The sequence below is a fragment of the Fringilla coelebs genome (genome assembly GCF_963513975.1).
Source record: "Fringilla coelebs genome assembly, chromosome: 17".
NCBI lineage: Eukaryota > Metazoa > Chordata > Aves > Passeriformes > Fringillidae > Fringilla > Fringilla coelebs.
Genome location: NC_140043.1, coordinates 6,068,019 through 6,208,759, shown reverse-complemented (window position 1 = coordinate 6,208,759; position 140,741 = coordinate 6,068,019). Strand labels below are relative to the sequence as shown.

Below are 140,741 nucleotides of genomic sequence, written 5' to 3'. Positions count from 1 at the left end.
ATTTTAAACAGAGGGGGGAAGGGAGCTGTGTGCTGTTCCCGGTGGGTCAGAGGAGGGGCTGGGGAGGTGGGGATGCTGCTGTGTGCTGCGATGCAGGAGGACTCGGGGCAGGCTCTCAGAGCCCGGTTTGCATACCGCGCAGGTGAAGGCGCGGCGGTTCCAGGGAACTGTATGGAAATGTGCCGCTAGATGGCCCCAGGAAGAAGGAGGATGGGGCTGCGGGGCAGCGAGGGCAGCGAGCCGCCTCCAGCCGGCACCTGGTGCCCGCCGCAGGGCCCGGGGCAGGGCTGGGGTGCCGCGGTGCGACCGCCGAGACACCGCTGGTGGGAAAGGACAGGGGCAGCGCCCGGGGCTCCCGCACTCCTTATCTCTCCCAGCTGCTGCCTCTTGTGCCATGGGAGCGTGCTCCGGGCTGCAGCCCTCTGTGCTGCCTCCCGGGAGGGCTGCTGGGGCTCCCTGTCCTGTGTGATGGCCCGTGGGACTGCTGGGGGCTCCCTGTCCCTGTGCTGTGTCCCCAGGACCGTTGTGGGCTCCCTGTCCCTGTGCTGTGTCCCCAGGACCACTGTGGGCTCCCTGTCCCTGTGCTGTGTTCCCAGGACCGTTGTGGGCTCCCTGTCCCTGTGCTGTGTCCCCGGAAATGGTGAGGGCTCCCTGTCCCAGTGTTGTGCCCTGTCTTGGCACTTCTCCATGAAATGAGGCACAGCCCAGCACAGCTGGCACATCAGGGTGGCTCTAAGCTCTGTGTGTCTGAGTGTCCTGCTCAGGTTGGAGAATTAACCAGATTTCTTGGAGCCCTGGTAACTCACAAACATCACCTTCCATCTACAGCCAGCCTGGCAGCCACAGCCAAAACCCCACGCTGGGGTAAATGACAACATCAGCCCTGTGGTGAGCAAACCCGGGGTCTGGATGCTGGGGCTTGGGCTGCTCCTCAGGGGATTGTATTTGGGATCAAGGTGCCTTTCCTTTCCCCTACTGTGGAGGAAGCCTTAACTGGGCTTGGGGCAGCCTGGTGTCCCTGCCCATGGCAAGGGGGGTGGAGCTCGGTGGTCATGAGGTCCCTTCCAACCCAAACCATCCTGGGGCTCTGAGTGTCTCATTCTGGTCACTGCTGCTTCAGCTGGATGCAGGGTCCCAGATATTTAGGTCTCCATCCACAAAGCCCCAGGTGCTCTGGAAGTTGCTGGCTGTGCTCAGGAGAGCCCATGGGTTAGGAGGGGATGGAGGGGCTGTGGCTCCTGCCCCACACCTGAGCCTGTGGGAAGCAGAGAGGAGGAGAGGCTGTGCATCCTTCCAGCGCTTCTCTCTGGTGTGCTGATGAGCTCCTGGGGAGGATTTAATGAATGGAGCTTCTCTGATGGAGGAGATAGGAAAAATTGCTAACCTGGGGAGGTGGAAAATAGTGCAGGGCCGTGTCACAGAGTGAGCCTGGCCTGGTGGCCTTCCAGGAGGGGATGGCTGCTGTGTGAGCCAGCTTAGGAGGGGAAGCACAGCCAGGGAAGGAGCCGCCACCGAGCCGCGGCATTCTGGGATGCGCTGGCACAAATCTGCTCTGGAATGAGCTCTGGGAGGCTCTGCGGCGCTGCAGGCAGGTGTGAGCGCTGCCAGGGAGCGCTGCAGGGCAGGCTCCCCTCGGGCCAGCCGGGGAAGTACCTGCTCTCCTGCAGACAGGGAAGCTGCGTCCTCTCCCCTGTGATATGGAGTTCTTGCGGGGCCCCGGGCGAGTGGCACTGCTCTTCCAAGCCAAGCTTTGCTCCTCAGGCAAACTGGGATGAGTCCAAGGGCTTGTCTGGTTTCCTTTTTAGGTTTCCTCCCTGTTTAGTGGGATTAATAACACCTAAGGGTGTCAGAGTTAATTACTCCTCAGGCTTTGGGTGCTCTGAGAAAACCCTGTGCCATCCATTGTTTGAATTTATGAGGCACTGCTGCCTCCTGACTTCCAGAGGAGTGACTGGAGTGCTGTGACTTTGCTCTTTGGAGGACACACAAAAGCCCCTCTGTTGTGACTACTGATGAGGCACAGGAGGGAATCCAAGGGTTCTTAGGAGCAGTTTGATTTGGGAATGGGTCGAAGAGAGTGGGCGTGGCTCCTCCACAAGACCCCTTGATTTAAGGAGCAAACCAACCTTCAAAAAAACAAGAAAAAAACCAAGACAACATCTTTAATCCCTTATCCAGAGCTCAGTAAAACCCATGGAAAACCTCTGAGTCTGGGGGATACTGGATCACTTCCAAAGGGTGGAAAACAGGGCACAAAGGTTGAGCCTGGGCTGGGACAGGCCAAAGGCTGTCAGGACAGAGCTCAGGTCTTTCAAGGGAGAAGTGCAGATTTCTATCCCTGTGTTTGAGCTGACACAACTGAATTTACTCAGTTTGGGACATTTTATGCAAATTTGAGGCACAGGACAAATATCCTTTTTTTTTTTTGGTCTTGATGTAACCAGTATGAGCTGAAATAACACCTGCTAGGGAGTGTCCTTGCATGGCCATGGATAAATCCAGTTCAGCGTGGCTCAGATTGACAAGGCTGGGACACCTGGCCTCTGTAGCCAGAAGCTTTTTCACTAAAAATCTTCATCTTACCCTTCCCCATCCCCAAATATCAATTCAGAGCCCCTTTTTTCCCCTCCCAGCCCCGTTTCTAGAAATCATCCTGTAGAAATAGCTGTTCACTGAGTAAGTTCCTTCTGACAGGTAAACTGAAACCTGCAATTGAGCCCTTTGGGGCTGGGGATTGAGCAGAGCTGGGATGTGCTGGATTTAGGTGCTTGTCTTGTCTCTCAGGGAGGCTCAGCTCCAGGCAGGCACCTGCTGAGTCAGTGTGTCTGTGCTGCCCTGTGTGATGGGAAGTGCAGTGCCCTGCCTGACACCTGCTGATGAGCTCAGCCAGGATTGTTTTACCTGTGGGAGGAGGAATTTCTGGAAGGGGAAATGCAGAAGGGAGCACTTGGAGTCAAGTTGAACCTGTCCTGTGGGGTGCTGGCCCTGCTGAGGCACTGGGGTGATTGCTCTGCTCCCTCTGTGGGAGCAGGGAGCTGAACCCACCAACACATCCCTGAGGATTTCATTCCCAGACTTGCTGGGTTGATTAAGTGGCAGCAGTGGTGGGTTTGGATCCCTTGTGATGCAGGAGCTGTGGAGGATGTGTGCTAGGAGCTCATCCAGCTGACTGACTGCAGGTGCATCTTGAGGCTTTTGGTGTCTTGAATTTCAGGCCTTTTAGCCATGTGGGGAGTTTGGGAGCATTCTGTGGTGTGTGTGATGGATGCAGGAGGGGAAGTGGATATTCAGCAGGCCCTTTGGGATGGGTGTGCCTGGAGGAACCTGGGGTCCTGTTGCCTAAATTCTCCCCCATACATGATGGCAACTGTGTCCAGTGTCCGAGTCAGTGCTGCCAAATTCACACAGCCGTAGAATTGTCTGGATTGGAAGGAATCTTAAAGCCCATCATCTCACCCATCACCTGCCATGGACAGGGGCACATTGACTGCCCCAGGCTGCTCCCAGCCCCATCCAGCCTGGCCTTGGACACTGCCACAGCTGCTCTGGGCATCCCTGTGCCAGGGCCTGCCCACCCTGCCAGGGAGCAATTCCTTCCCAATCTCCCATCTAACCCTGCCCTCTGGCACTCAGAAGCCATTCCCTGTGTCCTGGCATTCCAGGCCTTGTGAAAAGTCGTGGAAGCCCTTGGAAATCTCACAGCAAGATGGGGAGGAAACTCTTGGGATGATAGAAGGAAATGAGAAGCCCTCTGAGTGCTGCCAGGCCCCTGTTCCATGGCTGTTTGTGCTGGGCTTTCTGCTGTGGCTCCCTGGGGCGGGGAGGAATGGGCTGTGCTGGAGGAAGGAATGCCTTTGTGGCGGGCAGAGGAAGGTGGGCTGGTTCCAGGTTGGTTTTGATGGCAAAGTTAGGAAAAAAAATGAGTGGTTTTTATTTCTCATTTACCTCCTCCACCATCACTGCTCCTCTGCTTTCACCAGCTGTATAAAAGGACATAGAACAGTAGCTTTCTTTTTTTTTTGCAGATGTTTATTTTGTGGGCTTTTCTTACACAAATTTTGGAAATTGGAAGCACAGGAATGTGCTGCCAGGGCCATGCTTTCCTCAGCAGAGCTGTTCTCAGCCTTGGCTTCCCTGCTTTGGAGGAAAGCTGGTGCTCCCAGCCCTGCTGCACTGGGGCAGTCTCACCTGGGGGATCAGGGCTGGTAGGTCCCACCCATCCCTGTGTGGGTTGCTCAGGGGTATGAACCCCCCATGTACCCCCAAAGTGCAGCCTGGGGAGGGGGAAAAGGAGCCTTGGCTGCCCCTTCTCCCCTGCAGTGGGTGCAGAGGGCTGGCCCACGAGCTGGCTGTAAATCAGAGTGCAGGAGGAAGGCAATTTTCTGTGAGTGAAACCTGCCCTCACCGAGCCCTGGGGGAGGAGGAGAGCTCAGAGTGTCAAGGTGGGACGGAAGAGCACCAGAACGAGATTTAATTTCCTTCCCAATAATTTTCTCAAGCTGTATAAACTTTCCTTATTTAAAACAAATACTCCCTGAAAACACATTCTGTGTCAGTGGCCCTGTGAAAACACCCCCAGTCACAACCTGTGCCTGTCCCTTGCTTGCAGCCTCAGCCAAAAGCCAGCAGTTTTACATTTTGCTCTATTAATTCGAGCTGTAAATTTCCTTGTGCAAAGTCTCCCAGGCTGGGGAATGAATTTAAGTAAACAGGGTGTACAATAATAGACTTGTGTTAGGGCAGGTTTTTCAAGTGGCCTGTAACTTTTGGAGTAAGTTGGTCCAAGTCTTGCCCTGTTACAGAGGAGAGCGTTTGTCCAGGAGGTGGAGGAGGTCAGAGAAAAGGCCTGACTGGTAAAAATCTCTGTGTCCAGACAAGAGCAAAGAATTCAGATGAATTCCTTACCTGGCCCATGGCAGAAAGGTTGAACTAAGGGATTTTTAAGGCCCCTTCCAACCCAAACTATTTTATGATCCTATTATTCCATTATAGTTTTTAGGTTCAAGTCTTCCATAATTAATTTCTTTTCTCAGTGATAGCATCTAGGAGAGGATTATAAGGACACTTTTTTCTTCCCTTGACCTACAAAATCCTGAATGCCCACTCTAAATCAGTTTGATTTGCTTTGGTGACTAGAGGATTAGTTCCTTCTCAGTTATCTTCTGTGGGGAGAGGACAGGAGGAGTTTCTCCTGTAAGTGTGATGGAAACCAATATTCTGTTTCAGGTTTGTGGGCATCCTTGCTCTGAGACCCCTGAAACTCTGCCTGCTTGCTGTACAGCTGTGCTGGATCCATTTCTGGCTCCTGCTGCCAAGGAATCTAAAGGCATTCTGGGGATGTTATGAGGTGTTCATGTTTCCTGCAGCTCCAGGAAATCTCTACTGTAAATGCAACCTACTTATCTCAGATTGTTGTTCAATCTTCTGCTAAAACCAGGCTCAAGGTGAACATGATCTAGAAGGCTGCAGCTGAGGAAAGACTGAGCCCACGTTGCAAAATAAGCAGTTTTCCTGCCTGATGCTTCTGTAGTAGATGATTTTATTTGTCCCCATGAACTTGCAGTTAAAATGCACATCTGGTCAGTGTCTTTAAGTGATCTTGTAAAGGGAACTTGATCATTAGATAAAGAGGAAAGGAACTTCTGGCTTACAGACAGCCCTTTACTGAAAAAAAAAAAAAAAAAAGGAAAGTTGTATGGAATAACCTGGCACAAAAGCCCATGGGCAGGGATTTCTCTGGACTCCCCTGGGTCTGGGGATGTCTGGTTATCCACCCTTTCTCCAGCTGGCTCTTGTAAAACCCCAGCAAAGTGGTTCTGACTTCTGCTGGGGGAAAAAAACCAAGAAAACATCTTTAAGTCCTTATCCAGAACTCAGTAAAACCTCTGAGTCCAGGGGATTTTGGATCACTTCCAAAGGGTGGAAAACAGTGCAGAAAGGTTGAGCCCAGCTCATGTTAGATCTAGAAGCCAAGGGAAATTCTCTGCTCCTGGGAATGGAGAATAAAAAAAGGTCTTGGTAAAATCTGGGTCTTAGTGCTGGAGGAAGTGATTGACCCAAAATGGAAGAGGTTTGGATTTATGGGATAGGAGGAGGATAAAACCTTGTTTACTGGGGCACTTGAGCATCTTCTGAGCCAGAAATTTCTTCTTGGTCCCTTCCTCAGCTAAAAGGTGGGTGCCAGTGTTCCTGCTGCTGCCACAGCCCCTGCTGTGATCCATCCATTTCCTCTCTTGGAAACAAGTGTGCACCCCACATCCCTTCCTTCTCCCAGCCAGGGGGCTGATCCTGCAGCAAGGCTCAGCCCAGGGCTTTCTGTAGCCCCAAAAGACACGGAGCCTCACTTCTGTGGGCCTGAGGTGCAACTGGCAGCAAAAGGGCAAATTTACCCAGCTGAATGCAAAGACTTTTTTAGATAAAACCGAGTGTTTGCCTTGGCTTCCAGAAGCTTGGAGATGCCTTGGATGGAGAGCTGCCAGCTGGCTGCTCCCCAGCCCCTGACTCAGAATGTAAAAGTGTAGTGTGAGTCCCTGTATTTTCCCCCCCCCCTACTTCTTGACAAACTTTATAACTGGCTTTTTTTTTTTTTTTTTTTTAAGGAGGAGGAGGGAATTCTCATGGTTTTAAGCAAATCACAACTGACTCAGCCTAAGCCCAAGGGTAGAATGGCAAAGGCTTGATGGATTAAGTGTCCTGGAACAACTGGCTGCACAGCTCTTTCTTGTTTTCTGGCTGTGAGGATCATCCTTTTGATCAGATCCATTTCCCTGCCGCTTTCCGGGTTGTAAATCCAGATTAGTCATGGCAGGGTGGCAAACAATGATCATGGAACAGGAGGTTAAGCCCAGGGAGTGTGAGGTGGTCTCTGGGTGCTGCTCACACCCTGCTGGCCAAGCAGGGACACCTTGAGGCCACCTGCTTGTAAATTGGGAAGTGTTGGGAGCCTGGGATTCCAACAACAACCTGGATTTCTGTCAGCTGTGCAGAGATGTGTCTCTGACTCACCTGTTCAAGTGTCTGACTTCCAAGTCTTGCTGTCAGACTCAGATTTGTGCCCTAAATCCTGGGGAAGAAGCTGTGTTTTGGCCATTTGCCACCTCTCCTGCATATCTGACTGTCACAGCCCCTGTCTGTGCTGCTGAGGTTGTCCTTCCCCTCAGGACTCCCTGGGGAACTGGTCTTGGAGAGCATCAGCAGCTCCTGCTCATCCCTTGGGTGCTGCTGATCCCTGCTGGAAGCAAGCTTCCTTGCTTCTCTGGCTGAAGAGGAAATTGGGGTGATTTTATAGACATCTGCATTTAAGTGCCTCTGCCACTGAGGCACTTAAATGCAGAGTCACCAGGGTTGGAAGGCACCTTCTAGATCATCAAGCCCAGCCATCAACCCAGCACTGTCACCCCTTTTTAAGGACTTTGGGGACCATGAGGAGGGCAAAAGCTTAAAGTGCAAGGCACAAAGTGTCCTGGTACCCAGTCAGTGTGCTGAGGGATGGGCACAGGGCCACCACAGCCCTTGGCTTGTCTCTGACTGAAATCCCTCCCCAGCTGCCCCAGTCAGACCAACAGGCTGGTTTTGAAGGTCAGAGTGTGTTCTGCTTCCCCAAACAGCTCCTGCTGTGGCTTCAAAATGATGCCTGTCCAAAGGTGAAGGCTTTGTAAGAGATGAGGTGACTGTGCCCAAATGACTGCCGTGCCCAAGCCTGAAAATGTCACTTTGAGGCAATTCTTTAAGGCAGTAAACTTGCAGCACAATCAGTTTGTAGTGGGCTCCCAAAGGTGGAGCTAGCAAGGGCTGCTGTGTGAATTTGCAGAATTTATTTGCAATAAACTGATTTGCCTGATTAGGGTGGCTTATGAACACAGCTGCTGCTTGGTGCAGGGCTTCTGACATCAGCACTGTTACACCAGGGGTGAAATTGGCCTCCCCTACATTGTTACCAGTTGCAGGAATTTATCATCCACCTGTGCTCTGATTGAGGTGTGTGTAAATCCCAGGTAACTGCATTAACATCAATAAAGCTGCTTGAATAGATCTCTATCTGGGTTGCTGCTGAAGCCTTCTCCTGTTGCTGTTGGCTATGCAGGTGCAGGGATGTGGTTGGCTTCAGCTGGGAAACAAGATGCCATCCAAGTGTGTGTCTAGCATGCAAACAAGAAAATGCTGAGTTGAAACCACAATGCTCATTTGAAAGCAGGGGGGAGATGCTGTCAGGCTTTCAAGAGATGATTTCTCTTTGCCATTTTGAGATATTTGAGCAGACAGAAATTTTCTGGTGAATGTTTGCCTGGAAATGTTTCCCTTGGAGGAGGAGAAAATGTTCTCCTCCTTTATGGTGGTCAGAGGAAGGTGGGCTGGTTCCAGATTGGTTTTGATGGCAAAGTTGGGAATAAAAATGAGTGCTTTTTATTTCTCATTTACCTCCTCCACCATCACTGCTCCTCTGCTTTCACCAGCTGTATAAAAGGACACAGAACAACAGTAGCTTTCTTTTTTTTTTTTTTTTTTTTGCAGATGTTTATTTTGTGGGCTTTCCTTACACAGATGTTGGAAATTGGAAATATAGGAAACAACCTTGAGGACGTGGGGTGGAGCAGAGCCACCTTACACTGCGGTATGGATTTTGGGTCAGTTGTTTTGTGGCAGCAGCAGAAATGAAAATTTACCTGGAAAAAAAGTTGTCCCAGGCAGTTGAGGGAGTTCAGCCCTCAAAGAATTTCTCCACTGAGCTGGTGGCTGCAAACCCAAAGCATTTGGGACTGGCAGCTCTTCTGAACCACTTGTGATGTTATAAAGGCTGCCAGATAAATTATCCATACAATTTCTGAATCTCACTGACCCTTTAGGGACAGCTCCCCTAAGGAGATCCTGGGATTTTTGGGGGGGCCGTATGGCAACTTCCTGGGTAAAGGTGCAAACCAGGATCAGTTTGGATTGGTTTTTCACGTGTGAAATGCAGATTTTAGACTGGAATTTCTCTTGATTAGCTGAAATAGAAGGATTGGAAATACTGTTCAAGGCAGTTCATTTCTGGGAGCATGTGCTCACATCTGGGGACTGCAGCACTGAGCTAACAATGGATAGGTGTGAGGGAGGAACAAAGAAGATCATTGGCAGGTTTATTATGATTTTTTTTTAATTAATATGTTGTCTCCGTGGAGTGAGAGGTGACATCTTATAGAAGGAAAAGACTTGTGGCATCCTGAGGTTTTCCCTTGCTGGCAGGGAGGGATGTTGGCTGCAAGCCCTCAGCTGGGGACAGTCCAGGCTGGAGGAAGGAGGTGCCACTGCCACCATCTCCGCTGGCTCTGTGCAGAGCCTCTGTGTCCTCCAGTTCAAATCCTCATTCCATTCAGACAGCTGGAAATGGTCAATATTGGGGTGTGTGACCTGCCTCTGTGTTTTACCACTGCTCTGTCTTGTGCCCCTGAGCTGGAAGCAAACACAAGACACAAGAGCCAAGCACCATAACCCCCAGACTGAACCATGACCTTCCTCATACTCTCAATCCCACAGAAAACTGGAATACTGCCTTTGGAATGAGAGAGAATGTACTTTTGGGCTGTAACCTTTGCAGCTGCTGGGTCTTTAATATGAAGAAGGGTCTGAAAAGATCAGTTTGGATCTGATCCTCGTTCACCTTGCAGGGCCCCTGAAGCAGCTGGGGCAGGAGTTGCACTTCAGGTGTCTCATGTGCCTATTTTCCATGAACAGGTTTCCCACCTGGGCTGTGTCTCCCATGGCAGATTGTAGCTGGAGGTCCCTCTTGGGAATTCTGGCTGTTTTTCCCACAGGCTAATGCAAAGTACCACAGGGGATGGGAAGTGGGCAGGAATCTGTCCTAGAGAGGAAAGCAGAGGCCCTGGCTGCATCTTACATTGCAATGGCTTTTTGGTAATAATGCCTTTTGTCAATAATGGCTTGGTTTTGATTCATCTGGGGGCAGTGTGTCCCAAACAGCTTTCCTTGGGGACAGGGGTTGGAGTGGCTCTTGTGGAAATGCCACCTGTACAGCTGTGTGAAGAAAGGGGGCTGTTAAAATGAAGAATTCCTTTCCAGCCTCCTGTAGGTGTACCCAGGTTTGCTAAAAATAGGCTCCTGAGCTGCCTGAAAATGGGCTGCCCCAGGCGTTTGACTCCTGCAGCTCCCCTCCTCCTTTCCCTGCTTTTGAAGTTGAATGCTTATGGATGTTTCTTAGCTTATCACAAACCCATCACGACTGGCAGTGCTCCACAGTTCCAGGGCTGAGGGTTTTCTTTCTCAGCCTCCACCCATGCGTGCACCTCTCGGGAACAGAGCACGTGAAATCCTCTGCTGCTGCAAGAGCTGCTTGTCACTTCTCCTGTGCCTTACAGATGGTGCTTAGCATTTCTGTCAGGAGGATTTCCCACCTTCTGAAGGGCCTCAGACACTGGCTGTGCCCTTGATCTCAGCAGCTCCTGTGACAGACTCGTTCTTGTGGCCTTTAGTCTCTGCTTTGAGCCCTCAGGCTTGTCCCGAGGGGCTGGATGAGCTTGTGAAGGGGATGGTATTTCCAGGAGTCCTCCTGTTTTAAGTGTTTCCCTCCCAGAGATCACAGGGAGAAGAAAATTCGCTGTTGATACCTGCTGAGACAGAACCACGGAATTGTTTGGGTTGGAAGGGACCTGGAATATAATTTAGTTCCAATTCCCCTGCCCTTGGCAAGGACACCTTTTAGACTCCCACCAGATTTAAGGGGCGCCTTCCACTGGGTTTAGAGAGTTTTTGCGCCATCAGCAGCAGCTGGAGGGGTCTTGCACTAATCTTGGTTTTTGTGTGGAGCACATTAGGGGCCAGGTCTGGCTGAGAGAGACCAACCTGGCAGAAATAAAGGCCGTGTGGAGCGTGCGGCCATGTCCGCAGCAGGGCCCTGCGGGCGCGAGGCAGCGCCACGGCCGGCATTGACAGCAGGAGAGGGGAGCCAGAGCAGCTGTGGGACTCTGAGGGATCCGTGCAGGGATGTGTGGGCTGGCTGTGCGTGTGGGCACGGCAGGAGTAACCACGGAGTGCTGGAGGCTGGGAAAAGCCGCTGGGAAAGACGGGAGGGCCCTGCTGGGCCTGCCAGCCCGGCCCATGGATGGTGCCAGGCTGCTCTTCTCACCCTGGGCCTGCCATAGAGCCAGGCTTAGGGGGGCTGCGCTCTAAACTGTGCTTTAAAGCTCAAGGGAGCTGGTTTGGGCTCACCTGTGGGCTCCCAAGGGGTTCTTGCTGAGGCCTGAAGGGGTGTGCAGCTGGCGCTGGCCATGGCTCCGTGGCTGAAGTGTGGCGCTCGATGGAGGAGGGTGCAGGACACGTTTTGTGGTGCAACTGAAAGGATTGATCCTGGTTTATTTCACATGTCCCCTTTTATGGGGTTTTTTAAGAACATCCCCTATCACTAACAAGTTGGCCAGTAACGAGTTGGGCACTCAAAGCCCTGGTGTGTACATACAGGAAAAGTTTGTGAGGGAAAAATGAAAGCTATCTAGCAGTGTAAAACAGTTTATACAGGTGGCTGGTGTTTATCACAGCCCTGGAGCTCTTCCTCAGGGAAAACGAGCTGTTTTTCACTGCTGCAGAGCCCTGTTGTCACCAAGGGCTGTCAGCTTTCTCGTGGTTTCTGCCAGGGGTTGGTTTGGGGGCCTTTGGCCGCTGCTCCAGCGCCACAGAAATGGGGCAGGAGCTGAGACACGAGGGCTGAGCGTGGCTGGAAGGAGCCCAGGGAATGGCTGTGTCTGCCCTGTGCTCACCCCCCAGCGCTGGTCACGGGTCTGAACTGGAGGTGAGCAGGCAGAAGGGCACCCCAGGCAGGCAGGGCATGGTGGTGCTGCCTGTGCAAGGGAATCTGGCTGAACAGGCCGTGTGCGTGAGGAGCTGCTCCTTCCCCTTCCAGCACAGGTTAACCCTGTCACAAGCGCTGGAAAAAAGGTTCCTTCCCTGGAGAAGGGAATAGGGATTCCCCCTCTACCCCTAATGCACGTGTGGCTGCACACAGAGGATCCCCTAGGAAGCCTTTCCAGCAGGTTTCTGCCAAGAAAACTTTTCAATTCAGGGAGAATTCTGTAGGGCTTCTTCAAAAATCTTCCAGAGGCAGGGATAGAGTAGAACACGTAGGGAAAGAGTCAAGGAGAGTTCACGTGCAGGACCTTTTCAGAGGGCTTCATTCCATGGGGCAAGGGGCATCCCTGTGGTGTCGCAACAAATCCTACAGATCTAGGTGAGAAAAACCTCAGAGGCTCTATGCAGGTGCAGAGGGACCCAAATGTTGCTGAATTCCCATTCTTTGTGACATCCCTGCAGCAGTGGACACCCCATTGCTGAGCCCAGGCCCCACTGCTGTGCCTGCCCTGTGGGGCTGAAGCCCCTGTCCTGTTCAGGAGGTGGTGCTGACTGACTTTTCAGGGATATCATTGCTGTTAGTTCTTGAGGAGACAGGAAAATTCACAAATGTGCTTGGAAACAGTTTGTCTTGCTAAGAGCTTTGCTCCCTGGGTCAGGCTCTCTGATAATATCAGTGTCTGAGCTCAGGGAGGGATGTTTTGGTGGCTGCTGCACTGCAAACAAGACAGATAAATAATAGCAATCCGTGTAGACAGAGGTAATTAAAGTGACAGCCCCACTGACAAATAGCTGAGTAAATGGATGGGGTGATTTGCTAATGAAATGAGGATAAATGGATATATGGACATGCAGGATGGGGAAAATGACAGAAATATGAATTTGGTGTATTCCCAATAGGCACTCTTGGGGCTGCTGTGCAATGATTTAGTCAAACAAGGCTTTGTGTCCTAAATCATTAAGTTGTTGCAGATTGCAAAGACTCTTTCTTTCTTCCCCTTTGGCTAAGTCTGGGATTGATCCAGAACTGGAGGAAGAGTGCAAATTTCTGAAAGAGGCAAAGCTGGACAATAATCCCAGTGCTGGGGCAGTGGCTGTGGGTTAAAATACAAGGTACCTTCAAGACAAGATGTGCAAGCAATTGGATGGAAAGTCGAGGGAATTTTCTGTTCTTTAGTCCTCCATTTAGTCATGGTGCAAGGTGCAGGAATGTTTGGAAGTGTTAGCATTGGGATGAGTCAAAATGGGAGAAAACAGAACTAGGAAGGCTTGATAGCCAAGCTATGCTCTCTGCAAGCCCCCAGATGATGATGGAGTGGACAGAAAGTCCTAAAGGTGGTGTGAGCACCTATTTAGGCTGAGGATCTGATATATATCAGCTTCTCTAGACCCTGATTAAGCCCAGCTTAAGCTGCTTCACATCTGGGACCAGTGCAAGAATGGTTTAAGCTCACTCTTAGTGAGTGAGGAGTTTCAGATCTGTGGTTATGCACAGCTTGGCTGATAAACAGCTTCTCTTGGTTTTTTCCTTCCCTGTGCTGTATGCTGGGAAATCCATGATTTTTTTGACAATTTCAGTTAACTTTGGAGGAGAATCTGAACAGCCAGCTTGTGATCCTACTGCTCATCAACAAAATACTTGGCAGAGATAAATATTAGTCTATTAGTTGCTGTATTTTTAGCTTATTCTGGCCGTCTGATGTTATTTAAAGTGTTCTCCCTGCCCTTGCAGCCTCCTAACACCCTACAGCAGTCTTGCACATGCAGCTGTTTCTGGGGAAATACCATGGAAAAATCAGAGTTGTTCCACTTTTTAAGTGAAGCTTGGAGTGGTTTCTCTGGCTTTAATGAAACAGGCCCCGAGTGCTGAGCAGCATTTCAACTTCATGTGCTCAGGGTGGGGAAAAATGCTCCTTTAATATGAAAATGACAGGATGCTTCTTTTCCAGAAATAGCATATGGTGTGTTTGGAGGGTACCCATTAATCTTCATTAAATTAGTGTCCTGGAAATTGGGGTGAACAGAGGTGCAGAGGGGAGGGAGAGGGAGGAGATGGGGCAGCTCTGGAGCACGTGTAACCCTGCTGCTTTGTGCAGCTCAGAACATTCAAAGTGCTGCTTGTCGGGACTTGAAGCTGACTTTTATGGAGGGATAAGATGGAGGAGGCAGGAGAAGGAGGCAGCATAACTCCCCTGGAGGCAGCATTTCTGCTCAGAGCCTGCTTTGTTTTGGTGTGCTCTTCCTTCCTTGAGATGAATTAATTGGCAGTGGTGGGGAAGCTTTTGAAGGTGCCACAAGCCACATGTCCCTCTGTGTCCTGCAGGAAAAACACAGCAAACAAATCTGTCAGATTGCTCTCAAGATGGAGAGCTGCCTCCCAGCCTGGGTGGTCGTTTTGTTTCCAGAGAGGCAAATAGCAGGTGTAAAGCACCTTTTTGATGCAGAGCTTTCAAAGCATTGCCCCTGTGTGGAGCTGGGCTGTGTTTGCAGCCCACAGTGCCAGGATTCCCTTCCCTGAGTCTGAGTCACTCCCTGGCCGTAGTTTTGCTTTGGTTGCTCTGTGCTCTGGTCTGGTGTGTGAGCAGCAGGGAGTAAATATTGCCTTTTGCAAGGGACTGTCTTGCATTGTGGGAAACCAGGGCTCTGGGAATATTTCTGTCTGCTCTGGGATGCTCTGACCCCCAGAGGAGCACTGACTTTGACCCTCATTCATGGAGAAAGTTTCCTAAACTCCAGAATGGACTAGAATCCACTAGGGTGTGAAGGAGATTGTACAGAGTAGTGTAGGTGTATCTCTTGGTGGGAAATTGAGGTTTTAGGATTTGAAATATGTTGTGGATGGAAGCAAGATGGAGGGCACAGGGTCTTGTCCTGGACTATTTCTTCATGCTTCTTCTTCCTCCTTCTCCATGGGTTTGGGTGGCATTTTGTAATTGGGTGGAAAAGTCCACATTGTGGGCTCTGTGGGGTCAGTTACTGGGTTAAAAAGAGAAATAATCTAGGTGTCTGTTCTTAATTGGATAGTTAGCTTTAAAATACCTTCTAGTGAAAGATTGTTAGCCATTTTTGTGGTGCTTTTCCAGTGCGCTGAGCCTGGTGTGGACAGCGTGCAAAACTCTCAATAAGATAACAATAAACAAGAACCTGAAGAAGACTGAAGAGATCCAGTGTGTCTCTCCGTCCTGGCACAAGACTGCTCCAGGAGGGTCTCCCCTGACAGGGGAGCCCCCTGGGAGGGCCCAGCCTGAGTCTCAAAAGTTGGGGAATCGGCAACAGGTACCCCAACATTGCATCTTCCTCTGAGAAGTTTGTTTGCTCTGTCCCTGGGCTGAGCAGAAATCAGGGATGGTGATTTCCCCAGGCCAGGAGCTCCTTTGCTTCCCCTCAGCCTGTGCAGGATGCAGGGCCTGCTCTTGAGGGATGCCATCTGAGCAGGGCCACACCTTGAGGCTTTGTGTTGGTTGGCAAAAGCTTAGAAACACTTTTTGTCTCTAATTGAAACTTCTCTCCATCAGTTTTGCTCTGCTGGTTCCTGTCTGGATCCAAATCTAAGTGTTCAGCATTCCAGACAGGCTGGATTCAAGGGGCAGAGCTGGGTCATGGTTCATGATTTTTAAAGGATTTTTCAATATATCTTTCAGAAAAGAGAGTTTACAAAACCTTCTTCTGTGTGACTTAAAAATATTCCTCCCGCATACTCTGTTTATTGTGATTTTTTTTCTCAAGGTACTTTCAAGCTTTTCTGCTTCATGATTCAAACAGAAAGACGTGGATGCTATTTCTTGTCAATCTCCATGTGTTTTATGATTTGTCTTGAAGTGGCAGGTAGAAACCGAAGCTGAGTTGGGATTTTTCAGCCCACAACTTGTATTGCTGACACTGAAAGATTGGATGTGTGTGGATGGAAGAGTTTAAAACTCACTTTTCCCACAGTAGCTGGACCTCCTCAGGTTTGCTTTCTTTTTGGTGCCTTTTCCAAATTCCTCTTCATGCTGAGTAAAGGGAGGTTGTTGCCACAAGTTAGGCAAGGCTTGCTAACAAAGCCTGAGCTTGGAATTTAGGAGTCTAATCCTTGTGTAAGGTGCAATGCCACAAACCACTCCAATTACAGAGCAAACTGGTGTGCACATGCTCCATCCTGAGCCCAGCTGGAGCCTGCCTGCTGAGCTGGCACAGCCTTTTATTCCACACTGCTGGGGGTAGCAGCAGAAAATCTGTGGGGTTTATTCAGTTTGACCATAAAATGAGTATTAAGAAATTCAGGATGCAAATTTTGTCTTCAGTGGTTCAGGGGGCCCCTGAGATGGATCTGATGCAAGCAGTCTGTCCTGGCTTCTTGTTCTTGTTAAATATCTTTCTAATGCTTTCGTAGAGTGGAGGGGTTTTTTTTGTGCCAGGCATAATAAAAATATAACCTCTGCCCCAAATCCTGCTGCTTTCATGTCAGAGCACAGTAAATGTTTGCAGATTTTGATGCCCAAATGCCAGTATTAAACCTCCTGTCAGCTGTGCTTTGTACTCAGGGTGAAGTTGTTTATCCCTTTTTCCTCTTACTCAAACTTGTTTAGGTGTAACCTGTTCCTGTAAAAAAGGAATTTCTCCCACACTGTAAACTATTTATTTTTTTGAGATCAAATTCTGTGGTATATGGAATTTCCCCTCTGTATTACAGATATAACAAGACCATTTTTAAGTCACTCTCAGCTGAATTAGGTGTGTTTTACCTCCACATTTTGGGGCAGGCGTCTCTGGAGAGCTGACAGCCCTGGTTAGTGGTGCAGAGCTTGCCTGTCGTGGCAGACTCTTGTCCCTAAGAGGCATTGCAGGGCCATAAATGATAAACCTTCCTCTTCCCTCCTGGGGTTTCCCATCATTTGGGAAGAGGAGGAAGGGCTGGGATGCTGGGAAATGTGGCTGGAGGGGGTGGAGAGGCCATGGATTGCTGCCCATGGCTGAGTGCAATGGGCAGAAATGGGAGGAAATGGGAATGCTGGGATAATTCTTGCCCAATTCCTTGCCCTGCCCCAGGCACTGCTGAAGGCTGCTGGCTTCGTGGCACAGCCTGCTGCTGCAGGTGCTGGGAAGCTTTAGGCTGCTTCCAAATCACCAGGATCAGAGGGAAAATGGGATCAGGAGTGCAAATGAGTGAGAGTCAGCAGCAGATTTAATGTCTTGTGGCATGTTCCTTAGAGCTAAAGCAATTAGCTCAAATATAGAGCCTTAGGTGAGCTTTAATTCCCTTTAAGGTGGATTTTGAACGTTTCTTGCAAACCCAGGGCTCAGGTGGCATCCCAGCCTTCCTCCAGATTCATGTAGTCTTCCATGCTTGGGTTGTGCTGGAGTTGGAAAGGAGCTCCCTCTGGGAGCTCAAACATCCCAGCCGTGCTGGCACTGGAGCTGTGGCTGTGTTCCTGTCAGTGGCAGCTTGGTACTGGTTTATTGTCTGAAACCGGGGTGGGAGCCGCTGGGGAATTGTCAAGGCTTAGCAAAAATCAATAGTTTTATTTTCCTTTTAGCACAGCTGCCTCTGAACCCCTCTTTAAGGTTGGTTTCATGTCCAAATGCAGGTCCCCAGTGCTCCTCAGCACGCTCCACTGGCTCTGAAATGCCTTCTGTGGTGGGCAGCGTGTCTGATGTGAGCTGATGTGGTTTTGCACTGCTCCCTGCTGCTTCCCTGGGCTCCAGGGGCAGGAAAAGAGCTGAACTGCTCATGTTCCACTTATCTCCAGCTGTTGAAACATCCTTTTAAAGGTGATGAAGAAACATATTGTTAAGACTTGAGGCCTTGCTCTTTGCCAAGGATATCGTGTCCATTTATCTTCCCTTAAAATGTTTTTTGTGTTTCATCTCTCAGTTCATCTTCACAACACCCATCACTGTGACTATCAACACCCAGCTCTAGACTCAGCACTAGGGGATGGAAAACAGAGGAGTGTTCTGCACCAAAGTGATTTCTTGAAGCCGGGGTTTATTGCAAATTAATCATGAATCATAAAATAAAACTCTGCACAGAACCAGTACTCCCATGGAAATTCTGGGAGTGCTCTCCTGAGCTCCAATCTCATTTGCGGTGCTCTTGACTCTTTTGATATTTGCTGGCACTCCAAGAGGCCTGGCAAGCTCACAGGAATCGACAGAAGAGCCTTTAGGGAAATATGGACCCAGGTGATGTCTTCAGCCTGGTGGAGTTATAGACTGGGGCAAAATGCAAAGGAGAAATCTCTGTGCTGGGACAGAACTGGTTGTACTGTCACTGCTTTGAAGATATCTGCCAGATCTGGGGGAGGATCCATGGCCCAGGAACTCAATCCTCAGTTGGAGGAGCTGGGTGGGAACAGTCTATGACACGATGCTGGAAGGGAAGCTTCCTCTGAGTCCAGGAGAAATTAAACTGTCAGTGAGACGCTCCTAATGCTGGACTCAGGCTTCAGCCTCTGGAAACCTTAAATCATATTTGAGGTGGCAACAGTGCTAAATCCCAGTAAATGTCATCTCCTGCCAGGTGGTGGCCTCCTTTGTGAGAGGAGACAAAGCTCCCCCAGGCTGCTCAGCGTGCTGGTGGGAAGCAGATCCTCACTGTGCCTTGGTTTCCTCCTGCATGGAGCACTCTGCTCGTTTAGAGGAATGGGGAGATATAATTAGTGTTTATGAAACACTTGGGGATTGTATAAAACAAATCATAAAAAGGGGGAGCTCTGCCAGAGTGCTGACAATATTTACACAACATCTGAAGCCTGCCTGTGTTGGACTTTATCATAAGGAAATCCGTGCAGGTGCCAGAACTTGAGCAACTGTTAAATGCATCCTTCTGGCTCGGCCTTGCCATCCCTGAATCCTGTGGGAAGGCTCACTCCTTGAAGCTCAGACATGATGTTCCTGCTGGTTATCATCCAAAGCTCTCTGAAGAGGGAGACCACCTCACTGCTGCTCGTCTGGAAGAGGGATGAGGGATCCTCAGGGAGGCCCGAGTATTGGAGGGTTGTGAAAGCGCTTTAAATTCACAAAGCTCTCCTTGCCTTGTTCTCAGTTTGCTGCTCTTGGCTTTCCCTCCTCCTGCTCTGAGGAGGGATGGGGTGGGGAGGGTTTAAACCTTCCCCTGAAACTAATTCCAGCGGCTTCCTTTCACGGTGTCCTTCTCATTTTAGGTGGCACTTCCTGCTCTCCAGGAGGAGGCTGCATCATCCAAGAGTTCAAAGTCTAAACGCTGGAGGTTATTTCTGCCTTCCTTTAAAAATCTGGGGTTGAAAGTCTGCTCAGGGATGCCACCAGCATCTCAGAGCTAATTCCTGCCCATCAGGATGAGCCCTTGGAGTCACATCTGCATGCCTGATGCCCCACCCTGGAGTTGTGCCCAGTGGGATGAGGCACATACGGGCTCCTGCAGAAGGAGGATTTATGGGCTCATCCCTCCCTGAGCTCCCTGGCTTGGAATCCTATTTCACCCTGGCATTCCATGAGAGCCAGCTGCTGCCTTTCCCAGCTGATAGGCCTTATCTCCTTGGAGGGCTTTCCCCTGGGATGGGGCCATTCTGCAGGATCACCTTTGGCACCAGAAGATGCTTTTTCAGGAAGGGTTGGGGATGGGAGTTTAGGATCCTTGGGGAAAATGCAGCCAGGATCAACACGCTGCTTGTTTCTTGTTCCTGAACTGCCCAGAATTCCATCTTTGTCCCTACTCCTGTGCCCACAGCTGCTTGTCTGGATCTGATACTCAACTCTCTGCTTCAGATATCAGCTGGCTGGCTGTTTATCAGTGACTTCCTCCACCCAGCTGCACGTTCAGGGTGGCTTTCAGATGAGTGCCAGGCAAGCATGGAATATCCCTGCCTTTTAATAGCATTTTTGGGATCAAGTCAGAGCCTTTTCAGCCCTAGCATGCTCTTGTGCAAATACCAGCAGCAAAATGTCCTTCAAAAAACATCTCCCAGATGGAAGACAAGAAGTTCCTCTGCTCCTGAATGGTGGAGTTTTGAGACTTGTCAAACACCATGGGGGATGTTGGGAAGGAGGAAAAGGGCTGGTGCTTGCAAATTCCTCTGGTCTTTGAGCTCACTCCTAGGGTTTAAATGTAGGAATATGGTTTGGTTTAGCTGGAGATTTATTGCTTTTGGAGGAGATGGGTGAAGCAGATAGATCTGAAAGCCCTTCTGAATTTCAAACAAACAAATGCTGAGCATGTTTTATTATCTTTTAATTGAATGGTGTCTTGTGTCTCCCATGGACTTCAGGGAAGTGCCTGGAATATTGAGGCACTGTTGGGTCATATTGATCACAGGGAAAAATCATGAGGGATGTGGAATGAAAGAAATTCATGCCTTCTGTACATTTTGCTGTATTGCTTAGGAATGAGGAAGCTCTGCCTTCCTGCAATTTCAGATGCCTTTGGATGTTTGATCAGATCCCATGTGAGACCAAGTGGTGTGTTTTGGCTCTGCATTCAGGGGGTTTTTGCATTTCTTGAAGTTACTAGAGAATCACAAAGTCCTGGCAAGAAGTGGATTTCTTTACATCCTGCCTAATGCTGAAACTCCTGTCTGGGTTTCCAGATTTTAGTGGGAACCAGACTAATGTCCATTTTTACAAAAATAGAAGTTGGACTAAGGCACTTTCTGCTCTTCTGTGTTTGGGGAGGGAGGGAATTGAGAGGGAAAGCCAGTGAGGCTCAGCAGCATTTCTAATCAAACCCATGGTCTGATGATTGTCTTAATTCCAATTAGTGCAAACATCCTCCAAGAGGCTGAGGCCAGCTGCAGATGCTCCAGGGAATCCAGAGCCTCCTTCTCTCTGAAAACTGGAATGAATCTGCTGGAAGCACCAGTCTGATGGATTGTGCTGGGCATGTAATGGCAATGCAGGCCTGCAGTGGGAATTGCTGATAGATGGTGCTTAAATGGACTTGAGCAATCTTTCACCCAGAGCTGGATGGCTCTGTTAAAAACACCAGAGCCTTCAGAGGCAGCTCAAGTCTATTTTTGATGTGCAGGGAAAGCAGGAAGGTTTAAACAGAGCAGACTGAGCAATGTTTGTTGTTTTATTAGTCAGGATTTGCTGTTAAAATGGTGTTGGGTTAAAATTTGCTGCCTTTAATTCCCCTGGAAGGTCATTGGCTTCAGTGGGAATGAGGGACAGAGATGGGAAAATCCCAAGCTGAGAAGCTCAGGGAGGCTGCAGCTCCATTGAACCATTTCCCTCAGAAAGGCTCTTCCACACACTGGGTGGATGTTTCAGTCACCAGCTAGGGCACAACAATGATTCCACAGGTTCAGTGTGTGGAAGGCCTGGCTCCCCAGGAAAAATTGGGATTTCAGGCCAGGACCTCAGAACACATCTGTGTTGCTCTGCATGGTCTGGGCTGCTCAGACAGAAGCTGTTCTGCTTCTGAAAACACTCCTGGAAATGTTTTCAGCTGCATCAGGAGCTCCTGTGTCAGCCCAGGAGTTCTTTTGGATCACAGCTTTAGGTTCGACTGTCCAGCTTCTACCCCAGGATCTCTTCCCACAAAACACTGGCACAGTGTTGCTTGTCTTGGTTAAAAAAATTAGTGAAAACTTTGATTGTGTGGTCTTAGGCTCTGGTTTAGTCTCTTCAACTGAACTCCCCTGACTCCTTGTCAGTGGCTGCTTCAGGGACTCCTGCTGGGCAGAATTTGTGCCAGTTCAGCAATTCTTGTGTTGTTAATTTGTCACACAGAAGGGTTTTCTCCACTGCTGGTCTTCTACTGCTTTCCCCATCTTTCCTCAGCTTGAAGAGGGGGGGAAATCCCAAACCAAAATAATATAATCCAGATTTTTATAGCAGAAATTACCCCTGAGGCACTGAATGTGACTTGGGGGACCCCTTGGGTGTCAGTTCTTACAACACACCCAATTCAGTGGCATTTCTTAACAGGAATGGGGATGGAAATGTTTGTGAATGAACTCACTGCAGTTGTGTTAGCTTAGAAATGGGTTTCATTCAGCGTGAAATCCTGTGAAATCTTAAGACAGAGTTTCTGAGCTCATCTTCCCTGGAGGAAAAGGTGGGAGAGCTTCACACTTCTACAAGAATTGGGGTTTGAGTTTCTTCTCTGGCATTTATTGCCTTTATGTTCTCTGGCTCTGCCTCCTCCCTGACACTTACTCTGGAGAGGCTGTAGCAGTTTTCATGCCTTGTCTTGATAATCTGCTGCTGGTTTATTAAATAACTTTTTGGCTTTAATTGAATTAAATCTTCACAGATGAAGAATTGGATGAAACCTTCACTAAGCCTCTTCCTAGGGCAGGGAGTTGGAGCTGAAGGGTCTTTAAGGTCCCTTCCAAGCCAAACCATTCCATGGTTATTCTCTATCCTAAAAGCTCGGCATCCTCAACTGCTCAAGCAGGTGCTGCCCTCTGCTCTGCCTGGGAAATTGCATTTCAGCAAAGCCTGCAACACCTTGAAATCCCTTAATGCACTTCACAGCTTTGCTGTGCTCAACACACCTGAGTCCCTCTGTGTCTGTAATAGCTCCTCACCTCTGTCATGCTCATCATTATTTATGAGGCTCATGGCAGGGCTGTATTGGTATTTTCTAGGTGTTACCCAAGCCCTCAGCCCTGCAGGCCATGCTCTGATCTCCTCACTTAGAGCAAGGAGTCTCTGTCCCACAGAAAGAATTAATTGTGAAATGAGTTTTCTGATCAGTGATTTACTGCTCTGTTTGGAAACTACCTGGGCTGAAAGCATTTTAAAAATGAAGCTGGCTTCAGGAGTTGGCACAGATGATTTGAATCCACGAGCTAATCACTGGTTCATTTTCAGCTGCACATCCACACTGCTGTTAAGAGGGAGTGCAGGTAGCAGCACTCCTGGTGTTCTTAGGACTTGCTGCTGTGGTTTTGTGACGAGGTTAATCAGGCACCATATGAATTTCTAGGCTGTTTGAAAAAAATCAGAGCTAGTTATTTTTAGAGATGCTTCCAAACTGTCCCTCCAGAGGGGAAAGAGCTGGGGTGTGGTCCAGCTTTGTCTTGGAGATCTCAGAGTTCACAGAGGCAGAGGGGTCTTTGCTAATTGAGAGTAATTGAACTGTGGACATTTTGAGTTGTAAGGGAGTGGAGAAATGAAGCTGTGAAGCTTCTGTGATGTCAGCACTTTAGACAACAAAAACACACTCAGCCAGGATATCGTGGATGGGGAAAGTGTCTCTGCCCAGAGAGAAGCTTCTTTCCTGTGGCTGTGCTCTGTTGCTTCTATTTGCTGTCTTATTCACAGACAGGTTTTGTCCCTGTCAGTGGATTTATCTTTCCCTGCTGGCTTAGCAAATGCTTTTGTGGGGCTGCAGCTTCCCCCTGCAGCTTTCTGGGCCCTGCAGATGAAGGCAGAGGTTGCAGCAGAGCTGTGGCGGGCGGTGGGCTGGAGGCTCGGCCTGGCAGCACTAAAAGCTGGGTGTGAGCTCTGACAGGTGACTGCTCACCAGGAGGCTGCCCTGCTCTCAGGCTGTTAATTGATTCCCCTCCCTGCCCAAAATGAAGCTGGCTGCATTAAGGGAGCAGTTGGCTCTGCCACTTGACCCAGAGGAGCATTTCCATTAAGTTGCAGGATCTGTGTCCCTGCGGGAGCAGCTGGTTCCTGCCAGGGCCTGATGCAGAGAACAAAGAGCTGCTTTCCTGACACAAATGCAACGGGCTGAGCCAGGTGTGTGCTGCTCTCCATGGGCTTTGCCTCTGTGGAAGAAGCAGAGAAACTCTCAAGGGGCTCTGAGGAAGAGCTGTACCCACACAAGATGTTTTATTTGTTACCTGACTTCATTGGGAGCTCTTTTCTTGCATTTTTGTCTCAAGGCTCAGTGCTGCTGGGGAAAGACCAGATGCTCCCTGTTTATACATGCTTTACTGAAGTGTTTCCTTTTGTTTGGAGGATCCTCTTTGAAGCTAGAAATGAAAATAGATTTGATTGCTGCCTCTTAGATTATTTGGAAGCAGTGTGGTTAGGGGAAGATGTCCAAAGTTTAATCAGTGGGTCCCATATCTCTGTCTGGAGAGCTGCAGGAGATGGGAACTTGCTGCAAGAGCAGCTGTGGGTGAGAGGAGGGGGGGAATTGTGCTTTTTTTCAGTGTCCTCTGCTAAAGCACCATTTGGGGAGCATCCTACCAAAGTGGGTTGTTCAACCAACTCTGAGTCTGAATAAGAAACTCCTGGACTTTTTAACATTTGAATTTTCTCACGTGACTGAACAGTAGAGCCTTGAGGTGAATTGTGATGCTGCTTGTACCCAAACCACCTCTTTAAATGAAACCTCTCCCTGTTTGTGCCTGTGCTGTGCAGCCAGGGGGATCTGGCCTTCTTTTTGTGTGGAGTCTGGTCCTGGTGGTGTTTCCTGGGAATCCCTGCTCTGCTCAGCAGTCCCAGAATGGGGTGGGGAGGACAGAGAAGTATTGAAATCACGTTGATAAAGGCAGAGATGTTCAGAGAAGCTGGGTATAAAAACCCAGCTGCAGTGTCCTGGTATTTGTGCTCCTTGTGCTGCCTCCATGGCCTCTGTGATTCCCTGGGAGTGTCTTTTGTGCCCACCAGGGTTCAGTCTGCAGGGATGGCACAGATGGAAGCAGGGCAGCTGCAATGGGGAGAGGCCAAGGGGGGGCTGGGGTCCCTGGCAGCAGCTCTGCTCCCAAGGCTCTTGCTTCAAGCCCCTCTCTCTGCACAGAAATCCCCTTTTGGGAGCTCTGCTTTCACAGGGCTCCAACTCCAAGCTGGTTTAAGGGGTTTGCTTTTCATCTCTCACCTGGGGATTCTGTGCTGGCAGGGGAGGTGGAAGGGCTGTGGGTGAGCTGCAGCTTGGCATGCCTGCCTGGGGCCCTGTGAGGAAATGTCTGCTCCCTCCCACCTTTGGGAGGAGGGAGAGGAAAACACCTTGGCCTGTCTGTGCCAGCTGCAGGCCTGGCAAAGTGCTGGGAGCTGCTGGGGCTGGGCTCTGTGCAGCACCCGTGTGCCAGGGCTCATCTGCCCCTTGGTTCCCTTCTCTCCAGCCTCACCAGGCACATAAAAGATGTTCCTCCTCCTTCCCCAAGCTGGCTGGCAGCAGGGATTTGCAACCAGCACAGAAGCGATCCCAGACCCTCATCAGAAGTGATCCCAGCTTGTTTGGGCTGGGCGCTGGCAGGTTGGAAATGTGGGTGGAATTCAGGGTGAGACAGCCCCTGTCCTGAAGGGTTTGGTCTTTTCTCACCCTCTGGAGGGTCTGGTGACACCACAGGGACTCAGCTGAGCTCACGTAGCTGCTCCTGTGGCAGGGGAGGGGAGCAGGAGCTGGGAGACAGGGCTGCAAATAAAGCACCTTCTTCCTCCTGCCCCCAGCACTTCCCTGGCAGGTCAGTGGCTCCAGGCAGTGCCTCCTCTCCTCCCTGGCTGCTTTGCATGGCTGGAAAAGGCTCAGGGAATGTGGCAGTGACAAGCAGGGCTGTTTGAAGCCAGGTTTCCCTGGGCACATCCTCCCACTCCACCTCCAGCCTCCAGTGAGGCAGAACTTGGGAACAAAGCACATTTTCTGCCATTTGCAGGGCTCTGCCTTGCACAAGAACAAGCTTGCAGCAGCCCATGTTCCTGGCAAGGGCTGGCAAGTGGGTGGGATAGCACAAACAGGCTGGGGATGGAGAAATCCAGCCTCAGAAAGGAACTTTCACTCTGTCCTGCCGTGCCTCAGGCAGGGATTTGGATCTGAGGAATAGATCCTGCATCAAAGTTCAGAAGAAATGCATAAAACTGGGAGATCTGGGAGCAGTGAGAGTGTAGCCTGAGGCTCAGCTCTGTGCACAGTGCTGTGCAACTGGCATTACAGGTCTGGCTCTGCAGAGCTCTTGCTCTCCCTCCTGCTCCTCCTGGCTGCAATTTCTGCTGCCTGCAAACAGCCTCATGCCAGGGAGGGTTTTCCTCTTGTCCCTCAAGCCAACCTGGCCTTGGATCTTGGGCTCTCCAGAGCTGGCTGAGAGGTGAAGAACCTCTTCCACCCGCTCTGAGTGCTGTCCTGCATTCAGGCCAGATGAGCAAGGTCCTTGTCCAGCCCTGTCTAACAGGGAATTGTGCATTTCAGGGGAAATGGGGAGGATTTGGGGATGCCAAAGTGTTGCCAGCTGGCAGAAGAAAGACAAGGATGTGATGCTTTCCCTGTTTCTTGCTTAGAGTCAGGGGAACAAGAGAGGGAAGCTAAAAATAATCCTTAAAATAAGGATTATCCCTAATTCCAGGGATTCACTCCTTCCTTCAGCCTTGCAGGACCAGAGCATGAGATGAGAGGCACAAACTCAAACCCCAATCCTTTGTCCCTGCTTTCCCCCATGCAGGATTTTGCCATTCAGCAGGACCCAAAGCAAAGCTGGCCTGTTCCACACTGAGGGAAGGATGTCACAAAAGTGCTGCAATAAAATCAAATTCACCCTGATCCTTTCTGGAGGTGCCAAGAATAAGGACAACCGAAAGGAAGTGAAGTTTTTTGCTTCTCCTGAGTTTCCTTGGGGGCTTTGGATAGGAAAGCAGCTTTGCCTGGGGTGGCTCTCACTCTCTTCCCCCATTTTTAGTCCCTTGGTGTTAATGTGGATTATTTAAAAGAGTAAATTGCAGTTGTCATGGATGCAAATGATATTAGGGAATAAAGCACCTGAACTGCAGAGAGAAATTTTGGTCTGTATGTGTGTGGAAAGGCCGTGTGCAGGAGAGATGGCCTGGGATGGTTTCCAGCATGGGAACTCCTGCTAGGTGAGCACAGGGGGCTGTTCCTTCTGGGGGTAAATCTCCAGACAAACACTTCCAACAGAATGGGATTAAGCTTGGATTTAATCTGTTCTCTTAACATTTAGTCTGGAATTTCTCTGCCATGAACCTGGAGGAACAAAGGAATCATTTAGAGTACACTGGGGATCCCATAATGCTGATATCACTAGAATTAAATGGAAATTCAGGGGCAGGTTGTCTTTTCAGGCCTGCCTGCTGTGGAAATAAAGCAAATCACCAAAAGAGGCCGAAAGAACAGGCAAAATCATGCATGGGAAAGGCTCTGAATGCTGCTCCAACCCCTGGGAAAAGGGCTGGGTTGTACTTTAGATCAGCATTCAAGGTGTTTAAAACCAATCAACCCATACCCAGATTGTTACTTGAATGTGGCACATTGGTGAAGGAGTCTCTGGGTCTTAGAAAATGTCCTTGTGCAGAGAAGGAGATCCTGAGAGTCCTTCTTGTCATCCTTCTGCCCAGAGCAAACCCTTTTCAAGCAGTGTTATTTCATCTCCCTGCATGTGCAAGCTGTGCCTGTGCCTGAGCTATCAGATCTGGCAAGCCTGGGGGAGACTCTCACCCCTGGATTCCTTCCCAGCCTCTCCCTTCAGCCAAGGCAGCACCTGGCTGTGCTTGCAGGACCTCCTGTGCTCCTGGTCCCCAGCCTCTGCCCTCCCTGGAGAGCCTGCAGAGGGAGGGGTGGGAGCCCTGGGAAGGCATTCCCAGCTCCCAGCATCATCCCAGCTCCCCTCCCTCAGGGAGATCTGATGCTCCTCCAGGTGTGGAGCCTGTGTGAGGCTGAGGGGACACAGCCTGAGACAAGGGGTTTTGGAGGGGACACAGCCTGGGGTGATGGTTTTGAAGGTATTGGTTCATTTTTCTTGCCTTGAGGATCCTGGTTCGTGCCTGGTGCACGGTGAAGTCGCTGCTGCTCAGGAAGGGATTAGCAGCACGAGGTTTGGTTCCTTGCCGGCTCTGTCAGAGAGCAGGTGGGAAAGAGGCTTTAATGTGAGATTTAACGAGGTGCCAAAAGTCACTGCTGCGGGAGGTGAGGCCCCAAGCTGGGCTGAAAAGGGATGAGCCTGCTCAGGGAGGAGGAATCGTGCAGATAAAGGTGCAGGGCAGAATCCAGGCCCTTCTGTCACCGTCCTGAAGGGAGAAGCGACTCCTGCAGCATCCCCGGGACCATTCCCTGTGTTCCCTCTGGAATGTGCATCCCTGGGACCATTCCCTGTTCCCTCTGGAATGCACATCCCCCTGGAACATTCCCTGTGTGCCCTCTGGAATGCACATCCCTGGCACCATTCCCTATGTCCCCTCTGGAATGTGCATCCCCGGGACAATTCCCTGTCCCCCTTGGAACACACATCCCTGGAACCATTCCCTGTCCCCTCTGGAATCAACATCCCCGGGACCATTTCCTCCGTCCCCTCTGGAATTCCCATCCCCGGGACCATTCCCTGTCCTCTCTGGAATTCCCATCCCCCCGGGGCCATTCCCTCTGTCCCCTCTGGAATTCCCATCCCCAGGACCATTCCCTCTGTCCCCTCTGGAATTCCCATCCCCGGGACCATTCCCTCTGTCCCCTCTGGAATCAACATCCCCGGGACCATTCCCTGTCCCCTCTGGAATTCCCATCCCCCTGAGACCATTCCCTGTCCCCTCTGGAATTCCCATCCCCAGGACCATTCCCTGTCCCCTTGGAGCGCGCATCCGCGGGGCTGCAGCGGGAGCCGCAGCCACGAGAGGGCACTGGAAGGATGCGGATTTGGGGGCGATGCCTCGGCTGGTCCCGAAGCATCCCTGGAGTCACCAGGGAAAGGAGCTTTTTCTCCTCTCCCCCTCCGTTTGAGTCCTAAATCAGCGCGTTGGAGTTGGAAGCAAGGCTGGAATGGCGCACACCCAGCATCGCTGCTTCGTGCTGGGTTTCTTTCCTGCCAGGAGAATTTTTTCCTGCAGCTTTCACAGGTCTGCTGAGTTTTGCTCATCTTGCTTCAGACCTGTTAAGAATCCCAGGTCTTGCAGGAAATCTGGTTTTTGCATCCTGAATTCTGGAGATAAGGCCCTGGACTGAGACAGAAGGGACACACTGAGGAGACAATTTCAAACTTGTATTTTGTGTATTTTGTCCTGGTTGAGAGGTTACAATTTCTGTCTCGTTTCCCTGAATTTATTTTCAGCAGGTGATACTTGGTTTCCTGCTCCCAAAGGGTGACAGGGAGAGGTTTTCCTAAGAATTACCCTCTTGCCCGTGATGGAAGGTGCTGCAGGAACAAATCCTCCTCCTTCAACTGAGTGTCAGAGGAAATTTGGAAGCAGTTTGAAATTAAAATGTTTATTTTGCCCTTTCACTTTGGCCTTCTACTTATCCTGACTCAGTTGGGTTCTGATTTTTGGGCTGCACATTAAAGTAAATAATTCCATCTTGGAATATCTCAGAATTCTCATTCTGCAAAATATCTCAAGGTCCTTTATTTTTTTCCTCTCAACCTGAAATCGGGAGGAAATGGAATCAACAGCTTGGGATGTCTTTTGGAGAGAGAATCCTGTTTTGTGAGCCCTTCCTGACACTGCCTTTCTGGTGTTGCTGCTGTGTTGAGCTGGGATGATGGCTTGGCTGGGCTGGAATGTGTTCCTAGGAAGTCTCTCACTTCATCCTCTGCCTGACATTTGTGCTGAGGCCAAGGCAAACCTCGGTGCAGTTTGAACGCTGATCCACGCTTTGAGATCAGCAGATGGGAAAGCTCAAGAAATATTTTATCTGGCAGAAGATTTTTGTCATGGAATTAGAGCCCATGAGCTGGGGGTGGAGCAGGGATGTGGATGAGAATCTGCAGGTAGAGTGATGCCTTAGGGAGCTGGAACGGGGGCTAGATGGAGTTAAGAGGAATAAAGTGAATATTTATTGATGGGCATTCAAAGGCCACACCCTGCAGGGCCAGAGCCTCATCCTGCCTCTGCCCCGATGGCTCCAAGGTGGAAGCAAAGGAGAGCTTGGTCAGGAGATCTCACATTTTTATAAGTTTTAGTCCATTTGCATATAGGAGTTAATTGTCTAATTAATAGCTTCAAATGGTGGAGTTTCATCCTCCTTGCTTGCCTGCCCTGTTTGTGCTTTGGCCTGAAGTTTGAAGAGTTTGTCCTCGAGTCTCCAGCTAGAACCGGTCTTGTCTTCACCACCCTGTGGATAGATCCCAGTAACACTCAATATAAAGCTAAAAGCTGCACACCAAAGCAGAACAGAAAAACTTAAAGCCTAAGGTATCACAGAGAGACAATATTTTTGACCTTCAGGTACAAAGAATATTGAGAGCTGCACTGAACTGTGCAGCCCTTCAAGGAGAAGAGCAGCTTTGTGCTATCACTGTGTTCACCACCCCTTTGATTATCTTTAAATGCACTGAGTTTATTCCAGCAAAAATCCAGCACTCAGGTTGGAGAAGTTTCCTCAAGCTGCTCAATTTGTTAAAAACTGAAAGCACAAATAACCTCTGGAGAGATTTTTTTTTTCCCAAAACGTGGATCTTCAGTTCCAAGTCTGAAATGTCTCCCTCTTCATGTAGTCATTTATCAAATAATGTAACATTAAAGCAACACCCATTTTTGGTAACAAACCAAGAAATGGGAGTTTTGCTTGCAAAATAAGTTGAAGCTTTGATAATTTAATAATAACAATAAAAAAGAAGGTTGTTGGTTTTTTTTCCAGTTGGCAAAACCCAGCACTTCCTGCAAAGTGGCAAATAAGCAACTGAAGAAAAGACAGAGCCTGCTCTGTGAGGTTTAAATCAAAACATGCACACTTTAAAATAATATTTCAGGGTTTTAAAGGCCCTGGAAAGGAGGAAGAGCAATTCATCTGCCTGGGGTTTAGAGTGGTAGCTTGGGTTGTTCAAAGAGACTGCACGTGTGTGGGAATGCACCCCTGGAAAATGAAGATATTCCTTCATCAAAGCAGGAACCTGCAAACGTGTGTTGCATAAAAGGGGGAAATTCCAGACATTCCTGGGGAAATTGCAACTTCTCCACTGCAGGACTGAGCCATGAAATGCTTGTAGACCATCCTGGGAGTCTGTGTCCAGGGCTGGAGGGAGATGCAGGAGGGAGGCAGGGGTCAGGATGCTCCTGTGTGAGAGGGAAGGAGGAACTCGCTGTTCCTCGTGGGTTGGGCGTTTCTCCTCAGCCCAGCATTGCACTCCTGCTGATAACCACAGCTCCACCTGGCCATCAATTATTCATGGAGACCCCAGCAGCACCGGGAGGCTGCAGGGATGAGAAGCAGCAGTGTTTGAGCTGTTAATTGGCTGGGTAAGTTCCCCTCTCCTGAGGGCTGAGATGAACTTCCCATTGACCCCACAGACGGTTTCTGGAGGCTGGAACAGAGCCCAGGGTGCTCAGGGCAGGTGCCTTTGGCCAGCTCTGGTTGCACTTTCCAGAGCTGCTGGGCTGGGGCTGCTGCCAGGCACACCAGGGGAATTTGGTGAGAAAAGGAAGGATGGGATCCCAGGAGCTCAATTCCCATGGGGTCACCCAGCCTGGTGCTTCCCACAATAATCTTTGGATTCTCCACTTGGGGAAAGAGGAGGTTTTTGTCAAAGCAGAATTGGGCAGCTCTTGTCTCTGCTTCAGGACATTGTCCACTCCTTGACTCGTCCCTCCAGCCGCCTCCATCGTACTGACCCTGCTGGCAGAGCTGCAATGAAACTCACAATTCCCCTGTTTTCCCCTCAAATCACCCAGTGGAGTCCAGCTTGGTGGAAGGGGACAAGGAGCCCTGGAAGGAGGGGCTGTGTACATGGAGCTGTGGGGATGGGTAGGAAAGGGCACAGTCAGGCTCCAGTGTTTGGAGCAGATGCCCAGTGACGCTGGAGATGGCTTTGTAGGGTTGGGAGTGGGTCAGAGCTATATTTCATCTATTATCAGCTATTTTTTATCTCCCTTTGGGAAGGGAGGGCAACCTCGCAGGTGGATTGTCTTTGTCTTGGGACGTTCTTGGCCGTGTGGTACTGAAAGGGCTTGTTCCTCTGTGCAGTGGGAGCCTTATTCCCACTCATGCTGAGTATCCCCAAAATCTGTCAGACCAATGGGATTCAACCAGTGCCAGCTGCCAGGCAGGCCTTCCTGTAGAGCTGATCCATGTCCTCCACCTCCCCTGTGGCCTCCCTGCTGTTTTCAAGGCTCCTTTTCTTACTCCTTGGTGTTTGAAAGTCCCCAAACCTCAATGTCTGGAACAGGAGAGCAGCTCACACGCCTCGACAGATGAGCCATGTCCCTCTTTGTCTGTTCACTGCAAAAATATTCCCCTGCCTTCCTCGCCTTCATCTGTCCAGTAGCTTTAAGTGGCTTTCCAAATGTGTTTATCTGGAATTCTTTACATTTTTACCCTCCATCCCGTGCCTGGGAAGCGACTGGGCCCTGGATGCTGGAATCAGCGCTTAATGTACGTCTGGCGGGCAGAGTTATCTAGAGGAGATGATCCTGTTGAAGGAAGAAGAGCACAGAAATCAGTGCCCCGGTGAAAATGCAGGTGATAAATGTACTCTGTGAGCACATTCCTGCTCCCTGTGTACCAGCATTGCTCACAAATCCCTCCTAGGAAGAAGGAGAGGGAAGCAGGGAGCTGTAAATTACAGCTTGGCTTAATTGGCTGGCTCAGGTACAGGAGGCTGGGCTGGGAATACACAAAATATCTTTATGTAAAAGAAGTGGTTCTTAGCAGGGGATGCAGTGAAATGGGGGTTTCAAGCAGTTGGTGTCTTGTGGTTGGATCCTCTGGTGTCTGAGAAGGTGCAAACTCCAACTGAATCTTTTCCTGCCGTTGGGGCTTTCTTAATATTCCTCCCTCCCCTGTGGATTCTCTGGTGTCTAATAATATTCCTAATAAGCTGCAACGTGATCTCAACAATTTCTTTCAGTGTGGGGCATTAATAGGTCTCAGGGCACGGGAGAGGGCCCTATTTTCATAAAACTTGTAGGAACTGTAAGACCTCTGCCCCTTCCACAGAGCTGGGCTGGAACTGGCCAACAAATTTGGAAGTTATTGGAGACGTGGGAGATGAGTATGTTTGTTTTATTTATATTTTATATATGTATCCCACGTGCAGACTGACTGCAGAAACCTCATTTCTTAAGAGACCAAGCCTAAACCTTATGTTTTGCCTCTCTATTGTAATAAACCGTGTCTCCTTTTATTTACCCACCTGTAGGATTTGACGATTTCCCCTTTCCCCCCCCAGTCCTCAATTTCCCCATATCCTGTTCCCAAAAGGGCTGGGGCCCTTCCCAAGGGATGGTTTTGTGCTGTTCCCCAGGAGGGCTGCCCTGAAGGATGCAGATTTGTAGGTGCACATATGCTACATTGCATTATTTGCTGAGCAGCAAGAGGGAAAGGAGATAGGGAAAAGAGAAGAGGAAAAAGGATACCAGGGGAAAAGGAGAAGAGGGAAAAGGATACAGGGGGAAAAAAGAGAAGAGGGGAAAAAAGAGAGTCTACTCTGGCCTTCCCCAAAACCACTTCAGATTTGTGGGGTTGCTTTTGAAGCTGTCAAAGGCACCTATATCCCCACAGGGGAAAAAACCTTTAACAATGCAAAAATAGGAGCAGCAGGAGAATTTCCCGTATGTTTAGCCCAGGAGGCCGCTTTTGCTGAATTGGAAAGGATCTTTCTTCTGGGACCTGATGCTTTTGATGACACCTGAAAAGCCAGAAGCTGACCCCCCTGAGGCACCGTGCTTTTCCTGCTGGCCCAGCCCGTGTGTGCACACAGATGATCCCCTCACACACACGACGCCGTGTCCATGCTTCCCTCTCCAGCATTCCAGCCCGCTCGGGTTGACCTTGTCTCTCTCAGTGATTTAGGTTTTAGAGAAGGAATGGCTGAGGATTTGCTTTGACATTTAAAGGCAATCCAGGTAATTGATAGCACTGGCAGCGTCCATCTCTCCCCCCATATATCTGCACAACAGTATCTATTTTTGACGTAGCTGACACGCCATTTCCTCTGGCAGCCCAGGGGCGGCTCATCTTTAAATTAAACTCGTCTCCAAGCCTCAGCTCTGCGAGCTGTGCAGAGGCAGACACGGGTGGGGTATTTCATCTGGAGACTGTGCAGGCATATTTGAGCAGGGTGATGTATTATCAAAAGGGCTCTGCATTACTGCTAGCTGGAACCAAAACAAGCTCTAAAGTATTAACTAATGACATGGGAAGTCCCTTAGGTATCTAATCACCTTTAATGTTCAGATTTAGAAGACAACTTTAAAGGAAGAAAAAGAGATTAGCGGGTCAGGTCAGAGCACCCCTTCCCCCCTCCCTCCGCCCCCAAAATACAATTGGCTTTTTAAAGTCAAAACCAGATTCATATTTCACCTCATCAGTAAATACACCATTAAAACCCCAGCCTTGGTGCTTGCATCTCGGAGCAAAGCTTTGCTCACATTTGGAGGGGTTTGAACCTTTGGTTTGTATCAAAAGCAGCAATGGGGCTTGGGGGTCTGGAAAACAAACAAAAAACCCACCCTTTGTGAGGTTTGAGGTGATGTTTGGTGCTGTCTGGCTGTAGGGATAGAGAAGCCCTGCAGTGTTTCAGCTGTAGATTCCCAGGTTTTCATGCCTGTGAAGTGCTTGGTCTCAAAACTGTGTGGCTCTAATCCCTGTTTTCCTGGTGCCAGAGATCCTTACCTGGACAGAGGTGCTGTAGGACATCCCTGTCTCCTGTAGGAAGTCTGTTTGGGGGGAAGGAAATACTGCTTTGGCCTCCCAAGACTCAGGCCAGCATGTGGCTTGCAGAACTGGCTCTGTGGACTGGAGAAAAAAAAGAAAAAAAAAGAAAAAAAAAAGAAAAAAACCAACCCAGAACCTGATAACACACGGAAAGCTGTTGTCAGTAAATTCACTTTCCCGCATGGATGTGGACTCAGCTGTGTTCCTTGTTCCTCTGACTTGGGGCAAAGGATCTGGGCTGTGCCCTGGGCCAATTCCTGCCTCCCACACCAGCCTCCCTCTCCAGCTTTGGGGGAGAGCAGTGACATTTGTGACATTTGTTTGCTCCTGGGCATGTTGCTGTTTACAGCAGGAGCATCTCTGCCTTCCAGAGCTGCTTCTCCAACTTCAGATTGGGGTTTCCAAGGGGGGTGAACAAGTTTTGGCATCTCAAGCCTTGCTGAACTTTGCTGCAATGTGGATTTTTGGCTGTTCTGAGACTTTCTGGCAGTAGCACACGAGCTCAGCATTAGCCACATGCCTCAGTGACTTTGGATGCAAATATAAAGTTTGCAGGGATTAAAGTGATTTCCAACCCTGGGTTTCACTGATTTTTTTTTCTTCTAGTTGTGCTTTGGCATCAATGCTAGAAATCTGGGCTTTCTGGAAGTTTTTCCTCCATTCCTTACTTTTTAAAGGGTGGCTTGCAATCCTGAATCTTCCAGTATTTCCCCCAGATTAATGGAACCCAAAGATGCTCAGCATCCCTTCAAGTCAGATTGAAACTAAAGTCCTGAATTAACATAAAATCTGTTTTGTTTTTTTTTTTCCTCATTCTTTGACACTCTTCAGAAACTGTTTAGGTACAAAGCAAATAATTTGCTCATATCCTTTTATGGCTTTCATGTAGAAAAATTACTTAATTAGCTTCAATTGTTATTCCTTTCTTTTGAGAGTATAATCTTAGGGTAAGAGTTGATACTTCTGAAATACAGAGAACAGAGTGAATAAAATTGGGAGCTGACCAATTCCAGGGCAAGTGTGATGGAGAGAAATCAGATCTAGCACCTTTAATTCTTTATTTAAGATTTTTAAAAAGCCGCACAATCACCCTCAACAAAAGCTGTGGAATTGTATCCACGGTTCTGCATCCACCCAGGGACTGTGATGACGACAGAAGTCACAGGAGCTCTGCTCTCATCTCATTTGTTAGGATGTCACCTCTCCAGACATATTTATAATTTTGCAGCTTGTGGTTCCCAGTCATTTCTTGCTGTTAGATAAATACACGGCCGTGGGCTTCGGTGACATCACGGTGAACCCAGGGAGTGAGGGCTGAGGACTTTGGCATTGTGGGGCTCTGTCTGGCAGCTTTCCCCACGCTTGTGTGGTCACCCCTGCTGGGTGATCCCAGTGGGAGATGGCTCTGGGGTAAAGTGGGAAGGGTTTGTGTTTCCTTCTCCCTTCTTCTGTTAGGCTGGCATTGGTGGTGTGGTACCAGCTGATGGTCACTGCACCCAAAGGGACTCCAGAAAGAGCTGGAGATGTTTCTTGGGACAGGAATTGGGGATTTTGGCAGCCAGCACCCAAACTTGGAAGAAGAGCTGGGATAATAGTGCTGTTTCAGGGTTTGGGGTTGTTGTTTTTTAATTTAATGCATATCTGGCACAGAGATGGAAAGGACACTTAATCTGCTTCATCTACAAAATGGGCACCTTCAATCAAATATTTAAATAGACAACAATAGGTGAGAGTCTCTTTGCAGGTACATATCTCCAGAGGCCAAATTCTTACAGCTCTGGGAAGAGGCTGGGGGATTTTATGTGAGCCCTGCAAGTGGGAACCCACCCCTGAGCCCATCCAGCAGTGCTCCCTGTCCTTCCCTTGGGAGGTGCAGCTGGAGCACAGAGGCACTGAAAGCTGCCTGGCACAGTGCTGCTGCCTGCCTGCCCTGCTGGAGCTCAGCCTGTTTCAGTCTTCACTTTGCATTATTCAAGCCCAAATGTGATGGGGGATGATTGGAGTGGCAGGGAGGTGGGAAAGGCTCCTCTCAAAGAGCTGGGTGGGCTCTGGTCCCCTGCCAAAGTGGGATCCCATGAGGAGAGGGGGAACAGGGGGATGCCAAGGCAGGAGAGGCTCCGAGGAAAGTGTCCAGGCAGCTTTCCAGCTGCATTTCCCGGGACACACAGTTGATGCTTTTCCTTGAGCTTCATGCTGCTGGGAGGTCTTGGAGGCCCAGCTCTGCCCTTGCCTTGCTAAACTGACCCTAAGGAACACAGACTGGTGCCTTCACACTGCAGCAATCTTCCTTGGGGTCTTCTGTTTTCCTGGGTGTGTCTAGCAAGGATTTTTCTCCGGCAGAAATCAGAAAAACTGAGAAAAAGCCTCCAGCATCCTGTGCTAGCATCCCTGGTGGAGCTCTCAGAGATCTGATGTTTGCATCTGTCCTGCAAACCACCAGGGATGCTGGTGTTCATCTCCTGAGAGCGCTGTGAAAACCACGCTGCTCATGGTACAAATATTCTTAGCATTCAAAGAAGGACAAATATTTTCTGCCTCTCCATGCCAAAAACAACAGGGGTGGTTGAGGGCTGTTTTCTGCTGCCATCTCCTCACTCTGGGGTAAGGCTCTGCTCTAAATAGGGCCTGACTGTTTGTTCTGCCTCTGGACACCGAAGGGAGGCGTGGAAACCTGTGGGGAAAATTGCTCTGGTTGCTCCATCTGTGCCCAGATGGGAAAGGCCAGCCCTTTGCACTCCTATTTCCCAAAAAAACCAATGCCCAGGTGCTGATTTCCTGCCAGCACTTGGGTAGGATGGATTCAGAAGAGGCTGCATGTGGGTCCAGAGAAACCAGCACCAAACTAGAGACAAACCAGGGCCAAACTAGAGACAAACCAGCGCCAAACCAGCGCCAAACTAGAGACAAAGCAGCACCAAACCAGGGCCAAACCAGCACCAAACTAGAGCTGAACCAGTGCCAAACCAGCACCAAACTAGAGACAAACCAGGGCCAAACTAGAGCCAAACCAGTGTCGAACCAGGGCCAAGCTAGAGCCAAACCAGCACCAAACTAGAGACAAACCAGGGCTGAACCAGCACCAAACTAGAAACAAACCAGTGCCAAAACAGGGCCAAACTAGAAACAAACCAGCACCAAACTAGAAACAAACCAGTGCCAAAACAGGGCCAAACTAGAGTCAAACCAGAGCCAATCCAGGGCCAAACCAGCACCAAACCAGAGCCGAACCAGGGCCAAACCAGCACCAAAACAGGGCCAAACTAGAGCCAAACCAGGGCCAAGCTAGAGCTAAAGCAGCGCCAAACCAGGGCCAAACTAGAGCCAAACCAGCACCAAACTAGAGACAAACCAGGGCCAAACCAGCACCAAACCAGTGCCAAACCAGGGCCAAACCAGCACCAAACTAGAAACAAACCAGCGCCAAAACAGGGCCAAACTAGAGCCAAACCAGGGCCAAACCAGTGCTGAACCAGAGCAAAACCAGTGCCAAACCAGCATTGAAGCCGTGCAAACCCAGTGCCCAACCAGCACCAAACTAGAGCCAAAGAAGCATCAAACCAGAGCCAAACCAGCGCCAAGCCAGCTCCAATCCTGCACCAAGCCAGTGCCAAAAAAGCTCCAAAGCAGCACCAAAACAGCTCCAAACCAGTGCCAAAGCAGCTCCAAAAGCCAGCTCCAAACCAGCTCCAAACCAGCCCCAAGGCAGCTCCAAAGCAGCTCCAAAGCAGCTCCAATCCAGCACCAAAGCAGAGCCAGAGCAGCACGTGCAGTGGGGATTGCTCTGTGGGCTGAGCAGGGGCAGCAGTGGAGATGGATGGGGCTCTGGGACAGTGCTGTGAGGTTCAGATAAAATCTGCAGTTCCCAGGGCAGGGTCTCAGCGCTGGTGTCGAGGCTAAATGGAGTTTACCCACTTGGGACGGGGGTGACGTGTTGTTTATCCATTCCTCATCTACACCAGGCAATGGAAATCATTTCTTTTAATATCCTGGCTTGACACTGGGAGGGAGGGAGGGGGGATCAACCCACTGGGGGCTCAGGAGCAGGTGCATGGGGGGCTTGGGAATGCTGCCATTCCCTGTGCTGTTAGAGGGGGCTCTGGGCTTGCTGGGAAGTCTGGGGGGGGTTTAACCCCAAATTGCTCCAAGGGTGTGCTGCTAAGGGGATGTCTGAACCCCCCTGAGTTATGTTGTGCACTGTGCAGAGAGCACCCTCACTTGTGTTCTCTCTCTCCTGGCATCTTCTCTCATAATCATTCATTCTCTCTATAAACAGATTTCCCAGTAATGGTTTTCATTTTCTTTGAAGTGTCCCATTCATTCTGCTGCTCTGCCCATTCATGTGCTCAGGGTTCCTTGAAAGGAAGACAGACACAAACATCCAAAGTGCTTGAAATATGCTGGTGGGGGAGGGGGCAGGAACAGGCATTTCTTTTAAAATATATCTATTTTAGGAGATTTTTCTCTACTTTTTATTTTTTCATCCTTTTTCCCCCCACCTAAATAATTATATTTTTGATTATTATGTTGCTCTCCCCCCGTACTGATCCTGGTGCAGCCTGGTTTTTAAATTCCACCCCCTGCAATGTGTTCCTGCTGCTTTAAACTATTAATAAATTGAAAGCATGTTCAGGAGGCTGTTTTAATCCAGCCCCAAAGTTAAGCAGGTGCTGAAGTGCTTTGCTGATGGGGTGCATTGCTGAATTGGGGCCTTCAGGCTAAGACACGACTGTCAGCAGGGCTCGGTGGCTGGGCTTGCAGGAATACAAAGGAATATTTAGCCCTGAAAACCAGGAATTTTATTTCTCTGTGAGGGCAGGGGACTGGAAGGGCTGTAAAGAAGGGCTGCTGTTCTTTAGGGCCAGCATAAACCCCAAGTGCTGGCTATTTCTCACAGCCTGTAACACTTCACCTGACCAGGATCCCTTCCCACTGCAGGACCAGCCCAGTTTTGGGGGTGAATCAGTGCAAACTCTGCTCTGCTTTGCCCAAATGTCCTCTGTCATCCTTCTGTGGTGTCTGAACTTCTTGGGGCTTCCTCAGGGACAGGGATCCTCCTCCCTTGGGTGGAAAGTGACTTTGCTCCAAGTCAAAACCTGGTGTCATCAAACCCATTTCCTTCCAATGGCAGGCATGGCTTGCAACTGGCCCTCATTCCATCCTCAAAGCCTTGTCCCAGCACAAGAGGAGGAGACCTCAGGATTCTGATCCTTTCCTAGGGAGGCTGAGTTTAGGTTCAGAGCAAAGAACCCTCACCCTCTATGAAACATCACTCTTGAGTCAAAAGCCTGGGAGCCTGCACAGAGCCCAGTGTCCCCAGCGGGTTCTCATCTCTGCTTTCCTCTCTTGACACTTCTGCCCACACATCCAGGGCTGCACTTGGCATTTTGGGCTCTGTTTGTGGCCAGCTTGGGGTTTTTCTTAATTATTATGTCCTGATGGACTGGGGGTTTGGTGTTGGGTTGGTTTTTATTCGGACATGTTTGGCTTTGGTTTCAGATTTTTAGGTAGTTCTGTTCTGTGAGGCTCCAATAGGTTTTTTGAATCCCAAGCCTGATAGAAACGGGGAATTATGGTTCCAACATCATGCCTAGTAGCAATAATAATAATAATAAAGAACTGGAGGCTCATATTTGTGTGAGAGGCAAGCCCAAATTGTCTTTCAAGAGCCTGTGCTGGTTCTGGAGCAGGCAGGACCCCATTCCAGGTGGAAGGTTTTGCCCACTTGACTCAGAGGGGTGGGGTGTGCAGCGGATTTGGGTGAGGAGCAGAACTGGGGGAAGGAGGCAGGAGCAAACCAGCCCCTAGCATACCACAAATGTGTTTTATATTGTAATATCAAACATTGGCTTCTTCTGTGTTTTCTGTTAAAACAAGTCATAAAAGGACTACTTAAAGGGGACTCCATTCCTATATTTTATATATACCCACAGAGAACATGTGGAGTGCAGATAATGGTGACCAAGCTTCCCCCCCAGCCCTCCTTCATCTCCTCGATCTAATAAGAAAAAGAACAGAGCTGGTGTTAACACAGGAGGGGTTGTTAATCTCTTCGGAAACGGATTTGCAGGGCCAGCCATACTATTTTTAATTCTTTTGGCGGGCCTGAGAGGGGAAAAGATGGGATGGGATGGGATGGGATGGGATGGGATGGGATGGGATGGGATGGGATGGGATGGGATGGGATGGGATGGGATGGGATGGGATGGGATGGGATGGGATGGGATGGGATGTTCTCCTCGCTGCTCGGAGGAGAGCAGCAGCGATGGCCATGGCCGGGCAGAGCTGCGGGGCAGCCAGGGCTCAGCCCCTCGGGGAGCCGCTGGAGGGGTGGGATGTAATTGATAGCAGGGAAGAGCTGTCACAATAGCAGGATAGGAAAGCGGCTATCCGGGACAGAGCCAGCTTTTAAAAGCCCCTAATCTGCCAGTCTATGTATTAAAGGGCTGATTTGAGGGGAGGACACGGCGGAGGGGGGTTAAAGAGGAGGCCTGACTCCTGTTAGCTCCTTCTAATGAGGCAGTTGAATAGCATTTAAAAGGGCTCCTGGCCTGGCATGAAATCTCACAAAGGAACCTCCTTATTTTAATGCACGCAACTGACTTTGCTTTACAAACACTTTTATAGTGTCCAGACACTTACAAATCGACCTTCAGTGATTCTCGAGTTAATATGAAGTCTTGGGAAACATTAATGCGCTATTAAAAAAAAAAAGAAAAAAGAAAAAAACAAGGAAAAAAAGAAAGTCTCTCAATAGATCTTTCTAGTCTTACAAACACTCTCAGAGTTCTTGAGGACTCGGCTCGGGGTATAAAATGTAAAGTCGTTTAAGGCTATTAATGGGGGGAGGGAGCCGATCCTGCATTCCGTGCCCGAGTCTCTCATTTGAGCTATTAACTTCCCGCTTGTAGTTGTTTGGTTTGTTGATTTTTTTTTTTTCCGAGTAAAAAGCAACGGATTTTGGCTTCGAGCAAGCATATTTAAAACCCCGAAGAAGGGCTTGTGTGTCGGCAAGTTTATCTTCCCCTTCCCAGCCCCCCCTTGATATGTCAGTTGGTTTAATAAAAAATCCCCCATTACCGTCCCCTCCAGACCTCGGCTCTCTAATTATCCAACAATGAGAGGGAAGAATTTTAGGGATCCAATCCTGCCAAGCGAAAAACTGGAGGGGATGGGAAGGGCGAGATCGGGAGCTGTCTGAAAGCGGCTTGGAAAATACCTTATTCCTTAAAAAAAAAAAAAAAAATAGAAAAAAAAATTAAAAGAATCCGTGCGGCAGAAGGGAAACGGTTTAAATTGGCAAGCGAGATGAATGAGGGATGGAGAAAGCGCGGAGTAAATGGTGGTGGGAGAGCTGGACGCGGCAGGAAATGTGTGTGTGTGTGTGTGTAGGGTGGGGATGCACCGAGCGTGCACAGCCCGTGCTGATCCTGGGAGAGATTCTGCACTTTGGGAGCCGCCATTCCCTGAGGATTTGTCCCACGGACACGGAAAGGAAGGAGGAAAAAGCCAGACTGAGAAAGGAGTGTCGTGATGAGGAATGGGCCGAGATTTTGGGATGGGTTTTGGAGGAGGGAGTCGCTTTCCACGAGCCGCTGCTCCCCGGCAAACCGCACCGTTTCGAGCAGTAAAACTCGTTTCTCATGAGTGAAATTTTGGCTTTTTCCCCTTTTTACCGCCCTGCTGAGCTGGGGACAGCAGTGCCGGGAGCCTGCCTGTGGGGCGGGGGGGTAAAACCCAACCCAGCCCCAAACACCCCACTCTCCCGGCCCGAATTATCTCCTCTGAGCGCTGCTCTCGATAAGGCCAGACACAGGCGGCCGGCCCGGGGGGGCTCCTCTTTTGTCTGCTTTTCCCCCGGCTCTCCGTTGCTTTTTCTTTCTTTTTTTTCCCCCTTCAGGGAACAAAGAACCGATTTAAAGGCTGCTCCGGGCAAAGCGCTGCTTGTGCGCAGAGGCGCGGGCTGAGCGCGGAGGCTCCGCTCCAGCGCAGCCGGGAAAATAAACAACGCTCTGTTTTATCTCTTCGCTTTCCCCCTCTTCGGTGAAATTCGCGGGAGGGGGAGCGGATCTGAGCATGCGAACAGCTGCTTAAAATCTAATATAGACAAATAGACATCTTGTATAACATTAAGTTTTAGTAGGCAACTCATTTATTTTGAAGTGCGCTTGCGAATAGTTTGGCAAAGAGCTTTTCTCCCTTTTTCCTGTTCCTGGAGAGGAGCTGGAGAGTTTGCTGGGCTGAACAGGGATTTGGGAAGGAACGGGGCACGGTCCCTGAAGGTTTCCCAATCCTCGGCTCGGTCACCTCAGCCCTCCGGGCTAGGGCTGGATCCCTTTCACCCAGGAGAAAATCGAACAGGAAAAACCCCCAAACAGAATTAAACGAAGAAAGAAGACCGTGAGGATCAATGAAATATTTACTATTTGCCTAATTAGGGCTCCTGAAAAGAACTTTAGAGAATCTTAACGCTGACAGCGTTCGAAGTGCAAAGTTTTGGGGCATCCCCTTCCTTAGGCTTGTGCGATATTAACTAAAAATGCCTGACCCGGGGTATCTCGAGTTTGGAAATTCCTTAGGAAAAGTGGATTCTGCCGTGGGAAGCTGCAGGGCATGGAGCAGGGCGCTCTTGCCTCGGCAGGATGGTCACACGGTCTGTCAAGCAAAGGATAATATTAATAAAAATAATAATAATTATTATTATTTTATAGGAATGTAAGTATTTTATAGGTGCCAAGAGCACAGAGCCAAAAAGCAAACCTGTGGCCAGGCAGCCATGGGGAGAGCGGCTCCAAACGAGAGGGCTGGAGTTCAGGGGGAATAAAAATAAAAAAGGCAAATAATAACTAGAAAATGAAGAATTATTCGGGGAGGTGTGTGCTGGCTGCTGTTACCCACCGAGCCTGCCTCCGTCTCTCCTCTCCAGGCGACGGAGCCGCCGTCCTCCCCCAAATCCCTCCCTGAGCAGAGACTTTAGTGCAGGATAAGGGAAAAAAGGGGAAAACTGCAATTGTTTGTGGGCTCGGAGGGGTAACAGGCCCCCTGTGCCGCACCACTGCCTTCTCCTGCCCTCGACGTTTATTTGCACGGTCAAAAATTCCACGGGTTACCGAAATTTTTTGTTTAATTCGTTATGTATATTTACTTTTTTTTTTTCCTCGTTTGTACTAAGACAGCCTGGTGAATTACTCGATGGAAACCAGTCTGGGTGCCAGGATAAAGTTTTCTGCCGGATCAGGGGTTTGTTTGTTGGGTTTTTTTCTCACAGAAACCAATTTCTTGAGCTGCCCGTGCGGCGGCAGTGAGTGAATTCCCCACTGGACTTCACCGCTTGGGAAAGATGCGATCCGAGCCTAAAATCCGGCTGGGTTCAAGCTGGGGTCCTTCGGGGGATTTTTAAAAATAATAATTAAAAGGAAGTTCTTTATGATAATAATTAAAAACCCTAAAGTACACTCACACACAAAAAAACCCGCCATACCTGACCCATTTAGGAGGGGGAAACGTCGAAAGAAACCTGCAGCGTGATTAGAAAACGCGGGTTTGGAGCAAGAAGGGAAGGGAGAGCGGGCAGAGCTTTGGGGGAAGCCTCAGCCCGCGGTGCCTGGAGCTGCTCGGGGCTGCCGCGATCCCCTGGCCGTGCCCTGGGAACGGAGCAGCAGCGGTTCCGCGGGCCGAGAGCAGCCGGGCCGGGAGCCGGAGGTGATTTATTGTGTGTTTGTTTGAAAGCGTTCCCCCCAAACAGAAACAAACCATTGATCTCCCTGAAAGGCGCAGGGCTGGGCTCGGAGGTTTCGTGCCGCCGCTCGGAGCCAGGGAATAACAATTTTTCCGCCCGAACCCTCGGCTTGGCGGGGGAGGAACGCTCCCCTCGCTTTAAACCCGGCTTGATTTCGCCGCTTAAGAAGGCGAGGGAGCCCGCCCGAGCACGGAAGGTGCTGCCGGGTCTGTTATCCCTCAATTATAACTTCATTAATATCTCCTGCTCCCGGGGCAGCAGCGCCTCCGCGCAGCGCAGCCGGCCCCGTCTGCGCGCCGGGCGGCGGAGGCGAAGCGCGCAGCTCAGCGCCAGGTATCTCCCTTCTTCCTCTCCTTCTCCTTCTGATTGTGATTTTTATTCCACCCGCCGTGTGGGCGCATCCCGGATCCCTCGCTGGCGTTGGGAAGAGCCCCAAGCCCGAGGTGTTAACGAGGGGGGACCAAAGGGCTGCGGAGCGGGCGCGGGGCGGCCCCGGCAGAGCGCGGAGGAAACGCCTCGGGTTCCTTTACGGGCTCATTTTCTCCGAGGAGGATTTTACTGCACGCGTAAAGAATTTTGAAAAGCAGCGGTAAATATTTTCTCTTCTGGCAAGTTATTTATTGGCATGAAGAGAGGGTTGGTGGTGGTTTTTCCTTTTTTTTTTTTTTTTTTCTCTCCCCCTCTTTATAAAGCTACATGTGGTGACCATATAGGATCAGAAATAACGTGGCCTTTCTGGGTTTGAAGAACTGCTAATGTCATTAAAGGTCTTCCTAACACGCCAGCTAGGAGTTCAAAAAGCCTCGCCTTTTATCCCAAGCATATATTTGGTTGTTTATAAAGTGCAGACTTCCTTGTGCTTCAAGTGCATCGGGAGGATTCCTTAAAACTCCGTAGCCGGATCTGTTTTCAACTATATTCTTCTTTGGAAATTGGAAATCGGGCTGTTTAACTGGTGTCTTTCACACTTCTTTGCTGGCTGCTATTTTTATACATTTGACCGCAGATGAGCTTTTCCCTCACACAGAAGCAAACAAAGAATTATCCCCTTTGCCTCGTATTGCAGAAAATATCTGCGCCGACCACTAATTGTCCATTAGCGCTAATAAGTGGCTAAAACAATAGCAGGAGATAACCCGAGCAACCTGTCTTCTTTATTTTAATTTGACTTACTGAAGTCGGGAAGGTTTTGACGAAGACCCGACTAGACGTGTCCAGGGAATCTGTGTACTAAACTTTTGGACTGTTGATTTTGAGGGTCACTTATCTAAGCTAAGTTCAAAGTGTCACCTGCTTTAATCCCCTTTCTGTCATGCTCGGAGAGACTCCACACAGCACAGTTCGTTTCTCAGAACGCCTGGAAAAATCTCTCTGTCTCGGTTATTTTTTTTTTTTCTCCCCATTTTCCACTCATAAATACGTTTAAGAATTTCTCCCCTCGATTCTAGACTTTTAGGGAAAACTCATTTGAATTCAATTATTAATATTTTCCGGGCATGCTCTTTCAGTGTGCCATTTGTAATATATTAGGATGAATTATATGTTGGGTTGAAAAAAAAAAATAAAGGAAGGGGGGGAAAATGGCAAAAAAAAAAAAAAAGAGAGAAAAATCCGGAGAAAAAAAGGCCTATTCTGTTAAATAGAAACAAGATGTTCAAATATAGAATACATGAATTTGAAATCTGGTGTTTTCCATTCTCGGATGTTGATGGCGTTAAAAAAAAAATCTACTTTGCTGCTTCTGCAATTTAAATCTTTAGGTAGAAGCATAAATTATCCACCGGGATATTATTTTTAATTAAAATTCTCTTTCCTGAAGGAGTTGTTTTTACCTTCTCCTCGGTTTTCCTGAAGATTTTTCTTTTTCCCTCGGATTTCACATTTTCATTAATCGAGGGATTCTTAAGACGTGTCTTGCAGCGGGTTTGGTGTTTCTGAGACTTTGACAGAAAACAGCCCGCTCGGTTTGGTTTGGTTTGGGTGGATGGTTTTGGGGAAAATGCATAGTTTTAAAACAACTCAGAGGGAGTGGAAAGCTTGGAGCTCCTCAGACGCGTCAATGAGCAGCGTTCACACACACACACACACACACACACACAAAAATCCCGTGTTTTTTCAACGAGCTCTTGAATGTCAAGCTCCTCGCTAAGGCTTTGGAGGGGCAAACCTAAATTTATGCCACTCCAGGCAGTTAGAAGCACCTAAATAGAAAGGGAGAAGTGGTGAGCCCTCACAAACCCGGGTGAGGACAAGGAGGACAGCCCCAAAGCCGAGCCCTTTCCCTCTCACTGCCTGCATGGGACTGGAGCTGCCTTTATCATTTCCTCCCAGAGAAGAGCTGGAGCATCATGGAAAAGTCCCTCAGTATCCCAAAAATCGGGGACTTGAAGCACTTGGTGGAGTTCGAAAGGTTTGTGAGGGGCAGGGCACCGCACCTGCTTTGTGTTAGATGGGGAGAAGGGCTGAGAGGAACCACCTCTGCCCAGCATTCCTGGGAAATCCAGCCCCAGAAATGTTCCTGGGGCATCCACAGCACAAAACACCTCCTGCTACCTGGGAACAAATGCTCAGGTGCTGGCAGAGGAGGGAGTGGGGGAGGAGCCCAGGATCAGGGGACTTTAAAGGTTCCAACCCCCCCAGGTTTTGCTGCCTTTTGGTGTTTTGTCTGTCAGAGGTGTCCCCTCCTGCCACTTCGGGCTTAAGAGGCAACAACACTTGAAAAGCAGTAAAAATAAAGAAAAACGAAGGGAAATCAGCTGGTTTTTGTCTCCTGGGAAATAGGAAGGGAAAGAGGGATTGTTTTGGTGGCTCGAAGCTGGCAATGGAGGCAATGCCCTGTTTCCCCACGGGGGCTCTCCAGGAGCACTGGGGTCCTGCAGCTCTGCTGACCCGGCTGTGCTGCTCTGCCCAGAGCCCAGCAGATAAGGCAGGCAGACAGGGACTGAGGGCACAGACAGAATTCTAGGGGCAGGTACATCTGCTGATCCCTCTTAGTGGTTTCATGGACTTTTTTTTGCTCTTTCCTGTAATTTTGGAATCAGTCATTCTGCTATCAGCTTGCTCTAGAGATGGATGAGTAACACCAGTGAGATAAAAGAGTCAAGCCTCCCTTTCCTGTGATTTGGCTGCTTTTTGTTAACAGTGCTGAGTGCCATTATTTCCCACAAGAGACATCTGGAAAATCATCAATGTGTGGTGGAGAAAGTGGCTCTTCTCTGCTCTGTGCTCCCCTTTGATCCAACATGGAGCACAACTCACTGCCTCTTGAGATCAATAGCTGCCATCCCAGGATATTTTTCACTCTCCTGTGCTGTGGCTGATTTGAACCACTTTATGAAAATATGAATGTTAGCTGCTTTTTGTCTTGGATGGTGTTTATTTATGAATTTGTGGCAGCGAGGCTGATGCCAGGAGGAGAATGGCATGAACCAGCTGGATATCATGAGCACAAACATTTGAGCTGGGTTGGCTTCACCTTGTAACAGCACACGCCTGGGGATTTGCAAAGTCTGGGTGGCCGTGGCTGGGCTCTGCAGCCTCCCAGCAATCAAAGCACAGATCTCCAGAGCCAGCAGCATCAGCTGCTAGGGTTTGAGCTGAAGCTGCCTACCTGGAGCAGGGATGGGTTCAGAGCTCCTTGGACTGGGGGTCCAGGAGGGGGGAGCAGAGCAGGAAGGGCTCTGTGTGTGTGGAGGGGGTTCAGCAGGAGCATTAAGTGGTGCTCTGCTCTTCCCAGCCCAGAGGGGCCAGCCTGTGATCTGTGGGCTGTGGCAGCACTCTGGGGCTGTGGGTTTGTGGGGGTCAGGCAGTGGTGGCTGAGGCTGCCCCTGGGTCGGGGTGGGCACCAGTCAGGGGCTGGCACTAGACCCAGCCTGCATCCCTGGGAGCTCCATCCCTGTGGCACTCCCTGCCAGAGCCTTCCCCACTCCTGATTGTCGATTCCTGGGTGGGTGAGAGTGGCTGTGGGAAGCTTTTCCTTGAGAAAGCAGCTCTGGGACATGCGAGAAGTGCTGACCTGTGCGTTCACTGCACGGACCCAGAGGGGTTTGCCTGCTGGGTACCTCTGCTCTCCAGCACTAAATCCTGTAGTACTCGACCTGAAAGGTCCTGCTAATATGGGCAGGATCAAGCACAGGCCCACAAAGAGCAAGGGAGGTCATTATTTTCACAGGAACTGCAAGCTGGACCCTAAATCTTCAGAAGAGAGCAGTGCCTACAAACCAGCTGTCTCATATATCTGCTGTGCTGAACTGGTAGCAGGGAGGGGAGAATAAAAATGTGTTTTGCAGTATAATATTGCTTTGTGCCTCTAAAAAAGGCTTCTAATTTTATGTTTTAAAGGCAAACATTGCAGCTAATTGAAGAGCAGAGAGGGAAAAATGGATCTCCTTTTCTAAGTGCCAATAAGACTGGGTTCTGGGCCAGTGGTTCTGTGAGAGGTCTCCATTTACTACCTGTCCTAAACCTCAGGTATTTTAGAAGGAAAAGGCCTGCCATATATTAAAGAGAAAAGTCATTAAATGGATGTCAAAAAAAAAAAAAAAAGTAGGACAGAGAAAACCCATATGACTGAATTTATGGCTTGCTTAGGAAGCACAAGGTAGCACTGAGAAAACATGAATGGGAACAAGGGGGCATCCATGCAGGGGAAAAGGCTTTTAGCACTTGCTGACCTCGGAAGAGGTCCAGCAGCATGGCAGTGTCACTGTCCCAGCCCTCCTCCTGCCTTTTCCCTCAGCCCCCTCACTTGCAGAGCACAACCTTCCTCCTCCTCGTGTTCCCTGGGAGTTGGATTAGGCCCCGTGCCCAGAAAGTCGCTGGGATTTTATTGCTCAGTTGAATGCACCCATTTGCCTCTGGAGGAAACTGCTCAAGCAGCCCTGAGGCAGCAGGAAAGTCAGGGCTTTGTGGGCATCCAGGCAGGAGCCAAACAAAACCAGCAGGAGGCAAAGGGAAATGCTCTCGGGGACAGTGGATGGGCTTGGCTTTGGGCAGGAGGGTGCAGGAAGAGAGAAATGTGGAATTTCAGCCCTCAGCTGGGTGGGAGCAGCGCCCAGAGCAGCAGCCAGGTGGGGACACTCTGATATGTCCACGGGAAGAGCTGGCTTCTTCCCCAGGTTCCTGTGCTTCCAGAGGTCTGGGCAGAGCTTGCAGCCCGAGGGTTCCCTCTAAATCAGGGAGTGGGACTGAGGTGGGCAGGACACAGCAGGGACACTGAGCTGTCACTGAGCTGTCCCTGCTGCCAGCTCCTCTCGAACTTCAGGCTTTCCTTTTGGACACCCAGCTGGAATGCAGGATCTGAAAATCCCATCCTGGAGGGCCTGTCCTGCCTAACCCATTTCCTCCTTGTCTCAAGCCCACCCCCTCCATCCCACTCTGCCATCCCCAGCAGCTCCAGGTGTTTTGGAGGAAGGAAATCGGTGAGCACCAGGTGGAGCAGTGACTCCCATCCCACGTGGGAGTGGCAGCAGTGGAATGGAACTTGGTTTGTTGTTTTTCTCCTTGGATTTGAGCCTGGTTTGATGGCCCAGCTCAGCTCTAGTGGGCAGGTCCCTGCCTCTCCTCCCTCCATCCCCTCAGCTGCTGGCTGCTCACACCGACCAGGCTCTGGCTGTGGGCTGGGCAGGCTCAGCTGAGCTGCTGGTGGACTAATCCCACAAAATATGGCAAAGAAACTGGATTTTCTGTCAGATCAGGCACTGAGCTGGCTACTTCATGGCTGATCCCACAGGGCTCTGATCCTTTCTCTGAGTTGGAGTGGCTTTGGTGTGACCAAGACAAGGGAGGTGGCTCCCAGCCCTTTCTGTGTTGCCAGAGGGGGAAATGCTGCTCTGAGCTTGGTGGGCCAGACAAAGAGTTTGGGAGGGAGCAGATTTGTTCTCTCCTCTGCTGCTGATGTGCCCTGTGGTCTCAGGCACTTCACCTCACCTTCCTGTGCCTGCCCTGTCCCATCCTCCTGCCCAGGAGCTCCGAGAGCCAGGGCCAGCCCCTGCCTGTGTGTCTGTGTGTCTGTGGGATGCTTCACACGGTGGTGTCTGTCACGGGGTGGCCTCTGGACTCTATCACAGCCCCACTACTATTAATAATCCAGAGGATTAGGAAGATAAGCCAGTTACAGCAAGGCTCGGGCTTGTCAGTGCTGTCCACTGCCTCGTGGTATCTCCTAGGTGGGGGAACTGCTCTGCTCTGTTTATTTACAGTCCATAACTTTGCAAATGGGCTAAGAGAGGCTCAGCTTTTACTTCTTTGCAAACCCCTGAGCGTAGGAGACATCTGTGCTGACAGAATTATCTTTTTTTTTCTTCTTCTTTTTTCCCCCCTTTTGCCTACAATGGTGCCTTTAAGGAGAGCTGGGCTTTAATTGGAGGCTCAGATGGATCCCTCCCCCTTGGCTTGGGGGAGGATGCCTGACAAGTAGCCTGGAAGTAAAATACAGGCAGATTGAATCCGTGTATCTCAGCCAGGAAGCCCAGGATGCCAAATATTTAATACCTGTTTCATCCCCAAGGCTCAAAATTACTTTATTTATCTCTGTGTGAAGCGCAATAAAATCCTGCCTTCTTCCACGGGCTGGATTGCAGCAAAAAATACAAATTCCAGCACAGAAGCAGCTCGGGGTTGAGGTGCCCGGCGGGGGTCGCACAGCCAGAGGTCCCTGCTGGTTTGGCAGGGCCGGGGCTCCCTCCCGGCTGTCCCTGCCCAGGGGCTCCCGCAGCTCCGGGGGATGCTGGCAGCGCTGCCCAGGCGGGCTGGAGCATCCCCGGGGTCACGGCAAGGTGAAAGTTGTTTATTCCCTGCTGCAGGGTCTAATCCGAGCTGGAGCGCAGGGACAGCCCCTCGCTGACTGATCTCCCTCTAGGGGCACTTTTCCTTTTTTTTTTGATGTGATACTAAGTGGATTTTGGCTCCTGGCTGATACAAGAGGGTTTGGGTTTTTTTGGAAAGGCGAGCTCAGAGCAGGGGTTTTCAGAGCCAGCCTGGCCCTGAGGCTGAGCCATCCGTGTGGTTCCACCTGAGTGTGGAACCAGCCCAGGAACGATGCTCACACCTGCACAGATACACTCCTGCTCCTTCCCCTGCCGAGGCAGGGCTTCCCAGCCGTGGGGTTTGAGTCTCTCAAACATCTGAACGTGACAAAGTGATTGTTTGTGATGCAGAGGTTCGCCATCCCCAAAACCCCAAGGGTTTGTGAGACCCTGCAGCTCCTCCCAGCCCGACCCAGCAGCCAGAGTGGGACTCTCACACATCCCTCTCTTCCCTTCCCTGCGCTGGGATGGGACAAGGGGAGTTCAGGAGATGCTCTGTGCGTGGAAAGAAGGGATGAGGTGCATGCAAGGGTGGCAGATCTCACCTGGGATCAGCACAGCCATGCTGAGCATTCCCATCCCCAGCCCTGCCAGGGAGGCTGGGCTGCTTGTGCCAGGGGAAAGGGAGGAGAAGGAGCTGCCCAGGAGCCTCCCTGGCATGGAGGGACAGCTCCTGCTGTGTGCTGCCTGCTGGGCTGTGGGCCAGCCCTCTGCAGTGGCTGCACCTCCTTCCTCCTCTTTGCCACCAGCCCAAGGACATTCCCTGCCCCACTGGTGAGATCTCAGCTCCTGGTGCCCCCTGGCTCTGTGTAATTGGGATTTTTCCATGTCCCTGGAGAACAGCTTTGCCCTGTGGTCCCTCCTGGCTGCTCTCAGCACGGGCAGGGGTGGAGCAGCCCTTCCACAGAGTGAGCCCCCCCTCCTTAGCCGACCTCATCTGCCACAGCCCGCCTCAAAGGGAGCTTTGGGAAGGACAAATGAGTGAAAATGAAGAAATTTGGCTGTCAAACTCGTTCTTGGGAGGGATTTTCTGGTGTCTGTGCAGAGGTTTGTTGCAGCTTTTCCAGTGATGCTCCCCTGGGGATTCTCTGAACCCACTGATTCATTCCCAGTCCACGTGGCACAGGAACTTTATTTCTAGGAGTGACAGCATGGAAATGGGACCAGACACCCCAAAACTGAGAATGGAGAGAATTAGAGAGATGAATCAGCTGCTGGAGGCAGGCCCAGGCATGCAGGACTTATCCCCTTCCCTCAGGCTGAGCACTTGTTCTGCACCAAGCTGGCATCTTTGGGAATGACCCCAAATTTAGGACCTGCACCCTGTCCCACTGAGCACATCCCTAAACCAGAGTGATTTTCACCCACCAGACAGATTCAAGGAGGGTTTATTTAGCTCCTAATTCCCCAAGTTTGCTCCAGGGTGGAGCCCTTCATCGCAGCTTTGGATGTGCACAGTGCCCAGACCATGCTCCAGGCTGTTCCTGCTGCTTTGAGGCGCTGCTGGGGTCTCTGCAGGGTAGCAGTGGGGCTCTGGGCAATTTCTGGAGCCAGATTTTAGGGATCTTGTGGAGACTCTTCACTGGCATCTCCCCAGACTGGACTCTCTCAGCCCGGGGTCTCCAGGCTCTTGCTGCTCTCCCCCTTACTGGGGGAGGTTAATGAAGAATTCCAGGGCTTCCCTGGGGTGGCACAGGCCTGCTGTCACCCAGGTGACCCCCCAGAACACAGGAAGCATGTCTGGGAGAGCTTGTCCCCACCCTGGGAGCCAGGTGCAGACTCTGGTGACAAGGGCACTGTTCACAGGAGAGGGGAGGCCTCGGGGTTTTCACACTGGGATTTGGGAATGTTCCCCCCACCCTGCTCCTCCTGAGTAGTTGGTCAGAAGTGTTTATCAAGGGCTAGAAAGGAAACCTGTGTGTATAATACCCCAGAGCAGAAAGCCAGAAAAATCTCCCTGAAACCACAGGGTCAGCCTGGCAGGTTTGCAGCATTAATTTACTGCTGGCTTCTGCAAATAGAGGCAGGTTTGCACTCCTGCCCCCTCCTCTGCCATCCCACACTCCAGGGAGCAGCCAGGACAGCAGCCAGCTCTGCTATCAGGTTCTCTGATGCTCCTTGCTGCTCACCTGTGCCCCTGCCAGAGCCAGAGGTGAGGCTCACACGGGAATTCCCAGGAGCCACAGCATCCCCACACAGGATCTGGGATCAGAATTCCTCATTTTGGAATGGAATTTTCAACAACCTATCCCTCAGCATGGATCCCTGAGCTGCTGCTCCGGCTCTGGTGATGCCTCAGGTTTGGCTTTTCTATTTTTCACATTCTGTGCAGCTTTAGTGTGTGAGTCTGAGCTTCGTATGAGGGGATGGTGAGCTCTCTGCACAGAGCAGGGAGACAAAACAATTCCTTCTCCAGCTGGGGACCAAGGACAAATAATCCAAATCTCAAGCCCAAGAGCACAAACAATGACAGAATGAAGAGAGAAAAACAAGCAGGATGGGACTTCATGGGTTAAGCTGTAATTGGCAATTAACCCCAATATGCAAATGGCGCAGAACTTATAAAAGTGGGGGATCCCAAGAGCCATCCTCAGTGTGGAGCAATGGTTCCTGCTGGAATCCCCCTCCCTCTGAGTGCCAGGGGGGCTCAGGACTCTCCCCATGGAGGCTCTGGTGCAGGGAAATGCTGCTGAACTCTGTTCATTGCCCTGAGCCTGTCCCTGCTGCTCTCCCTGACGGATTGAGGGAGGGGGGCAGGAGGCTGGGCAAGGGCACCCCTGATCCCCTGTCCTGCTCCTTGCTGAGCCTGCAGGAAATCAGCTCCAGGGGTGCCTTGGCAAGGCTGACCTAGAACAGAGGCTGGATGGAGAGGATAAAGCAAATATTCTTTAAAGAATAAAGTAGGGATTTATTTAAAGCCTCAATGAATCCACCTTGGGCAGCACAAGAGCCCAGCCAGGGCTACACCCAGGAGGAACCAAAATGGTCACAAAATGCACGACAGCTCACGGGGTCTGTCACTTTTATAAGTTCTGCTCCATTTGCTTATTGGAGTTAATTGTCCAATTACAGCTTTAGCCCATGAAGTCCCATCCCTCTTGTTTTCCTCTCTTCGTTCTGCCATCGTTTCTGCTCCTGGGCCTGAGGTTTGGATCATTTGTCCTTGGTCCCCAGCTAGAGAAGGAATTGTTTTGTCTCCCTGCTCTGTGCACAGAGCTCACCACTCCTTAATAGGAAGCTCAGACTCACACACTAAAGCTGCACAGAATCTGAAAAATAGAAAAGCCAAACCTGAGGCATCACCAGGGCTGGAGCAGCAGCTCAGGGATCCATGCTGAGGGATAGGTTGTTAAAAATTCCATTCCAAAATGAGGAATTCTGATCCCAGATCCTGTGTGGGGATGCTGTGGCTCCTGGGAATTCCCATGTGAGCCTCACCTCTGGCTCTGGCAGGGGCAGAGACATCCTGCTGCTGTTGGAGAGTCAGGAGCAGCTTAATATTTAACTCAAATTTATACCAATGCTCCTAAAAACATCCTCACTGAGGGTCATCCTGCCTCTTCAGGATCATGAAACGTGGTCCTTCGTGTCTCCTTGGACCTCCCTTTTACATCTCCTCTGTGATTGTGGGGTCTGAAGATGAGTGTGAGATATTTAAATGTGTGCTGGGAGGGGAGGAATGGCTGGGACCAGGGGCCAGCTCTGAGCTGGGACAGGAAGGGTCTGTGGTGGTCAGAACTTCTGATCCATGTCTGGAGTCTGGATGCTGTGGCTTTGTCAAGTCTGTCACTCAAACGAGGAGGTTTTCCTTTGGAAAAGCAGCTCCATGGGAGTGGAGGGATCCCACACACCATGGGATGCTCTGGGAATGTTCCTGCAGGAGTTGGAGCAGGGAACAGCATTTCTGCTGCTTCCAAAGGCAAGAGTTGGCAGCTTGGGATATCTTGGGAAGCTCCTCTGCATATATACACAGATTTTATAATATGCACCTTTTAAAAGTTACAAATACATTTTTTAAAATCCAAACAGATTCGAAATTTCTCATCACCATATCAGAATTGCTCATTAAAAAAAAAATAATTAATCTTAACAAGGGGTCCATGGGTCAGCACTGGCCTCTGTGGGAAGGTGACTTTGCTGTGTGGGTGCCAACTCCAGGTTATTTGTCTTTGCAGGGATTACAGATTGTGTTAGCAGCCCACTGTAATCTCCTTGAAACCCCCCCAAAAATGGGGTTTAGGCCCCAGGAGAAAAATCTGGGTTTTGGGGCAGAGAAGAGGAGCATCTTTGTTCTCCTTTTGTCTTTAATTTCTTTTCTCATCTCTTTGAGTACAGCCCTTCCCTCCCTGGAAGGTGCTGCCACCGCGCTCCCTTTTCCAATTCCAAATCCCAGCGCTGGGATAAACTCAGCTGAGTTTTGCAAAGGGCTGGAGGTGGTGTCAGGGCCATCTGCTCTCCAGGCCATTAGAAGAATTTGCAGGGTAAAGCTTTGCCATGTGTTCCCTGAAGATTACACACACCTTTGGCTGTGCTCTTGTTGTTAGCTGCTCATTACTGGGGGGTTTGAAAAGCTTTCCTTATAAATGCCCTGGGTCCCAACCACACGTGTTGTATCAGTGGTTTTATAATGACCCATTTGGAATTATTTAGCCAGGGAACCTTGGAGTTTTTTTCCTTTCAATGTGTCCTTGTAAGATGCCCAACTTCTACAGTTAGTCTATGAATGTACCCACACTATTAGATCCACTTGTTTATAATAGCAACCAAATGTCTTCAAATATTCAAGCCTCCTTTTATTTTTTACAGCACTGGCAATAAGCCTTTACATGTTAACTCTTGGCCTCTCTGGGTAACCTCTTATTTAAAAGCAACTTAATTGACTTTACCAGGCCTGGGCTATTTTTCATTTCTTCCTAGAGGACTCATTACTGGAGATGGATGTTTATAAACTGGATCTGGATCCTTCTCCCTCTCTCTCTCTCTTTCTCTCCCCCTCTCTCACACACACACACACAAAACCAACCTATTTTACCCCTTCCTGCCTGTTTACATTAGCAGGCCATAATCATATTCATGGCTTCACATAGTTTGGCCAAGATTTTTGTAGTGGTGACCCAGTGAAAAGTGAAAAAATCAAATAGGTGAGCAGCAAGTGCTGAAAGACAAGAGGAAATGCTGAAATACTCAGGATTTTAGGGACCTGTGTCTAAATGAAACAGGCAGGAGTAGAATAGGGGTTTGATTCTTTGGAGCAGGTAGGATTCTCAGTGATGTCAAACAGGTGTAAAGCAGTGGTAAACTGAACCCAGCATTGGAGTTTGAATTCCTTCTTTCCCTTTGGAAGTAGTGGTATCACCATTATTTAGGAAAAAGGTGACAATTTGGGTCAAGCTACAATCCTTGGCATAACAGATCCTCCAAAACTCTGCCCAATAACCTGCAAAAGTTTAATTTTATCTGTGTGAGAAGTGCTGAGGAGGACACACTCAAGCCCACAGCCTTGCAGTGTTCAGTGCATCAAACCCTCAGCCCAGGCTGTGCTGTGAGAGTTTTGCTGGTGCCATTGGATCCACTCTATTTCCACCAGTGGAGCATCTGGTGCTTTGTGGTCATGTCCCTGGCTCAGTTTAAATCCACAGACCTGCTCTGGCAGAGGGGCTCCCAAACCCTTGGTGTTTGTTCAGAGAGCTGCTCTGTGTAGCCACTGGGAAGGCCACACTGCCCTTCTGTACCTCCTGGGATTCCTGTGGGACGTGAGGGAGGTAGAAACTCCCATTCTCCATCCTCTTTTTGCCCTATTTCCACTTCACACCTGATCAATTTGGAGATTTTTTTTCATCATTTTAAATCTCTGAGCAGCAGAGAATTGCAACTCCTTCCACTCTTCTCAGGCCAGCAGAATTCCTGGGGAGGATTTTCCTGCTTTTTGTTCCATTTGCCCACGTTTTGTTGTGTCTTGTCCTCTTTCCTGGGCCAGGTTCTTGTTCCCCCAGCAGGTCCCCAGCAGCTGCCACTGCCCTGGAGAATGGCCCAAGGGGTTCAGCTGAGGGATCCCAGATTTCTCATGAGGGGCTTTTCCCCCTGCTGCAGCCCCTCACAGACCCCTCATGGCTGATGTTCTTTTTTCAGAGCTCTACAAGATGCCCCTGGAAGAGCTGAGAGAGAAAAGTGGGCAGCCAAGCTCTGAGATTGTCAGATTTATCTCATTTACCAAGATCTGGCGTCTCCTGCACCACTCTCCCAAACTCAGACTGATCCAGACTGGTTTGATGACACCTGCCAGAAGCACAGGGAGCCCCAAAACATTTGGGGGCTTCCCTGCCTTGCTGTTGGACCCTACCCTGGAAATCCAGGTCTCTCCTGCCCCTTTTCAGCAGAGCAGCTGTGTGTGTTGTGTGCCAGAGCCCCTCAGGGGTGTTTTTGGCAGTGCCCAGCAGGAGGGTCAGTCCCTGTCCCACCCTGTGTGTGAGCTGTGCTCCTGCTGTGGTCCCTGCCCTGCAAACCCCAGCCTCACCTCCTGCCCCATCTCTCTCTGGGACTAATAATTCATTTTTACTGGGTTGTGGATAAAACCACAATTAAAGAATCTGAGTTTTGGATGATCCTCCAGCCACCTTTCCCTGAATTTCATCATCACCACAAATAATTTTGGGCTCTTTCTCTGTCCTTTCTTCCTGCTTTTCTCTGTCATTTTCCCTTCCCTTTTCATCTTCTCTTGCCTTTCATCAGCTCCCTCAACTGGGTAGCATCTGCCAATTTTATTAATGGGCTGTGTAATCCATTTACTGGGTCATTAATGAAAATATTAAATAAGGCCAGACCTAACAAAAGATCCTTGGAGTACTTTGCAAGATACCTCCCACAAGTGTAACACTTGGCTTGGTGCCTTTCTGGCAGGTCTGAATCCACAAAGCAACGTTCTTATTATTGTTATTATTATTGTTATTATTGCTGGCACGAGGTGACAACCAGGAATCCCAGCCAAAGGCCGGGTTGCTGTGGCCATAGGCATGGTGCACACATGCTCTGGGTGTTTATTAGGGAACAGCACAGTCCCTCTCTGGTGGGGGGCTGGCTTGGTGCAGTCCCAGGGTGGTTTCAGCATGAAAAAAGTGACCTAAATGAAGGATGGGAAGGGTGACAAGGGGATCAAGGGCACTGCCAAAGGTTTGCCCTCTGGCAGTGCCCCTCAGGCAGAAATCACTCCTCTCCATCTGCTTGATTTTACCTTCTCAAAGCGTGTCAGATCTGGGTGCTTCATTACCAGTGCCAAAATCTCCCTTTTTGTAAAGCACTAAAGCCCAGAATTCTTTAGGGGTGTGGAAAAAGAGAAAATATAGAAACTATTCTGTGTCTGCTGCTTGCTGCACAAGCTGGTGCCTGCTAGGAGACAGCAGCAGAGGGGACCAGGCTGATTTTTGGGAATGCCAAGTAGACCCCAATGAAGGGGACAGTGAGGGGAGCTCAGAGCTCAGCAGGTGGTGGCACAAAGCCACAGCAATGTGGACAGAGAGCAGAGGGGGAATAGAGCAAAATGCCCAGTGAAAGAGATTCTGGTGGATTTTCTGCTGGAAAATGGGAATTTCCAGAGCTGCTTTTACCCATCTCCCAGTCCAAATCCCCCTGTTCAGGCTTTTAAGATCTCGAGTTAATTAAGATCAATGCCTGGGTATGTAAATTGTGTGTACCAGATGTTTAAAGAAGTATTTGTGTGCACACAGCCTGATGTTTACTGGCAGCTCTTTTCATATCAGCACATTTATCAAACCTCCTGGATGCTGCAGGTTTAAGGCCTTAAAGCTGCATTTTGGGAAACCTATCCCAGTGGATGTGGATGAAATATTTTTATATATTCTCCTTTCCAGGTGCATTTCCCACAAGGTCTGTGTGCACACCAGGACCCCTCCGTGGCTCTGTGGGGCAAACAAAGTCTTTTTTGTAACTTTGCAGCTCAATTTGAGCAGCTTGCAGGACCTGAAGTCCAGGCAAAATACAAACAAAACAAAACAAAATAAAAAAACCAAACAGGAAGAGTTAGGGGTTGGGGTGGGGGGGAGAAGGTGAGGTTTCTGCGGAGAAGAAGAAATGTCTGACCACGTTCCTTTTATTGGCCTGGAGGAACCCTCGAGATTAACAACCACCAACCCCCCCTTCCCTGCCAGCCGCCCCCCTGCAACCCCGAGACCTTAAACAATCCGGTAGAAGGTGTGACTTCAAACTTGGTGGTAGGGATAAAGAGAAAGGAAGCCGGAATGTAAGCACTTGTGTGATGTGATTATTCCCAGAAATGCCTCGACATCTCCCCGCCGGCCCTGCCCGGGGCCGCGGAGCTCGCAGCGAGGCGCTGCCCGCCGCTCGGCGATACCTTATCGGGCCGGGAGCGTCCCCGCGTAGTTAGGAGCGGAAATAGGGCCGGGAGCCAGCCGGGCCCTCTGCCAGGGCTGCTCGGCACCCATGAGAGCTCTGCCGAGCCCCCCGCCAAGGTAACGGGGTCCGCTGCACCCCCGGCCCGGCCCGCCCCGCCTGGGCTGGGCTGGTACCCGGGATGGCACCGGGATGGCACCGGGATGGGGAATGGGAATGGGAATGGGGAATGGGGGTCCCCGAGGCCGTGGGCACAGCCTGAGGTGCGTGGGGCGGATCCCGCAGCAGAGCCCAGCGAGGTTTTTTTTGGGGCTCCACCCGTGGGTGCAGGGAAATTGGGGCGCACGGGCTGGGGGTGTTTGGTCACCGCTACTGGGCATCCCCAGCAGAAAATGAGGAGAGGGGGGAGATTTTGGGGAGGTTTGGGTGTGAAGTTTTGGGTGTGAGTGTGGCTAAAGATGCTCTGGCAGAACTCACCATGGCGTTTCTTCAGTGCTTGATTATGAATTTATTCACCTGAAGGGATACCCGGTGTGCCAGCTCTGATCCCATATGGCAGCAGAGAAAAACAATACGCCTATTCTCTCTCGTGTATATATATATATATTTCATTATTTAAATAATTTCGTTTACAGGAGAGGTGGAAGCGAGAGAGGACTAATGTAGAACAGGTGTTTTGATTTCACGTTCCTCTTTGAAAAGCAAATCTTGCCATTTGGAGCCCCTATTCACCTTTGGTTGGTGAAGAAATTAATAATAGGGGTTGTTTAGGAATTCATCAAAGAAAACCCCATCCCCTTTCTCCACCTCCCCTTCCCTGAGCCGTCAGTGGGATCCAGCACCCCCTGATTGGAGACAGCACAAAACTTCGGCGTTTCATTTTATTTTTTTTTTCAATTATTATTTATTCATTCTTTTTTGGGTTGGTTTTATTTTCCAGTGCGCTGTTTGGCGCTGTGGCTGAGGAGCTTGGCACGGAATAAGAGGGGCTGGCTCTTCCTCGCCGTGGGGATGGGGCGAGCAGGGAGAGCCGGCCCGGATGCGGAGGGGCGGCGGCTTTCCCGCAGCATCCCCGCAGCATTCCCTTTCCATCCCCGCAACATCCCCGCTCCATTCTCCGCTATTCCCTCACCATTCCTGGACCATTCCAGTTCCATTCCCGCTCCATTCCTCACCATTCCCCCACCATTCCCGCTCCATTCCCTCTGGGAGCCGGGATGGGAACACACGTGGGTTTGGAGAGCTGCCCCCGAACCCCCCCCGACCCTTCCAGGGATCTGCCCCGCTCTCCACCACTGCTCGTGGCCAAGAAGTAGCTCAGTATAAAATATATTTATATATAATATGAATATATAACTATATAAATAAATATATAACTATATACTTAAAAAAATAATTATACTTATATATATAAATAAATACAACTACATATATATATACATATACAGAAATAGCAAATAAATATATACATATTTTAATTTATATATATAAATTTAAATATATGTATATATTTATTTATATTTATATATTTCTTTGCTATTTCTGCTTCTCTCCTACCCCGTGAATAATAAAATCCACAGAACCGCGGCCCGAGGGCTCCGTGTGTCCATCGGGTGACACAAAATGTGTCTGAATCTTGTGAAGGTGCCTGGGCCAGGGGGTCCATTCATCCCCAGCTCCCAGAAACAACTCGGGGACACGGGGATGAACGAAATATTTGAGTTGGTTTTGGATTGTTGTTTTATTTCTTTTCCATTTTAATTATTATCATCCATCAGAATAAAATGGGGTTTGATGATTTTCCCGTTGCCCGAGAGCTTCAAGGTTCCTCCCCGCTCATCTCCCGAGGTTCACAGAAATGAAAAGCAGTGGTGGGAATGAGGTAAATCGTTACAGCGGGGAAAAAAAGAGAAATGTTTGCACTGGGGTGATTTGGAGTAAAACGGGGACTGGAAAATTAACATCGAGTTTGTGAAGCGGGGGTAACAAGTGCCACGCCGATCTGGGGGGGCTGGTTTTAGCACAGGGTTTTAAATAAGCCTAAAATCTGAGTAACTCCTGGTTTATATTCGCCAGTGTGAGGATAAAATGAACTCAGGATCCTAAATGAGTTTGCGCCTAAATTCAACCAAATTAACCAAATATTTGGCAGTTCAAGAGCCCCGTTTTGCTCTCGATTTCAGGGCTTGGGCTGCTGCTGTGGGAAAGCCGTGGGTAAATGCATCTCCGAAATTTGATTTCTGCAGCCTGATCCCTCTATAGGTGTTTGTGCCCAAGCAAATTCCCGCCCGCCGCTGCTGCCTGCTCAGAAAAAAACAGATTTTCCTGGAGCCCAGGGCAATTTTCTCCATCCTTCTCTTGGCGAGGCTGCTCCGTGCTGCAGAAACCCCGGCTAATTTCCCCAGATAACCTTAATATTGGCCAGGAAGAAAAGGAATGAGCTGGCCCGTTCCTCCTTTGGCTTTAGAGGTTGTTTCAAAGCTTTGATTTGAGCTCGGGGTGGTTGGAGGGCGCTGCCCGCACCCCCTTCTGAAAAGGCAAAGGGGAAATCAGCAATGAAACATCTCCGAGATGGAGAAGGACCTGTGGAAACTCTCCAGACACTCAATCCCGCCCGGGAGCTCTCCCTGGCCAAAAACACCGCCGGGTTTGTCCCAGCAAGTGCATGGCGAGAGAGGTTCGGGATTTAAATGAGGCAGAGAGGAAAAGAGAAATGTTTTCTGTGTGGAAAACGGGGAATTCGCCTCCTTGTCAAAGGGGAGGTAAAAAGAAAAAGTTGTGAGTTTGGGGTTTATTTTTTGTTGTGGTTTTTTTTTTTTTTTTTTTTTTTGTAATTTCTCTCACGAGCGGCTCTAATTTGGCCGCGATCGCTGGTTTTTAATCCCGAGCCTAACGGGAGCCGGGCTTTGCCCGAGGCCAGGCAGCTCCTTCCCCTCGCAACACTCGTCTTCCAAGATCAGCGATGCCTCGCTCAAATTCCCTACAAACCGCTTTAATCCCCCTCAAAAAAAAACCCCGAAACTTTCAGTGATTCTCTCCAATGCCCCCCCAAAATATCACATTAAAACCAACCCAGCCCCGCCGTTAAACCCGGATTTACGGGAGTCACTTCGGACGCAGTTTGGGGGAATTTGTTCTTTGGGGTTTTTTTTTTCCCGTCTTTTCAGAGGAAATCTTTTTCTCTCCCGTTAGAACGCTCCTGAATTTCTCCCCCCTCCCGCTTTTGGCTGGGGGGAACGGTGTAATTTAAATCCGCCTTCAGCCCGAACAATAGGGGCCGTAAACCCAGACTAAGAAAGTTGTCGGCAGGGACGGAGGAACCGCAAACACATTTTTTCCCCCCAACCGTACAATGTGGAAACTCTTAAAGGGCGCTATCTGTAGACATCTTGCAATCACTGGTCTTCCTTGTCATCTGAAGGAGAAAGGGGAAAATATATTAAGTGAAGACACACTTTAAAATTACTTATACATTTTAAACATGCTGGCAAAGGGAACTGCCTGATAAACTCTTGCCCAGATTTCCTTTTTCTCGGGTAAATTATTTCAAGTTGTTGTACAAATATCTCCCGCCCCTCTCCTTGCCCGGATTTCATTCGAACGAAAACAAATTCCTGCAGCCCCCAAAAGCAGCTCGGACGTGGGGGAGCGGCAGTCCCGCGTGGGTGCGAACACCCACATCAGCGGGGCTTAGAAAAGGAGCAAAAAGCAATAATAATAATTTAAATAGTTTAAAATGCTTCATAACAAGCCGGTGCTGCAGCCAGGTGGGAGCTGAGCTGGGCTTGCTTCTCCCTGAGCCAAAATTCCCCCGAAAGCAGTCGGGACAGGGAATTATCCCTGCGCTGCCGGCTTTGCGAGGCCGGCTGGCCGTGCCTGCCGCCCCGGGCTGCGGCCAAGCTGCCTCTGTACAGCCGCCAGCTCCAAAGCTTTGGCTCTGCAATAAACCGAATAAACTGCGACTTTCCCACCGTGCGGCCGCGCTCCTCGCCTTTGCAAACGGGACTGATCCGCACGGGAGAGCGCTCGGAAAAGGAAGCGTGGCTCTGGCAATTTATTTTTTTTCTTATTTTGTTTATTTTAATTCTTTTTTTTCCTCGTTTCTCTGGGGTAACATTGAAATTTTTTTTCTTTTCTTGCTTTTTAATAAAAATAGGGAAAGCGCTGGGATTCGGTAGGGGATGCGCTGCCGGCTCAGGGATATCCCGTGGTGGGGAGGGGGAACTGGGGGGATGGTGGAAGTGGGGGTGAGGGTGACCCAAAGGAAGCTCTGGGCAACGGAGGGGCTGCGTGGATGAAGACTCGGGTCTGCTGAACCCATGAGGCAGGATCGGGTCCTTCTTCTCCAGCGGGATCTCCAAGCTCCCTCTCTCCCCCTCCCGCACTTCCAGCATCTTCAAACAGCGTCCGTCGCACAACCTGAGGGTACCGGGGCAGGGGGAGGGGGCTTTCTTCTTCTTCTTCTTCTTCTTCTTTTTTTTTTTTTTCCCGTTAAGTCTCTTTCAAGCTGGATTTATGTTTGTGTGATGAAATGCCCCTCTGTGTTTAACATTCCCAATGATCATTTGTTTCCTTAGCTCCATTACTCCTTTATGAGAGCGCCTTTCGCCCGGGCATGTTTAATCATAGCCGCTTACGCAATATTTTCTTTGGGATAGATTCACTCAGCCTTATTACATATCAATTATTTCCTTACAACTTCGTTCCACACCAGCTGCTTTGTTATCTGGGCCTGCCACCCCTTCACCCCCCCCTCCCCGGCGTGTGGTGGGAAGGGAGGGAGACGTTTGTTTTTCCTAGGATAAAATACTGCTAATAATAATGCAGATTGAGTGGAGGGAGAAGGGGGAAGCGGGGGGAGCAGCCGGGCCGGGGATGCTCCGCGGGGCTGCGTGTCCCTGTCCCGGGCAGGACCGCTGCGGATCGGGGTCCCCTTCCCCCCCACCTCGGTGGGACTCCCCGTTTCTCCACGATTTTGCTCCTCCTTTTGGAGCTGCTCCGCTGTGTTTGCGCCTCCCAGGCTTCGTGCTGGCTCGGAGCAGAGATTTCTGCTTCACAATCCCCGGGGGAGCTTTCCCCACCCAGCCTCCCGCCGGCTCCTCCGGCAGCCACCCATCTGGAAAGGACATTTCCAATCGATTCGAGCCCTTCCCGCCCGGACTTGAGTTCGAAATCATTTCGGTGCGAGTTTTATCGGAATTTTACATCGTAAACACGCTGCCAGATTTGGCTCCTCTTTCCGAGCCGGTTTTGCTGGGCTGCCCGGGATGGGCTCCGCTGGCCGGGGCGCTGCGCGGGGACTGCCGGGGTGGGCTGGGCGAGCTTTCCTCCTCGTCCAGCTGGCAAAGACAGGAGGGAACAACCCCGACAGCAGGGAACCATCCCTCACAGGCAGGGAGAGCCCGCGGTGCTCCCTTCTCACCTCCTGCTTTCCACCCGTCCAGCCCCGAGACTCGAGTGACAGAGTTTCGTTTCCCGTTTGGGGAGCGCGGCACAGCGAAGATTCCTTTTCTTTCTTTCTTTTTTTTTTTCTTTTTACCTTTTTCCTTCTTTTTTATTTCTTTTTAATTATTCTCCCTGATGCCGAAGAACCCGAGATCCTTTGGTTAAGTCGCGTCTTTATAGGGGAAATATATATATCCATTTATGTGGGCCATAAAGCCGCGCTGGGGAAGGGAGAGTGACCTGCTGCACTCCGGGGTCCTGCGCCACCGTGACTCGCTGGGACAGGGACTCTGAACCGGGACACCCACACCTGGAGGGTGTCAGGAGCCCCGGCAAGATACACTTGGAAATTGGGGGGGTTAGTGCTGAATTTCCTGGCTCTGGCGAGCCGCTCTCTCCATCATCTTTACGCGCACACACGGATATGTGAACAGATGACTTGGCACCGGCGAAAAACACTTAAAATAATGCCTCTGCCTCTGGCCAGGCCTGTGTAAATATCTCACTCTCCCACATGCCCGCCTGGCTTTTCCTGATGCTGCGTTACTTGATCACAAATACATAATTTGCACGAGTGTGTGTATACACGGAGCCGCTTTGATCTCGGCGCAGAAATGCCCCCCCTCGACTTCGGAGGGGCTGCAGCCCCGAGAACAAAAGCGGAGAATAAAAATGCTCAAATAACACATTTTCAAATGGGAAGCGTGTGTCGGCTTCCTTGAGTGGTTCTGGCACTTGGAAAGGGGTGGGGGGGGGGGGGGGGGTGGAAAGAGGCTTTATTGAACATATAAATTTAAACTTAGTTACCGCTAACAGTTGCCTTATAAAAGGGGTCCATATAACCCACATCCATTTTTTTCCTGGAGTCCTCAGGCGCGTTTCCCAGCGCAGCCGATCTCTTGGCAGCGCCAGGCTGCGAGCAGCGGGGCTGGCCGCGGGCTTGCGCAGGGGGAGATGTTTATTTTTCAGTCATTGTTGGCTCCCTCCCCTGGATTATTTTACTGCTGCAGATTTAAGCCCTTCTACTTATTTCTCGACTCTCTGGCAGTGCTCTCTGCAAGCTGCTCCCAGCTCTGCGCTTTCTCCCTTCGCTGCGTCTCGGGGTGGTGAAATTACAGGGTACGAGGGAAATGTGTAAATTATAGGGTTTATTAAAATGTAGGCGAGCGTGGCTCTCTAGGCGAAACAGATGCAGGATGGCTTGAAGTCAGGCAGCCTGACAAACTGCAGAGCAGCGGGGCAGGGGAATCATTAGAGGGACATTTCCCGCAGGGAGAGAGGAAGCGGCCCCGGGGTGCCGGGGATGGGGGGGCTCTCCCTCCAGGAGCCCCCTAAAACCAGCGCTGATCCCCCCTGCGGAACAGCGAGGAGGTTGAGCCCATAAAGTCGATGAGGCCTCTGGGTGTACAGCCCCTAAATGCCGCATCCCTTCTCTGCCAGTCCCGGGAAGTCCGAGGGGCTTCCAGCCCTCCCTCCCCACCCAGCCACAGAGCCGGCCTGGGAGGTGATGATTTATTTAGGCTAAAGCCTAATTCTCAGTTTATAGTTTGGCTTCTCCGATATTAACCTCAACTGCTTTTATGTGAATCTCAGGGATGATGAAGGGACTTTCTGCGGCAGGAGAGAGCTCTCAGAAGGACCTTGAGGTTTGGGCACTGAAACTCCCCTTTTCCCTCTTTCCCTCGCTCCAGGGAAGAGCAAACTGGCAAGGAGCAGGGCTGGGATGTCGATACAGAGCGGGGAGTGGAGAAAAAAAGCCCTGGATGAGGAGGGCTCGGTGCTGCAGGGGCTCATCCTGGGAGATGGAGGTGGATGGAGCAGGCTGAGATCACGGCAGGAGGGTGAGCCCGTGCGGCTTTCCCTGAGCTCAGGTGGATGGAGGATGGACGTGCTCTCCTCGGCAGGGCAGAGATCCATCCTGCAGCTCTCGGGAGCTGTTGTCACCCTGCCAGAGGAAGGACAAATATCCAGCGATCCCTCCTCCTGTCACTGCGGGACCTGCTGGGAGGGGATCCCGTAAAGGGAATCCTGCGGGTGTTCTCTCAGCGCTCAAGTTTCGACACCTCGCGGAGCTAATGAAGCCTTCATTTATTCGTGCGGTTTCTGTTTGTTTTGGAGGGTGTCGGAGCAGCGAAAAGTAGACAGAGGTTAACAAAGGAAAGCGTTATTTACTAATCCCCTCGCAGCCTCCATTCGAGGTAACCGAAACACCATCATCAAAGGGCTAATTAGCAGGGGACTGAAGTATTCATTCAATTCTTGCCTTCAAGAGGTTGGTTTGGAGATCTCAACCAGCCTGGTTGTTTTACCGCAATGTCGCCGTCATCCCCTCCTGCTCCTCGGGCTGTGAAATGGGGAGGAAGGCTGCCCACACCTCCCTCCCCTGTAAAACCAAGTTTTACAGGGCTGGTTATCAGTCCTGCCTCCCATTCATGTCCTGCGAACTCATCTGTAAGCTCAGCTGTCATTTTTCCTCCCTCCCTTTATTTGATTTTTTGTTTGTTTGCTTCTAGCCACCGCATTCATTTAAGAAGAACACATGTACTCGGAAATGGTCCTCAGGCAGCTTTGCAAGCAGCCCTCAGTGAGGGGAAGTTGAGACAGGTCTGGGTAGGAGAGACTGGAAGAGCAGCTGGAATTTACATAAGGATGTGGGAGAGCTCGGGCTGAGTAGTGGGAACGGGGAGAGAGGCCGTGTCAGCAGGGAACAGGAGGAGAGAGCTCCTCCACGGGCTCCGTTCCTCCTCTAGGGAAGTCCTTGCTCTGGACAGATGCAGGAATTGCTGAGGGGTTCCTTCTCTCAGTCAGTGAAGTTTCCTAGCTGAAACGCCTTTGAAAGACAAGCAGAGTTGCAAATAAAGGAAAAATCAGCTCTTCAGTTCAGCTTTCCCTCCTCCCGAGGCAGGGATGGGAGTCAAAGGAGGCTGGTTGTTGAATGGAGAAGTGCCTGGTGTGATGTGGGGAGAGCTTATGCACTCAACAGTTGTGTTCTCAGTGCAGAGAGGGGGCTTTTGTGCTGCTGGATATTTCAGCAAAAGCTGAAGAGGAAATGAAGCAAACCCGTCTGTGTTTCCAGAGGGAATTCTGCAGCGTGCAGGCTGGAAATATCTCCCTCTTTTCCCTTGGACTCCGTGGCTATTTTTATGTTACTTTAGATCATGATCCTGGGTCCTTGGACTGCTTCTTCTGGGGTGCTAGTCTTTCTAAAAACAGAAAGAAAATTCTATTCCTAGTAGTGGGGGGTTTTTCTGTTTTTGACTGTTGGCTTCTTTTGGGTGTTGGGTCTTTTTTTGGTTTTTTGGGGTTTTTTGAGCCAATGAGGTCACCTTTTCTCCTTTGCTGAGGGGAAGGAGACCTTCGCACAAATGCCTGTGCTTTGCCCCCGTGCTTATCTCAGCCATACATAACTCTGGCAGCGCTCTGCTGACTTGTGAGCCGCTCACCGCGGGGTGGGGAGGACCCGGTCCGGGTGCTCGGAAACACCGGCACAGCCGGGCAGGCAGGAGCTCTCGAGTGTGAGGGTGATTAACTGGATGGAGGCTCCAGGCTGGAGCAGCACGGGTGCGGGGCCGTGAGGATGGAGGAAGACAAGTGTCAAGTGCCGCCTCTCAGCTGTGCAGCAGCTCGGTTATTCCTGAGCTCAGGAATAATGCCCGCTCAGCCCCTCGGGCTCGGCTTCCATGTCCCCCAGCCAAGGAGCTAAACAAAGCCAAGGTGCCAGCTGGAGCCTCCAGTGAAGATTGTGCTGTTAGAGCCCCAACTGCACTGGTGTAGGGAACCCTCCTGGCTGCTGGGAAGAGTGCAAAAGGCAGGTTGTGCGAGGGAGGCAGCGATAAAACGGGATTTATCCAGAGGGAGGGAGATCCTGCCTCGCTACCGAGCAGCTCTGAGCTGCTGCTGCCGAGCTCCAGAGCCTCGGACTGCTGGCTGTGCTCTCTGCTCCCCTGGGCTGCTCCTCCTGCTGCAGATGGATCCATCAGGCTCTGACTATTTCCACTCCTGGCCCGTCCATGTCGTGCTCCAGAAGAAGGACAAGGTCCTGTAGCTCAGGGATGGTTTCTCTCTTCTGCCATCTGCCTTTGGAGCTGCTGCAGTGGGGCACAGATTTCACTTTGCTGTGATGCTTGGTGGGTTCAGGGTGTCTCAGCCCCAGATCTGTTGCCACTACAGGTTTTTTTTTTTGCTTCCATGGTTCCTGCCTAGTTGAGGAGGGCCTGGAGGGATGTGAGATTTGCCATCCAGAGCAAAACCAGTGTGGGCACTGACCCAAACTGGACAAGTGTGTGTGCACCAGTACAGGTACTCAGCACATATTTTACCCCTGAAAATGCCTCGGGCTGTTGTAATGATCCTGATCCCTGTGGAAATGAGCAATGCATCTCTCTGCTGTCTGCTGCTGTGCCTCCAGTTCCCCTGGCAGCCACTCGGGACCCGACATCCATTTCAGATCCAAAGACAGAAAAGACTGAAGGGTTTTATTGTGTGATACACGAAGGACGGATTGAGAATTCCCAGCCAAGGATCAGCAGAGGTGAAAATGAAGCAAAACTGAAGCAGAGGAGGGATTGATACTGGTGGGATATCAGTGACAGTGGAGCTGGCTTTTCCATCTGAAAGGAAGAGCAAGGATGTGGGAAGGGAAGAGGTCTCTGAGCCACTGTGGGAGAGCAGAGGCTGAAAGGAGGCCCCAGCATGAATTCTTCCCTTCCCACTAACTTGGAGCATTTTCTCTATTCTGTACAGAACGTGATACTCTCTCAGGAGTGACCCTGCTGACCTCCCGCCTCCTGATAGGATGGCGAGTAAGTGAGTGCAAAATAAATGGCACCAAATAGACCTTTTCAAAGAGAACAGGGGAAATAAATCAGGTTATTCTGGTGCAGCATTGACAGCATGTCAAAACAACTCCCCAAAGCGTGAAACTTGGCTGGGGAATGGTAATTCCACTGCCATGATCCTCACATGCCAGATGTATGGCTTATCATCATGTCTGTCTGTCTGTCTGTCTGTCTGTCTACCTGGCTGCCTACCTGCTGTTCCTGCAGGATCCACTCTTGGAGCATACAGGGTTTTTTTATCAGCTTGTCTCCCATTCTGGAGCAGAAAGTGGGTTAGAAATGGGTGAGGATTGCTCAGGGAGGGAATTCTGTTAGAACAGCTGGGGATTCAACGTGGCCAAATGATCTGCTGGGCAATGCCATGGCAGATGGGTGCTTACATTTCACTCACATTTTATTCACATTTTATTTACAGAATCCCTGTTGTCTCGCTGAGACCCATCAGGCAGGTGGGTGATGGCAATCCCTGACGGATGCTGCACTCTCAGCCTGGTGAATTACTGTGTTCTCCAGGCTTGTATTACCCAGAGCACCTTCCCACAGAGCAGTGACAAACAGATCTAGAGCTCATCCTGCCAAAAAACACCCTCACCACTGCATTGTGTTCTGTCAAGCCCCAGCCTCTGGGATGCACACAGAAAATCACTGCTTGCTAATTCCACCAGGGAACTGGGACATGAAACCCAAAAGTGGGGAACCCCCTGGCAGGCTCAGAGCACTGATCTGTGCTGGTCAGGAAGAGCTGATGAAGGAGGTGTAAAGAGCAGGAGGAGAGCTCCACAGCCTCTCCTCTGTGCTTCACAGCACACACACACCAGGATTTGCTGCCTACAGGAGCCTTTGAGAGGGAAGGCAGTTGTGGATTTCATGCCTGTGAGCTCCACGGTTACCCCAGCAGGAGCAGAATAAAGAAGGCTTAGAAATGCTGCTGAAGTTAGTTAGTATATTGGAACATTCCTGGAGATCTCTGTAAGTCCAGAAAAACTGTAGAAAATTATCCTCCCCAGGAATTTCCAGGGCTAAAGGCTGAGCTCACTTCCAGTAGTGCAGCTGCTGTAAATTTCTGCTAATTAGCAGAAGGCTGAGTAATTTGGGGAGTAGTTAATGTTTTGGCATTTGTGTGCTTGTTTGTTTTTCTCTTTGGAGGATAAGGGGGAAATGGATCTGTGCTGCACATTGGATCTGGTAGCAGGGGGTGTTTCTGGTGCCAGGTTGGAGCAGATTTCCTGGCTGTGCAGAGCAGTGGAGCTCAGGACATGGCCAAGGTCTTGAGCATGCAGCCTTTGATCCCAGGCAGACCCACCAGCAATCCTGCCCTAAATCCACTGGGAATTTTGTGTTTCTGGAGGTGATTTGGAGCTGCAGCTTCTCTAGCTGGGGGATTGTAGGGATCTGAAAGAGCTTTAAACAAAATTGCTGCTGCTGGTGAGGTGTAAATGGAAGATGAGCACCAGAAGGACTCTGATCAGGCAGAGCTTTAGAACGATGCCTCATCCCCAACCTCTCCCTCATCCACAGGTGTTGGTTTTGCCTGGGCTGAAATTTGGTGATTTAGGACTGAGCTATGCAGGATTCTGTGTTCCAAAAGTAGATAAAAGCCCTTTCTTCTGACTTCAGGTGGGCCTGGAGTGAGCAGTGTGGTCTGGAGGAGGAGAAGTGTCCTGCAAGACAGGAGCAGAGGCCAGGTTCTGTAATTTCCCAGTCCCAGGAGCTCCACCTTGTTTATGGCACCGATCCCCCCTCTCACCTTGGTTTATACGAGTCACAGCTCGAATGAGAGCGAGGGGAGATGTCCCACCTGACCCTGCTGGGGTGGGAATCCTGGCAGTCAGAGGGCAGAGCCCTGCTGCTGCATCACCAGGGAGGGCTGGCAGAGCCTGGCAAGGACCCACCTGCCTCTGGAGCACAGGCTCTCCCAATTCCAGGTGACCATGGAAGAGCTGCTTAATCCAGAGGGGTCCCCAGCACATCCACCACAGGCTGCAGGCCATAAAACACTTCCCGACACCCTATAACAAATTTAAGACCCTTAGTACAAAAGACCAAAAGCCACAAAACCTTGAACATGCAGGAGAGATCAAGGGCATTGCCAGTGTCCTGGGTCCCAGCAGTAGCAGGGAAATTGTGAGGTGAAAATGTCCAGACCATCTTAGGAAGTGGACCATGGCCCACCCTACAGAGGAAAAGCAAGAAAACCCCATCAGTCCCTGCCAAATCTGACCCGAGGGGAAATTCTTTCCTGAATACGGGCCAAAACACAAAGTAATTGCATATGTACTCTTTAAAAATGGATTTTATTTAGGAGAAACACATTGTCATCATCATCCTGTAAACTGCTCCAAATGTGGGCCGAGGACTTTCCGTGGAAGGGTGGAAGGAGGACTGGGGAGGCTGCAGAGCTTTGCAGAGATGCTGGGAGGAGTGAGGGACCCCCACCCCCCTCAGCCTGGCTGCTGCTGGAGGGAGAACCCCGGTAACACCCCAGGGTTTTTGGGAAATGAGGTTTGACTTCCCTGGAGCTGCTTTTTTCCCCTTGCAGGAGTCCCCTGCCAGCTGTGGTGCCTTGGATTGATGGCTCAGACCCTTCTGACAGGGAAGCCAGGCTTTGTGGAGGGTTTCCTCCAGGAGCCTGGCTCAGGGCTGGAGATCCATCGTGCCTGGTGGGGCACAAAATAGCCCCTCTGTGCCTCTGCTGGAACCCTCTGCTGCCCTGGGCTCGTAAAAGCCCCCAGCACCACTTCAGCCTGACTGACCAGCCCAAGGGCTTGCTCTTAAGGCAAATTTGCTCCTGTTCCCTGCCCTCCCAAGCCTGTTCCTCTCTTTTGCACCCTTTGATTGCACCCTCTGCTCTCAGTTCAGGCTGCAGGGGCAGGCAGAGCTCTCTCAGGCTGCAGTTCCACCGTGTCTGTGGAAGCAGATGGATTTTAGAGCGTTTGCCAGGAAGATTTATCCAAATTAGAGCTTCCAGCCTTGCTGAAGCAGCCAGCTCTGTGCTCTGGATGGAATTAAGAGGGGCTGGGAGGGAATGGATCGAGGTTGTTTTGCTCTCTTCCTGTCCTTTTGCAGAGCTGTGTGATGCTGAAATTGCTGATTTTCATAGAGGATGAGCTCACCACGAAATCTCAAAGCACTTTTCCCACCCAAATGGCATCATTAAAGGCATCGAACTACTCTGCCATTTTACAGATGGGTTCACAACTGCTCAAAAAAGGGCTCAAAATCACACAGAGGGGCTGGAATTTTCTGTCAGAGACCCTGAAATTTTGCCTTTCCTAGGAAGGGAATCAGGGCTCACGTGACCGGGTGCTGATTTGGGGAACTCTGGAAGTGCTGCTGGCCCTGAGGACAGATGTGTAATGAGGACATCATGCACTAGGGACTGCACAGACACCACTGATCCATCTGGGAATCTGCTGGCCGGGATGAGCAGCAGCCCTCGCACCCAGGGCTTCCCAGGCTGTCTGAAATCTGGGAATTTGCATCCCACACCAAATCTTGGTGTTGTCTCACAGCTGTGCCGTGGCACTGGTGACACATGCACAGAACTGATGCGTTCAGGTCTGTATTTTCAGGTCTATTTTCTGTCCATTCCATGGACAAAAATTTGGGGCAGGATGATCGTGGCTGGATCCATCCTTAGGGGGAGGTCTTGGCCCTGCAGCCGTGGGGAGATCTGTCCATCCTGTCCGTCCCTGTGACCTCGGGCTCTGTTCTGGCTGAGCTGGGGAGCCTCTCTGGCCACAGGAGGTGTCTGACAGGCAGCTGAGCTCTGGAACCCAACCTGCCCTGGATCCTGGTGGCAGGAAAGCTTTGGCAGAGGGGAGGCAGTGGCCAGCAGGGTGTTTGCAGCATCCCTGCCTGCCCAGCAGGGATTTCCAAGGCTGCTCAAGCAGCTGCAGCGTCACAGTCCTGCCTGGCCCCAAATCTGCCCTGCGTGGGCATCCCCACTCTGAATTCCCCCTCAGGCTGATTTTTGAGCGTGCTGAGCTTGGCTTTCATGGGACCCCTGCTGCAGGTTCCCTTCTCATGCCAGGAGGAGCATCAGCAGATCCAGCAGATCCAGCTCTCACTGGGCATTCCCAAATCAGCCTCTCTCACCCAGGAGCTGCAGAAAATACAGCAACAGGATTTAATGCCAGCTCACCTGGTAAAGCTGGAGACCCAAGTGTTGTGGAGAGAGTGTTGGCATTTTTTTTTTTTTTTTTTTTAATAGGAGGATTTCATTTCTATGTATTTGGAAAGAACAGGTTAAAAGCACAAGTCAGTGTTAAGTCAAAGCATGCACACAAGAAATAAAAATAGCCCGTGCTGGGCTTGGTGGAGAGAAGGGGAGCTTGCAGCACTTCCATTAAAAATGGCATTTAAATGGAAGGTGAGCTTGAAACTTTGACAGGACCATGTCCATCCCCTTTGGAGCTGCTCCTGCAGAGCCAGGGTAGAACAGCTTTCCCTGCTGATGACTCGCTGATTTTTGTGTCCCTTTTGTGTGTGGGGAAGGTCCACTGAAAAGAAAAATAACCAGATTTTTTTTCCCCTGAAATACCCCTATGAAAATACAGACAAACCACTCTCCTGCTGGAGACCTCATTTAGGAATAATTGATGTGCTCCTCTTTCCTCCTTTCTGTGATGGAAAAGGGTACTAAAGGGTGTGCTCAGGTGCCATCCTGTGTCTCAAGATGATATGGGATATTTGGCCTTTAATAAAGCTCAGTTCCTGCATTTCCCAGCACCTGCTGAGCCTGGAGGCTGGGTCTGGAGACACTGTGTGGGATGTGAGTCCCAGGTCCCCAGGGTGGCACTGAGCTTTGCCCTTTTCCCACGGGGCTGGGCCTTGCCCACTCGAGGGAAATCAGACCAAAAAAGTCCTGGGGAGGAAAAAGGCATGAAAAGAAAAAAACAAAGAAACAAAAAACTCCAAAATAACTGAAAAAAACCCCTGTAAGCCCCCACCTCCCTTCCTCTTCTCCACGGTTTGGGGTGGATGCTTTGGGAGATCTGTTTTCTCTCAAGAGCGGGGCCACCCTGCCATGGTGGGGCAGAGCTGGCTCCATCCCCACGGGCCCTGCGCCCCTCTGGGCTGAGGTGGCTGCAACCCTAACCCCAGGGGCTGGGCTGGGCTGGGCTGGGCAGAGCCCTGGGCAGGCACCAGTAACCCTGGGCAAGGTTCAGCCTGCCCTGGCCAGAGCCGGCCCCGCCGAGCTCCCAGCCCCAGCAGTTGTAGGGGTCAAGCTAATGCTGACACTGGGGCCTTTGATTGTGTTTGATTCATGTCCCAACACCACTGGTAGGTCAGATGGGCTGTTAATCCAGATTCCCTTCCCCCTTCCACAGAGGAAAAAAAAAAAAAGGAAAATGAGAAATAAGTTCAGTGCGTGACTTCCCAGCTCGCTTCAAGGCTTGTGGTGCCAACTGGCTGCAAGCTCTGAGTGTGCAGAAATGCATTTCCTCCTCCTCAGCTTGGTTTTTTGGGGGGTTCTGTCATGTTTTTGTTGTTGTTGGGGTTTTTGTTTTTGTTTTTGATTTGGTTTGGTTTTTTTAGTAGCCTGCTGACTAAAATGCATCGGAAGGAAAAAAAAGTCTCAGCTGATGTGTGGAGCAGAGTGTGGTGGTGAGGTGGCTGTAACCTGTTTCAGGGGGACCTGGGCTGCCTGGCAAGCTGTGGTAGAGGTGGGGTCTCTCTGCTTTGCTATTTAATCCCAGTGATTCCATTTCCATCTCATCCTGGCAGCTGGAGGCTGGAGGAGGAAGCTTTGGTGCAGAGCTCAGCATCACCACCCGTTCTCTGGCTGTACAGAGCTTTTGTCTGCTTGAACGTGCCTTTACATGGGAGAGGGGGTTTTTTTCCCCCCAGCTGATAAAATGTATTTGTGTGATAAAATGTATTTGGTGTGGCTAAAAGGCGGGATGATCAGATTGTGGCTGGACACGGAGGGTGGTCAGACGGACAGACAGACACCCTGGGCGGGCAGTCCGGGGTGATGCCGTGTGGGAGATGCGCTCTGTGCTCCTTGAATGCGGGACTCCCCGGCTGCCCCAGCCCGTGCGGGTGGGTGGGAGCGAGCAGGAGCTCTCGGTTGGATTTGGGAAGGAAGAGGCCGGGGAGCAGCAGCCCGGGGGGTACCTGGGGCTCCACAGCCCCCTCGGAGGCTGAAAATAGCGTCAGGCGGGCCCTGGGCTGGGGAAGGCTGCTGAGGGCAAATGACCAATTAGGGAATCTTTGTCAGATTCGGGAAAGCCGAGATAAGTCCCTTTTATCAGCCTATAAAAATACCACTTTCACTTATCTGGAGCTACCTACGCCGCCCAGCTGCGGGAGCCGGGAGGGGGAGCGGAGCGGCTCCGCAGACAGAGGAGGAGTTTCGGGTGGGCTTGGCAGCCAGGGGGGTTTGGGAAATCTTTTCTGCCGGAGAACGAGCCCTCTCCCCTCACCTCTCTCCCCCCCGGGGCCCACCAGCCCTCCTAGCCGCGGTCTGCCTGGGTGGGGAATCCTAAATTTTCCTTTTCCTCTTATTTCCACCCGTTTTTCCCGGTGTGATGCCGCGGGGGGGGCTCGGCCAGGTGGCAGAGGAGCCGAGGAGTTTCTGGGGCAAAGCCGAGCGGGGAAGGGGCACCCCAGGGCACGGAGGAAGCCGCGGGCTGTGGGGTGGGTGGGTGGGAGCAGGCTCCGCTCCCCCTTGTGCGCTGAAATTCCCGTATTTACATGGAAATGCTCAGATCCACGGGGATCCATCCTCCCCCCGAGGCCGTGCTGGGGCTGGGTGTTTGCGGGACGCCCCAAAAATCTCTTCCCGCATCTGTGCCTGTGCATCTGAAGGCATCTCCGCCCGGATCCCCACACGCAAACGGAGGATCAAGACGTGGAGAGAGTGCTAACATGAATTCCTACTGTGGGAAAACATGCTGCACTTTGATTATTTTTTCTGTGGTTTCCAGGCTGTTTGGGCTGTAGGAAAACGAGCAGATAGAGCGTGGAGGGGTAAAAAAAACCCATCAACTCGCAGCGCTGCTTTCTAGGTTTTTGAGAGGCTGTTGGGGAAGAGAAAAATGCGGGGAAAATATGGTTTTCGTTAAAAAAAAAACGCCAAGCGGTTTTGCTGGGTTGGAAAGAGGGCAGAGAGGCAGCTGTTCCCTCCTCGCCCTTCATCCCCCCAGATCCAGGCCCGCAGCACTCCCTCCTTCTATTATTGTTTTTTAGGGCAGAACAAGCAAATCTGGCTGGCACCAAGCGAGAGCCTTGGCTGGCGTGGGGTGAAGTCGCCTCTCTTGGGGCTTGGGCAGGCGGAACTTTGAGCTGGGGTTTTTGTGGAGTCGTTTCTCTTTCGAGGAACGAACACGGGGATGGAGAGGAGCAGGACGCTGCCCGCTCAGCAGCGGTGCCACGGGGAGTGGGGAGACCCTCGGAGGGGCTCGGGGAAGGGGCCCGGTACCTTTCGCACACATTTGCTGGAAGAGCTTCCAAATTCTTTTCCAAATATAGCCCCGGGGCGGCCGCCCGGCTCGCCGCTCCTCCGGTGCCCTTCAGCAGCTCGGGGGGACGAGCGCGACCCCGGCAGCGGGGAGGGAAGGGGGACAGGGTGACCCCCACGGAAACACGCGGGGAAGCTGCAGGGCCGATCCCCACCGCTCTCCGTTTGCCCTGCGCTCCCAGCAAGTTTGTTTTTTTGGGGAGCGAATGGGTTTTTTGGTCCCTTCTGCCCTGCTGCCACCTCCGGTCCCTCCCCGAGGGTGGCACCGGCCCCGCTGCCGGTCCCGGGCCAGCAAGGAGGGCCGAGGGTTTCTGTTTTTATTCTAACCCAAATCCCGGAATTCTCACCCCAAAACCCCCTGGCAGGAAGGGCTGCGTGGGGAGAACATCGGGGTGTCCACAAGCGCCTTCAGCTTTGGGGGGACACCAAACCAGACCCCCCCTTTTCCCTCAGAATTTCCTGGAGGGAAGCGCGGGCTGGGGGAAGGAGGCCGAGGCTGGGGGGCATCTAGGGTGAGGGGACCCCTCCCCGCCAGGCCTGGGAGCCTTCAAAGATCATTTCCCCCCCATCAATGGGATTTGCACCCGCACCCCCGTCCCACAGCCCCCGGTGCCAATATAAAAGGCTCCGCTCGGGATATTTCTCCCCCATCACGTTTTTATAGCGAGATCAAGGACAAACTTGTTGCGGGTCTTTGGGATTTTTTTTTTTCTGTAGGTTTTTTATTTTCAATTTTTTTTAATTCAAATTCTTTTCGGGCTAAAGCTCGGAGAAATTTGCGGTTCTCCCGCCGCAATTAAGAGGCAGAGGGAGCGCGATCTTGATTGCTCCTGCTCGTTCTGCTCGCTTCGGAGGTGGGGAAGGGGAGGGGGAGACGGGACGACGGGAGGGAATTGATTTTAGATTTCTCTTTTATGTCGGGTCTGGTTTCTGGTGATTAAATTTCTCTCTTCTGTGGACTGAACCTCGGGATAACTGATTAATAACATGCCACTTGGCGCCAACACGGGGTCTCGAGGCCTTTAATCGGCAAGATGCACAAGAGAACAGAGAGAAACACAGAGCAGGACAAAACTCCACCGACTATTTCAGCCTGCTGCTCTCTGCCTCGGCGGATTTTCTTTTCCCTCCCCCTCATCTTTTCAGTATTTCCTGCTAAACTCGTAAACTTTATTTGATTTACAGCTATTTCATGAACCTGCTTAAACTAACATGTGTTCCGTCTTGTCCGACTGAATCATAAAAACAATCTTGGATCCAAACGGGATTTTTTTTTTTTTTAAAGGAAGAAACGAGTTATTAATGACAGAAAATAGACATTGTCTTGAACGGCGGCTGCTCGGGCCCCCGGAGTGGGGACGTTGGTGGCTCCTGTGCCCGCAGCCTGCGGGGGGACCCGGGCTCGGCTCCGCGGGTCCCACCCGGGCTCCGAGGGAACTTTTTTTGTGCAGAGATTCGAGCGCTCCTTTCCTCTCTAAAGAATTTTTCGTTGGAAATGAACGATTTTCAAGGCAAAATGAGCTGGTAAAAGCATTAACCCACGGCCCCTGTGGTGGCAGCCTGGCAGACACACACGGGGCAGGTAAACACGCCTGGCTGCCCCCCAAAAATCCCAGGCAGGAACGAAACGAGCTCCTGAAATTTTCTCCAGTGAGGCGAAAGCAGATTTTTTTTGTGCCCAAAACCACAGGACAGTGAAACACGAATCAACAGGAACTGTTGATATCCATGGAACAGGTATCAATCTATAGGATTGTACGGATGGAAGCACACGCGGGTTTATAAAAAAATCAGATTTACCGACACCACCCAAATATTCAGCCCCGATTCCCACCGTTTGTGTGGAAAGGCTCTCCAGGGAGGATACCTGCTACCCTCAGAATTAACTCCCCGGCACTTCGGCAAGCAGGATAGGGCATCCCACCGCTCCCAGATATCGCTGATAACCCCCTCCAAAACCGATTTCTCTACTGCGCTCGGGCAGCTCAGGGCCCTGAAGCTGCAGTTTGGATCTCACCCAGCCCTGGAACAAGAGGGGAAATGCTCGGGTTTTTTTTTTTCTATTCCTCCTGTGATCCTTTTTGGGTATTTAACGTTTTCTGAACAGGCACACCAAAGGAATCTCGAGAACTCTTTGGGTTATTGATGTAATCCGTATTTTTCCCGCAGAGATAAAAATGGATTTTAGGATGCCCGTGATACCCGTCCAAGGCCGAGCCCCCCGCCTCCCTGGGAGCGTCTCCCGCTCCCAAAATTCGTGGATAGCCGGGAATACAAAGGATAATCTGGGCATCCCAGAGCGGCCGCGCTGCGCTGTCGCCCGGCGTTATTTAGGGCAGGGCAAGAAAAGCGACCGGGGGGCGAGAAAAGGGGGGAGAAACGGAAAAAGGGGAAGAAAAGAGGAGAGAGGGCTTGAAAAAGAGGAAAGAGGGAAAGAAAAATGAGTTGGAGAGAACGGGAGGAAGAAATTCGGCCGGGATGAGGGAACTGGGGATGCCCGGGGGTGGCAAAAGGAGCCCGATCCCGCGGGGTTTGAAGCAGGCACCGATGAAAGGCCTCACAGCATCACCTGCGGATGTTTTCCCCTTCCCTCGCCCTCCTCGGGCTCCTTTTGCCACCCTGCCCGCCCTCCAGGATCGCTCTCAGGGAGAGACACGGGGCGCTGAGGATTTCCCCTTTTTTGCCTCCATTTCGTTTCTTCCCAGGGAGCGAAGAGAGCCAAGGCCTTATCAGCTTTTATTTTCTCCTCGGGGCTGAGATAAGGCCCTGACTGACGCCCTGGTTGGAGCGGGGATCCCACGGGCACCCCGTGCCAAAAAATCCCCCACGATAATGGGCGCAAAGAGGAATTCAGCCCAATTCCCTCTTTTCCTGGGCATCACTGGGGGAAAACTGGGGAGGGGGTGGTGGACCCCTGTCTCCCCTGAAAGATTTTTCTCCCTTTTGGAGGGAACGGGGAAAAGAGAATGGATCCCTTCTGCTCCATTAGGGATGAATTTGGGGATCCTCACGCTCAGCTTGGCATCGAGGAGGAAAAGGGATTTTCACCCCCACGCGTGGGAGGGCGGAAGGGCAGCGCCGTGCCCGCGCCTCGCCAAGCCCTGCCTCTGCCCCGCTCCTTCTTTTTCATTTTCGTCATTGTTTTAAAGGCTGCAGCTCGCCTGGGAAATTAATGGGCTCAGGGAGGGGAAAAGGGTTTTAATTGCAAACTTTTTTTTTTTTTTTTTTTGTTAAGGTAGCCAGAAGGGCGGGAAAAAGAAACCCCAACAAACTAACAAAACCCAAATCCAAAACAGCCGAAACCACAAACTTTAAAAGAAAAACGCTATTCACCTGTAATTTAAATTAAAAAAAAAAAAAAAAAAAGAAAAGAAAAAAGATAAAAGCTCGAGCCAGGTATCTACCCCCGAAGGCTCGTCTAGAGCCAGCACTAAATGCAGGATTTTGTAATGGAAATAATGACACGACAGAACTGTATTGGCGGGACTTTTATACAAATATTTTGTTGATACCAACTCTCAGATCAATGCAGTCAGTCCCTGCCCCCATGACTGAGGGGAAAGAAAATAGGAAACAATTGGGAGGAAAAAACCCAGCGCATATTAAAAAAAACCAAAACGTGAATGGACAAAAATGCTTCCAGAGAGGAGGATTATTTTAAACACTTGTTTGCTCCCAGGTGCGTATTTCGCCAAAGCGAAAAGCGGCCAACAAAAGGGAAATAAAAGCAAAGAGAGAAAACTGGTCCGAGAGGGGAAGTAAATTATCTAAAAATGGAAAGGAAAAAGAATAACCCCTGCTAGGAGGGAGCTGATTTTCTCTGAAAATATGGCAAGGAGGAAAAAAAGAGCGTTGGGAAGCCACAAGTGCTGATGTCTCTGCATTTTACCAGCCGGGCGTCTCTGGGCAGGGCGGCCGCCGAGGAGCCGCGAGAGAAACGCAAAAGCCGCTTCGATTTGGTTAAGCCGACCCAAAAAGTGATTTTAAAGGGGTGTGGAGGGCGGGCGGGGGGAGAGCGAGTTCACGCTCGGCACTATTTCTTACTGCTGACACCTCGACCCCACTGCGAGCCTGCACCCCGGCCATCCCCCTGCCTGCAGCTGATCCCGCACGGAGAGAGCTGCGGGGACAGCCAGGGACACCCGGCACGGCCATGCGGGGCTCGACAGCCGGGGCTGGCCGGGGCCGGGCGGGGCGGCCGGGGAGCTGAAGAAGCGGGCAGGAGCCTGGCAGGGCTGCAGGGAAACTCGGGGGAGACAGGCACGCAGGGGCCGCCCCCAGCCAGGTAAGCGCTGAGCCGTGTTTGGGGCCGCGGCCGCTGGAGAATGCGGGTGGGGTTTCTATTTCTGGTTAATATATAAATATATATATATATGTATATATATGTGGAGAGTGCGGTGCATAGGCGGTGCATCCCCGCTGATCCGCTCGCCCGCCTTCTGCTGGTGCGCAGATTTGCGCCCACTCCCACCGAGCCGTGAGGAGGGTGGGGGGCAGATTGCGGCTTGCGTGCGCCCAAAAATCCCTCTTTAAACGTAAATATCCATATAAAACCAACAGCGGATGGGGCAGGGGTGGCTCGAGCTGGCGGAAACGCTGTTGGGCAAGTGTTTGTGAAGATCTCATCACCTGCACATCCACACGCGCGATTTTTGTGCGGTGCCTGTGGGTATTTATTTCTGTGGGTGTTTCCGTGTACAAACAGCCACGTTTATTCACGAGGAACTCCTGGATCTCAGCACACGGCACGTTTAGTCTAAAGATACCAAATAAATAATATATGGAATAATGGGATATAAAATCGCTTCAAGGCTTGAGCGAAGAGGCATCGTGTGCGGGGACGTGTTTGCATTGCGGTGTCCGCACTCATATAGGCACATCTGGACTTAAATACCTGCATTTCCCTTAAATACCTGTATTTCCCCTAAATGCCTGTATTTCCCCTAAATGCCTGTATTTTCGCGTGGTTTTATCTGCATTCCTGCGTGTGCCGGTTCCTTGGCCCCTCATCCTCCCGCTCCCGGCTGTGTCTCTCGTTCCCCGGGCTGCTCCAGCCTCGGAGGCCGAGAGCGGGCAGGGGAAGCGATTTCCATCCCCCAGGACTGCGGGGGGACCTCAGGGGACACCAGGAGGTGATGCCGGCTGCGGGGGAGGATATTTGAATTCTCATTTTGCCTGAGGTCCTACCCTGCTCCGCTGCCAGCGCTTTGGGCACTCGGTGCCCGCTGGAGAACCATCCTCGCTGGGTTTTTTCCCTTCTCTCAGGGGTTTTTTCCCTCCATCCCGGACATTTGGGAGGACTCCGAGCTGACAAGCCCGGCCAGATCCAGCAAACGGGGCGTATCAGAATTAAGGGGGCCTTTTCCTCCTCATAACCCCCTTAATTTTAATTTTTTTTTTTCCTCCGTCCTTGCTGGTGCTTTTCCTGCGGGCCTGGTTCGGGGCAGGGCAGGGGGTTCTGCCCCAGCCCCTCGGGCCGGGCAGGGCTGGGATGCCCGCTGGGAACTCACCTTGGCTCCCGCACGTCTCCTCGCTCTCCTTGGCTGCTGCTCTTTAATTCCTCGCTCCCTGTTTCTCCTCCTCTCTTTTTCTGTCGGAGGAAAAAACGCTTTAACATATTTTTTCTCTGTATGTGTGTGTGTAATTTTTTTCCTTTTATTTTTTTCCTTTTTTTTTTTTTTTGGTTTTTTTGGTTTTTTGTTTTTTTGTTTTTTTTTAAATTTGAGTGAAATCTTTCTGCTACCACCGCGTGTGCATCCCGAAATTCCTCCAGATTAAGGGAGAGCTGGGACACAGGGCAGCGCCAGCGGCATCTCTGCAGCCACTGGCTGCACTTGGAGGGATCCGGAGGGTTTTGATTTTTTTTTTCCCCTTGTCAATCTAATTTGGCAAATAATCGCCTGGATTTACTACTTTCCCCCCTCTTTTTTCCCCTATATTTTTTAAATTTAATCAGAGCAAATAATTGGTTCTCGAAGCACACTTGAATCCGTGCAAATAACCAGGTTATCATTTACTATATATAGCCCAGCGTGCTTGCTTCCAGAGGCGCCTGAGCGTTCGTTGGACAAGTTTCCTGCTCACTCTCCCAGAATTATTTGTTTAGAAAAAGAAATTCGGCTGAATAATGCCAATCCCGTTGGATTATTCAAGTTGTGGTGAAGAGGGAGGTTTGCTTCTGCTTTCCCCCTTTTCTGCTGGAGGAGAAGGGGGTTTCCCTGACGTTTCCAGCAGCTCCGTGCTTGCTCGGATATGATATAAAACCCCTCACACCCGCGTGTCTAAGTCTGCCTTGTGAATATCTATATTTATATATATAAACATACATCATATAGAGGTCGCACACACCCAGCCACGGTTATTTTGCATTTCACCGAATGGATTTCTTTTTTGGAAAAAAAAAAAAAAAAAGCGCAGGAATCTCCCTGATAGAGCTTTAAAAAGAGGAGAATAATACAAATTAACCTTCCATTACTGCTGCAGTCAACCATGACAGAATAGGCCAGTTGCGTGGTTGGTGACGTCTCCGTGTCCTATAGGAGCAAAGCTCGTGAGATAGCAGCTATCGCCTTGAACTCTCTTTATTTTATCGGAGTATGGCTGGTAATAAACAGTAATATTTAATTTGTCTGAGACCACAAACCGGCTTCGAGCTGGAAGGCTCCTCGCCTTGCCCTTCCAGTCCTGGGGGAGCCTGAATTTGCCGTTCTTTTTTTCCCCAGCCGCTTTTTTTTTTTCCTCCTTTTTTTTTCCTTTTTTTTTTTTTTTTTTCTTTCCCTCCTTGTCCACTCCTCCCCCCCCAACCTGCAGACGGAAATAAATTCGATTTATTTGCATCGTTTTCAACTTGTCTTCAAGGTGTTTGAGAGCTAGTTTGGCACTGGAGAGGTGAGTGCTTTTCTAGGCAGCGGCCGTGCTCGGGTTCGCTCTTCCGAACTTCAGGGTTTTCACTTCTCCCTTCCTTTCCGCCGAGGGGAGGGAAGCTCTTGCTCTCTGCGAGAAACCTTTCTCCTCGTTGCTTTTGCTTGTATTTTTGAAGGGGAACCCCGCTGTCCTTTGGGGGATGCTGGCAGCCCACGTGCGGCGCGGGGCCGGCCGCGCTCCCCGCCTGCTTCCGCGGCTTCCCCGCACCGCCCGCCCGCCTTTCCCCGCCGCCTTTCCCCGCTTTCCCCCCGGGTTTGCACCTCTCGGAGCGGAGCCCAGGCCAGGGAAAGGCTCCGCGGAGCCCTCGCTCGCCCCAGGCCGGGGCCGGGGCCGCTCCTGCCGCCGCCGCCTTCCCCGCGGGGCAAGGAGCGCCCGCTTTGCTGCCTGGTTTATTTGTGTTTGGAAGGGCTCCACGGCTCCTTTCCCCTCGAAAAATAATGAAATATGGGACAAGCTTCTCTCTGTTTGTTTAAGTAGCATTCTCTGGCTTATTCTCTGCGGCTACAAGTGCAGTTATTTTATTATTCTTATTTGCGAGCGTTTACTGTTGGCTGTTTCTTCTCAAGTAGCTGCTGGGACTGGCGCGCACATGGGAAGGGTTTGGGAGATGCCAAACTACACCCGCAGCCGCACCCCCCTCCCCGAGAGCCGCTCGCCCCCAGACTTTCCCCTTCCTCACCTCAAACTTTCAGAGGGCTCCGGTGTTATCGCGCCCTGCGAGAGCTGGGAGCGAGGGTGGATTTGCTGAAAACTTCCTCGAAAAGCCAAAAAAAAAAAAAACCCAAAAAGAAAAAAGAAATTGTCTGAGAGGCAGAAAAGAGTGAGGGATTTTGTTGGTTTTTTTTTTTGTTTTTGGATGGGACAGAGCGGCGAGCAGAGGGTGGGGGCAGCAGCAGGAGGAGGAGGAGGGTGGGCAGAGCAGATCTGAACCATGCCATTTATTCCGAGTCTTATCAAAAATCCGCCTCGCCAATCTGGTTCTCTTCAGCCTGCAGAATGCGACAGGGAGGCTGTTTACCCTGCGCTGACCTATTCAACTTTACCCTCCCAATAATACATTAAAAAAAAAAAAGAGAGAGAGAGCGAAGGAAGATGCAGATAAACCCCCAGCCCCTCTGCACGCTGACGGCTTGATTATTTGAGCTCCGGGGGGCTGCGGCCCTCGGCCGTGGCAGCGCGGCCAGGGGTGAGGAAGAGGATGGCAAAGGGCAGGGGAAGGATGCGGCCACGAGCGGGGACAAGGGACACAGCCCCGCGCACACAGCCCGGGGCCTTCGCTCCCGCCGGGCCGTGTTTTTTGGGGGGTCGCACTCATTGGGAAAATCTATTTTAGGGGAACACCGCGCACCCCCCAATAAAAGGCCTCTGTGAGCACCAGCGAATTTAGAGCCGGGTTTAAATCCGCACCTCCGGGCTGCCTTTGAGGGCGGGAGGGGGAACTGGGGGTGGTGCGAGGTTAGCGCAGCCAGCGATTTATTCAGGGCTGGGGGGGGCAGGATATTCCCAGACGCTGAATTTTCTCTTTGGTTGGGAGAGATGGATGGAGGAGGGAGGGAGGGAAGGAGGGAGGGAGCGGGGAAGGAGGTAAAGGAGAGGGGGAGGGTTGCTGCGGAGTTTGATGATTGTCTTTGTGCCTTGTTCTTGTTTGCCGGCCAGAAAAATAGGCTGGAAAAGGAGGTTTGGGGGGGAGGGGGCGGGAGGGAGGGCTGTGGGAGAGGGAGTCTCTCCGGAGCAGGATCCCAGCTGGTTGGGCAGTGGGTCCCGGCACTTGGCGAGCGGAGCTGGACGAGCCCACGTCACCTCCGCGCTCCGCTCGGCTCCTCCGCGCTCCGCGCCCGGCTCCGCGCACAGCGGCAGCGCCGCGAACCTGCCCGGAGGAGCGGGGCTCACCAGCCGGCAGAAACTTTTTTCTTCTTCTTCTTCTTTTTTTTTTTTTTTCCGAGAGGGTGCTGTTTTCTTTTTCCGCTCTTTCGCCCTCTCGCGCTCTCTCTCTCTTTATTTTTTTTAAATTACTATTTTTAATTTTTAAATTATTTTTAGCCGGGCAGCAGCAAGAGTGGGCTGGGGAAGAGCTGCATCAGATCAGGCTGAGAAAACGGTGGGGGTGGGGGCTTTATCTTGGTCTCAGGATCCTTTCTAGTGCGTCTGACAACCTGGAAGTGTTTGGAGAGAGCAGGAGAGAGAGAGAGAGAGAGAGAAGCAGGCTTGCATTGGATAGATTTTTTTCTTCCAGGCTGGGTTTTCACATGCTGATCCGCAAATATAAATAAATAAAAGGAAATATGCACACGAGAAGCCTGATCCCATTGTAATTTCCATTGCAAACGGGGGAAATAGAGCCACACATTATATATGTGGAGATGCATTGATTGCATGGAACTCAACGAGCAAGGTAACGGCTCTTCCATTGCCATGTCTGTCCGTCGGGGTCGGTCTGTCCTCCGTGTGTGCGGGTGCGTGAGCGAGGCACAGCGAGAGCGGCTGCCCGGGGGCACGGCGAGGCCTCGGGAGCCGCGGGGAGCGGGGGCTGCTCTGCCCGGCGCTCCCCGGGGCTGGGGGGGCCCGGGGCGAAGAAGGAACAAAAGCAGAGGGTGGTGATTTGATTTTATTTTATAAAATTCTCCCCCCTTGTGTTTTTTTCCTCCCGCAAACCCACTCGGCGCTACTTTAGCAAAGCGAGATGCATTTTTCATCCAGCCACCGCGGCCTGGTTCTGTCAAGCTCCATTTCTTCTCAGAAGCTCTTTTAAGGGGAAAAAAAAAAAAAAGAAAGAAATTAGAAGCCACGGATCGCCAAATGCTCTTAGTTGGGGGGTTATTTTTTGTCGTCACACCCTCTGTTTTTAAAATTATGATTATTTTTACATCTGCTTAATTATGTCTGGGCGCGGAGAGCATCGAGGAGGCTTCGCTGGGCTGGGCTGCGCTGTCATGGCTGGGTCCCTCTTTGTTTTAATAAACATGCTTTAGGGTTTTTTATTATTATTTTCCCTCGTTCTACCCCCAACCTTGCCAGCTCTAGGGGAATCATAGCTCCAAGCCGAAGGGAAATCGATTACAAAAATGCATAAGCGGCACTTCCCAAAGGAAAAAAAAAAAAAACCCAAACAAACAAGACACCACAACAGTCCAGGAGGGAGAAAAAAAAAAAAAAAAAGGAGGAGGAGGAGGAGGGGAAGAGAAAAGCCTTAAATGGTCCCTGGAGCTGCGGCTCTGCCCCCACGGGCTGGGCCCGGGCCCGGCGCGGCCGCTCCCGCAGCGCCCCGCGCACTTTCCGCGCTTTGGCTTCGCCCTCGGCGCTGCGGCGGCTGCGGCGGGGGAAAACCTTTGGGCAGAGAGGGAAGGAGGGAGGGAGCGGCACGGACAGGGGTGCGGACCTGGAGTCCCCTCGCTTTTTGTCCTTTTAAATTCTATATCCGTCCGGGATCATTTTCTTCCCCCTCCCTTCCACTCCCAATTTTCCTTCGCTTTTAAAGGAGAATTGTCTTTTTCTCGCTCTCTCTGCTTGATTTTGAACAGCTTTCAAATATCGTTGCAGGGCGAAGAACTCATTTAAAAACATTCTCATGTATTTAAACCGAATATTGCCTCCATATGGTTGGCCTTTCAAAACTGAATCCCCTTCTTTGAAACATGCAAAAAAATATTTTTTTAAAGCAGCTAAAACTCCTTTAAACCAATAAAAACCTAACAGATAATTCAATGGCTTTTATCTTTTTTTGGGGTTGGTTTTTTTTTTTTTTTTTTTGGTGTTACTATGAAACTTTTACCATTCCTGATAGAGCCTTTAAAACTAAGTCAAAATCCAGTTTTAAAACTCACTGCGGTTACTCACATCAGATATAAACCTTGTCATTTTTAAGCTCGTTTTCTCTGCTGGTGCAGTTTTATCCTAAATGCTCTGGCTTAGTTCACTCCAGCCCCAATTCCACTCCCCGTTCACCAGCCCGAGTCCTCGTTACGTTTGTCCGATTGATTTATTTGCATTTTTATATTGTAATTTTCTCGTCCATCCTTTGCTTTTCTTGTAACTGCCCTGGCTAAGAGAAGACCAGGCTTTTTAAATGACTCATGTTTTATAAGAGGTGCAAAAAGTTGAATTTTCCTCGGGAATTGGGTGCCAGAAGTGGCCTCGTGTGTCAGCGGTGTTTTCCTGCTCCAAACCGGAGCGGGGTGAACGCTTCCAACTTCCCTGCGAGCAAACTTGGGACTTTCAACCCCCCGGGCCGCAGCGAGCCGGGAGGAATTGGAGGTGGCCAAGCCTCGGGGGAGGCTCTGGAGTTCGGGGGGTTCGAGGTGGGGGCTCCAGAGCCATTTGTGCCCCGAGCCGCTCGTTCGGCAGCCCCTGGGGTGCCTCGCTCCCCGCGTGCTGCCAGCAGCCCTAAAAACGCGCTGTTTACCTTTTCCAAAAGATGCATTCAATAATACCGCCTCCCCCTTCCCCTCCCTCCCCACCCCCCCGAGCCCCCCCCAAATCCTATCATCCCTTGCGGGCTGCGATAATAAATAAAAGTCTTTATTTCTCCCTCTCCCGAAGTTAAAGGGCCTTGTGAGTGTTAAAGTGAGTGTTGGGATGGTCGGGGCAGCCCCGGCCGGCGCTGCGCTCGCTCGGAGCCACCCCGCCCGATCAAAATCTATCTTTTATTAAACGTCAGCATTGACTTGTGCGTCTCTTATCTCTGCTCTCTCCCGACGTGTGCCTGCAGTGGGGGATTCGGCGAAGGAAGCTCGTAACATGGCGGATAGCGAGGAAGGCTTCGGGCTGCCCAGCACGCCGGCGGATCCGGAGGCCAAGGAGCTGCAGGCCGAGGGCAAGCAGGACACGCAGCTGGGGGCCACCAGCAAGTCACCCACCTCTCCCCAGGCAGCCTTCACGCAGCAGGTAAGCGCCCACGCTGCTCCCCTTGCACCCCATCCCTGCTCCCTTCGCTCATCTGCCCGTTTTCCACGCCATTCTTGCTCCCTTCGCTCATCTGCCCCTTTTCCACCCCATCCCTGCTCCATTCCCTCATTTGCCCCTTTTCCACCCCATCCCTGCTCCGTTCCCTCATTTGCCCCTTTTCCACCCCATCCCTGCTCCCTTCGCTCATTTGCCCCTTTTCCCCACGGTGTGCCCCCGCCCCAGCTGCGGGGTTGGGCGAGTTCAGGCCCCACGCGAGGGCAAAGCCTCACCTGGCCGTGGGCTCACCCTGCTGCCGTGTTATTTGAGGTCGTGCTCCAGCGCCAAAGCTGCGGGGATGTGCCCGGGAGAGTTTTGGGGGTGTGGAGGAGCAGGAGGGGAGCAGGACCCCAAAACACAGCGAGGGGAACCCGCCCTGCAGCGGCACCCTCGCGGCCACCAGTGTCCGCGCCCGAGTGGGCAAATGCGAGGGGGAGCACCCACAGGGCGGAGATGCCTTTATATTTTTATATAAATGTGTATATTTTGTACATATCCACATCTGTGCACCCCTCGGACACCCGGGCGGGCACGGCGGGCACTCGGCGCAGGCTGAGTCACGCGTGGGACCCCCAGAGCGACATTTGGGGGGTCGCTGATGCCCTCCCCAAGCCCTCGCCCCCCTGTCGGGACACGCGTGGGCTCCGTGCTCCGAGCCAGCCCTCGGCTTCTCCCCGCGCTGGGAGCTCCCGCTGCTGGGGCAGCCCTGGCAGGGGAGGGGAGAAATGCGGGGAAAGGAGATTTTCACCGCGGGCCCCGCTGTGGGGTCCCCCGGCAGGTACCCCCGATGGAGCCCGCTGCCCACGGGGTGCACAGAAGGCTCGGCAGGGCCAGGGTGGGCACCGGGGGGTGTTTGGAAAGAGATCCCCGAAGTTTGACGGGGCTTTTTTAGTGATGGGGAGAAGCGCTTGGTGTGGCCGCGGGTGTCCCCTGTGCCTCCCAGCCCGGCTGGAGGGATGTGCTGTCCCCACGGTGGCATCTGCCCCGACCGCAGGGCTCGCAGCTCTCGGGTGGGAAAGAGAAAATCAGGGGCCGAGGGGAGTGGGGTGACACCCCACGCCGCTCTGGCCTGCAAATCACTCGTGGGACGGTGTCAATCTCCTCCGCTTGGCTCTGGGAACAGCTGGGCCGGAGCGCCGGGGGATTTCCCCGGAGGGATGCGGTGGGAGCCGGCTCCGGGGGCTCTCTGCCATCGCCTCCCGCCCCAGAGCCCCGCAGGACCCCGCTCCGGCCTGCGGCAGGGTTATCCCGGGAGTGCCCCGAGCTCCGGGCCGCAGAGCCCGGCCCTTCCCCTGCCAGCTGCCCGGCGGGGCCGTGCGGGGCCCGGCTGCCCTGGCGGGGCTGTCCCTGCTCCCCTCGGGGCTGTCCCCGCGGCTCTCGGGGCTGACGCTCTGTGCCTCCCCGCTCCGCAGGGCATGGAGGGCATCAAGGTGTTTTTGCACGAACGCGAGCTGTGGCTGAAGTTCCACGAAGTGGGCACGGAGATGATCATAACAAAGGCCGGGAGGTAAGAGCAGGGGGGCTCCGCGGTCCCCTCCGTGTTTGCGGGGACGGGGGGACACCCCCGCCTGGATGGGGGGCACCGGGCACCTCCCTGGCACGGGGTCGGTCACACCTCTCGTGTCCGAGCCCCCCCCCGTGTGTGTGTGTGCCACTGCCCGGCCCTGCAGAGCCCTCCCTGCCTGGAGAGAGGCGGCAGAAATTGTTTCTTCTGGCTTCTTTCTTAACCAGAACAGTTGGGTCATTAATTCCGACTTCAGGCCTTTGGAAACTTTCCAGGCGAGTGCGAGTTGCAACCAGTTGGCCAAAAAGCAAACTTTGTTTTGAGCAGCTCGGTGGGCCATTATTATTATTATTATTATTATTATTATTATTATTATAGCAATTTGGCTCTTCTGCTCCCCTCCCCCCCAAAGTTTTAAGCCGTTTTACAGAGTTTTATATTTATTTTTGCTCGCTGTGGAGTGAATATTCCCATCTCAGCCACTTCACTCCTTTTAAAAGTCTAGGCGGTCTTAAGCTACTGTTTATAGAGAGATAACAGAGCTGTTTAGATGCAGAGATAGATGCGTCCGCAAATAAATATCATGTGGGTGTATTTCTATGCGGGTGTTTATCTGCGTGGGTGTGCGGCAAAATATGCAGCCTTGCAAATCCAACTTTATTGGGGTTTAATCGATTCCATGACCGGCTGTGTAAACCTGATCCGCAGATACTTATATGTGGACGAGGGTATTTTGGAGGGGATTTAACATTATCCTGGATATTAACGTGCTGGAGGGTTGTTAAATTGAAGAGTGGCCAGCGAGACGCAGTAAAAAAGTCTCTCCAGTCCTATCAACAAATTGGGGGCAGCCCGAGGGAGGATTTTTCGTTGTGATTTTCAATTAGAATCCTCGGAGGAAAAGGAAAAAAGCCTCCACGTGTAGGAATAGTTTTAGATTGTAGTTTTAGACGCAATCAACAGGGCAGAATGAAACTTTCATTTTGCTCTGTCAGCTGGTATTTGTTGTGGTCTTCCAAAATTTGCCTGAAGAGGGAGGGGGAAAATAAATATCGAGCTGGTTGGATAAAGTTTTAGCGAATAGATCTCGCCTTCCTCTTGAACCTCGCTGCTGCGAAAATGGATTTGAAAGGGGTTTGTGGCCAAGGGGACATGGGATGGAGTCGGTGATGGGATCTCCCGAAAAACCCGGTTAACAGGGATAAAAAAAATAATAAAAAAAATCCAACTCTCTAAGGGAGACAGAAACCACCTTGCAGAAATTCCAAACAAAAATCTCTGCGGACAGAGATCTCATCTGGAGAGCAATAAAAGAGACATTTACAGGCAGGGCTGGAGGGAGATGCGGGCTCGGTTTCCGTATTTATATCATTGCCCGCGGTTCTCGCTGAAGTCCCTGGTCCCGCTGCTCAGGTGTTTGCCATGGAGTTACAGATTAATCTCCAAGTGGAATTTGGTTTCTTGTCCCTTAAAAAAGTTTAAGTGCAACACCCGCTTCTTTCGTTGGGCGCTTTTCGCCCCCCTTCAACTTTTTAGACCCGAATTAAAGCCCAGCCCAGGTGCCCCACGGCAGCGATAAGATCCCGAGCCTCGGAGAAGAGCGCGGTATTTTTAGAGGTGTAGGACTTTTTTTTTTTTAAATTTTTTTTTTTTGGTTGTTTATGCGTGTTTTAAGTCCAGGGCTCCATTTTCATCTGCTTTATTTTTAAATATTTGGAAAGCTCGAACTAAAATAACAGCAGTGGTTTAAGCGCCTGCCTTGCAGTAATGGAAAATATTTCGAAAAGCCCCTGCCTTGTGTGTATCCGAGGGTTTCCAAGGATTTGTCAGGTGTGTGTGCTGCTGTCTCGGGGTGATCGCACGGCTGTTCACGGATTTTCTCTTCCACCTGAGTGCGTGCAGGTTTTTTGCTCCATATCTGTCCCTAGAACCTCAAGGTGTCCATATAAATGTATTTTAAAATGTTTATATTTCTATATATGTAATAGATGAGAACATATTTCTATAAACATATACATTTATAGAAAGATATATAAATATAATTTTTATAGGAGAATCTATATTATAACTTTTATTTTAAAACTTATTCTTGGCAAATTTCCTCTCCTGTTCCAGCGGTTTATGGAAGGAGGGAAGTAACTTGCTTCCAAAAGTTCTCACGCTCAGATTTGTTCAAAAAACGGAGATTCAAAACTTTGGTGAAAGAAATAATTAGTAAAAATACAAATAGACGAGCAGACACGCGAGGAGGTGAATAAACAAACACGCCAGCCTCGAAATTCCGATTTTGCTTTGAAAAATCACTCGGTTCGCCTGGATGGGACCCAGCACCACCCAAACTCGTCCCACACGCCGAGGGGACGGTGGGGAAGATCCACCTGGGAACGGGGTTTAACCCTTTTGTTAAACGTTCCCCTCTCAACGTCTCCTCCTCGCACACACAAAACCACCCTGGCAAACTTTCTCTGTTTTTCTACTTTAATTAATTTATTTATTTGTTCAACAGGCGAATGTTCCCCAGTTACAAAGTGAAGGTCACTGGACTCAATCCAAAGACGAAGTACATCCTGTTGATGGATATTGTACCGGCGGATGACCACAGATACAAATTCGCGGATAATAAATGGTAGGCACGCGTGGGGGAGAGGGACGAGACCTCTGGGGCTGCCCGGGGAGGGGGAGAAATCCTTCCATCAGCGGCTCGTCCTTCTTTTTCCGTGCAAAACGTTGGGCTGCAGGAGCCTCACCTGGGCGTAGCGGGGTGCTCCTGGGAGAAATGGGAGAGAAATGCATCAGAAAAAAAGGAAAACCAGCAGGAATTCTGTCGTAATTAACGAATCCTGTTTGACGATGAGATAATTTGCTGTTGTGGAACTGATGGTTTAATTATATTAAGGAAGGGAATATCGCCGGGCAGGATAATTTTTAAGGATTGTTTTTTTTGCTCCTGGCCGTTAATAAGGGAAAGATGGGGTTAAACGGGCGAGCGGCGAGAGCCATCTCCGACGGGAAAGGTGCCAAAGAGCTCAGTAATTCCCGAGCCAGCCGTGCTGGAAATGCCTTTTCTCCCCGGCACGGGGTACCTGGGTGGGAGGGGACGGAGGGGCAGCTGGAACCCACGGGAGGAACCCCAGGAGGGGATGGCCGGGGAGCAGGAGCCCCAGGGAGGGACAGAGGGGACGCAGGAGCCCCAAGAGGGGATGGACGAGGAGTAGGAGCCCAGGGGAAGGGACGGACGGGGAGCAGGAGCCCACGGGAAGGGACGGACCGGAGCAGGAGCCCCATGAAGGGACAGACGGGGAGCAGGAGCCCCAAGAGGGGATGGACGAGGAGTAGGAGCCCCATGAAGGGACAGATGGGAAGCAGGAGCCCACGGGAAGGGAAGGACGGGAGCAGGAGCCCCAAGAGGGGACGGACGGGGAGCAGGAGCCCCAAGAGGGGACGGACGGGGAGCAGGAGCCCTGGGGAGGGGATGGCCGGGAGCAGGAGCCCACGGGAGGCGATGGTCGGGAGCAGGAGCCCACGGAAGAGGGGATGGCCGGGAGCAGGAGCCCACGGAAGAGGGGATGGCCGGGAGCAGGAGCCCAGGGGAGGCGATGGCCGGGGGCAGGAGCCCACGGGAGGCGATGGCCGGGGGCAGGAGCCCACGGGCCGTCCCCAGGCGGCCGCAGCTCAGCCCCGTGTCGCACGCAGGTCGGTGACAGGCAAGGCAGAGCCGGCCATGCCCGGCAGACTGTACGTGCACCCCGATTCCCCCGCCACCGGAGCGCACTGGATGAGGCAGCTGGTTTCCTTCCAGAAGCTCAAACTCACCAACAACCACCTGGATCCCTTCGGACATGTAAGTGTAGGGGCTGGGACAAGGGCATCGTGCTGTCCAGCACCCACGGGGGGTTGTCCCCTGCCACCGAGGCCGTGCCAGTGTCACCCACCCTCAGATCCGGGATGTTATCTCACCCCTGAGAGAGCGGGATGAACCCCACTGAGGACCCCCCCCAAAAATAGAAGCATCACACTTAAACCCGGGTTGTTCGATGGCAGACCCCCGAGGCCTGGAGTTGGCGAGTGGGTGAAACTCTCTTGGCTTTTGGTCACTCTGATTTTAATCGCATAGGGAGCTCCCAGTCGTTAAAATCCGCCCGCTGCCTCCGGGCATTTGCCTAACAGGTAAAATCGATCAGGCATAATTAGCGGAGGAAATGAGACCTTAAATAATGTGATCCCTCGATCAGGAGAAAAAAAAAAAAAAAAAGAGAAAAAAGGAAAAGTAACAATAATTAAAGACAATTAGAGAAATTGAAGTTCCTCTAGAACTTCTTGGGCATTAAAAAAGTCTTTGCGAGACTCATAGGGCAGTGAAAATTTGTGTGAATTCTGCAGCCAGGAACAGCCCTCCTTCGAAGGTCTCCAAAGATGCGAGTTCCTCTGAGCAAATATATATGTGCATGTATGAATAAAATATATATATGTGTGTATATATATATAAAAAATATATAATTGAACGAATATGTGACTCCAGATCCTGCCAGCCCTTTCCAAGAGTGGATTTTTCTCCAGTCTCGTTTCAACACTTCAGTTTCATTTTTTCCAAGCTGTTTTTTTTCTTCTTCTTCCCTTTTTAATGATAAATTTTGTGCTATTAAATCCTCGCCCACGTGGTAGCCAAGAAGTGAGAGGGCTTTGGGGGAGAGAGGCCAGCAGAGTCCCCAGCCCACCCCAATGCTGAGCATCATTTACAGGCTCTCCTTTGCACCTCCATTTGCGGGGGTTGATTTCCTTTTTCTTTTTATAATTCGAATTTTATTTCAATTCTAATTGGGCTGCAGCAGAGGGGTTTGCAAGGGCTGCTTCCCAGGGATCAGGACCTTTCCTGCGGGAAGAGGGAGGGGAGCAGCGCAGCCGGGGGAACCCATCCCAGCCCCGGGGTGCTTTTGGGGAGAAGGGGGGGATCCGGCCCGGGGGGAAGGGGCCAGGCATCCCCGCTGGGAACAGGAAAAAGTCCCTCCAAACAAACCGAAGACGCTGAGGGGACAATAAGGGACTTCAGAGGAGGAGCTGCGCTAGGAGCCTCTCAATTAGAGTCGCTGTAATGAAATTAAAAACCATTAGATCGTTCACCGTTGATGTCTACGACTTTCCTGGATGTCAAAGCAATTTGCTTAAACCCCCGGGACGGGGGAGGCGGCGGCGGGACGCGCTGCGTCTCGCTGTCGCCAGGGTCCGGCAGTCATTATCGGGCCCGAGCGGCCCCCCGCCGCCGCCGCCGCCCCCCGTCCTCCCCCGGGATTAACCCGGTACCGAGCAGGGCCCGCTCTTTATCGGGAACACCCCCACAGCCCCTCCCGGCTCCGCCACCGTCCTCCGCGGGTGGCTGGCGGGAGGGATGTCCCCAAACCCCCAAATCCCCCCAGCTCTCTTCCTCGCCCTTTCTTCACTCTTTCCCCCCCTGCGATGGGATGGGGGTGTTGAGATGCCCCCGTTTGCTCCCATCACGTGTCGGGGGAGCAGCTCTGGCCCCTCAGGGGTTTGTGTGGGGGGAGCAGGTGAGAAAGCGCCTTTGACAGCACCTCCCGGGCGAGTTTCTGGAGAGATCCGTGCCCCTACCCCAGCACCTCCATCTGCCCTTCGAAGGGGCTCTTGAAAAGGGCAAATATTTTGGGGAAGGGGCTGCGGGTGCCTGCTGGTGTGTGTCCTTCTCCTCCTCCCCTGGGAAGGGGGGATGCGCCGTGCTGTGCCCCCTCCATTCCCACGGGATGTCCTTTCCTTCTTCCCCTGCCCAGATCATCCTGAACTCCATGCACAAATACCAGCCCCGGCTTCACATCGTGAAAGCGGACGAGAACAACGGCTTCGGCTCCAAGAACACCGCCTTCTGCACCCACGTCTTCCCGGAGACCGCCTTCATCGCCGTCACCTCCTACCAAAACCACAAGGTGAGGGGCTGGGCCGGCCCCCGCCCGGCAAACCGCATCCCGCTCCTTCCCTCTTCCCGAGACACTCAGCCCCTCTTCCCTCCCTACTTTTCTTTCACCTCCTCTTTTTCTTTCCTTCCTTCCTTCTCCTTTTTCTTCCCTTCCCTCTTCCTTCCCCCTCCTTTTTCCTCTCCTTTTCCACTTCCTTTTCTTCTCCTTGTCCCCTTGTCCTTTCTTCTCCTACTCTCCCCTCCCTGTCCTTTTCCTTTCCTTCCTTCTCCTTTCTCTTCCCCTTCTCTTTCCTCTCCTTGTCCCCTTGTCCTTTCTTCTTGTCCTTTCCTCCTCCCTTCCCCTTTCCTCTCTCCCATCCCCATTCCATCCCCTCTGTTATTCCTGGCCGCACAAAGCATCCAAAGCCAGGCTCGGGGCGAGCCGGGGAGAGGGAATGAGCTCACCAGGATGCTTTGCTCACATGGAGACGACCAACCGAGGAAGTTTGCTTTATCTTCCCCCCCTCGCCATGGGTCAAAGGCTCCTAATCTGGAGGAGGGAGCCGGGCGCTCCCCTCCGCGGCCGGGCGCTGATAACCCGGCTGCCCACGGGGGGCTGCGGGCTCGGCAGCCGGGAGGCCCGGGCAGGAAAGGGAGGCTCAGCTCCCGAGATCAGGCAAACAAAGCACGGGAATAACGGGGTGGGTTTGTCTTCTGCCGGAGTAGAAAAGGGTTGGGTGGAATATGAGATTTCTTGGTTCTGTCGCTGCCCCTCTGTGAGGAGCCCGCTGCTCCCGCTCCTTCCCTGCTTGGTTTGGGCTTCCCCTCCCAGCACGGAAGGAGGAGGACGAAGGCTGGGTGCTGAAGGCAGGGTGGTTCTCCACCGATGAATCAGGGATGTCTTTCACCAACTGTCCCTTGCCACAGCCCCATGAAAACTCAATTTCTTCCAGCGAAAAAGCAAATTCCTCTCTTAATCACATAAAAAGCACTTACTATAAACTTGTATAGGCAGGTAGGATGGCTCCTTTGTACCCCATAGAATAATTGTTTCTCAAACAGACAAAAGTCATTTAGCATCCCAAAGAAATCCTGGATGCTTTCCTGGAAATGCAGGTTCCTAAACCTGTGTGAAATGATTGCATGTCCTCCATCCATCAGCTGACCAGAGAGCAGGGCTGGGCTAGAGAAGAAAGAGTGTTCCACCATAACTAGGGAGAAAGGAAAATACTTCCCTGCCCTTTAAAATAGGAGCTGCTGGCACGGCTGGGACAAGCAAACCCGATCCAAATTGAGTCCTTGCCAAATTATGCCTTAAATTATAACTCCACTGTGGATGCTATAAAATCAAGTTTAACTTCTGCTTGATGGATTTGCAGAAAGAATATAATATTAATAGAAGTGGGAGTTAATAAAACAGGACACACTGCCTGCTTTAAAGGCATTTCCCGAGCAGAAAACAGACGTGAATGGAGCTGCTCTCCTTTGAAGAAAAACGGGGCTGGTTTATAGGAAAAGAAATGATCATGCAAATAAAACTAAAGCAAAGCAGGACCATGTAAGTACAGTAGTTTGGGAAAACTGCCATGCTAGGAGGAGCAGGAATATTTGATTGTAAATCAGCAACATCTGTGTGATAAGAAATGACATCTGTGTATCTGACACAGGCAGGAATCCCCACAGACACACCAGGACACATTTTACACACCCCTGACACGTTTTACAGGCTCTGACATCCCCCTGACACACACATTCCTCCCCGTGCTGCTTGGAATCGGGGGGGGAACAGGGGAAGAGTGCCTGTAGCCCCAAGATAAAATCCCAATTGGGAAAGATAGAGCCATAAAAATAAACCAGGGGATGATCTTCCCTAAATGGCATCTCCCTGCAGGGAAGGGAATAAATGTTGTAGCTCACCCCAGTGCAGACAGGGAATGAATGATATTGGGGTTGATGCAAATGCCAAGGAGAAACATCCTCCAGCTGAGGTGGGTGAAACTGAGTTGGGGTCTTTTCCACCAGCTGAAACCTGAGAGGTTGCTTGGAAAACCAGATTTTCCTCTTGCAATGCAGGCTGCATTTCCCCCTGGCATAAAGGATGGCAGCCAGCCCCCAATGTGTGGGGCATCCCCAACTCTTGCTGTCAGTGCACTGCTGATTTTCCCCCCACTTTTCTCTCTCACCCTCACCCCTCACTAGCAGCTCATCCCTCATGCAATCCTTCCATCCACCCCACCCAGCCTCTGACATATTTTACACAGAGTTTTAGACACCCATGTATTTTACACACACACACACACAAATTCATCCCTGAATGAGGTTTAGGTTTCAAGAGCTCTGTTAGAGCTGAATTCTCTTACACAATGAATTGTGTGACTCACCCCAAAATTGCATTTGAGTCCATGCTTACACAGCTTATAGAAATACCTGCCTGCTCCCAGATAGGTCAATTTATTTCAAGAGCACAGCTGCAATCCCAATGTAGGGCTTGTGCTTATTTCCCCTGATATTTTAGACAGCCTGAAAAGACATTTAAGCACCCTGGGATCTCCCTCTCCTCAGCCCTACTCCCCAAAAAGAGGCTTAAGCTATGAAGAGAGTTTTGGTGCAGTTTTCAGGGCGGTTGTCAGCAGCTCCATTGGTCACCTCCCCCCTCTCTGCTACCCTTAAAAACACCCCAGAAATACTGAGGTGTTAAAAAAGGTCACATGCACATTTCATTTCCTTGCCATTTACACAATGGGTGCTTGCAATCAGGTTGATTCCCAAATATTAACTTTCCCTGCAGTTAAGCACCATTTTGCTGTAGCTTAAATCATTGTGTTACTGGCTCATATTTATTAGGTATGAGCTCTCTGCTTAGGACCAGGAAATGAACCTAATAGACAGAAATAATTAAGGTTCTCCCCTCACGAGGGTTCTTTCAAAAGCAAGAATTCACAACAATTATTCTCATTAATTTTTACAACCTACTTTCCCCCTTAGCTGGACTTGGGCTTTATATTGGTTCCCCCCCCCTCAGGATATCCGGTTTTATGCTGATTTTTTTTTCCCCACCCTAAGTTATTTAACATTCTTGGTAGCCAAAATTCTGTTAAGGAAATGTTAGCCCTGGGTGGGATGTTCCAGGCACCCAGAAATGCTGTGTGCACCAGGGAGGAGCAGGGCAGGGCATGGCCAAAGACTGGATTCACTGCCAGATATCTGATGGGATTTCTGGATAGAGAGGTTCATCCTTCCCCTATAAAGACCCAGTGCTAAAATCATGCTGGTGAGCCAGCTGGTGCTCCATTCTGGGAGTTCTGGAGAGCTGCCTGTCCCCTCTGAGCATGTGGCTTCTTGTCACTGTCTGTGAGGGCTGGAGGTGGGCAGGTCCTTGGGTGTGTTTTCTCCTAAGAGCTCCATTTTCCCTGTCTCAGGTTGCAGGTGGCCTGGCTGGCATCTCATGGCATCCCCTGGGGAGCTCCTCAGGCTCTCCCTGCCCTACCTGGGGTCCTTGTCCCTGTGTTTCTCCAGCTGGCTGGCAAGAGGGGACAGTCCCTCTCCCTACCCAGGGCAGACTCTTCTCCAAAGAAGGGTTCCCCAAGTGCTGCGAGACAGAGCTCCCTGGGGCTAAGCAAGGTGACACCAAGTAGCTCCTCTTCATCACCAGACCTGGTGGCTTCTGTGCAGCCCTGGGGCACCTCAGGGTGGCAGGGAGCTGCTGCTCTCTCCCTGGCCCTCTCTGGGGCTCCTCATGATCCTTGCTGCTGTTCCAGGCCTTGGTGGGACAGTGCTTCCTTCCAGGGGGCTCGTGCCCTTCACAACTCTGGCTGAAGCAGCCTTGTCTCCTTCTGTCCCCAATCCTGTCCCTGCTCCCTGCCAGCCCTGGGATGGGGTGCTCAGCCAGCCCTGAGTCCCTGGACCCTTTTGGTTCTCAAAGCAGTCCCTCTCCTAAAGCTTTGCCAAGACTCCCTCTGAATCTGGCATCCATCCTGCCTGCAGACTCATCTCCTCCCCCCAGAACTTTGTGCCAGGCTTCTCTTCCCATCCTTGTGCCCCAGTTCAAGCAGCAGGCTCCTCAGTGAGCCCCTCTGTCTCACCCCAGCACCTCCCAGCAGCCTCCCAATCCCTCCCATTTCCTTCACTGCTTTGGGTTCAGCATCTTCTCCCCTCTGCCAGGAACCCCCCCTCCCTTCTCCTGGGGCTCTGAGTCCCAGCTCCCCCTCCAGCTCCTCTGCCTGGCCCACACCTCCCTGGGCTCAGCAGCCACCTTGTCTGCATCTGTTTCTCTCCTCCTCCTCCACCCTGCCTTGGTGCCCACCTGGGCTCAATGAGAGCCTGGTAGAAAAGCCTCTGTGCCCTGCAGCCCCAGGGGAGCCTCCCCTGGCCCCAGCACTGCCAGCCCCAGCGCTGGCACAGCTGCTCTGGTCCCTCTGTGCCACCCTGAGCAGGGCCACATCCACCTGCAGGCCAGGGAGAGCTCCAAGAGCGCTCTGCCCCTCTCAAGGGTGATCACCTGCACCTCTTCATCACTAAATGCTGATTTTTTTTCCCCCCCTCCAATCCGTTTTAAGTTCTCCAAGTAGACCTGAGTGAGAATTCAGAAATGAAGGATCCATATTCTTTGCAGAGCGTTCCTTTTCCAGAATTCCCAACCTTTCTTAGTTTCAGAAGAGCCCAAAAAGATCAGGGTGAAGAGTTTTCCCTTAGTTTAAGTGCTTAAAAAAAGAAGTTGATAGCAAAATACATAAATAAAATAGAGTCCAGAGTGCCTGGTGTGGAGCACATCACCCCTAACAAAGTTTTAACTTCGTTACAACTTCTAAAGTGAGAAACAATTGAGAAAAATCTTATCATGGCAAGTTTTTGATAAAGAATAATACAAAATGGTAGCTTTCATTTTGGTCATAATGCTATTCATGAGCCCTTAGGCACAAATCCCATACAAATACATGGCTGTGAAAAAGGAAAAAGAAGTAAAGCATCTTTCCTCGACCTAACTCCATGCAAAGCTAAATTTTGTCATGCTGGAGCTAAGGATGCTGTTGGGAAGGTCTCAGCAGAAGAGCTTTGTGGCCAATTAGCCCAGAGAAAGGAGAGCAGCCCAGGGATTCCTTTGGGATTCCCAATTCCATTGGGAACTGTCACTTCCCATTAAAGTGAAGATGAACCCCATAGGTCAGACAAGCCCTGAAAAGTGGAAATCTGGGAAGCTTCACCCTGCAGAGCTCTGCTCTCCAAGGGTCTGTGGCAGCTTCAGGAAGCAGGGAAACTCAGCCATCAGTAACAAATACACAAACAAAGCCTTTCAGTTTTATTGAACCTGTGCTGTACAATTCAGCCCTGGGCACTCTGTCTTAATGACCTTGCAGGACGTTGTATTTTGTTTTATTTTTCATGAGGTAATTGTCATTTGACTTTCTGACAGCTTTTCTCCCCCCCTGCCCCGCCGTGAGTTATAGTCAATTAAACTCAGTTTTGCTGTGGCAAAGCTGATCCAGAAGAAGGTTATTTCCACCCCTGAGTTTGCTTTTCCACCTCTGGAATATTTTGGAAATCAGGCAAAAAAGTGGCCAAATGAAATATCTTCCACAGGTTGTTTGCTAAAGCAGGGATTCACCAACTTTTTCTCTTTTTTTCTAGTTTGTTGTGTACAGTTTTGTTAAGTCTGGCTTGGTCTCTCCTGGCTTTGAGGTGGCTGATGCCGTGAGGTGTCACTTGGGGAAACTTTGTTCTGGGATCTCCAATTCATCTGAAGGACACCAAAGGTCTGAGAATTCATTCTAAACCTGTAGTCCCTGGTTTTTAGATGCCTTCAATCCAGAAGATCCTTAATTTTAAGGAGGCTGAAGTTAGCCGTGATTCTCTTGGGGCTTTTGGCCACCAACATCAACACCTTTGCTTGTAGGTGTGTTCCTCCTGTGGGTTAGGGGACTTCTCTTCTCCTAAACCACCAGATTTGCAATATTGAGGTCCTGTTTTGATATTTTGCCTGCTATTTCGTGGGTCATTAAAACCTCGAAGAATCAAACGGGGCATTCAACTGAGGGGCTTAAACGAGGGGCTGGAGCTGTGCTGGCTCCTCCTCCAGTGACCAGAGTGCACTGGGGACCTGTGAAGGCAGTGCCACCCACCCCAGAGCCCTCTGGCAGTCCCCATCTCCCTCCCTTGATTCCAGCAGGGAGCTGAGGCTCCCAGTGCAGGCGCCTTGGTTAAAATGCCTTCGGTCAGGTTGGGATGAATCCGGCCCTTTGTGCCTTTGTGTGCTGGTGCCAATCCTGTAAATCCTCACTCACTGAAGGACTTCACTTATGTGAGCAAATATTGCCATTGGGGTCGGCAAGGGAGGACAACTCCTACATTTACAGGGCTTCAGGAGCATTCAAAATGTTGAATAATGCCTATTATTCATTCTAGAAGAGTCACCACCTCCAAACCGATAGGCAGTTGCTTTGCAAAATACACAGCTGGTTGTATAATAATTCAGGGCTTTTAATTACAAAATGCACCTCTGTTTTATTGCTAGAGAATGGCTCAACTGGCAAATTGACCCCAAAAGATTGTTTGTTTACCCTTCTCTTTGAAATCTGAAATGAGGGACAGAAAAAAAAGTGCCAAAAGTGCCAAGGGCTTGTTTATGTGCTGAAGTATGGTTCTGATTTAATGGGAATGCCTGTGGAGATAAGTGTAAGTGTGGTGGGGGGCTCTGGGAGAAGTTTGGGGCTGAATGAGGCAAAAATGACAAATAAACAAGTGGCCCTTGGAAAAAAATATGCAAAAAGACAAGAAAAGAGCAAAATAATCTGGTTGTGCATACACCTGGCGAGGTTTGCTATTGACACTGGGCGAGCCAGAATTTCCTCTCTGGATTTTGGCAGGGAGGTGGGCCTGGGTTGTTTGTGCTTGACTCTGTGAGCATGAACCTCTCTCTGTTCTCCCTCCCTTGATCCTGAGCTCTTTCCTTCCCCTTGGCCAGCTCTCAATGGGAAGGAAGGACGGGGTTTCCATAAAACGTGGTGAGAGTGTGAAGCTCCTCCAGTGGCAAACACGGGGTTGTCTTCCCTCCTGGGCAAGTGTCTCTCCTGATTCCTTGCTGAGAGCTCAGGCTGCCAGACAGTGATGGAGAAAAGAGGGAAAAAAAAGGGAAATTTTCCCTCTTCTGCCCAAATTTTGGGGCTTTGCAGCAATATCACACCTGGTCCAGGCTCGGTCCTCTTCTGCCAAGGCACCAAAGGATTTGCATCAGATTTGGCAGGGCAGAGGGAGTTTTACAAAATCCACAGGGCAGCTGGTCAACAATGAATACTGGCTTAAATGACAAGCTCTGCTCACCAAAACCCTCAGGAAAAGTAGTACAGGAGGGGATTGAACCCCTTGGAGCAGCATAGTCCCTTTGGGTAAGGGCATGGTCTGTCTAGAAGCTGCTTTAAATGTTAAATTGAGATGCTTTAAGAGGACCAAAATTGAGACTGAGGGGATTCATCTGGCTAAAGTTCAGACTCTCAAGGTTGCCCACATTGTGAGCAAACTGGAAATGATGGGGAGACAAACAATCCTCCAGGTTTGATGGTCACAGATGAAGTTGCCCTCAAAGTAATTTAGGGAATGAGTCCATGAAGTGCTGCCAGCTGTGGGACAGGGTGGCAGATGCAGAGTGCCTGGAGCACATTTAGCTGGTCTGAAACACCCAGAGGGTGAGATTCACTGGGTTGGGAGAGAGAGAGTTCAGGGTCTGAGAGGGGAGGTTTTGGTCTTGCCTGTGCATTGATGAGTAAATACTTGCTGGGATTGTTCAGACCCAACTTTCATCCCTGAGCAGTGAAGCCCTTTCTGTCCCAACAGCAAAATGAAAGTAAGAACTCTCAGAAAGAAGATTTTCTCCAGTGAAAAACGTGTGTGAGCAATCCCACATGTTAGCTATGGGACAAGCCTGGGAGAAGCAAGAGGCTGTTGACAGGAGATATTTTTCCTGTGGAGCATTGCAGGGAAAGGCCCATCTGGAGTGGTCAGCCTGAGCTGAGGGATGACTGGAGTTCCTGCAAGCTGTATTTTCCCTCCCATCCCACATACCTTGGGTTTAATATCCACTGTCCCCTCTGTCCCTGGCCATGACCCTGTTGTGTTTCCTCCCTTTCAGATCACCCAGCTGAAGATTGAGAACAACCCCTTTGCCAAAGGCTTCCGTGGCAGTGATGACATGGAGCTCCACAGGATGTCCAGGATGCAGAGGTAACGTGTGCCACCCTCATGGGGACCCTCCCAGGGTCACCAGAGCCACCTGGGCCCTGCTTGGCAAGTCCCTCGTGGCCTGGCCAGAGCCAGGACTTGGTGCCACTCCCTGCCTTGGCATCTGCATGGCTGTTCTACATCAGCTTGTTGAAATATTCCCAGGACATGGGGTCAAAATCCTGGAACTTCTGCCCCTTAATTGCTGGGTGGCAGAGGCAGCAGCTCACTTGTGGGATGCTGTCTTGGCCACAGGGACTTTGCATTTCTTTCAGACACGTCTCCATCCAGAACAACCTTTAGTTTTGTACTAAACTCTCCTCTCTGAGGCTGCACGTGGACTTAGACCCATTAAAAACTTGGAGTAGCTGGGAGAAAGCTCTGGCCACCAGAGTGTTCCTTTCTCCCAGGTGACAGTGCTTTAAAGACAAAGCTCCCAGCCTTGTTTTGGGAGCAGGGTTTTTAAGCTTGCTCCAGCTGTCTCTGGAGGTGGTGGTGAGAGTCCTGTGCTCTGTTGTTACTGGCTTTGGAGGGGCTTTGGCAGGAAGAGAGTGTTTGCCTGCTCGGTTCTGGATGTGCAGAGCAGGAGCAGAGGTGTGCTGGTTTCAGGTTGAAGAAGAAAAGGTTAGAAAATGTTGGGATCTCCAGGGCCAGGTGGCTGAGGAGACCTTTTAGAATCTCAGGTCTGGCTGCAAGTACTTAAGCTGAAAAGCAAGCCTAAATCTTGTTTGAAAATCCTGTTTAATGTCCTTTTCTAAATGTCAGGCCCTGCTGGTAATTAACTTCGTGCTTTTCCCTTCACTTGGAACTTTCTCCATGTGTCAAGCTGCTTCCTGGTGCAAATGTTTTGCAGGAATGGTGCCATACCCATGATCCTAACTAAGACAGATGGAGATTCTCAATAGAGCATTTTCCAGGAGGGGATCAGATCCTTTATTCTCTGGCTCTGGCTGGAGGGACCTGCTTTGGGACCTTCTGATGGGAGGGTTTTTCCCACTGCCCACCCAGGAGCCAGCTGTAGGTGGTCACTTCTGGTTGTTGTAGTTGATGATGTGAGCGTGGCTCTCCATAGCCAGGAAAATTGTGCTGTCAGGCACCAAATAACTCCTGCAATCCTGCAAACATGCCTGGAAGCCACCCAAACTGGGCAAATGTCTTCCTGCCTGCAAACATGTTCAGACTCAGCCCCAGAAAAGCCAAGATAGATGTATAAAAAAGGTATAGGCAGCACTTAATCTGCTCCATTGAAATAATCTCCGTGGGCTCCTGAATGTGCCCTGTGTTCCCTGCCTGCCCTTTCCAGCAGATCCTGGCAGGATCTGTCAATATTTATTTATTTATGGTGGCACTACCCCTTGAAATAGCTCCCCCCACCCCGTGCCAGTCTCCCAGCTCCTCCTGGAACTTGAGTGATGATGTGTTCCCCCCAGCCAATATTCTTTTTGCTGCCAAACCACCCTTTCATTACAGCCACTGGAAAGATTTGAAGGTTTGGATTCACGGGGAGGGGGGGGTTTGGAGCAGGAGGGAGGAGGTGGAACAGGGAGGACTCTTAGGAAGGGCTCAGTGCCATGTGAAGAGCATGGCATCAAGCCATGCTAAAAATTGATTGGCATTTTTATGCAGGGGCTGCGGTCTGTGATGCAGGGAACAGAAACACTTGGAATATATAAATACACCCACTCAGGCCTGGCAGGGCTGGAAGGGTTAAAATCCTTGCCTTTACTGGATAATTTCTGATGTTCATTTTAATAACTTAGCAGAGGAATGGCTGTGTGCCTTTACAAAGGTGGCATTTTTTTTAAGGGAGGGCAGGATAAGATGATTATAGTAAAATAAAGACCCATTCAAGGTTGCAAATATGTGCCCACCTTTGTGGGTTTTTTATGTAGATATATGAATATATTCAAAATTATATATGAAAATATATAAAACCATATATAAAATCAGTTATATATATAAATAAATTGTAGCTATAAAAAATAGGTTGTGTCTATGAGATAAAGAACCATTCAGGGCTGAGAATGTTGCAGAACTATGCCCTGCCTTTTGTGGGTTTATATAGATTTAACATATAAATATAAATTAAAATGCAATTAAATTTATATGTTATATATTTTAATATATAAATGTATGTTTATGATGTTGTTTCCCAGTGATGGACCAGTCAGTCTATCCTAGTTTTAGGGGAATGATGTCCATTTATGCCCTTGGAGAATATGGTGGGACGCATTTTTAGTGCTATTCCTTCGTTATGAAAAAAGTATCTGGAAAACCCCACCTTTTTATAACAGTGCACAGTCTTTTGTACCAGAAACTTCTGACCTGACATTCACCACGGCTTTGAGTCCATCCCTCTCCACGGTATTCTCCTTTCCAGGGCCTCCCATATTGGTTTTTTCCTCTTATTTCCCAGAAAGATTCTAATAAGTCTGTCCAGGTAGAACTTCATTCAAGAGTGGTATAAAGACTTTCAGCAGCAGAGGATTTCACTAAAAAAAGAGGAGCCATGAGCTCCAGAGAGATCCAAATTTCAGTGAATGTTCATTTTCTTCCCACTGCCCTTCTTTCCTGAAGCACAAGAGGTGCCTTCAGCAGCCTCTTTGGTAGGATGGACCCTCTGGGAAGAAGAGGTTTTTCAAAACTTTCAGTTTCTGAGCATGAGGTTGAGTTTTTTATTTTATTAATTAGGGAAAAACCCCCCAAAACATTAAAAAGGAAGGAAAATGCGTAGAGGGCTGTGAGTTTTACTACGTGTGTGGGTCTGGAGCACTGTGAGGGAGTGGCTCTGGTCAACCCTGTAACCAATTCTTGCTGCTCATCTGCAGCTCCCATTGTCTGTCATGGCTCTTATGGGGGCTGAGGAGTTTCTGGTAGTCTGGAAGGCCCTGGTTATTTTGTAATTTAATTAATTATGTAAATTAATGCAGTTCAACTCTTGAAGCTTCTGTTGGGGAGGCTTTTAAGGGGGGTGATGATGCCATGAAATGGTGGCTCTTGGCTCCCTCAGTGGGTACTCTGAGCCCTCGAAAAGTGACAAAAAAATTCAGAATGCTCCATGCAACAGGGAAGAGTGACAGCACGGTCTGACGTTGTGGCTGTGTTTTCTCTGTCAAGGATCACGAGCCAGTTTGCTGCCTTTGGCATTGATCCACAGCAATCTTCTTGGCTCCAAAGGAATTATTCCAGAGATTCCCATGTGTCATTGAGAGCAGAAACAGGGCCAGGCACCGAGGACACAAAATCAGCTCCATGAGTCAGAGCCAGCGTGACAGAGATGACAGTGCATTTTGGGGTGCCAGCAGAAGAAATGGGTGGGCTCTGGTGTTCCCTGGCATTCCAACATCTTGTTGGACTGGTGGGCACCAGGCTGACTCAAGCATATCAGTTTTGGTCTGCTGCAAGCCCCCTTGTTCTTCTTGTGTCCTCTCACTGCATCTCTAATCCATTCCCATTTCCCAGGTTCTGAAATCTCCCAGGGGTCACCCTCTGTCTGAAATGTTTTCAATGTGAGATTTGGCATTATAGTATCTGCTGGGGAGGGGATGCTTTCCTCCAGCACACATCCCCCAGGAAATATTCCTGATCCTGGTTGAATGGTGTTGTGCAGAATTTGACAGAATTCAGATGTAATCCAAAGGGAAGCTGGGCAGATCTTGCTTATTCACGGCTTTTTTGAGGTGAGAAAGCCACTGGAGAAACACAGGGTAGCTGCAGTTTCTGTCACTGACCTTCCTCTGGGGATCTGAGCAGCAGGGTTTGATCAGCAGCAGCTCAGCCCAGCACACAGGGATGAGGTGCTGCCTCTGGCCCACATCCCTTCTCCAGCTCCTCTTGTGTTCCTCTTACTCCAGCATCTTTTTCTGGAGAAATTTATCTTTTTATTTGCCTGCCAATGAGAGCTCTTGGTCTCTACCTGGTTCTTCCATTGCTGGTTCTTGGGTTGGTTGCAGAGATGGCTTTGGGCTGCACTGCTCAGAGGAGTGGCTAACGGACCACAGGATCATCATGGAATGGTTTGGGTTGAAGGAACCTTAAAGCCCATCTCATCCCAGCCTCTGCCATGGGCAGGGACAGCTTCCACTACCCCAGGCTGCTCCAAGCCCCATCCAGCCTGGCCTTGGACACTGCCAGGGATCCAGGGACAGCCACAGCTTCTCTGGGCACCCTGAGCCAGGGCCTGCCCACCCTCAAAAGGGTGGATTTTTTTCAAATATCTCATCTAAACATATTCTGTCATTGTAATTTTCCCTTTTCCTGCCCCTCCAGGCCCTTGTAAACAGTCTCTCTCCAACTCTCTTGTAGGTCACCCTGGAACTTTCTCTTTTCCAGAGACAAATTCCAATTCCAGCTCTGCCTGCCTTTCCTCACAGAGCTGTTCCATCCCTCTGACCATCCTGGTGCCACCTGCATTTGCTCCAGCAGCTCCAGGTCCTCCCTGTGCTGGGCCCAGGGCAGCTCTGCAGGTGGGGTCTCACCTGAGTGGGGCAGAACAACCCTCCCTTGCCCTGATGCCCATGATGCAGGGGAGGCAGCCCAGGACATGGGAGGTTTTTGGGTGCTGGAGCATGTCCAGCTCTCCCCCACCAGCACCCCCAATCCCTTCTCCCCAGGGCTGCTCCATCATTTCATCCCCAGCCTGGACTGATCCTGGGATTGCCCCCAGCACAGCATCAGCACTTGGGCTTGTTCAGTTGTCTGAGATTCCCATCCCACTCCAGGGATCTTGGAGTCCCTCAGGTCCTGTCAGGAAGGTCAGAACATTTGGAGGAGAATGGGGCACTGAACAGACTCTCGTGTTCCTCAGTGGACATTCTGGTTTGTGCTGTTACACACCCAGTCTCAGGTGTTATTCTCTGGGGGGCTGCTCTGCAGTCCCCCCTCAGAGAGGGGTCGTGTTTAATCAGAGGCTGAGACTGCAGGAAGGCCTCAGTAATTCCTCTCCTACCATTTCCTTTCCAGCCCTAGTTTATCCCCTTCCAGACAGCCTCTTGAGAGTGGTTCAATTTTATTTCAATATGCTGGAAATCAGCTGAAATGAATGCACACTGACAAATGAGTTTGGTTTGATTTTTTTTCCCTGGGAGATGATCTGTTTATTCCAGGGACTTTTTTTTCCTCCCTTCTTCCTTTTGCTGTGTCTGCTATGGCTGAATTCCATTCCTTCCCTCCTCTTGAGCCTCAGCAGGAAGGACAGCTTGTGGCCTGGGAACTATAAACCCCAAAGCCACTCAGTTGTGCTTGCACATCTGGAATTCAGGGTTGATTCTGCACTGGGTAGAGGGGACAGCACTGATGGGGTGACAAATAATTGTCCTTTTGTTGGGACTGCCCAAGGAGGAGTTAAAATCTCCTGGAAATTTGGAAAGAGTGGAGAGGAATCCCTGTGTTCAACCTTGGGTCAGGTTTTAGACTTAGATTTGATATTATGAACAAGCTTTAGACAGTTCAAAGATTTCCAAGGCTGCTGTAAAAACATGGAAAGGAAATCCTTTCCCATGTCATGCTTCACTTTGATCTCCAACAGATCCTTGGGATCTGATATTTAATAAATCTTTTGAAGCTTTGGTGCCATGAGCTACAGCAGCTCTGGAAAACCTTGAGGTATCCAATGTTTTGTTGCAGAAATATGAGGACTGTCTTCTAAAATAACTTGTTTAGCCAGTAGGGGTTGTATGCTTCAATGCAGGAGCTTCCTGATTCTAAATTGTGGATTTTTGAAGAGGTTTTTTACCAGGTTTTTATCTGGCAGCTTCATTTACTATGCCTTGGCTGGTACATCAGGAAACTTCACATCTGCACATGAAAATATATGGAAAACTTTCATTCTCTTAGAGTGTAGTAATAAGCAAGAAAGTGAACTGGATGTTGCTCTGTGCAGGTCTGTATTTATAATTTTTCCAGTTCTTAGTAATTTGCAGTGGCCAATAAGGCTTCTGCTTCTGAGATTTCAAAGGAGCAAATTCAAGATGATTTTGCATTCTTTGCTGACTGTGAGTTTGTGGCAGAAGTGATCTTACAAAACTCTTGAGTCTGTCGTGGTGAGAGCATCGTTTGGCCAGGGAAAGGGGAAGTTGTCATGAGAGAAAATGAGAGTGAGTTTCTAATTCCGCCTGGCAGAGGTGGGATTTGGGATTGCAGGAGGGATTCGCTTGCCAGGCCTGATCTGCAGGGTGGGAGCTCTCTGAGGAATTTGAAGTGTAGTGTGGGTGCTGCTGGGAAGTTCTGCAGAGCAGCTGTCCAGCCCTGTGGATTTGGGGAACCTCTGGCCAGGTGGGAGGCAAGAACAAAGTCCAGACTTCAGCACTGATAGCCTTGGACCTCATCCATTATTTCTTTTCCCAAGTTTTAACAAAAATCAAAATACTACACAGCGCCTTGTGCTGCTCCTCCCTGTTCCCTTCTGCTATTTTAATATAGAAGCTAAATATTCATTATTAGCATCCAATAGACTTTAAATAGACCAGGGACAGGTTTTTTCCTTGTAAATTCTTTTCCCAATCAATTTTTTTAAAAAATTCCTTTAGTTTTGCAATTTTTAATGCAAAAATGAAAGTAGTATATTAACAACCCATGTAAGACTAACATATTTACCCAGAAGCATCAACAACCTCATCCTTGCTATGTGGACAATTTCCTACATTGCTTAAGTCAAGGTTTAATGTTTTTCCCCCCCTTCTTACTTCGCTACAGGGTTTTTTTTTGGACAGCAACATTTTTGGATATGACAGAAATCTTTCATTCTATTAAACTATAGCTCAGGATGACAACCACTACTTTGGGAATAGTGACTTAAAAAAAAAAAATTTTTGATCCATTTAAGTTTGTCCTTCAGTCTTTAAAAATAGGTGTGCACTTTACATGCTGAGTGGGTTCAGGAAAAAATAGAAATATTTTGAGATGATTGCTGCTTTAGAAGATACTAAAGATTTATTCCAGCTCAGCTCCTATAAGGAGGAATATGCAGAATTACAGAGATAACGGCCTTTGTGCATTGAAAAACGTGAAAGTGAAAGAAAACACTTTCCTTCATCTCCCTCCTCCAGCAGCTGATTTTTTGGCAAAAATAGCACCCAACATGTTTTGACTGAAATGGAAATGTTTCAGTCTGGAGAGAAGTTATTGCGATACCTCCTGGGAATTGCTGTTTGGAAACTTGGTGACTCCAACCTGCTCCCTCCTGAGTGACTCCCAGCTCCTGCTGTATCCCCCAGAGCATCACAGTCCTCTCTTCTGGCCATGGAGATTCTCCTGTTCCCTGGGAAATGCAGGCTGGAAGGAATCTGGAACCCAACACCCCTGTGCTCTGGCACTTGGGGTTCAAGTATTGCTGTTGCTTGGCCTGAAAGGAGCTGAGCTTCCCTTTGGCCACCAAAGGAGGAATTCCTTCACTGGAAGGGTGCTCAGGCCTTGGGATGGGCTGCCCATGGAGGTGGTGGAGTTTCCATCCCTGGAGGTGCCCGAGGAATGACTGGATGTGGCATCCAGTGCTCTGGTGCAGTTTACAATGCGTTGATCAGAGGTTGGACTCGACCTTGGAGGTCTCTTCTGACTTTCATGATTCTAGGAAAATAGTTTTTCATCAAGAAATAAAAGCCCTAATCAGGTTGTTCACTTCTCCTGCTCTCAGCTCTCCATTGAAAGAGAGAGAAGTGATGGTTTGGGTGAGAAGTATCTGGGGTGGGGATGGCTCCCCAGTGTTTGTGTGGGGCTTGGCACAACAAGGGCCTGACCTTTATGGGGTCCCACTGAGAATTTATTGCCAGAAACCCCCACGGAGATCACGTTCCAAAGAGATGGCCTTTGAAAAAGGTCATAGAATCACTGAGGCTGGAAGACACCTCTAGGATTTCATCCAGATTTACCCACTGTGGCCAAACCTACCAGTGCAAGATGTTCCTAAGTGTCACATGGCCTGGCATCATGCCATGAGATGCCCCTCTCTCTCCTCCACTGGAGCTCTCAGGTTCCCACTGGGAAACAACATCAGGCTCTGTCATTGTTTGGGAATTGGATGTTGGCTGTGTGGGGCTGAGAGATGAACCCAGTCACTCCATGCAGCCTCTCCTCAGGAAGGAGAGCTAAGGGCACATCCAGGAGTCACCTCCTTGCAAGTGATGTCCTTGGAAGGGAAACAAGGTGAGGATGCAGCTTAGGGGTGTCGTGTTGGTTCAGTTTTCATGGAGGATCACAGTGTGAAGGTGGAACAGCCAGCTCAAAACTATCACCTGGGAGGGCTGGGAGATCCCTTAGAATCCAGAAGATCTGAGGGTCATCCCTGAGGTTTGATGGCCACAGGTCTTGACCTTCACCAGAAGCCACCAAAGCTGTGCTCCAGCTAAATCTCCTGGTGGAATTAAATGCTGGGTGTCCACAGGCAAGTCCTCTGAATCCCACCACAAATCCTGGCATCCACTGCTGCCCTGAATATCCAAGGGACAAATCTCTGCCTCCTCCCAGTCCATCTCTCTTTTGTTCCTCGTGCACAGCCTGGATTTTAGTCCTGAGCAAATGCTGCTTCCAGAGGATGAAACCCCACCTTTGGAGCAGGCTGTCCTTGGCATGCCCCCAGTTCCTGGGCTTGGGAAAGCTTTCATGGCCCAACCAGAGCCACATTTCTTTGGGGTTGAGCTCCTGGGTGAATTTCCCTTCCATTCCAGCTCGGTTGATGATGTTTCTGGCAGCCAGCACAGCAGTGGTTTGGATGAAAGCTCCCTGCTGGCCTAGGTTTATATGATTGCTATTGTTAAATTTGGTAAATAAGTTCTGAGTTCTACAGTGATAGATCCTCCCTGAGGGCAGTCTCTGCAAGTTCAGGGTTCTTCCTCTGCATGGAAGTGGCCAGGTGAGCCTGTGGATGGCATTGAAGGAGCTGTCCTTGCTCCACAGCAATGATTTTCGATAGGTGAAGAGGGTACCTCAAAGCCAGCTTGGTCCAATGGTTACAGACTCAGAGGAGAAAACTTGTGTTGGAATCAGCACTTTGTGGCTGCTCTGAGCCTGGTGACACTTTGGGGTGCTGTACTACCTGATCTTTATGCATTTTATTAAGTCTTGGGTTCAGGAGGAGACTTTTACCTCACCTGAAGTGTCTGACACCCCCTATTCAGCTTCAGCTCTCCTTGCAGAGAAGGAATTCTCTTTGGGGTTGTCACATTGCCAATGTGTTTGGAGAAACATCTCCAAAAAGCACCAGAGGGTCTTTGAGGAAAGGGGATTTCCAGCCTGTGTTGGCAAAGCATCCTGACTTCAAACCAGATCTGGGGGCAAGAGAACAATCCAGATTTCCCTCCCATCCTGGCTCTGCTGAGGCTCTGGTGTGCATCAAATCCCAGTGATTTATTTATTTCTCTTTTCTGAGCTTGGTCCGTGTTGCAGGGATCCCCCATCCAGGACAAGCAAGCTGACAGACTCCAGGCAAAAAGAATGGGGACAACTACTATAAGGGGAAAAAAGTAGACCTAAATATTTAATTAATTTCTAATTCAGCTTGGCAGAAATGCTGGTTTTATTTACATGCATGTGCATATTGAAAATGCATTACAAACAGCATACTGCCCATAAATGCTACAATATGTAAATAGAAATCTTGTTTATTTTGCTGAAACTGCATTTATATATTTTATATGTGTGTATAAAATAGTGGTGGTTGAAAAGGCATGAATTTAAGGGGACTAAAAGGAAAGGGAATAACAAGTTCTGCATGGATAAAGTGTGACGGGACTGAAGCCTCCAGGGAGGAATATCTGCATTTCCCTGAAAGCCAAAACAAACTCCATGACACTAATGTGCTGCCTTCATTTATGAATCCTCTGATCTATTTATTAATTGATTGCTTTGCTGACTTGTTTCTCTTCTGTTTCTTTGCTTGTAGTAAAGAGTACCCGGTTGTTCCCAGGAGCACAGTGAGACAAAAAGTGTCCTCGAATCACAGCCCCTTCAGTGGTGAGACCAGGGTCCTTTCTGCCTCCTCCAACCTGGGCTCCCAGTACCAGTGTGAGAACGGGGTGTCCAGCACCTCCCAGGACCTGCTGCCTCCTGCCAACCCCTACCCCATCTCCCAGGAGCACGGCCAGATCTACCACTGCACCAAGAGAAAAGGTCAGAGCTTGCCTGCTCCCTGCTTCGTGTTTTCCCCCTCCCAACATGACTGTCAGCATTGTTTCCTGATGGTTCCCCTTGGACAGCTCCAAGGATAACTGCCTTTGTGGGTAGAAAAGCATCAAAGTGAAAGAAAGAGAGTATTTTAGATATTCAGTGAGAAAATACTTTCCTTTGTCTCCCTCCTCCAATAGTTGATTTTTGGCAAAAATAGCACGCAACAAATGATGCGGGAGGATGAGCAAGGCATGAGGGTTGTGGGCAGCTCCCCCAGGCTGGGCTGGGAAACTCTAAAATCCCATTTCTGTTGGGAATGAGCTGTTTGGAGGGCTGGCAGCGCCTTTCACCCACCATGAATCCACATTTGGAAAGATAGCGGGTGCTGGAGATAAAGATGACTTATCTTCAGCCCCTCAGACAGGGTTAATCTCCAAGTGGAGATACCTTGACAGTTTGTATTTTGCCCAGTTTTCAACTCGGGGCTGTCTCACAGTTGGGAGACAGCTTTCTGTCTGCAGAAATGCTCAGGCTAATGAAGGGTGCCTGGGATTGAAACCCATGATATCCATGGTCCTTCCCTTCTGCTGCCACTGAGCTGCTTTGACAGAGCTTCAGGGATCAAACTGTGAGGGCTTTCCAGTGACTGCTCAGCTCGTCCTGGCGTGAAGAGCCCCCTGATAGTGCTGGGATAATTGTTCTGGGCAGGCATCAGGGGTCTGTGGTGTCTGCCCTCCTCTCCCAAAGCAGTGGGAATGCTTCAACGCAGCACCACTTGTAGGACTGAGATAGCAAAAGCCTTAGACCAGTTTTACTTGGAAACAAATAGGGGATTTCCAGGGCTGGATGCAAGAAGGGGTGGCTGGGGGCTGGTTTCTGCCAACCCTGTTGCCCTTCTTGGGATTTCCTCTATGGAGAAGCTACCAGAAGGCAGCAAGCACCAAGGCAGCAGGAATTTCTCCCCACAGCAGAGCCCTTCCCACTTCCCTGCACCACCCTATCAGTCAGACACATGTCATTATTTTTAGCAACATAACCCCTGGAGCACTGGGATGTGCAGACACACAGTCTAAGGTAGGGAGTGCTGGCAGAGGAGGCAAGAGGGCCGTGGAAATCTCTCCCACATCCTTGGTGAATCCCCCAGATATTGTAGGAGCACGTGGGTTGTGTACAGGTATGCAAAGTAAAAAAAAAAAATCCCTGAGAAATCCTAATATTTTCCTGAGGTAAACAGTGGAAAACAGGTGGCATTTTCTGTCCCCTCCAGGTGACTGTGCTCACATAGAATGTGCCAGAGCGGGGATTGGAGATGGGCACGCTGTAAGGCAGGGAATGGGGAGATGCCCAAAGCGTCCCCCAGGTCAGAGGAGGGGTGTGTGACCTGTTTAACCCCTGCACTGCTGCGGGGTGAGGCGCTGGGCTGCTGCAAGGTGATCCCTGCGATCCCTCCTCAGCACTGGGAGCCCTTTCTCAGCTCCTCCGTCCTGGGAGCTGAGCTCTCACCTCTGCTCTTCCCGCTTTTCCAAAGCTAACCAAAACAAGCTGGCCCAAATGACAGCCAGCCCCCGGGACAGTCCCTGACTGCTGCGCGTCCCTGCCCCGCGGGGCAATTCATCATTCGCCTCCGCGCTGGAACGTGATAAGGAACCAACAGAGGTTTCCTTCCAGTTTTGGGATTCCCGCTAAGTGCTGTCTCCATGGGTGGTTTCCCTCAATCCCCCAATTATCTCACTTCCTCTTATTGTCACAAAAGGCACGGCTATCTGCCCCGCGGTGAAGCTCCCCGGCCCTCAGGGCCTGCGGGCCCGGCGCGGGGCAGGCCCGGGCAGGCCGAGCCCGCAGGCCCCGCGGCCCCTCCTTATCTCTGCCGTGCCCGAGCGGCACAAGCAGTTAAGGGCCTTTTATCAGAGCCGCCAAAGCTTTCATCAGAGAGGAGCAGCGTCCTGCCCGACACCGACACCGGCGGCTTCTTCCTCCAGGCTGGGTGTCCCGGCAGCCTGAGCCTCCGCTCCTCTCCCTGAGCCGCCTTCTCTCCCCTCCCCGTGCCTTTGGTAAATGGAAAACAGCCACCAGGGCTTAGAGGAAAGAAACACAAAGTTAATGGGAACCAGAGAGCCAGCCTGAGCTGCCAAGCAGCTCTTTGCGAAGTGAAATTAATTAAAAGGGAAAAAAAAAATTCGCTAGAGATGAGCGATTTGGGTTGGATAAATCAGAGCGTGATCCAAGGTTTCATGTCACTGAGCGTGGAACTCCCTTCCAGCACCAGCAAGGATCTGTGTTGGACATGAGAAAATAATCCTATGGATGATAATCCTCTTTTGGTTTTGCTGTTCCAGCCTCTCATTTCTGAGTTTTCCCTCATAGTTCTCCTGCTTTCCTACATTGTGCTTAACAGATATCAAGGCTCACCACCTCAGAAAACTCAAAAGCAAGAGTTTGTCTGCTCCTACTGTCCCTCTGTCCATTTTCTGGACTGGAAATCTCATTGATTGTGTTGGACTCTCCACTCCCCAAGCACTGACTCCTCCTCAGGCAGTTTAGGATTTATCTCGAGAGGATTATTTCCTTTCCCAAGGCTGTGGTTACGGATAAGTGCTCTTGGGGGCAGAGGGCAGTTCAGCTGGCTTTGGGACCAGCTGCTGTCTGCATCTTCTGGGGTGAATTCCAAGCCAGTCTCCTTCCAGCTTTGACATCTCCTGAACTTTCTCTGCCTCCTCTTCAATCAGAGGCAAGCCTTGGGTCAGGCTCAGTTAGGGACAGGTCTGTGCTCACCCAACTCAAAGGAACCTTGTTCAACTTCTGCTTTCCTGGTGACCTAAGACAAGGATAAGTCTCTGGCAGTGTTGTTCTTAGCTGTCAAGGCAAGATGGATTCACTGTGGAGATCTGATATGGAATTACATTAGGGGAGAGCAGCAGGGCTGCCAGGGATGTTATCTCTGAAGGCTCCCCTGCTTCAGGGAGGTGATGCTCTCCTGGCTGAGGAAGGAAGGAAGGACACATCCCAGAGCTCCTAATCTGGTGATTCCTGGTGTGCAGGTGGGAGGGCAGGGTCACAGCATTGGGAATGACCCCGGTGCACTGCAGTGGGGTTGCTCTGCCAGGAATGGGGAATGGCAAGGATCATCCTGCCTTGTGTCCCAGCCCCACACTGGGATTGCTGATGGCACGTGACAAAGTCACTGGTCTTGAGAGGATGGACTACCTCCAACCCTGCATCTCATCAAGGAGTGGCCTCAGCTCTTGATGTGGATTTTTAGGCTGACACAAGGAGCAGTTGGAGCTTTGTCTTTTCTCTCTTCTTTCCACCTCTCCCTCTCCCATTGTTGTGCTTGGAGAAGCCCAAAAGGCCTCACCAGCAGGCAGCTTGCCTTGTGTCTTTCATTTAGCCCCACATCCCAGTTAGGATACTGGGCCTTGTTTTCCCTTGTATTATCCTCTCTCTCAGATATCCTGTGGACTAAAGAGTCATCCCTCTAAACCTCTGCTCCCTCCCAGCCTTACACAATCCCAACCACTTGGCAGATTTCTGGGATGCTTGTGATGCTGAACAGGAGGCAACTGGAACAGCCTCTCTCTGGGGAGGTTATAAAAGTTGTCAAGTTGGCACTGTGAGGGAGAAGAGGGACGTGGCAGAATGCACTGGCTCCAACCGGTGGGGACCGTGTCCTTCAGCCCCCTAACTTGGACATCACCCTGGGGAAGGATTTATGTTTCATCTCCTTCCTGCTCTGATGAGGTCAGTGCTGGTACAGCAATGCCTTTCCACCTTCTCCTCAAGAACAGGCACTGTCAGGGTGCACAGACCTCTTTGTTGACTGAACCAACTTCTCCCACATCCCACCCAGCTCTGTTTTTTCCCTCAAAGAATCTGTAGGACAAAATTCAGGCATGGGATATCTCCTTGGAGGACACACTGCTCACCCTGCTGATGTTTGGAGATGTGATGAGCTGGCCAAGGCTCGGGCTGTGCTGCAGCTGGAGAGATGCAGTGGAGCCCAGGGCAGGGTGGCTGTGGGATGCTGAGGGTGAGGAAGGGACTCCCTGCATGGGGAGGAGATGTTCAGGGAGCTGGGGTGCACCCAGCTCTTGCTGAGCAGCCACATTCTTGTGGCACTGTAGTTTGATATCCCTAATGAGGAAAGGCTGAGGGAGCTGGGCCAGTCTTGGCTAAGAGGGGACCCCATCAGTGTCTGCAGGGAGGTGCCAGGAGATGGACCAGGCTCTGCTCCATGGTGTCCAGCAGCAGGACAACAGGTAGGAACTGATGCTTGGGAGGTTCCACCTGAACATAGGGAAGGACATCTTTCCAGTCAGGCTGCTCAGGAAGATGTGGAGTCTCCTCTCTGGAGATATTCCAGAATTTTCTGGACACAATCCTGTGCCATGTGCTCTGGGATGACCCTGCTGGAGCAGGGAGGTTGGACCAGATAAGCCACTTCCAGCCTGACCCATTCTCTGACCCCCCTCTCCTGTCAGAGGTGCCTGCCGTGCCTCTGCAGGGGAGTGCTGGCAGCTTGCTGCCTGTGGAACAGATTCCAGCTTCTGGGGGTTGGATAGTCCCTGTCCCACAGCCCTGTGGTGTTCAATACAACACAGCCATATCACAAGCAGTGAGATATAGCTGGAATGGCTGGCGTGTCTTAGGTTCCATGGCCCAGGATTTAGGGCTTATTTTCCCTCTAGAGATGTTCACTTTGATTGAATCTGCCTTGCCCTTTTCTTCTTGGACAACCTTTGTCACTCTTGCACCCTGGTATTGGTTCTTCAGGCTTGTGCCAGATCCATGCTGGAATCCAGACTGGATAAAACAACAGAGTTAGTGATAATCACCCATTGTGTGTCCCTCACAAAGTCAGGATGAACCTCCTGTAACGCCCTGGAAGTGTGGGTGAGCTCTGAAAACCAAACGAGTCGTGTCCCATTCTCCATTGTCTTCCACCCTAGGGAGATGAGTGTCATCTGTGGGGAAGGAGCTCTCCTGATTTACACCAGGGGGAGAGAGGGAGGCCCAGCACACCCTGAAGTCCTGAGGGTTTCCATGTTTGCATTTCATTCTACGTGGCCCGAATCTTGGAATTGGGCAAATTCCATTTAAAAAGCCATTTGCGTGGTATTTACAGCCCAGCTGGAAGTAGTAAATACCGGAAATCTTGGAAGCGCTCATGCTCTCGCTCAAGCTCCTTCATTAGATAGATCATCAAATTCCTTGTGAGGGAGCCAGTTTCCAGCCCATTCTTCAGGCTCCGTTTTCCTTGGATTCACTTCAGAGCAGCTTCTCCCTGGCGCTGGCAGCTCCCCCTGCTTGGCAGCACCTCCTGCTTTTTGAGGTTTGTGCAGCATCGAGGGGCTGCTCCCTAGAGCTGATCACCACCCTTGGCTTCCAAGAATAGCAGCAATAGGGGGAGATGGTCAGGATATCTCTCAGGATGGCCAACAACTCCTCTGAGGGCTCAGTGGCACCTGGAAAAGGACAAGGAGCTGCTGTCAGGGAACCAACACCAGGAATGAAACCCTGAGCAGGCTGTTACACATCCCCTGTGTCCTGCTTACATTGATAAGAGGAGGTAAGAGGACCTTCAGGGACAGGATTGTCCCTTGAGCTGCACTGTCCAGGTTCCAGAGCCTGTGAGGATGAATTGAAGCTGCAGCCTTTGGCGTTGCATGAGAGAGCTGTTGGTCTTGTGCTCCTTTTGTCATTGAAGATGTCCCCTTTCCACCCTAAAGCTGCTCCACACACCGGGGGATGCCCTCCAGCTGCTCTGTGCCGGCTCTGATCTCCTCTGTGAGGAGGGGTGGGACAAGACCAGAGAGCCTGGACTGCTGTAAATCCCTCAGGCAGCACCAGCTGAGGCTCTCTGCTCTGCCCCATCCCACCTCAGGATGCACATGAACCATTCTCTTCCCTCTCTAGCATTTTGAGGCTCCATAAATAGGAAGATCACTGGGAAGAGGGGCAGGAGGACAGGCAGAAGCTGTTAGGGCAGGCTGGAATCCTTTGGTAGTGCCTAGGTCCTGTCTGGAGATGGGAACAAGGTGCTTACACACCTTAAAATCCCCTTCCACATAAAACTTCAGGGAACCTGCTCTAGACGGACCAGCAGAGTGATCCTGAGAGCTTACAGAAGGACAGAGGGCACTTATGGGGTTTCCACTGAAATCCTAGTTGGCTTTGTTTTTTCTCTTCACCTGTGATGGATTCTGGAAGTGGCTCCATGACACTGTGACTCTGCCCAGCTGGGCTGTGGCAGGCAGTGAAATGTCTGGGCTAAATGGAAAAATCAGCAAGCTCAGGTTGTAAGTCAGGCTGTTTTACACCATGGAAAAACAGAGTTTGACTGGTTTGTGTTGTATATTTAAAAAAATCAAAATAAAATAAACAGTCAAACCCCAAGCCAATGATTTCTGGTGCCAGCAGAGTGATGCGGTTTAATGCTGAAAACTTTATTAGCAGAACAATGCTGCATTTTACAAGACATTGTTTTTCCACCCCAGTGTTCTTATTACTCAGCGGTGGGTCAGGAATCCAAACTTTTTACACTGTCCATAAAAGCTCCAGCTCAGGCTGTTCTTCCAGATGTATCTCCTGTCATGGAGCTGAGATCAGGAGAGAGGTTAGACCTGTGCCTCCAGCTTTTGGCTTTCAGGGGACCCCATCCTTTCCCCTGCTCCTACAAAAGCTGAGCTGGATTGAGGAGGATGGCACATTCCTGCATCTCCCTGCTCATTGTTTCAAAAATGGGATGGAATTGCTCTTTTATCTCATCCTGCTTCCCACCCCAATGTACAGGGAAGGCAGAGGAGAAACTTGATTATCAGAGCTCTGCATTGCTGAGGTGAAGGAGGCAGGCTTTGATGTTGTCAGGAAGAACGAAATGGGACTGTGGCTTTCCAGCTGAATTTATGGGACCTGCTCTTTGTGGGATTGTTGAACCAGCAGCAGTTGTTCCATCTGGACTTGGAAGACCCCTGGGTGGGAACAAGGGGTCACTTTGCATGCAGCTTCCAGGAGAGCCCTCGTGGCTGTTCAGGGCAATAAGGGTTATGTGCATGTGTGTGTTTAGAAGAAACAAAAGATGCCTGCACTGCCCACCTGCCCCTCCTGAGGGTGTGACATGAGCATTCCCCTCAGAGCAGCCTGGCAGGAACACTTCTGTGCCTCTTGTGGGGCAGATGTTCTCAGTCCTCCTTTCTGGGCAACTGTTCGGGGTTTGTTTCCCCACTGTATTTTGGGGGTGGAAAAAATTACAGCTCAAAACACATTGGTGTGGAAAAATTGTAAAGGGTAACTTGCTCCAAATTTCTTTCAAATCTGACCCCTGTTCAAAGGGTGCAGCCAGGACAGCTCTAATCAAGTGGGATGTTTTTCTGCCTGCACCAGAAATCTTGTTTTTGAAGCAGCAGCAGCAAAGTTAATCCATGTCAGAACAGCTCCCCTTCCCTTGCCACACTGTCCTTAAAATCTCTTGGTGAAGTGCTCATCCCTGGGAATTTTGCCATCCATTCCAGCAGAGCTGGATTTGATTTGATGACCCTGTGAATGAATAAATAAGTGCACATTCATTTATTCATTTGGCCTCACCCTGGAGATTTCACCTAAATTGTTTATCTCCTTCCCTCTGCTGGCCTGGGATGCTGCAGGAAACAAAGGGCTCTGCAAGATGTGCCTTGTTGTTTCTAGCTGTGAAATTTACTTTTCTCCTTTGTTCCCCTTGGCTCCAGCACACGGCCCCGTGTGGATTTATGTGCCCACAGCCCTGTGTGGATTTATGTGCCCAGCTGCCTTGGCACAGCTGAAGGCTGGGGCTGTCAAACTCCAAATCTGATTGTCCCAACCATGCCATCACTGGTGCTCTCTTGGGAGGATATTATTGCGATCTCCTTTTTTGTCTCTTTTTATCATTTATATTTTTTCATGGAAATATTTGTTGTAAGGGATTTGAGTTGACAGCATCAGCTCTGAGCCTCCTGGGGGAGAGTGGGGATCCTGGTAGGTGCAGAGGTCACAGGCAGATGTTATTCCTCAGGTAAAAGTGGCAGCAGGAAGGAGATGGGGAGCATGTGAGGCGATCACCAAGCAAGATAAACCTCAGGATCCCTCCAGCATCTTGATTTTCCTCCCAGAGCTCCTGGCTAATCCCTTCCCCACTCTAGCAGAGAAGGCCAAGCGCAAGGCTTGGTTTCCACAGGATAGATGAGATCAGTTCCAGGGAAATGATGGGGATTTACACCGAGGGAATGTCCTCAGTAAGAGCAGGACTGCAGAGAGGGAGGTTCAGCCTCGGGCACATTATCATTAGTGGCTACCAGGACTTTTCTCTCCCAACAGATGAGGAATGTTCCACCACCGAGCATCCCTACAAGAAGCCCTACATGGAAACCTCTCCAGCAGACGAGGACCCTTTCTACAGGTCCAGTTACCCTCAGCAGCAGGGACTGAACACGTCGTACAGGACTGAGTCGGCGCAGCGCCAGGCCTGCATGTACGCCAGCTCGGCGCCGCCCACGGAGCCCGTGCCCAGCCTGGAGGACATCAGCTGTAACACGTGGCCCAGCGTGCCCTCGTACAGCAGTTGCACAGTGTCTGCCATGCAGCCCATGGACAGGTTACCCTACCAGCATTTCTCTGCCCACTTCACCTCGGGGCCGCTCATGCCCCGCCTGGGCAGCGTGGCCAACCACACGTCGCCCCAAATCGCAGACACCCACAGCATGTTCCAGCACCAAAGCTCTCACCAGCCCATCGTGAGGCAGTGTGGACCTCAAACGGGCATCCAGTCCCCTCCCAGCAGCCTCCAGCCGGCGGAATTCCTGTATTCCCACGGCGTGCCTCGAACCCTGTCGCCCCACCAGTACCACTCTGTGCACGGCGTGGGGATGGTGCCAGAGTGGAGCGAGAACAGCTAACCAGGGGGGCAGGGAACGCCAGAGCCACGGGAAAATCCCAGCAAACGGGAGAAGGAAAAGGAAAAGAATCCACCTGTTGATAACAAAGCGTTTTGCAAGACTCCTTGAAGTGAATGTTCACCGCTAGCACTCGAGAGGGACGGACACTGACTGAAACCACGGCTGGAAGCCATCGGCCTCGCTGGGACTTGCCCTGACCCCCTCTTTGTTTTCTTTGGTTTCTAAAGAAAAGCCAGCAGCCCAGCACACTTCTGTCCCTCCACGGTCCCACCCAGTTTGTGTTGCTGCCACCACCCTCGTCCCCCCCCCCGCTCTTTTTGTTCTCCAAGGGACACCAAACTCCTGCTGCCTTTCTCACCACGGTCAGAATGCTTGAACGAGAACAATTAGGATGTTACTTTTTTTTTTTTTGTGGTGTTGATGTTGACAATGTTATATAATAAATAATAATATATATTTTTTTCTTTCCATTTTCTCAGAAAAAAAGACACCGGCCCTTTTGACCAAGGGTGGATTTTGGAGTGGTGTTTCTTTTTTTTTTTTTTTTTTTTTTAGTTAGTGTTATCTTTACTTTTCAACAGAGAGCGGTACTGAGAACCCCCAAATAAATCCATAAATCCAGTACCTACCTCACCCAGGCATTGTACCAAGAGTGAAATTACTCCCACAGGGAGCAGTTTCCTTACAAATCCCCCAAAACTGTCTCCAGGAATCATTCCATGAACCATCCCCTCATCTCCTTTCCCACTTGTAATTCTCTCACTCCCCTTCCCATCTCCTGGTCTTTCCTGGTCCTTCAGCCATCTCTGACAGAAGTATGGGGTTATTTCCAAGCTTGCAAACATCCCCAGCTTGAGTCCTGCTGGATTTTTAGCACCATGTGGAAAGCCAGGCTCTGAGCCAGCTGCCACAGGGGGAGAGGGGGGAGAGGATTCAGACACTGAGAGGAAAAAGTTTGCTCGCCAAAATGATGATGACGCTTGTTTGCAATCCCAGGCTTTCATTTTCTCCTGTGTTCCTTTGCTTCCTCTCAAAAAAAAAAAAAAAAAAAGAAAAAGAAAAAGGGATATCAGTCTGGGTGTGTGAAGTGAGATATTATATAAATGTGTTTAAAAGGGGCAGAAAGTGATGATGAGAGGCTGGGAGCGGTGGAGGCAAAAAGAGAAGGAAAAGCAAAATTGTGCAAGGAAAAATGTCTACTGCAGAATATTTCAGGTGTAAAATTTCCTGGTCCTATTTATTTATACGTGGGAGTTCCAATAACTCCAAGGATGTCACAAAAGCAGCTGATTCCAAGAGGTTCAAATTTTTATTGAAATGGAAGTTTGCTTTCTTTTCTTCTTTTTTTTTTTTCCTCTCCAAGCTGTGCACACTCTATATAATTTACATATATTTTTAATTAAAAGTAATTCTAATTAACTAAAGAGGTATACCTGCGTGTGAGCCTCTGGGAATGTGGGTGGGAATGCTGGGAATTCTGATCTGGGAGGGAATACAGACAAGTACCCAAAGCCATGGAGCTAAGGAGAAAAAAATAATCCCAACCCAGCTGTGCTCTCCCATTTTTGTGTGCCAATTTATGGCTAATAAATACCACCCACTCTCAATGGCAAGGGGGTGCCCACCTATTTTTAATGTATTTTTGGGTTTGGGGTGGATTTACCTGAGTTTTTTGCTTCTACTTGATGCCTATAATTGAATTTTAATTGATTTCTGCTGTAGCAGAGGAGGTGCAGCATCTCAGGGGGAAGGTGGGGATGGGCTGAGCTTGAGCTGAGTTTGTGGCTGTGGCCTTGTCTGCTCCACAGACAAGGGGTTCCCCTGGGCCCTGCTCTCCTGGGGTCACCTTCCCATCAAGGCAGATTTCAAAGTGACCTTGGTGGGTGCTGGGGTGGCATTGGGAATCCCCAGTGAGGTGGAACTTCCACCCTGTTCCCAGGCTGGTGGGAGGTGTTTGGCCCAGGGGAGGTGTGGGGTGGTGTCCCAACCTCGGTGAAGGAGGGGAGATGCTTTGGGATCTGGAAACCAGGTGGGAAAATCAGCTCCAGAGCAATGAAGAGATTGGAGCTGGGAAGCCCGACAGAAAGGCTGGCTCTGAGCCAGGATCACCTCAGGAAGAGCATGGAAGGAGCCCAGGAGGTGTCCCCAGCCTGGCCAGGATCACTGCGGGAAGAGCATGGCCAGGTGCTGGGAAGGAGCTGAGGATGTGTCCCCAGCAGGAGTGTTGGGGTTGGCTGAAGAGGTGTTTAAAAGATGGTTTAGTGCAAAATCAGTCTCCTGGAAGGGTGAGACTGCAAGGTTGTCACACCCAAAACCATCACTTTAGAAGCCATACATTAGAGTCCTTGCATCAGACGCTGTTATCATTCTAATTACAATGTGTTTAAATTTTTTTATCCAATCAGCACCTTCCATAAAGCTTGCTAACATCTTCATTACCAATTGCTAATTGCTAAGTTTTATATGATTTACCCCAGTGCATCTTTTTCTGTCCAATCATATACCTCTACAGAAACTTATTGCTGTATGCTCTACTTTTTGTCAACTCTATAACAAGTCCTGTTGCTAAACTTTAATTGTATTCTACTATCTTGCTTAGCATATTTATTCACTTATATGAGGCCTAGATCTACTTGCTGAAAACATATTTCTGCTTAAACTATAAATCTATTCTTATTTCATGGCTGTTTCACTAGTCTATTCTAAACCTTCTCCAAGGGCTTAGGTCAGACACTGCATCATCTCTGTCTCTGAGCTTGTGTGCTCAAGGCCTTGGAGGCTCTCTGTGCATTTCCCACCCAGGATCAGTAGGGCCACTCCACAGAGATATTCCCACCTTGCTGTCCCAGGGATGTGGGACATGGGGTCTTCTGGGCCTCTCCCAGCTCTGCCTCCAATAAAACTTTCTTTATTTGGATGTCTGCTTTTACTGTTAAATGCTTGCAAAACATTTTGTGGTTGTTGGGTCGGACACCGCCAAAATATGATGCTGGAGCTTGCTCTGGGTATCAACAACATTTGTGGGCAGAAGGAGATGCAGACACCACATGTGGGGCAGGGCTGGGACCTCAATTCTTGCAAAGCTTTTTGTCTGCATGGAGCCACCCCCAGGGAATCCCCCAAACGTTGCATTAAATCACACAGAACATGCAGTGCTCCAAGATTGATGAGTAAATTGCATTTTGAGTTAAGGAACACAACAATTACACTGTATTTAGCTGTCATCTATGTTGTCCTTTCCCAGCTTGGCTGTCCCACTGCTGACCATGTAATCATCTAATCCCCACCAAGTGATTCCTGTGTCATTAGAGGGGCAGTGGTTACCCTGTAAGTAAAGAGGTCTCCCCAGAAATGCCTGCCAGGCATCTCAAAGAGGATTAAGGAAAACTAAACTCCCATGGAAAATTACTTCTTAAGCACTGGGAGGAAAGCCTCAAGCTTCCCACTCCACTCATTTCCTCAGAGCGCCTCAGGTTTGGTTTTTGGCTGAGATTCTTGATGGGGTTTGGGGTTGGAAAACCAGGCAGACCCCTGAGGATCCAGCCTGGTGGAGCCACACTGGTATGAGGAGCAGGGAGGCCATCAGTGGCAGAATCATCACTTGTCACATGTCACTTATAGGACACGAAATAACACGATGAAGACACGCAGCCCTCACAAGGTAAAAAAAGAATTTTTAATTTCTGACTCCAACATTGATAGATTTCCAAAAGTGACAGTGGGTTGGAGGGTGACAGTGCCACCTCTCCAATGACACTGGACAAGCCAACAGTCCATCAGATTTCTCCTCCTCCATAAAAGAATGTGAAACAATGAGTTATTTACAGAAAGTGTGTGAGAAAGTTCCTTACAAGAATGTCCACATCAGAAGGCTTAGAAAAACTTCAAAAATCACAGTCACAGCAATAACATATGGGATCAAGGCAAAGAAAAGGTGGTGGGAGGAACCAGTACAGCCTTTTGCTCCTCTTTTGATGGAGTTTGTCAGCGTGGCATTTCCATATGGCAATTCCATTTCCATGGGTAGGACTGGGAGCAGTCAGGGTGTGAAGGGAAAAGGTGATCCCAGCCTGGAAGTGGATGTGCCTGCTCTACCTCGAGCTTCAACTTTTCCCCAGGTGGTCCAAAACAACACCAGGAGCTGTCAAGAAGAAGGTTGTCCTCTCCCTCTGATTGTGATTTTATGCTCCAAAGAGCCTGATGTGATTTCTCTGATTTCTTTGATTTCTTTTCTTATGGATTTATTTCTTAGCCAAGAATTGTAACGCTGGCGATAACAATAAACAGCAAAATTAGGGGGAAAATTACATTTGTCAGTGGAGGAATTGGACAAAAGAGCTTGCAAAATTCACCCTATTCAGAACTAAACTGGCAATGCTTCTGTGTGAGGGTGGTGAGGCCCTGGCACAGGGTGCCCAGTGAAGCCCCTGCATCCCTGGCAGTGTCCAAGGCCAGGTTAAACAGGGCTTGGAGCCACCAGGGATGGTGGGAGGTGTCCTTGCCCATGGCACTGGATGGGCTTTAAGGTCCCTTCCAACACAAACCATTCCCTGATTCTTTAATAAGAAGCCCTGAAACTTGAGGGGGACCATCCCCAAACAATCCTCTGGTGTTTTCCATAAACCCCACTGCGGGTGTTGGGGGTGGGCTGGAACTGGGCTGCTCCTGCTCCAGGCCTGGGGACAGGGATGATGGAACCAGGAGAGCTACACCCCGGGGTGAGGAGGGACCTGGGCTCCAAAGGGAGCTCCAGAGGAGGAGGAGAGCTGCTGGGGGGGAGAGAAGGCAGTGGAGACCCCTCCTCCCCATGAGCAGGGAATCTGTGAGGAGAGGAGCTGTGGAACACCAGCAGGCAGAAGGCAAACAGGCCTTCAGGGATGAAGCAGAATAAACAAGGGCAGGCTGAGCAATTCCTCAGAGCATGAAACCCAACCCATGCTGAGAACACCTTTGAAAGAGTGAGCAGCAACTCCAGCCTGTGGTCACAATGCTGTTTTTCCAGCTGCCTCCCTGGGCTCAAACACTCCCTGCCGGGTACCTGGGGAGGATTTTGATGCCCTGAGAGGCACAGAGAGCTCTTTGTCTGCCCCATCCATCACTCCACATTTCAGGTTTCACCAGCCACAGTGCTGGGTGGGTTTTGAGATGACTTTTCCCCACCAGCAGCCCCCAAACCTGCGCTGGTGAAGCTTTTCCTCCGGGCAGGGATGCTTGGAAGGGACAAAGTCACCCCTCTGCTCCTCAGGCTGCTCCCACAGCAGAGCCAACCTCCCAAAAATTGCTGTTGTGCCTCGAGGGCTGAGGGAAAAAAATATCCCAAAGCCTCAGGATTCTTGTCCATAAATCCAGCCCACAATATCATAGATTTTACAGTGCTGCCAACTCTGACAATTTTATGATGGGTCTCATGTGATTTGCAAAAGTGTGGTTTCGTTTTTTCTCTTAAAATTTCCAGCTCCTGGACACCAGTGAATATATGAGGTTCTCAAAGGATTCTGAGTCTTTCCCCCACTGCCCTGTTTTTGATTTTTTATTTGATTTTAGAACATACTGTAAAGTTGGACATTTTACTGGAGAGAAAAAGTGAGGCAGAGAAACCATGACTCGGGAGGGGGAGCTCATCATGGGCCAAAAAATATTTCGTTTTGGGGACTTTTTAATTTGTTTGTTTGCTTTTTAAAATTTTTTTTTCTGTTAAAGTCAATGTCTTTGGTGTGTTATTTTTGAGTAATAAAAATGACAAAGTTGAAGTGAGCAGCAAATATTCAGAGAGTGGTTTGAATAAATTCCCACCCCCAAAGAGGGGCAACACTTCATTCACATTTCGATTTTACTCCTTCAAAATGTCCAAGGAAATTTTCCAACCTGAAGTCATTTCAAAGGGATGTGTTTCACTTGAACTCATCACACCCAGGGGCTCCAATATCTCCTACTTCCTTTTTTTGGTTGAAACAAATCCTTCAGACTCAGTGTCTCGTTCTGATTGTGGGGTTTGGAGATTTTGCCCTGCACCTGTAAGGACTCAACTACAGAAAAGTGGATTTAAAAGTGTTCCTGAGCCAAATAAAGGCAAGAAATAAAGGTACAATATCTTCCACAGTCCATCAGAAGGGCTGGTTTGAACATCCTGGCTCCAACTTCTCCTGGGGACACCTGGGAAAAGCCCCTGGCTGCCCTGGAGACAATGCCAAGGTGTCCCACCTGGATGATGATGATGATGATGATGATGATGATTACTATTATTATCTGCCTCTGGGAATATCAGAGATGCTTAGTTTTTGGCATAAAATATTGCTGTATTGCTGCTGGCCACCCCAGCATCCCAACTTGTTGCTCAGCTGTAAAGAGTATTCAAAGAAGGAATAAAACATAAGGAAGTCAGGAACCAAAAAGGGTCAACTCATTCTTAGCTGTGCTATAATACAGCTACTATATTTTTTATTATTATTTCATAATAATAAAATATAGGTAATATATTTAATAGAATATATAATTTAATAATGATTAATAAGTATAATATTCAAAATATACGATGTAATAATATAATATAATTAATATAATATAATATAATATAATATAATATAGTATAATATAACATATATAATAATTTGAAATCTCCAGTATTTCCCCAGTGTCTTCCAGACACTGGGGTTCAGTCTGTGCCTTTACTTGAATGTTTTTGCCCATAATGAAGAGAGGTCTGAGCAGGATTATCACCATCCTAGGGCATTCCTGAGCCTGATGTGGGATTATTTTTAAGGTTGTTTTGCTTGGATTTTTGTTCAACTGACAGATCTGTTAATAAAGTACAGGAAAGTCTTTAGAGATGTCCTTTCTCCCCTGGTCATGGCAGCTTTTAGGGGTTTTTAACAGCTGGATCACTTATTGATAGATGGGGGCAGAACCCCCTTGGATCACTGGCTGCATCCTGCTCTTTCCAGGAGGACAGAATTCCAGGAGGATTTCAGGACAGGTAACTCTGCCTGAGCTGCAGCAGGCTGGGATGGGACAGTAGCTAAAAAATAACCAAAATTAGGGCTTCACCTGGAGAGTTTGGGAGTCAGGAAAAGTTGGACAGGCACTATTTAAAGAATGAATTAGCTGGAGAAACTCTCCAAGCTCAATGGCATTTCACTGAGGACCCTCAACATTCAACCTGAAATTCTTCGGGGTTTTTGTTGAAGGTGCTTGAATTTACCTTGTGAAGATCCCAAAACACAGCAGCAGTAGCCCATTTCTTGAGGAAATTTAGCTGCTCCTAACTCCCTGCACCAACTACTCCTCAAGCAGAAGGTTTTATCCATCAGCCTTGTCCACAGCCAAGCTGCTACTGGGAATTCCACCAGGAATATTCTTTTAGATAAATGGGCTCATGCAGAGTTAGGTCAGAGAAAAAAGTCATGTGGGATTTTAAAAAATTTTTTTTGTTTTGCTTAATCCATCCTGATGAAGTTCAGTGTAGCAGAAATGTATTCATTGATGCTGTGCTGTGGGGATCTGTTCTCCTTCAGGACAGAAGAGTGGCATAACAGGGGAATAAGTGATTTGTACATTAGGGATAAGAGAAAGCACAGCCATTGTCCAGACCTGGCTTGTGCAACTCACTTGGGATTCCATCAAGGACATGATCCTAGCCTGGAGGAGAGGGATTAAATGGTAGGATGAAAGGAATAGAATGGCAAAGCCAGGAAAACCCCCCCAGACTCCAGGAAGAGACAAGCAAACGCTGCTCTCTCCTCACACTTCGGAGTGACCCTGGCAGGGAGATGCTCCCCTGATTCCCAACCTTTCCAAAGCACTCGTGGCAAGGAGCAGCTCTGTGGTGCCACGACCCTGAGCTGTCCCCTGCTCCCCTGGCTCGGGCTGGTGCTGAAGGGGCTCTTTCTCAGTGTCACTGATGGCCCTGACCTTTATGTTCAGCCGGTGCGGTGCTGGAGCTCACCGAGCTCCCCCTCCCCGGGGAGGGATCAGCCTGGGAGAGCTGGCACTGCTCCCTCCCCATCCACCTCCTGGCTTCCATGGCGTGGAGAGACCCTCAAGCTACCTGCCTCCCTCCCTTGAAGCCAAGAGGATGAGGGGAAATGGCAGAAAATCCCTCACATCCCTGTGATTTTTGGAGGCATAAAAGCTTCTCTTTGAGAGCAAATACTTTTTTTTTTTTTTTCCAACCCCCCCGTTCTCCTTCTCATGGCATTAGGGCTCAAGAAATTCCTTGGAAAATAATTTGTCAAGGCCCTGCCTGATCAAAGACATATATAAAAGGACCCTTTTTTTTCAAGGGGAAAAACTCCCCCTCCGAGCTCAGAATGAATTGGCAATTCATTTACCAACTGTCAGATAAAGTAGCTCAATCCCTATCACGTCTTTAGCTGGAGCTGTGGCCAGAAGGAAGCAATTCCCGGCCCACTGTGCGTCCATGTTTGGGGTATGTTAGTGATTAGAGTATTCCTGCCTGGGGGATGCAGAAAGATATGACTCAGATTCACAAAAGAGCCATAAATCTCCCTCCTTTTATTCAAAATGTGTGTTTTATAGCCATTTCCTGGCCAATTTCTGCCTCGGATAAATATGTAACATATCTGTGTGTGTAGAGTTTTTAGGGCTGAGTGTTGGGCTTCCTCTCCAGAGCCAAGTGTCTGCTCAGAGCAGCAGAGAGCCACACTCAAACTTTTCCTTTCATTCCCAGAAAATTCCCTCGTTGAGCCTCAATTGCCTGTCCCAGTGGCACCTGCTTCTGTTCCCCTTGAGCTGTGATCCCTGGAAAAGGACTGGCTGGGAGATAGGATCTGGAAAACCCCAAAAAGGTCATCCAGCCCCAAGACAGGATCTACCAGATTGGAAGGGCAATGTAGGGCTGAAGGAAAAGGCAGGAGGAGATGGACAGCATGGCAGGAAAAGTCAAGGCAGGGATTTTCCCTCAGCAGAAATTCCCACTATTGGGGTATTTTTGGGGTCCCCCATGGTAGGAAGGAAATTTATCTGACTCTGTGTTCTTAGAAGGCTAATTTATTATTTGATGATATTATATTATATTAAAGAATACTATACTAAAGAATAGAGAAAGGATACTTACAGAAGGCTTAACAAGATACTGATTAAAAACCTGAGTCCCAACACAGCTGGACTGTGATTGCTCATGAAGTTAAAATAATTCACATGTTGGATAAACAGTCTCTAATTACATTCTAAAGCTGCAAAACACAGGAGAAGCAAATCAGATAATTATTGTTTTCCTTTTTCTCTGAGGCTTCTTAGCTTCCCAGGAGAAGAATCCTGGGCAAGAGGCTTTTTCAGACAATGTGACAGTGACACAATATCTTTAACTGTGGCATCTTTTGGCACTGATGGGCTGCAGCCCTTCACTGAGATCAGCTGAAGCAGCTGAGAAATGCTCCCCAAGACCCATTTGCTCTTCATGTTCAGCCAGAGGAGGAGTTCCAGGAGGAAGGAAGAACAACAGGAACAACTCCTGGAGGGTAACAGCACTCAGCTTTCCCTCGGTGTCCTGCTCTTCCAAGTCACGCAGAAAGCTGATTCCCCTCACTAAAACAACAGGAAAACCCATCCTCTTTGCAGGAAAGCAGTAAATTTGGGGGTCTGGCACTGCTGGTACTTTATTTTTAGCTCTTCCTTCTAATCCTTTAATCCTGTAGTTCCTTTCTGTTTCCTTTTCCCCTAAACCAGGAGCTGCAATCGCTTGGCCCTGGTTCAAAGTCTCAAAGCCAAGGGCAAAGCTCCCAGATCCCAGAGCAGTCTGTGAGGGGCCTAAGGTTTATCTCCTGGAGGGTTTGATCTCAAAGCTGCTGGAGCTGCTGGGAATCTCACCCCCAACTCTCAGGAGCTTTGTTCTACCGTGCCCTCAAACATACCCAGCCTATCTGGCAGCACCCTGGGTGCACGTGGCGTTTAAAAATAACACGTGTGGCTGCAAGAAACAGCCTCAAAATGCTTCCCAAACTTTGGCCCGAGGCTAGAATTGATCTCAGATACCCAGTGTGATGCCTTGAGGGGAAGATAAAGCAAGAAAAAAGTGGATTAATGGCAGGGGATGATGGGAATTTCTCCTAAAGGCAGGTGGCAGAGGAAAATATCACTTGTTAGAGTGAGATTTGTGTTATAGCTGTGCTTTGGATGCTCCTCAGGAGGGAGGCACTGCCCTTTTTCTGCTCTTTGATACTTTTCAGTGATTTCTGGGGGCTCCACATTGCAGGTTTATCTCCTTCCAGGAGCCATTCCCACCAGGTGAATAATCCCATGGCTCTCAGAGCCAGGAGACATCAATTCCTTTGAATTCCCTCCCTCTGCATCAGGCACTGCTGGTCCTGGGGTCATTTATCAGCAGGGGAAAGAACTTCTAGAGTTGGGTTTAGCAATTCCCTACTTGAGGTGACACTTGGATTTCAAACAAGGAACCAGCAGATCTGAACCCTTCCACACAAGTGTCTTTCAGCTCTGCCCACAGCTTTCAGCTGAATTTCTTTTTTTTTCCCCTCCTCGTGGTATCTCCATTTCAGGCCCCCCTCATGTAAACATTTCCAAGCACATGCTGGTTTTAACAATGATTCATCCTATTAAAGTCCAAGTGGCTCCTCACAGGATGCTTTCCAGAACTAGGCAATAGATATAAAAAGGGCAGGGACCACGACTTCCCTGGGCTATCTCAAGTGCCTGATACTTCAGACACAACAGGCTCAGCTGCAGAGGAGCTGGGCTCTCTATTAAAGCTGCTTAGAAATAGAATTTATAGGGGTTTTTTCCCCTCTTTGTTCAAACATCCTAAACAGGCTCAGGCTGTTGGGGTTTCAGGCAGCTGCAGGGATGGTTCAGAGCAGGGGTCTCATGTGAGAGAAGGGCAGTGGGATGTGACTTTGTGCGCAGCAGGGTTTATTCTCAGCCAGGAAACAAAACAGTCAAGCTGAGGAACGCCAATTTTCCAGCTTTTGACCCAAACATTTGGTGTTCAATAGCTGCAACACACAAAAGGGGCTTTTCCCCCTGATTTGTGCCACTTTCTGTGTTTTACCCAGCTGGGGAGGACCTGGCTGGTCCCAGAAATTTGGGGAGCTCCTGGCTCTGCCTGGGCACCCCGTGCAGCCCTGGAGAAGGTCCCTGGCTGTGCTCAAGCCTTTCCAATGTCACTGGGCAGTGGCCCCTGTGCCCAGGGGGCTGGCACAGCTCAGGGGCTGCCACGGGGATGTCCCAGAGCTGGGAGGGCTCTCTGGAGACAGGGAAAAGCCAGGGAGGGTGGACAAGGAGCATCCCTGGATGATATCTTGACTTGCTTTTGTGGAAGACTTTCAAAGCTCTCTCAGGAAAGGTTTTTGGGGTTTTTTTGGTATCACCTTGTGTGTTTGGGCAGAGAAGCTCAGGGAATTTTGGGGGATGTCTCTGGGAGGTTTTCCAAGCACCCACGACCTTCACTGCCTGTCCCCTCAGCTGGCTGGACCTCAGCCAGCCCTGCATGGCTTTGCCAGGCTGCTGCTAAGCCTGAGCTCTTCCCTAAAATAGAAATTAAAAATGCTTTCATTGATTTTTTTTAAAAATGATTTTTTTTTTTACAAGCTGAAATGGAGCAGGCGTGTTACAAACAGTGTGTTTTTCATGAGACACTTAAAAGCCAAAAAAAAAAAAAATTTCCAGCAATGAAGCTATGACAAAATTAATCTTTTTCATTGCAAGATGATTCAATGCAGAGAAGTGTTTTACTTCTTTAGTGATTTATCAACTGTCTTCAAATAGACCAGGTAATTTAAGGTAAAAAATTATCATTCTGTTGAAAAATCACTTTTTCTTCCTGGAGAATAAAAACTATTTCAAGAAGAAAAACTTTCTCTGGGTACCAGGGAAGTGCTCCTGGAGATGTTGTGGAGACAGGGAAAAGAAGTGAAGTGAGCTGACTTTATATATTTATATAAAGTATTTTAAGGTGTCTATAAATTATTTTTTTAATCTGCTTGATTGGGGGGGGCAACCAAACAGAGGTAGAGATGCCAACATGATATTTTTGAGGGGAGTTTCTAACTCATTAGACATTTGTGGAAGGTATCTACGGACCCTTGAGACTTCTGCAAAAAGCAAATTGATAGCAGGACATTACCAGGGAGAAAAGAGAAAATCCAAAAGCCCTGAGCATGCTTTAGGGGGAAAAAAAAATAATAGAATTTCCAGGAAAAGCCTCAAGATGCTGGTGGTGAGGTTGAGTGAGGGAACACCTGGGGAAGATTGATTAAGAGACAGCCAATGTGTGCCTGTGATTTATGAGGAGTGGGCCTGGCTTTAGTAGGAGTTTTTGGGAGATATTGCTGCTATGGTGCAGGACAGAAAGCTCCTGGATGCAATCGAGTTCCCAGACTGTCAAACATCACTTGATAAGGTTCCAGGAGGGAGATTATTCACTCAGAGAGGGGGAAACAGAGTAAGAGGTCAAAGAAGCTGTGGGGCAGAAACCTGCTCAGAGAATTCTCTCAGTGCATCCAACTCAATACAAACACGTGTGGAAAAATATAAATACAGATCTATCTGTCTCCATCTGTCTGTCCATCCAATTATTTACCTAAAACAGTCACTCCTGCTCCTCCTTCCTGGCAGCAGGGAGCAATTCCCTGTCCTTGAATCCTGCCTGAAAGATTATTTTAGGGATTCACTCCCAGGAGACCCCTTTGAGTTTTGGGTTGGTTTTTTTGCTCCCCTGTGTGTTGGATGGTGGAGCTGGGATCAGGGGGTGCTGTTGGGAGCTGCAGGGATCCATCCCTGCTCTTTTGAGTGCTTACACTGTGGCCAAGGCACTCAGCTCCCCTTTTTAAGCTGTGATGAATAACCAGAAGGATGCTTAAACGAGCACACAGTGTTTTCCAGCTGGATAAAGACAGGCAGCAGATAAGAGAAGTTGATAACTTTGGCTTTTGGGAGTGATCAATGGCCTCAAGACAGGCCTTATAAATGTTGGCAAAATGAAGGATTTTGAGCATCCCTGGAGCTTGCAATGCTTGGGAGTGTGGAATGTGCAGCCCTACATGCACTGCCTTTCAAATGGCTCAGTGGGGAGTTCTGAAATGTAATCTCTGCCTTTATTTGTTTCCATGCCATTTGGAATTCTCTGGGGGATCAGAGAGGCTGGGCTGTGTTCCCTGTCCTTTGATAAGGTTGTATCTCTTGGAATTTCACTTTTGGAGGTGGAGGTTTGAGAGATGTGTCCAGAAGGGAGTGGGGCAGAGGCCAGCAGCTTTAGGGACTCTGCTTCTGCTCCTGCTCCAGGTACCTGCTGCTTCCTTCTGCTCTGCTCCCCAGAGCCTAAACAATGAGAGCTCTTTAATCCCTGATCAATAATCTCTCTTTTTGGCACAAAAACTGGCACTTCTGGAGCCATCCAGTGAGACATCAGCGTGGTTTTTAGGTCACATTGAAAAGCCAGGCTGGTAGGACAAAAGAGAAAGGAGGAAGGCCTAAAGCTGCCTCATAAATCCCAGAAAGCTTCTGATGCCTTCAGTTCTAAAGCCACAATGGGATAAAAACCACAGCCAGCAGGAGGATATGGGACAGTGCTTCCCTGGAGCAAGGAATCAGCTGGAATTTAGGCCAGACACAGTTCTGGCATCACCTTGGCATGCCAAAACAAGCCTGAGCCTGCCTTGGTTTGTGGTGGTGAGGGAGGATCCCACTGCCCTATGAACTGGGATAAGTCCACTTCCAAAGTGCTCCCTTTGATGGGGGTTCCTAAACCCCTAAACTGAAGTTTTTCCATTTAGGAAGAGGCTCCACATGGTCAATGGCCCATACTCATGTTGGGAAGGTCCAAAGGCAGTGGGACCATTAGAAAAAAAAAGGGAATTCCAGACAAAACTCTTCCCTGGCAGCACAGTCAGATGGTGGAGGCAAGAAGGCCACAAAGGTTTCCTGTTCTTTTAAGATGCAGTCAGACATCTTTATAGGAAAAGAATTGTGTGTGGGAATCTCACAGGGAAAGGAGGGGAATGCCAGGCACTAAGTGGGAACAGGGAATGTGTTTTGGGACTCCTGTGTCACCTGTGATCTGTGTCCTGAACTTCTCCATTCCAACCTGAAAAGGCCTTTTCCAGCAGATTCTCTTCTGGCTTGGCTCTTGTGCAGCTGCCTTGCCTCAGCAGAGGCCATATGGATCAGAGGCCATAAAGATTTTCTGGGGGAATGTCCCTGGGAGCTGCACCCAGCTCCTGCATTTTCCTGCAAGCACCATAACCATCAACCTGCAGGAAAAGATTCTGACCCCTCAGTGTGTCCCAGGATCTGCAGTGTTCTCCCAGGGCAGAAGGGGATGGCTGCAGTGTGACCCCTTCCCCACCAAAGCTTTCCTTGAAAATTAACTTTATCTGGATTAACTTTAACCCCAAAACAGCCCAGGGAGAGAGCTCTGCCCCTGAGGGAGGTCTGGGGTTCTTGTACTCAGGGCTGTGGGAGTCCTTGGCATCTAATTGAAGCAATTTTAAAATTCAGCCTCAAATTTAAGCAACTCATCCAGGCTTTTTTAAAAATAAACATGTGTCCTTCAGCTCCTGGAGGCTCCACAGGTCAGCAGAAAACACAGAGGGAGCATGTGGTGCTTGTAGGGATGCCCCAGCAGTGCAAAACAATGCTCTGGCTCTGGGTGAGGACAGGGAGCTGGCACAGGCTCAGATTTCTGCTCAGAGCCTCTCGTAGGCCGAGACAGAAAGATAAACAGAAATGGGAAACAGTGGCTGGAGCAACACAAACGCAGCTTCTCCTCTGCTATTTGCTCTTGGGGGTGGTTGCATTCCTTCAAAGCAGAGAACAAGTCAACAACAAGACAATAATAATCACGGCAACAATAAAAAACGTGTTCCCTGGGCCTGGTTCCTAAATGCTGCTCTGGCAGGGGCTGGGGCTGCCTGCCCCCGGTGCTGCAGCCCTGCTGGGAAGCGATAAGGACACACAACCTCCTGCACTTGAAAGTGCACTGGAAATAGAAAGAGAGATAGAGCTCTGCCAGAGGAGCCCGAGCAGCCCCAGGCTTCCCCCGGGTCTGGCTGGGGGCTGCAGCAGCCAGGAGCCCCCTGGAGCAGAGTGAGAGCGAATTCTCTGCTGGTTGGGATGGGCACAGGATGGACGCTGTGCTCCTCGGAGCTGCAGCAGCTCTGCTGTCCCCAGACTGCCTGGGGGTGAGCAGTGCAGGGAGCGCTGGCACAGCCGGGCTCTGCAGCAGCCTGGGCCACCTCTCCCTCCCACTGGAGAAGGAAGGAAGCTCTGGAGGGTCAGAAAAATGATGGATACTGTACAGAATGTCCAGGGGAAATTGTTCTCTAGGAGGGTGGGCAGCCCTGGCACGGAGGAGCTGCCCACCCCTGGGTCCCTGGCAGTGCCCAGCTCAGGGTGGGCACTGGGGCTTGGAGCAGCCTGGGACAGTGGGGGTGTCCCTGCCATGGCAGGGGTGGGATGGGATGGGCTTGAAAGTCCCTTCCAACCCAAAGCATTCCATGGATTCTTCAGCAGGAAGTTCCATGATCACCCAGGTGCAAGGGCAAACACAAACTCCTCTCTCTGTTTGGGTGGCTTCTGGGTCATCACAGGTGGCCCCTCTTTGGCTCTGTTGCTTTTTCTCACTGTTCATTTCACATGACAAACCCTGCCAAAGCAGCACCTAGAGAGTGTGCAAGCCAGCTGCTGCATGGAGCAGGGAGCTTGTCCAGCAGATGTGGCTTTCTTGGCTTTCCCTGCTCTTGGTGAGGTACTCAGGAGAGGGACAAAGCCAAAACCTTTGCTCACAGACCAGCAAAACCCCTGCAAAAAAATAATACTGAACATCAAACATTAGTTCTGACCTCAAGGGAGCATCCAGACCTTGGCCATGAGATAGGATGAGATCACGGTGTCTGTCTGCAACAAATTTCAAACCATCTCTGCTGTTGGGCATGTGCTGAGCATCAAATTTAGCTTGATGTCCTGAGAGATGCCATCCCCAGAACTGCTCCCTTGCTGGGTGGAGCTCATTCTCCCTGTGCTTTTTCATTTTCCAGCAGTGAACTGAGCGCTGCACCTGCTCAGCTGTTTTCCAGAGGTGGATCCAGAAGCTCAGTAGCTACATGAGGATATCTAATTCCTTTTTCCACCCTGCTCCTGCCCTCCAAAGCAAACAGCAGCAGGCAACACAAGCACTGCTTTCCATGAATTGTTCTGCTCTGTTTTCGAAGAAGAGACCTGGGAAAATCTGTGGAAACTTTCTCGCTGGCCCAAGTGAGCGAAGAGAAAGAAAAACATTGCTCCAGAGTCAAAATCGAAATGGTTTTGGTTTTTCTTGCCTTCAAAGATGAACAGGAAAGACAATTCATGAGGGAAAAGGGAATGGCTGCTGTGGAAACCACAAGAAAGCTCTGGAGGAGCTGGCTCCAATCCTGCTGTGCTGGATGAGCTGCTGCTTCACAACCTGGATGTCACCAAGAGTCAGGCACGACCAGCTGCTCTGCAAAACATAAAACTGTGGGGCATGGAAGGGTCCTGCAGGTAAAATTCACTGTTGGATGGGGCAGCAAAGAGGCAGCTGCTGTTTGATCAGAAGTGCTTCAGTCTGGAGCTGAGCTTCCTAAATCTCTGCCACAATCCAAGCCTTGTTCTGCCTCTTGCACCCCGCCCAGGATCAAAGACAGGCGAGTAAAATAAAAGGAAGTGGTTGAAATGGTCTTGAAAGAGGAAATTCTTGTCTAATTCCAGGTCGTGGCAGAGGCTGTGTGCTCTGTGTGGGGAGATCTCTCCTCTCCCAGGTCTGGAAAAGCCATTGGCAGTTTTGAATCTAGAACTAAAGACTTCCTCCCCTCTGGCCCCAGAGAGGGAGAAAAAAGAGGAGAGTTTTTGTGCATGGAAAGGGTGGCTGGTTCCACGGGAGGAATCCTGTCTTGGCTCTTTGGGAGGCAGGATGTCAGCCTCAGAAGGCCAAGAGTTTATTTCGGAAAAGCAAGCTTCAAGTTTCTCATCAGCAGCACATGGATGTGCTTCACCTCCTCCTCCTCCTCCTCTGTGCCTTTTCTGCCAAGGTGTCCCCAGCCCTCCTGGTGGCCCTGTCCCCAGCCCTGGGGCACAGTGTCACTGTGTCCCTGGAAGCAGCAAAGCTCCTGGTACAGGAGGGGGAAGCTGCAGGCTGCCTTCCTCTTCCCAGCCTCACTGTGGAGCTTCCCTGCTGGAAAACCTTGGCTTCTCCAGTTTCCCACACTTCAGCTCATCCACTCCTTCCCTGAAGTGCTTTGTGGGAAGCCAAAACACCTGCTCTGTGAACTCAGATCCTGGAGGAAAGTTGGCAGAGATGTCCTTCCTGGCCTGGAGTGATGATTTTGTTTTTCAATT

The 140,741-nt window shown here is 50.3% G+C and overlaps 1 protein-coding gene and 1 long non-coding RNA gene across 4 annotated transcripts; one reads left to right on the top strand and one right to left on the bottom strand.

Annotated features, from left to right (window-relative positions):
- The first annotated feature begins 44,393 nt into the window (after positions 1-44,393).
- TBX5 (T-box transcription factor 5) lies at positions 44,394-123,930 on the top strand. Of its 3 annotated transcripts, none has more exons than XM_084216921.1 (9): positions 44,394-44,604; positions 88,566-88,741; positions 90,211-90,305; positions 92,809-92,928; positions 93,996-94,143; positions 96,083-96,235; positions 104,324-104,415; positions 114,287-114,513; positions 122,839-123,930. In XM_084216921.1, exons 2-9 carry the CDS (start codon positions 88,595-88,597, stop codon positions 123,414-123,416), a joined length of 1,560 nt encoding a protein of 519 aa, XP_084073047.1. In that variant the 5' UTR covers positions 44,394-44,604; positions 88,566-88,594; the 3' UTR covers positions 123,417-123,930. The 3 variants fall into 3 exon arrangements, with proteins under 3 accessions (XP_084073047.1, XP_084073045.1, XP_084073046.1); XM_084216919.1 differs by lacking the exon at positions 44,394-44,604 and adding an exon at positions 85,494-86,252; XM_084216920.1 differs by lacking the exon at positions 44,394-44,604 and adding an exon at positions 88,368-88,420.
- LOC311160599 lies at positions 78,975-84,889 on the bottom strand. The gene is made up of 3 exons (XR_014616598.1): positions 84,540-84,889; positions 82,447-82,526; positions 78,975-81,692 (listed from the first exon to the last, which is right to left on the bottom strand). It is a non-coding gene; the product is annotated as an uncharacterized lncRNA (long non-coding RNA).
- Positions 123,931-140,741: the final 16,811 nt, after the last annotated feature.

Bases quoted from the DNA above. Each gene is read 5' to 3' on its own strand.
- TBX5 (XM_084216919.1), top strand. From the start codon at position 86,213: ATGTGGAGATGCATTGATTGCATGGAACTCAACGAGCAAG. The intron at 90,306-92,808 runs GTAAGAGCAGGG...TTTGTTCAACAG, and splicing joins ATCATAACAAAGGCCGGGAG to GCGAATGTTCCCCAGTTACA. The intron at 96,236-104,323 runs GTGAGGGGCTGG...CCTCCCTTTCAG, and splicing joins CCTCCTACCAAAACCACAAG to ATCACCCAGCTGAAGATTGA.